Source organism: Stegostoma tigrinum, chromosome 2 (assembly GCF_030684315.1).
Source record: "Stegostoma tigrinum isolate sSteTig4 chromosome 2, sSteTig4.hap1, whole genome shotgun sequence".
Classification (NCBI taxonomy): Eukaryota; Metazoa; Chordata; class Chondrichthyes; order Orectolobiformes; family Stegostomatidae; genus Stegostoma; species Stegostoma tigrinum.
In genome coordinates this window covers 5,329,377-5,451,760 of record NC_081355.1, presented here as the reverse complement: position 1 = coordinate 5,451,760, position 122,384 = coordinate 5,329,377, and the positions used below count along the sequence as shown (strand labels likewise).

The 122,384-nt window shown below is 42.8% G+C and overlaps 1 protein-coding gene across 4 annotated transcripts; it reads right to left on the bottom strand.

Moving 5' to 3' along the window:
• Positions 1-3,487: 3,487 nt before the first annotated feature.
• gad3 (glutamate decarboxylase 3) lies at positions 3,488-64,627 on the bottom strand. 4 transcript variants are annotated; one of them, XM_048558465.2, is made up of 15 exons: positions 64,569-64,627; positions 53,791-53,940; positions 52,514-52,756; positions 46,119-46,209; positions 43,313-43,425; positions 38,801-38,916; positions 37,390-37,469; positions 34,973-35,027; positions 28,246-28,362; positions 20,488-20,552; positions 20,086-20,164; positions 15,630-15,779; positions 10,362-10,469; positions 7,386-7,475; positions 3,488-5,019 (listed from the first exon to the last, which is right to left on the bottom strand). In XM_048558465.2, exons 1-15 carry the CDS (start codon positions 64,618-64,620, stop codon positions 4,846-4,848), a joined length of 1,683 nt encoding a protein of 560 aa, XP_048414422.1. In that variant the 5' UTR covers positions 64,621-64,627; the 3' UTR covers positions 3,488-4,845. The 4 variants fall into 4 exon arrangements, with proteins under 4 accessions (XP_048414422.1, XP_048414431.1, XP_048414441.1 ...); XM_048558474.2 differs by lacking the exons at positions 34,973-35,027; positions 37,390-37,469; XM_048558484.2 differs by lacking the exons at positions 28,246-28,362; positions 34,973-35,027; positions 37,390-37,469.
• Positions 64,628-122,384: the final 57,757 nt, after the last annotated feature.

Here is a 122,384-nt window from a genome sequence, read left to right as displayed (position 1 = left end):
CCTCAATACAATGGAGTCTTATTTTAATAAGTACACTTTTGCATGTGTGACCTTATCAAATGCCTCTTAGAAATCCAAATATGTTCTATCTATTGGATCTCCTAAGTGATCCTGCCTGTTACCTTCCCAAATAACTCAAATACATTAGTTGCATGATTTCTCCTTCATCAGGCCATACTGAGTCTGCTTAATCAGGTTTTGTATTTCTGAATGTTTTGCTATTATACCTTATACAACAGACTCAAACATTTTCCCAACTATAAGTTTTAAGCCAGACTGTAGTAAACTGGCTTATTATCTCCATCCCTTTTTGAAAAAGACTGCTCAATTTGCAGTTTCCAATCTTCTGAGATGTTCCCAGAATCTCAGGCTTTTTGCAAGATTGCTAACAGGACGTACTCTTTCTCAGTAGCTACTTATTTGAATATCCTCAGATACAAACAATCAGGTCCAGATGACTTTAGCCTCATTAGTTTCATTAGTACATTTTGTTTAATGTTTTGTAAATATTTGCCTCTGGATTATTTAGTAATGTTGAAATTCTATTGGTGTCTTCTACTGTGAAGATTCTTGCAAGATATCTATTCAACTCTTCCACCATTTTCTTGTTTCCCATTATTATTTCCTCCAGCCTCATTCCCTCAGGGGCTAGTTCATTTTGGCCTCTCTCTCCCTTTCTTAAAAAAAACCCTGGCTTTTGTTTTTGACTTCACTTGCTAGTTTATCTTCAATTTCCCCCCCACCTTTTACCCACATTACCATTTTGTTTTCATCATTTGTTAATTTTTAAATCTTTCAAAATCCTTTGGCTTACCACTAATCTTTTCTATATTGTGTTTACCTTCTTTCAACTTGATGCTCTTCCTAACTTTCGTGGTTAACCATTTGTCTTCTTCCTAGAATTCTTCTTCTTCACGGGGATATATCTTTTTTGTGTGCCATAAATTATTTTCTTATATATTTGCCATTGCTTATCAATCATCCTTTGTGCTGAACTGAAGTAGGTAGTGTGCAGCAAAAATGTGCCACATTTGGTACACGACTCTTTAAAGCCTGTCCACCATCTACAAGGCACAAGTCAGGAGTGAGATGGAATACCCCCCACTTGCCTGGATGGGTGCAGCCCCAACAACACTCAAGAAGCTCAACACCATCCAGGACAAAGCAGCCATTTGATTCGCAGATCAATAGATATCCATTCCCTCCACCACCGATGTTCAGTGGCAGAGTATGTTTATCTACAAGGTGTTCTGCAGAAATCCATCAAAAGTCGTAGTCATTGAGTCATACAGCACGGAGACAGACCCTTCAGTCCAACCAGTCCATGCCAACAATAATCCCAAACTAAACTAGACCTCCCAGCCTGTGTTTGGCCAATATCCTTCCAAACATTTCTTATTCATGTACTCATCTAAATGTCTTCTAAAGAAAACCTCCTCTGGAAGTTCATTCCACACATGAACTACCATCTTTGTGAAAAAAAAGTTCCTCATATCTTTTTTAAATCTTTCTCCTCTCACCTTAAAAATATGCTCCCTGGTCTTGAAATCCACCCCACCCCCTGGAAAAAAAAATCCCTGCCATTTACTTTATCTATGCCCCTCATGATTTTATAAAACTCTATAACATCACCTCTCAACGTCCTACACTCTAGTGAAAAAAGTCCTGGCCTATGAAAAAGTTCTCGACACCACCTTCCAAACCTGTATCAGAACTATCTAGAAGGACAAGGGCAGCAGATACATGGGTACACAACCAGCTGCAAACTCCCCTCCAAATCATTCACCATCCTGACCTGGAAATACATCACATTCCCTTCAGTGTCACTGGGTCAAGAATCCTGGAATTCCCTCCCTAATGGCATTGTGGGTGACCCTATGCTGAAAGCACTGCAGTAGTTCAAGAAGGCAGCTGACCATGAAGTTCTCTGGGACAACTAAGGAGGACATTAAATTCTGGCCCAGATAGTAACACCCATGAAAAAATTTTTAAAAAAGCAACATGCTCATAGAGGAGGCTGAACAATGACAAAATTAGCTGCAATAGGTGCCGGGGGAGACACTTCAGGAGTATGGGGTGGGCATAGCAGACCAAGAAGTCCGAAAATGTGAGCTGTGGGGAGGCCCCCATAATTTAACAGCAGGAATGCTTTCTCCACCGATCCAGTTTAGGCAGTTAGCTAGATTGAATGGTGTGAGGCAGGAAAAAGGGAGGGGGGTAGAGAGAGAGAGAGAGAGAGAGAGATCACAAGGGATGCATCGCAACCCTAATGGAAAGCCTAGACCAACAAAATCTGTGATCATTTACATCATTTCTCTGGGATTCTCACTGAACTTACATTGTTACAAGTGTCCTTCCTGTAAGTAAATGTTAACCCGAAATTCTGTTATGAATCCATAGCCATTTAGCCCTTGCCATGAATGTGAATATTAATGCACAATACAATGAACAATATCTGTAAATGATAAAATAATGTCTTTATTACAGATTTAAAGAAAGCAAGACAATAGATTTGATAAACTGTTGCGCTTTTGTTTTCACATGGTCATGCCTCATTAATCAGTGACACTAATGTTTGATTATTGAAGTTATTGAGTTAATGAAGCACGCAGCCTGATCTTTTTCCATTCCATGTTTACTGTGGTGTAACTTCGCAGACCCAGCATTTTGTAATTTTTATGTCAAATTCTTTCGCTATTTGTCCCAGTGATGAATGTCAAAGAAGGTGTGCTACAAGTGTAAAAGTTAGGTTCAATTAGGACTCACTGATATTTTGTACTGTTCCTGATGCTGGCTTGTCAAATCGGTGAGAGTGGTGCTGGTTTAAAACTCAAAAATAGATATTGCTTACAAACTGAGAAGAGTTGGTATATATTAGCAGAGAAACATACCACAGCTTTTACTTATTCATTACAAGCGCAGAGGAAAATACATTTATTAATTTAATTCCTTACTCGGTAGGGAGTTCACGATAAACTTTGTTAATCAGAGCAGGAAACTTTCAGCCTTACTGACAAATTCTGGAATAAAAATGTCTGAGGAGACACTGAGATTTACACACCACTTTTCATGAGTATCAAAGACTGAAAGTGTAGGAGCAAATTACTGCAGATGCTGGAATCTGTATGGAAAACAACAAATGCTGGAGATCACAGCTGCCTGGCCTGCTCTGATATCCAGCAAAGTCTGAAAGTTTCACAGAGCAATCACCTTCATTTTATAGGAAACACTCCAACTAATTCGCATCTCCCAAACCTTCCCAGTGTGTTAATGATCAGATAATCTGAACCTAAGATAATAAAATGTGAGGCTGGATGAACACAGCAGGCCAAGCAGCATCCCAGGAGCACAAAAGCTGACGTTTCGGGCCTAGACCCTTCATCAGAAAGGGTCTAGGCCCGAAACGTCAGCTTTTGTGCTCCTGAGATGCTGCTGGGCCTGCTGTGTTCATCCAGCCTCACATTTTATTATCTTGGATTCTCCAGCATCTGCAGTTCCCATTATCTCAGATAATCTGAACCTGTTTTGTTTGTCCTGATATTGATTGAGGGATAAATACTGAGGTGAGAACAATGGGGACAACTCCCCTGCTCTTTGTTTCACAAGCAATAGGCTCTCGATTTGATTTATTTGAAAGATAGCAGCTGTCATACTGCAGTATCAGCCTTGATTTTTGCATCCAAGCACTGGAGTGGGAATTGAACCCAAAGCATTGCAGTTCAACAATGCGTATGTCATTGCCCCTGCCTCAATGATGCACCAATGTTTGGGTAAAATGTGGCACGTCAACTAGATTCCTTACCAAGCACCTCATATTACAACTGGAACAATTGAACTATCCTCACAAACATTCAGGAGCACCTCTGAATCAACCACGGTGAATGCTCCGATTTTCAATATAGATGGAGGATTAAAGTGCTCTGGGAGTAGAAAAGCTTTGGCATGTCTCTCTGAATCAGAGGTTGACACTCGATTTGATTTTTTATTTGTTGTTAGTACGTGAAAGAAAGAAGACCCTGTGGTTTTCCCAAAACAGCATGGGAAAAAACCCATCCAAGTAGCACAGCGATTATGGTATCAGACTAGAGAAATCCAACAGCGTGATGTGTTCATCCAGCCTCACATTTTATTATCTCCAACAGCATGATGTTGTGTTATGAATTCAAATTCTTTCATCTTTTTCAACTTTAGTTAAACAAGCAAGCAATAGCAAACGTTAAATATTGCAGTTGTGAAACCTGATCTGATTTACTAACGTTTTGGGAAGGAAATCCACGGCCAGTACCCGGTCTCAGCTATAAGTGACACCGGACCCACAGCAACGTGGTTAACTCTTAGGTTGCCCTGTGAAACAGCCCAGCAAACTCCTCAGTTGATGATGGTATCAACTTGCTTAGATCTTTAAAGAAATGCCACAGACAGTCAATATGCTAATTGCTTAGTTTGATTTGATGGCACTGGGAACATGAATTTGCTCCAAAGTGAAATGGTTCTCAGCACAAATAAGCTAAAGCAAAGTTTCACCATCATTTTATCAAAGGATATGTAGAGTTTAGAAGGCAGAGATGAGTGTATATTTTTTTGCTCTTGGAGGATTGCGTGATTTTGGAAATCTCTGCCTCAGAATGTGGTAGAGGTGGGGACGGGGGGCATGGGGTGGGAGGATATTGAGGACTTTTAAGGTGAGGGATAGGTTTTTGACGGGCAAGGAAATGAAGGATTAATGGGGATAGACAGGAGTGTAGAATTTGATACAAAAAAAGATTAGCCATGATGTTATTGAATGGTGAACAGACTTGAGGGGCTGAATAGCCATATTCTGCTCCAAATTCACACGTTTGCTTGTTATAAATCCTTCCCAAGTCTCGTGATTTCTTCAATCAGGAAGTCGACATCAGATTTGTTTGTAGCTGGATTGGAAAAAACCACGCGAAAGAAATTCACCTTGTCTCCTTGCGGCTGGTATCCAACCATCAATGACCCTTCCTCCATCATCCGAGCTTTAATCTTTGGCGCCACCTGAATATCAACAAAGACACTAGTTCACAATTTCCAATGGGAAAAAAGAAGCCATATTCAAAAGGAGATTCTTGGGGTTTTCTGCCGGGAGTTGTGATTCAGTGCCCTCTAATGAAAGCTCAATGACCTGTCACGTTAACTCTAAATCCCTGTGCAAATGGACTCTGACTCAGATGGACCTTTTCAGCATTTCCTGTTTCCTTGTCAGTTCTGGGAGAATCTGCTGGAGTTGCTGACACAGTTTTAGCTATGGCATGGGTTAATTGGCATAATACTCTCTGATTTCATTTGCCTACTCCCAGATCATAAGTAAATAAAATATGGGAGTGTCTGCTGATATTGTCAACGAGATGCACGTGGAAAACTCACCATTTGCATTATTTGAAATGACCAAATATTCTATTGGAATATCAATTTTAGATATAAAAGCTACCCTCTTCGAGATCTTAGACGATCTCAAAGCAATTGGGCTGTTTTGTCGGAAGTTTCTTGTTTTTTGAGGCTAGATCAGATGGAATGAGTGTTGAAGAAAAGGAGAACAGGTGCAATTGGCCAACAGGATAGCTGTGTACAATGAATGAAAATATGGGCCAGGGTTTTCTGTAGATGTAACAGTGATCGCACTGCTATCCAGGTACCAGTAGGCATCGTCCCACTCTCACCTCAGGGATGGATGAGCTGTGGTGTGTTTAACCTGAGGGTCATCACACCTCAGGTGAAGGTTGAGATTGAGAAGGCAGGACCTTCATGGTAACCTCAGCCAGTATTGGAATTGAACACCTGCTGTTGGCATCACTCTGCATTGCAAACCTGCTGTCCAGCCAAACGAGATAATCTACTGCTGTCTATATACAAATTGAAAAGCAATGTTTGACAATGTCTATGTCAATATTGGAGGTGTACTGATCCTCGGTGAGCTGTGCAAAAAGCAGGCATCATCTTCTGAAGAAGTATCGCATCAGGTTAAGAATGTTAACTCTATGTCTTTCTCTACCGATACTACCTGACCTGCTGAGTTTCTCCAGCAATTTCTGCTCTTATTTCAGCTTTCCTGCCTCTGTGGTGCTTTGCTTTTGTTTGAGCAAACCAAATGAATCTTCATGACATACAAAACATGGTCATTGCTAGGCTAAGTTATAATTCCAAATTGTTTACTTTGAAGTCAAATTTAACCATCTTCCTTGGTGGAATTCAAATTGTTACCACCATGTCACCATTTCCCCACATTTCTGTGGCCCTGGTGGTGTCTGATGTATGAAGACTGGCTAAGGACAATGAGCAGCAGGAGGCCATTCAGCCCATTAGGACTGCTGTACCTTTCTATGAGATTTTGGCTATTCTAATTATCCTATTTTCCTGCCTTTTCCGCATAATTCTTGGCTCTCCCTAGTGATTAAATATACATCTATCTCACCCTTGAATATGCTTAAAACAGAGCCTTGACAAACCCCTGAGGTATGAGATTTCATAGATTCACTACCCCGAGTGAAGAAATTCCTCTTCATCTCTGTATTAAATGGGTGACCCCTTCTTCTGAAATTACACCCTCTGGACTGCCCCACAACAGGAAACATCCACTCTGCATCTACCCTGTTCAAGTCCGTAAGAATCTTATATGTTTCATTGAGGTCGCCTTTCAGTTTTCTAAACTCCAATGAGTACCAGCCTAACCCTATTCAACCTCATAAGGCAATACCTCTAAATAATTTTATCAATCTAGTGAAACCTCTCTGAGCTAGGTCCAATGTCAATATATTTTTTCCTTAGAGTAAGAGACTGAGACAGCTTGCTGAATTCTATATTTGGCTTGACTGCTGCTTTGCACAATTTAGCAAAATAACCTATTCTTACACTTCATTCCATGTGGTTTCCCCATCGCCCACTGAACACAAATGCTAGCATATTGTGACTTGTGATTCTCAAATCATTCTGTGCTGTAGCTTTCTCCATGTAATTAGTATTCAGATCCTCTATTCTTCCTGCCAAATTGCACAACTTCAAATTTTCCTACATTTTACTTAGAGCCCCTACAGTGTGGAATTTGAGCCCACACTGATACTCCAAACAGCATCGCAACCAGATTTACCTGTTATCCTATCCCTGTAATTCCCATGACCAATTCGCCTAATCTGCATGTCTTTGCACTGTGGGAGGAATCCCACGCAATTATGGGGGGAATGTGCAAACTCTACACAGACAGCCTTCCGAGGCCGGAATCGAACCTGGGTCCCTGGTATAGTGTTTACATTGTGCCCCCTCTGGATGGTTAAAATAGTCTTTGGCCATAGTGTTTGACAGTGGTGAGAGTATCGAGCTTACTCTTGCTTGTTGTCAAGTGGAATAAATAACATCACGTGGAAACTTACCTGATGAAGCTGGTTATCCTTCTTTGCGCTTTCAGGCAATTCTCGGAGACTCGGTGGAATGTACCAGAAGCACACATTGGTGTGCTCGGGCTGTGTGGGAAGATGAAAATGTAACAGACAACATGCACGTTGTTATTCAGAAATGGTTGAGAGAAAGTGCTGATTGATACGTCAGTATTATCGTTTGCTATTCTGCAGAGTGGAATCATAGAATCCCTACCGTGTGGAAGCAAGCCATTTGACCCAATGAGGCTGCACCAATCCTCCAAAGACCATCCTAACCAGATGCGCCCTAACCGCAAAACCCCACATTTCCCATAGATAACCCACTAGCCTGAACACTATGCACAACCTAGCATGGCCAGTCCACCTAACCTGCACATCTTTGGACTGGAAACTGGAGCACCCGGAGGAAACCCACACAGACTTGGGGACAATGTGCAAACAGACATTCATTTGAGGGTGGAATTGAACCCAGGTCCCTGGCACTACTGAGCCACCCTTTGAGTAATTCTTTGATAAGCTCACCACCAATAACGTATCAATCCAAATCACAAAACAATGCGACTAAGTAGACAATGTTAATGCTGAGGATGGCGAAATCGGACCTTCACAAAGCAGACAATTGCCAATTCAGCTTGCTTCATACCCAACTTCATCAAGTCCATGGTGAGTCTCTTTGGAGCAACAGGTCAGCCCCATTCCTCCCCCATATCTCGAAAGGTCTGAAATACCTGTCTAATTTCCATTTGAAATCTTTGATTGTTCCTGTCCTGCTCATAGGTAGTAGGTTCACTCACTATGTAAAGAACAGTTCCCTCCCAACCAATTATATGTCTTGCCTAATATGCTTCTATCAACATTCTCCCAGCCCTTGTGCCGTAATTAATGGGAGCAGCTTTCCTTTGACCAACTTATGTCAACCCATAATCTTGTGCACCTCCATCAGATCCCTCCTCAGCTTCCGTTTCTCAAAGGGAAACAATCCCAACTTCTCCAAACTGACTTTGTAGCTCAGTGCCCTCAGTCCTGCAGCCAATTCCAACCAGACATGTGGCTAAAGCATGGTATCTGTTTCCAATGCACTGCAGCAATAAAGGAGAAGCCTTTAGCTGAATCCATGCTAGAGAGACCTCATGTTGTGATTCTGGCCACCTCTTTTAGTGATAAATGGAATACAGAGTACCACTGAGTGATGGGAAATCATGGTGTGTGTGTGCGCAAACTTCAACTGAGTGGCTGCGGGGCAAAGCTGAGAGCAATCCAAAGTTGATTCCACAAACGTGATCAAAATGATAAGAGATCAGTTTGGGCACTTGCATTTCCCAGTGGCAGTGGTCAATGCTTAAATAAAGGATTTCATCCTGTCCTCTTAGCTGAATAGAAGGATACTGGATAAAAGAAGAGCAAATTATTTTCAATTACGTTTTCACACAATCAATAAGGTGCAGGAGACAAATTGCGATCAAGTAACATGTATCATGATTGAAAACTAACATTTAAGGCAACACAGTGACTCATCTGTGCACTCGTGGACTGATTTCGAGTCTGCATTCTTCTAAGATACAGCTTCAAAGATGCGAGGATTTCATTAGTAAATCAGAAAAGGGAAAATGACAAGGGTACAATCCCTACAGCCATGTTAATAGATAAAGAATCATTCTGAAACATGATCCCAGAGGACTGAGTTTATCCTGGGTATTCACAAAGTTGTTCATTTAAGGTGACAAGCAGCTTCAGAATTTAATGAGGGGTTAATTTTTCACTTTTGCAGTCTCACTGTATATCCAATTTTCTGTTAACAATGTAGAATATTGGTCATGTTGCATAGTGAGCATAACATTCTTCTTTGCAATATCTAATGAGTTGCTCTTTGCAAAATGGCAAAAACAGGAATTTAATGCCTTGTGTGTTATTTTAATTGTAATCCAAGGTGTCAAGGAGGGCAGGGTATTGCTCTAATTTACTGCTGTGTAAACGCTAAAAGAATGTGCATGTGTGCATGCTGCTGTTGTGACGAAGAGGAGTTGACATCAATTGAGGACAAAAATACACAAATATCTGTAGTGTGGAAAGGTATGGGCAAGCTGAAGAACCACTTCTAGGTTTTATTTATCCCTTTATGGGTTGAGGGGATTGCTGGTTAGGGTAGAATTTATTGCTCATCCCTAATTGCTCAGAGGACAGTTAAGAGCCAATCACATTGCTGTGGGTCTGGAGTCACATGCAGGCCAGGGTGGCAGTTTCCTTCCCTAAAGGACATTAGTGAACCAGATGGGTTTTCACCTGACAATGGGCAATGGATTCATGGTCATAGTTAGGCTGTTAATTCCAGATATTTATTGAATTCAAATCCATCATCTGCTGTGGTGGGATTTGAACCCAGGTCCCCAGAATGTCTTCGGGATCTCGGGATTAACAGTCCAGTAGTAATATCATTAGGCTATCACCTCCCCTGTGTTCCAGTGCCTGCCCAGGCTAATACCTGAACAATCCAGACAGCAGGCTATAAAGAGGACTGTTAGACTTGCCTGCTTGTACATCTACTGTGGCTGAGTCAAAGCACGATTGTCCCTGGTGAGAGAGTGTACGATATCCACTTCGGCCTTACTTGAGGCTTTCTGAGATTCATGGGCATTACGTGGCTCAGTGCATGATCTCCCCTTTAAAGGGTCTTTAAATTTTCTTCAAATTTTTTTTTCACTGTAATGCCACTCTAAGAACCAGTTCCTTTGTGAATTAATTGATCTGATTTTAAAGTTAGTTTCTTTTCAAAAGAGTGCAAGGACCAGATTCAACTAAATGGAGGCTGGTCTGTGTGAAAGGACAGAAATTTGCACATGGATTAGTGGGAAAAGTTTATGTTGAAGACAAAGCCAGATCTTTGCCAGAACCATGTTATAACAACATTTGTATAATATTTCAATGCTCTTAAACAATACTTACTATATAAAAGCGCTCTGGTTGGAAACTTACTTTATCATCAAATACCAGCTTAAAGTCATTTCTTCCTCTGAGTTTGCTGTGCAGGTACTCTGCAAGTTCGAAACATTTATTGATTTGCTTCTCAAAACCTGATGTGCCCTGTGAAGTGTAACAGCGTAAATCAATGCACACCACACTGTGCTGTGATAAGAAATGCAATTGTAATAAGTTCAATCACAAAGAGAAGCACAAAGACTGCTCATTGGAGAAAAAGAACTTGCATTTAAATAGCACCATCTACACCTATAGGATTTCCCAAAGTCCTTCCCTGTCAGTGAAATACTTTTGAAATGTAGTCATTGTAAATATGGGAGACACAGCAAACCCTCTCACACCAGCACTTTAAGAGATAAGTATCAGGTAAAATGCATCCCTGTTTCCTATATCTCAGCCAGTTTTGTATCCTGTTGCGTTTCCATTCCATGACTTATAACCGTTCTCAGAGACCTGTTGTATGGGACTGTATTGAATGTTTTCTGGAAGTCCTTGTATACTACATCAACAGTATGCTCTCATCAACTGTCTCTGTTACATCTCAAAAAATGCCATCAGGGTAGATAAACATAATTTCCCCTTTAGAAATCCATGCTGGTTCTTCATAACCAACACTCCATTTTCAACATGACTATTAATTCCATCACAAATAATTGTATCTCAAAGTTGCCCTCACAATGAAGTTAAACTGACATATTTGTAATTGTTGATCTGAGCTGCAAAACCATTTCTGAACCAGGCTATAATGTTTTCAAATCTCCACTCCTCTGGCACCTTCCCTGAGTCTAGTTCAGACAAAAAGATTATGGCCAATGTTCCTGCAATTTTCACTCTCACTTCATTCAATATCTTGGTCCTGGAATTTTGGCAACTTCAAGTGTCAACAGTTCATCAAATACATTTTCCTTATCAATTTTGAATCCTTGTAGCGATTAAGTCTTCTCCTTCCTTGTAAAAGGCAACTGCAATGTATTCATTTAACAGCACAGCCATGCCCCTGCCTCCGAGTGTAAATTCCCTTTTGTTCCCTATTTGTTCTTTTACCATTTATGTCCCAAAAGAAGATTTTGAGGTTCCCCTTTATGTTGGCTGCCAGTCTTTCCTCTTATTTCCTCTTGGTTTTTCTACCTCTCCTTTGAACCTCCTCGATTCCGCTTGGCTCTCAATGGCATTTTACCCAGTCATAAACACGCATTTCCTTATTTGTCCTGATTTCTATTTTTTTTGTCATCTAGAGAGCTCTGGCTTTGTGAGTCCAGCCTTTCCCTTGTGCAGAAATATGCTTTGACTGTATCGGGACCATCTCCACTTTGAAGATGAGGGAAGGTTTGTAAGGTAAGGTAAGGTAAGGCTTGTCTTGTAGCATAATACTTCTCCACATATCCCTAAGCAAGGATCATACCCTTAGGCCAGCAAGCAAGCTCTTAAAATGATTTTTACTTGTTTATTTGACAATGGGATTTCAGTGTTACAGCAGTTATTTGGTCAGCAGTTATTGACGTGGAGCCAAATATAGGTCAGACCAGGTAAAGATGATGGATTTCCTTCTCTAAAAGACATTAGTCAACTAGTTAGATTTTGTCACAATTGACAGGTATTAACTTTTAATTCCAAATCAATAGATTGTCATCTGATAGCTCAAGGGATTTTTAAGCAATTAGTGTCATTGCGAGGAAGTACTACAACTTTGAATGGAATAAAGGGGCATCACATTTAGTGAAACAATGCCCAAATTGTCGAGTGCCATCGAATTCTGGGCCATAATGTTTCAACCAAATAAGGTCATGTTCGGGGGTCTTAAAAATGCAAAGACAGTTGGGAAAACAAGGCATGATGAGCCAAATGAATGTGAGGCTGGATGAACACAGCAGGCCAAGCAGCATCTCAGGAGCACAAAAGCTGATGTTTCGGGCCTAGACCCTTCATCAGAGAGGGGGATGGGGAGAGGGAACTGGTATAAATAGGGAGAGAGGGGGAGGCGGACCGAAGATGGAGAGTAAAGAAGATAGGTGGAGAGAGTATAGGTGGGGAGGTAGGGAGGGGATAGGTCAGTCCAGGGAAGACAGACAGGTCAAGGAGGTGGGATGAGGTTAGTAGGTAGATGGGGGTGCGGCTTGGGGTGGGAGGAAGGGATGGGTGAGAGGAAGAACCGGTTAGGGAGGCAGAGACAGGTTGGGCTGGTTTTGGGATGCAGTGGGTGGCGGGGGGAAGAGCTGGGCTGGTTGTGTGGTGCAGTGGGGGGAGGGGACGAACTGGGCTGGTTTAGGGATGCAGTAGGGGAAGGGGAGATTTTGAAACTGGTGAAGTCCACATTGATACCATTAGGCTGCAGGGTTCCCAGGCGGAATATGAGTTGCTGTTCCTGCGCCCTCGGGTGGCATCAGTGTGGCACTGCAGGAGGCCCATGATGGACATGTCATCTAGAGAATGGGAGGGGGAGTGGAAATGGTTGGCAACTGGGAGGTGCAGTGGTTTGTTGCGAACTGAGCGGAGGTGTTCTGCAAAGCGGTCCCCAAGCCTCCGCTTGGTTTCCCCAATGTACAGGAAGCCACACTGGGTACAGTGGATGCAGTATACCACATTGGCAGATGTGCAGGTGAACCTCTGCTTAATGTGGAATGTCATCTTGGGGCCTGGGATGGGGCAGAGGGAGGAGGTGTGGGGGCAAGTGTAGCATTTCCTGCGGTTGCAGGGGAAGGTGCCGGGTGTGGTGGGGTTGGAGGACAGTGTGGAGCGAACAAGGGAGTCACGGAGAGAGTGGTCTCTCCGGAAAGCAGACAGGGGTGGGGATGGAAAAATGTCTTGGGTGGTGGGGTCGGATTGTAAATGGCGGACGTGTCGGAGGATGATGCGTTGTATCCGGAGGTTGGTAGGGTGGTGTGTGAGAACGAGGCGGATCCTCTTTGGGCGGTTGTGGCGGGGGCAGGGTGTTAGGGATGTGTTGCGGGAAATACGGGAGACGCGGTCAAGGGCGTTCTCGATCACTGTGGGGGGAAAGTTGCGGTCCTTGAAGAACTTGGACATCTGGGATGTGCGGGAGTGGAATGTCTTATCGTGGGAGCAGATGCGGCGGAGGCGGAGGAATTGGGAATAGGGGATGTTCTTCAAGGGGATATTCATGTTCTCCAAGTTCTTCAAGGACCGCAACATTCCCCCCACAGTGATCGAGAACGCCCTTGACCGCGTCTCCCGTATTTCCCGCAACACATCCCTCACACCCTGCCCCCGCCACAACCGCCCAAAGAGGATCCCCCTCGTTCTCACACACCACCCTACCAACCTCCGGATACAACGCATCATCCTCCGACACTTCCGCCATTTACAATCCGACCCCACCACCCAAGACACTTTTCCATCCCCACCCTTGTCTGCTTTCCGGAGAGACCACTCTCTCCGTGACTCCCTTGTTCGCTCCACACTGCCCTCCAATCCCACCACACCCGGCACCTTCCCCTGCAACCGCAGGAAATGCTACACTTGCCCCCACACCTCCTCCCTCAGCCCCATCCCAGGCCCCAAGATGACATTCCACATTAAGCAGAGGTTCACCTGCACATCTGCCAATGTGGTATACTGCATCCACTGTACCTGGTGTGGCTTCCTCTACATTGGGGAAACCAAGCGGAGGCTTGGAGACCGCTTTGCAGAACACCTCCACTCAGTTCGCAACAAACAACTGCACCTCCCAGTTGCCAACCATTTCCACTCCCCCTCCCATTCTTTAGATGACATGTCCATCATGGGCCTCCTGCAGTGCCACAATGATGCCACCCGAACGTTGCAGGAACAGCAACTCATATTCCGCCTGGGAACACTGCAGCCTAATGGTATCAATGTGGACTTCACCAGTTTCAAAGTCTCCCCTTCCCCAACTGCATCCCTAAACCAGCCCAGTTCGTCCCCTCCCCCCACTGCACCACACAACCAGCCCAGCTCTTCCCCCCCACCCACTGCATCCCAAAACCAGTCCAACCTGTCTCTGCCTCCCTAACCGGTTCTTCCTCTCACCCACCCCTTCCTCCCACCCCAAGCTGCACCCCCATCTACCTACTAACCTCATCCCACCTCCTTGACCTGTCCGTCTTCCCTGGACTGACCTATCCCCTCCCTACCTCCCCACCTATACTCTCTCCACCTATCTTCTTTACTCTCCACCTTCGGTCCGCCTCCCCCTCTCTCCCTATTTATTCCAGTTCCCTCTCCCCATCCCCCTCTCTGATGAAAGGTCTAGGCCCGAAACGTCAGCTTTTGTGCTCCTGAGATGCTGCTTGGCCTGCTGTGTTCATCCAGCCTCACATTTTATTATCTTGGAATTCTCCAGCATCTGCAGTTCCCATTATCTATGATGAGCCAAATGGCCTCTTCTACACTGTAACAATTCTGTGATCCTGTGATACCAATGCATACATTGCAAAATATAACAGTGTAATTTGTTAAGACCATAAACTGTGCAAAAACAAAACTACCAGAATTGATTTCTAGAGGAATAGAATACAGAAGCAGGGGAGTGTTGCTGAACATACTTTGTCTGATGCTTGGATCACACAACGTGGGTGCAGGCTTGGTTTCCACATGAGAGAAAGGGTATTGCGGGGACTGTAAACAGAAGAGGGAGTGAATCACAGGGATAGTTTCCAAAACTGGGTGGGCAATCATCAACGCGAAAGGGCTGAAAAGACTGGATCTTTTCTCCTCTTGCAGGGAGGGTGGGAGATCTGACAAAGGGTGATATCCTTATGGGAAAGTTCAGCTGCATCAGTATGGGGAAATTGTTTCTGCTGGGCTGAGGGGAAGTAAACATTCTGTAGTCACCAACAGATCCAATAAAGTATTTTAGGGGAATCTCTTTGCATTGCAAATGGGGAGAATGTATGACTTGAGATAACACGGTGTGAAGCTGGATGAACACAGCTGGCCAAGCAGCGCCACAGGAGCAGGAAAGTTGATGTTTCTGGTCAAAACTCTTCTTGCTACTTGGACAGAAAGGATAGATGTATTGGGGATGGGTTGTTAAATGATGAGGGAAAGGGAATGGATGCGGTAGGATATTCCTCTGGAACGGAAAGAGGTCATTCCAATGGGAAGAACTTGGTGTGTAGAATTAATACCAGCATGGATCAGATTGGCTGAATAGCCTATTTCTGTGTGGTAGGTTCTATCTATCTCTAGGAGAATTGTATATGAGAACAGTAAGGGCTCACCTATTAGTAACCCACACTATAAATTTAGAATTAATCTTCTTCAGTTTCTTTCAAACTTTTTTACCTTTGCTTTCCACATCAGCCAGAATTTGAAGACATCAACATGACGGCCACACAGAATTGTTTTATCTCCTGTATCATACGATACATCATACAGCTTGTCATTCTGAAACAGATACTGTGCACACATTTCATTGCAGTCCTGGAGCAAGCCCTGCCAAAGATCATAAGAGTTGATAAAATACCAAAGCAATGCTCACTAGATGCTGCATTTCACTTCACAATCATTATCTTTTATTTGCCCTTGGAAGTCTAGATTTCTATTCTTTGTGCACTTTCACTATTTCCCTCCTGTGCTGGGGGCAGGTTAGGAGCAATAGTTGTACACTTCTGGGGCAGATAGGATGCTGCATCAGTGTTAGACTCTCTTACCTTTCATGCTCCAGTCATTACATGGATGTCATCAAAACACAGTTGAGCAAAGGGAGCATTTGGGAATGTTTCATTAAATGCCCGTCATTCAGTCAACTCACAATGGCTACCTCAAAGCTTCAGCTCATCTTGACAAAGTTCCTCAAAGAGACAGAACACCTTTGCCTTTTGTTACCATGGGATGCATGTGCTCATTCAGAAGTCACAGGTGTCTGAGTAGCTCACATCCCTCAGGCATCAGAAGACCAATAGCTGGAAACTACAACTGGACAGTTCAAGTTTCCTGGGCAGGAACGGTACTGTTATAAAAAACGTCCGCAGTGCATAGACAGAAATAAAATTTGTTCAGTGCAGGCAACACTGTTCTCCCAATGGAAGTGATCTTCCAGTTTTCAGCCAGCAGCTTCCCCAAAGGGGAAACATGGGCTTCTGAGGCAGCTTAGACAAATTAGAACAAGATCTTGCATGCCTCATTCCATGTGCTTCCCAACTATTCATTCCAATTGCATGTCACCCTTGTCCTCAATGCATATGAACAAAGAACCCCCTTTGGAAAGCTATGTGTGATATCTACAAGATCTCTGAAGGGCTGACGGCTTCAAAGAGGCATTTATGCAACTTTAGTGATGATAAAATGGAAATCAGGTCCTGTGTTAGTCCGTTTTTATTAATTGACTTGTTATTGAATGGATTTGTTGAACATCAGAAAACCCAGGAGAGCCCTCATTTTCCGGCTGGGGTCCCTGCAACTTCCTGGACTCAATATTGAGTTCGACTTGAGCTTGGGGGACCATGTCCTCACCCCAGCCCCTATACACCAGGCGTTGTTATTGATTAGTCTGCAATTGTAACCAACCCATTGTTAGCCACTAATAGTCCCCATTAATAACTATTCACCCTCCTAGCCAGCTCATTATCTACTCCTTTGTCTGTCCAACTGTTCTTGTCTCTCTTTGGGCTCTATCCCCTCCTATCATTTCTGAAGAAGGGTCCAGACCTGAAATGTCATCTTGCCTACTTCTCTGATTCTGCCGGGCCTGCTGCGTCCATCCAGCTCCACACTTTGTTATCAGTTACTCCTTATCCTCTCCCCATACACTATCTGCTCATGTAAACTGATATTTTCCACAATCAGGGCCATGCAGCGTCTTATGCACACAGGTGAACTCTGTCTCCAACAGCATCACATCCCGCTGACTCAGGGCTGTACCACTCCACAGTTCCACTTCATCCACTGGTTCATCTGCATGCTGACAAGAAACCATTCCTTTCTGGCATCAAGGCGCATAGGATGCAATAGCTAAGGGATACCCACGGCCCTCTGGAACCTTCCTCCTCTCCCTTTCCCTGACTCCATTCCCTTCCCCAACTCCACCTCCTGTCAGGTATTCGCCATCTCACTTAACCTTCTGCTCTCTGATCCTGACTGTTCTGTGCTCAGCAAAGGCCTCAGCTTTATTCCTCTGTGTCCCCACCTTATCGAATTTCAGGTACAACATGACATCAAATTTTTCTTCATTGTCTCCGTGCCCATATTTTTGGACAAGAGTCCTTTCCTTGTCCCCCAGACCCCTTTGTCCAGTTCCTAAGCTCCCCCTCCACCTGGACCCCTCCCTCTGGCCTTTTAACTGCACGCAATCTGTTCATTGAGAACTGTTGTCGTGATATTGATTGCATCAATTTCTCTGCCTCCAACTCACCCAATCTAACCTATCTACCCCCAAACAGATTCCACTCCATGCATGTAGATCCAACCCTGACTTTGTTATTAAGCCTGCCGATAAGGGTGGTGCTGTTGTATCAGAGATAATGGGAACTGCAGATGCTGGAGAATGGTGCTGTTGTAGTCTGGCGTACTGGCCTCTACATTGCAGAGGCTGAATGCCAGTTCTCAGATGCCTCCTCCTATCCTCCCTTGGACCATGACCCCACCATGGGTCATCAGGCCATTGTATTAGCTTTGGTAACTGACCTCATTTCATCCAGCGATCTCCTCCAGACTCCCTCCGAGCTGATAGTACCCCAGCCCACACAGCTCACTTCTACCTCCTTCCAAACATCCACAAACAGGACTGTTCAGGCAGACTCATTGTTTCAGCCTGCTCCTGCCCCACAGAATTCATCTCTTCCTGCCTTGTCTCAGTCTTCTCTCCCCTGCTCCAGTCCCTGCCCACATACATCTGCGATTCCTCTGATGCTTTACACCAGTTTCTGAATTTCCCGTTAGCTGGCTTCAGCTGCATCCTCTTTACCATGGACATGAAATCCCTTTACACATCCATCCCCCACCAGATGATCTCAGGACTCTCCGCTTCTTCCTGGAGCAACGGCTGAACTGTCCTCACCCACCACCACTGTCCTCCGTTTGGCCAAGCTCGCCCTCACCCTCCACAGCTTCTCTTTTAACTCCTCTCATTTTCTTCAGGTCAGAGGGGTGGCCATGGGTGCCTGCATGGGCGCCAGTAATGCCTGTCTCTTCGTGGGGTGCATGGAACATGCCTTCTTCCAGTCCTATTTTGGCCCCACCCACAACTTTTCACTGATATATCAATGATATCTTTGGTGCTGCTCCTCTCTCTCATTTGGAACTGGAAAACTTCATTGATTGTGTTTCCAATTCCCACCCTGCCCTCACTTTCACCTGGTCTATTTGTGACTTCTCCCTTCCCTTCCTCGACATCACTGTTTCCATTCGTAGGGATAGACTGGTCACTAATATCCACTCAAAACCAACTGACTCTCACAGCTACTTGGACAATATATCCTCATACGCTGCTTCCTGTAAAGACTCCATCCCACTCTCTCATTTCCTCCACTTCCATCGCATATATTCCAATGACGCCAACCTTGACGAGGGAGCCTCCGAAAAGTCCACTTTTTTTCTCAACCAAGGGTTCCCCAGCTCTGTTATTGATTGGGCCCTCAACCGGGTCTGACCCATCTCTTGCACTTCCACCCTCATCTCTCTTCCTTCCTGCAACAGTGATAAGGTTCTCTTTGTCCTGACCTACCATCTCACCAGCATCCACATCCAGAAGATCATCAGTTGCCATTTCCGCCACCTCTAGAAGATGCCACCACCAGGCAAATATTCCCCTCCCTTCCCTAGTGCGCCTTCCACAGGGACTGTTCCCTCCGGGACATCCTGGTCCACACTTCCTTCAGCCCCAACACCTCCTGACAGCCGTACAGCACCTTCCCCTGTAACTGGCGAAGATGCAACACCTGCCCATTTACCACCTCCCTCCCCAGTATCCAAGGGCCCAAGCATACCTTCCAGGTGAAGCAGCGCTTTACCCGCACTTCCCACAATCTAGTCTACTGCATTCGCTGCTCACAATGTTGTCTCCTCCTACATTAGGGAAACAAAGCGTAGATTGGGTGACCACTTTGCAGAACATCTATGTTCTGCCCTGCAAAAGACCCTGAGCTTCCAGTTGCCTGCCATTTTAACACACTACCCTGTTCCCTGGCCAACATCTCTTCTGCAGGCTTGTGGCACAAGCTGAAAGAGCAACACCTCATTTTCCACCTGGGGGCCCTGGGTTCAATAATGTTAGGGCCCAAACTTTTCCATGTCCCAGCCCCCTACGCCGCACACCAGGCCTTGTTATCGCATAGCCTGCCATGACACACTACCTTGTTGTTAGTCATGAACGGTACTCAGTACTGTAACAGTTATTCGCCCTCCTAATTGGATAGTTATCGACTCCTATGTCTATCCACCTGCTCTTCTCTCTCTTTGGGATCTATCACTACCTATCATTTACCCCTTACACCATCCCCTCAATCCATCCTCTGCATATAAACTGACATTTTCTTATCTACGAGGAAGGGTCACTCGACCTGAAATGTTAATTCTGATTTCTCTTCACAGGTGCTGACCTGCTGAGCTTTTCTTTTACTGTTTTTGACTTGTCAGCCATTCAGCAACCTTTGTTCCTATTGTGTAGATTGTTGTGATCGTTTGAAATTTGGCATTCTTGCATTTGTCCTGATGAGTACAAGACAAAAACAATTTGGACCACGTGCCTCTCTTAACAGCAACTAGCAAAATTCTGGACTCGCCAGCAATGTTTAAGATGTACCTTTTCATGGATTAGAATTGCTGAACACTGCAGAGGGACGCCCATTATCTTGTGTGGATTCCATGTTACAGAGTTGGCTCTAGTACAGAGAATAGTATTACAGTAACTTGCAAAACAAAATCATCACATATTGTATCAGAGATAATGGGAACTGCAGATGCTGGAGAATCCAAGACAACAAAATGTGAGGCTGGATGAACACAGCAGGCCAAGCAGCATCTCAGGAGCACAAAAGCTCTCTGATGAAGGGTCTAGACCCGAAACGTCAGCTTTTGTGCTCCTGAGATGCTGCTTGGCCTGCTGTGTTCATCCAGCCTCACATTTTGTTGTCATCACATATTGTATACATTTTACATTCAAAATAATTTTCATGGGTGTCGCCACAAAAGAATAAGAATTTACCTTTCGATCCCTGCTAATTTATAACGATGCTTCTGAGACATCAATAAACCACCACCCCAAGCTGCCTGTAAAGAAACACAGATTAATTTAATTTAATAGTACAATGCGCTTCTCAAATAAAACAACAGTGACTTTGCTGCAATGGTGAGTAAGCTAGATACTCATAAAGCTAAAATTACACATAGCTGGAAATATTTACACTCTTAAAGTGTTCACTCTGTTTGAGTAAGTGGCAGGTGAATATTACCCATCGAACACTTCTTGAAGGACCTGCATAGTATAGCAGAACCTGAAATACAGCCACTCCCCAATGGTTTGAGCAGTTTGTCAGATTCAATAAGTAAGACCATAGGACGTATGAGCAGAAGTAGGCCGTTCAACCCATCCAGTCTCGTCTGCCATTCAATGAGAGTATGGGTGATCTAGTCGTTGTGATGGCAGTCTGTCGCTTGGTTGTCTGGTATAAGCCCTATTTAGCCACTATCTCAATTCTGCGATGGGGAAACATGAGGCTTGTTAGTCGCTCAGCCAGGGAAAACACGGCTGAGGTCTGGTAACCCCAGGTTTCACTAACTGGTGAGCTGTTGTTTCTACCCCTATAAAAATTGGACGGCACATGCTCACTTATGAGCAGAAAAGAAGGAGCGGGGTAGGAAGCTCCAGCAAAAAGTGAAAAGAAAAGGAAGACCTGCACTTAAATAGCACCTTTCAGAATGCTCCAAACTGACTTTCAGCCAATGAGTGAGTGTTATCATTGTTGTTGTGAAGTAGGAAGCTCTGTAACCAATTTGCACACAGCAAGCTGCTACAAACAGTAGTGTGATAATGACCAGGTAATCAGGTTTTTGTCAAAGCCAGCACACCAGGGAGAACTGGCCCTGCTCTTCTTTCAAATTGTGTTGTGGCATCTTTTGTGCTGACACAGTAAAATCTCATCCATAGTACAAACTTTTGCCTGGGTATTGTTACGTGAAGGGTCTAGGTTAGGGCACTCAGAATCCCTGAAACACTCCAAGGAATGCTCAGGGGGTGATGGAACAGTGGTATTATCATTAGACTATTAATCCAGAGACCCAGGTAATGCTCTGCGGACCAGGTTTCGAATCCCATCGGGAGACGTGGAATTTGAATTCAATAAAAATCTGAAATTGGGAGTCTAATGATGACCACGAAAGCATTGTAGATTGTTGGGGGCAATACCCACCTGGTTCACTAACATCCTTTAGGGAAGGAAACTGCAATCCTTATCTTGTCTACATGTGACTCCGAGACCACAGCAAAGTGATTGACTCTTAACTGCCCGCTGGGCCATCAGCAATGGGCAATAAATGCTGGCCAGGACAGCAATGCCCACATACTGTGAGTGAATAAAAATAATTTCCTTCAAATGACTTCTAATCTCACTTGATCTGACCTGCTGGGATAGCTGCACTCTGTTAAAAGACTGAGAGGTTAGATCTAAAATGACATGATCTAATTGTTGGATGTTTTTTGTTAAAACAAAGGTGGCGCATTTGGTGAGGGTGAAAACAGATTCCAGGATTAGTCATGGTTCCATGACGCTGAGTTCACACTGAATTTTACTGCATCAGCTGGACAAAACAACTTTTACAGGCAGCCCTCAGGCCATGAATGGGTTCCACTCCTGAGTACATTTGTACATGAATCAGGGCACAATACAGTACAGTGTAAAATGTCTGTCTGTAAACATGACTGAATGGAGCCTGTTGGTAAGTCTGGGACAATAGCCAATTGCTTTATGGTCACATTACTGATGATTTCTGTTGGGTGAGTTCTATTTTCTGCTACCCCCAGCACATTAGCCGAAATCTCTGGGTTACCAGTCGAATAACATTACCTATGCCATTGTCACCTCATAAAGATAACCTCACCATAGTCTACGAAGGGGTTGCTCTCCCATTAGAGAGACACCTGGTGGTGGTTTAACCTGAGGGTCACCCAACCTGAGGCAAGGGGAGAGGCTGAGAAGGGGTGTCCTTTCTGGTAACCTCAGCTAGTGTGGGAATTGAACCCATGTTACTGATATCAGTCCACATCAGAGACTGGCCACCCAGCCAATTGAACTAACTGACCTCCCCCATGAACAGTGTCCATGAAAACCTAAGGAGGTAAAAGAACTTTTAAGCAGATCTTGCATTAGCCTTTTTCGAATTTTTGTCGTAAACCATTGCTACAATGTTTGTTGCTAACCAAATTTTAATTAATCTATTAAGATTTAGAAAAGAAATGTTACTTTGTTCAGTTGAAACAGTAAGATTCTGTGCAAGATAATAAAATGTGAGGCTGGATGAACACAGCAGGCCAAGCAGCATCTCAGGAGCACAAAAGCTGACGTTTCGGGCCTAGACCCTTCATCAGAGAGGGGGATGGGGTGAGGGTTCTGGAATAAATAGGGAGAGAGGGGGAGGTGGACCAAAGATGGGGAGAAAAGAAGATAGGTGGAGAGGAGAGTATAGGTGGGGAGGTAAGGAGGGGATAGGTCAGTCCAGGGTAGACGGACAGGTCAAGGAGGTGGGATGAGGTTAGTAGGTAGCTGGGGGTGCGGCTTGGGGTGGGAGGAAGGGATGGGTGATGGGCACCCACATGGGCCCCAGCTATGCCTGCCTCTTTGTAGGTTACGTGGAACAGTCCCTCTTCCGCACCTACACAGGCCCCAAACCCCACCTCTTCCTCCGGTACATTGATGACTGTATCGGCGCCGCCTCTTGCTCCCCAGAGGAGCTTGAACAGTTCATCAACTTCACCAACACCTTCCACCCCAACCTTCAGTTCACCTGGGCCATCTCCAGCACATCCCTCACCTTCCTGGACCTCTCAGTCTCCATCTCAGGCAACCAGCTTGTAACTGATGTCCATTTCAAGCCCACCGACTCCCACAGCTACCTAGAATACACCTCCTCCCACCCACCCTCCTGCAAAAATTCCATCCCCTATTCCCAATTCCTCCGCCTCCACCGCATCTGCTCCCACGATAAGACATTCCACTCCCGCACATCCCAGATGTCCAAGTTCTTCAAGGAACGCAACATTCCCCCCACAGTGATCGAGAACGCCCTTGACCGCGTCTCCCCCATTTCCCGTAATACATCCCTCACACCCTGCCCCCACCACAACCGCCCAAAGAGGATCCCCCTCGTTCTCACACACCAACCCACCAACCTCCGGATACAACGCATCATCCTCCGACACTTCCGCCATTTACAATCCGACCCCACCACCCAAGACATTTTTCCATCCCCACCCTTGTCTGCTTTCCGGAGAGACCACTCTCTCCGTGACTCCCTTGTTCGCTCCACACTGCCCTCCAACCCCACCACACCCGGCATCTTCCCCTGCAACCGCAGGAAATGCTACACTTGCCCCCACACCTCCTCCCTCACCCCTATCCCAGGCCCCAAGATGACTTTCCATATTAAGCAGAGGTTCACCTGCACATCTGCCAATGTGTTATACTGCATCCATTGTACCCGGTGTGGCTTCCTCTACATTGGGGAAACCAAGTGGAGGCTTGGGGACCGCTTTGCAGAACACCTCCACTCAGTTCGCAATAAACAACTGCACCTCCCAGTCGCAAACCATTTCCACTCCCCCTCCCATTCTCTAGATGACATGTCCATCATGGGCCTCCTGCACTGCCACAATGATGCCACCCGAGGGCGCAGGAACAGCAACTCATATTCCACTTGGGAACCCTGCAGCCCAATGGTATCAAGGCGGACTTCACCAGCTTCAAAATCTCCCCTTTCCCCACCGCATCCCAAAACCAGCCCAGTTCGTCCCCTCCCCCCACTGCACCACACAACCAGCCCAGCTCTTCCCTTCCACCCACTGCATCCCAGTCCAACCTGTCTCTGCCTCCCTAACCTGTTCTTCCTCTCACCCATCCCTTCCTACCACCCCAAGCTGCACCTCCATCTCCTACCTACTAACCTCATCCCACCTCCTTGACCTGTCCGTCTTCCCTGGACTGACCTATCCCCTCCCCACCTCCCCACCTATACTCTCCTCTCCACCTATCTTCTTTTCTCTCCATCTTCGGTCTGCCTCCCCCTCTCTCCCTATTTATTCCAGAACCCTCACCCCATCCCCCTCTCTGATGAAGGGTCTAGGCCCGAAACATCAGCTTTTTGGCTCCTGAGATGCTGCTGGGCCTGCTGTGTTCATCCAGCCTCACATTTTATTATCTTGGATTCTCCAGCATCTGCAGTTCCCATTATCACAGATTCTGTGCAAGCCCTACTTTATAGAACAATGGCTAATCCAGGAATCAGTCTACACCCTGAAACAAACACATCACTTTCATTTTGGCTAAAATTACTCAATATAACGCATGGTTGAATTCTGGATGCCTCCATAAACCTCTTCGCCCCAAAAAAGGAATTATTGCTGCTCTTGTTCCCACACCTTGGCATGTCTCCTGCCCCTATTGATCTCTGAGTGCTCTGGAAGATGGGGTTTCAATGGGAAGAGGGCTTCTGTCTTGTACTTGAGCTCTCTTAGATTAAAATTATCCTTCAGCATCACTTTGCTGAGCTCTACCATTCGACTGTGCACCAGGCTCTCCAGTGAATTTGTCTTTTCTGTCAAATTTTAACCTCTATAGTATACAGTTCCAATCAAAGTAACTCTTCCAGTTGAGGATGAATGATACTATTACTGCACTAACCCTTTTAGAATTCAGTTTGTTTTCTGATTTTACTAATATACTTCCTATACACCTATAATACTCCTTACACACACATGACTGTGTGGCCAAATTCTGTTCCAACTCCCATTTACAAGTTTGCTGACAACACCACTGTCATAGGTCAGTTTTTAAACAATGATGAGGCTTAATACAGGAAAAAGAATGATTGCTGAGCAGCATGTTGTAAAAACAACAATCTCTCCATCAACATCAGCACAAGAATCAGCCAGTCATTGGCTTCAGGAAGCGGGATGGAAGGCACAGGCCTGTCTGTATCAATGGTGCTGTGGTGGAGATGGTCGAGAGAGTCAAGATCCTGAGCGTGACGATCACCAACAATCTGTCCTGCTCCACCCACATTCACGAGATGGTCAAGAAAGCACAACGATGTCTCTACTTCCTCAGGAGGCTAAGGAAACTGGGAATGTCTGTTGGGATCTTGCAACTTTTTACAGATGCACCACTGCAAGCATCCCATTTGTATGCATCACAGCATGGTTTGGAAACTGTTCTTCCTAAGACCTTTATAAATTGCAGAGAGCTGTGAACACAGCCCTGTCCATCACATTAAGCAGCCTTCTGCCTATTGACTCTATTTACACTTCCCACTGCCTCGCGAAAGCAGCCAATATCATCAATAACCCCTCCAGGCCTGGGCCATTGTTCTGAACTTTTATTTCTCTATTTTCTAATTTCTTTTTCCCTAAGAATTGGTACTGAAAGATCTGTGCCTAGATACCTTTATACTGAAGATGACGCTGTGGTTGGTGACTTACAAACTTTTCAATATAATCATCTGAGTACCTGTGACAGTAAAGTCAATTCAATTCAATGCAATTATATTCTCTTCCAGCCTCTTCCATTGGGCAAAAGACAGAAAAGGTTTGAATACACACATGAACAGATTTAAGAACGGCTATTTTTCTGCTGTTATCAGACTTTTGAACAGACCTCTCAAATGTTAGTTCTGATCTCTCTCTCTCTGCGGCTGTAACCTTGTATTCGGTGATAACAAAGTGTGGAGCTGGATGAACACAACAGGCCAAGCAGCATCTCAGGAGCAAAAAGCTGATGTTTCGGGCCTAGGCCCTGATGAAGGGTCTAGGCCTGAAACACCAGCTTTTGTGCTCCTGAGATGCTGCTTGGCCTGTTGTGTTCATCCAGCTTCACACTTTGTTATCTTGGATTCTCCAGCATCTGAAGCTCTGTTTTGCTACCCTGATGTACTTTGTATGGCACAATCGGCCTGTATAGCAAGCAAAACAACCCTCTCCACTGTATCTTGGTACATGTGACAACAATAAACCAATCTATTTAATTTTCTTTTTGCATTGCTTTACATTTAAACCACAAAAGAACCTCAGCAGATTGATTTGGTGGGCAAAAAAATGCGCGACTTAACCAGACAGCTCAGCTGGATCCCATTTTAGTTCAGGTCTGTGTTGATTTAGGATGGATTGCTGAAACCAACAGTCTGAACAGGTCAATGAGAGAGACCAGAAGGTCCTCAAAAAGTAGGACATTGAGCCCCTTGAGTCTGCTCCTCCATTCCTCATGTACTCTTTCCTGTCCTCTCCCCATAACCCTTGATCTCCCAATTGGCCAAGAATCTCTCTGTCTCAGCTTTAAGTGTACACAAGGACTCTGCTCTCATAGCTATCTGTGGCAAAGAGTTCCAAAGACTCACAATCTTCTGAGAGAAGAAATGCCTCCTTATCTCAGTCTTAAATTGGTGCTCCTTTATTCTGAGAGAATGCCTTCTGGTCCTAGACTCTCCCATGAGGGGGAAACATCCTCTCAGCATTTACCCTGTCAAACCCCGTAAGAATCCTCTATGTTTCAATTAGATCATCTCTCATTCTTCTAAACTTCAGTGAGCAGAGTCCCAACCTGTTTAGCCTTTGCTCATTAGACAACCCTCTACCAAGAATCTTCCTTGTGAACATTCTTTGAACTGCCTCCCATGAAACAATACACTTCCTCAAATAAAGGGACTTGAGCTGCTCAAAGTACTCCAGATGTGGTCTTACCAGCTCCTTGTACAGCTGTAATTGTCGTTTCCTACTCTTATACAGCAATATCCTCGAAATAAGGGCCGACATTCCATTAGCCTTCCGGACTATCTGCTACACCTGTGTGCTAGCTCTCTGTGTCATACACAAGCACCCCAAATCCATATGTATGCAGCTTTCTGCAGTTCTTCCCCATTTAAGTAACACTCTGCTCTTTTGTTCTCCCTTCCAAAGTGAACTACTTCACATTTTCCCACTTTATACCCCATTTGCCAATTTTGTGCCCACTTAGTTAAAAGCTATTAAAATTGCTCTGTAAACTATTGCATCTCTCTCACAACTTGTCTTTCCACCTGGGGAAGACCAAAATAAATTGATTGTAATTCATTTTCCTTTCTTCAACCATTTAACCCCCTTTGAAAAATAAGCAGGGGAATACAATTGGGCTCCGGTGAATCTGTGTAGCACTGGCACTTGCAGGTCAGGAGCTGGAAAATTCAAATCTCATTCCAGTCCTAGAGTATCAAACTCAGATGCTGACTCTCTGGTGCAGTAGTGGCAGCTATCTTTCTGAACAAGTTGTTTAACTGAGACATTGTCTGTCTGCTCAAGAGAATGTAAGAGGCCCCATTGTGCTAATTTAAAGCGGCGCAGGTGGATTAGCCTTGGTCTGTATTTATGCCTCCAACAACATTATACAGACATGATGTGGCCCTGATTACATTGCTGGTTGAAGGAGCCTGCCATGCGCAAACTGGTGGCTGCGTTTCTTACAACCGCGACTCCCCTTTAGCAGTGCTTCACTTGCAGTACAATGCGTTGTTGCAAGTTGTGAAAGGCACTATATAACTTCAAGTCCTTCTATCATGGGGTAAGTGATGTACTGGGATGGTGCCAAGCCTCAGTTTGAGCCACTGCTTTCTGTTAAGTTTCGAAAACATATCTGCATTATGTTTCTGTAGGCTCATAGCTATGAGATTACTTTCTTAAATCTTTGAACAGGTGTGGTTAGTTTTATTGTATTTGAAAAATCCTTACATCAACATGCATCCAAAGGTGGTGCTTTTCACAAATATCTGCAATCTCATTGAGTGGATCAAATGCTCCATACACGGTAGTTCCAGCTGTAGCATTGATGTACAAAGGAACAAAACCCTGTAAACAAAACCTATAATTAGCTAATGGCTTAATGTGTACAGGTTTATGCATACCACTCAAAAAATAGACTGCTCCCATGAAACCAACTTTTTTTTTCTTTATTTGTTCGTGAGAATGTATCACTGGCTAGGCCCAATGTCTATTATTAAAGTACAGCTATTGTTTATGCAGGTGAGAGTCAACCAGATTAGTGTGGGTCTGCAGTCATATGTAGGCCAGACCTGGTAAGGATGGCAGATTTCCTTGCCTGAAGGACATTCATAAACCTGATGGATTGACACAGCAAACTACAGTGGTTATCTCGTCACCATTGGACTAGCTTTTTAATTCCAGATTTGTTTTGCTGAAATTGACCAGTGGTTGTAGTCAAACTTGAACCCAAGTCACCAGGACATTAAGCTGAGAGTTTTTGATTCCAAGCCCAATGACATTACTATTATCCCACCACATGCCCTCAATCACTTGGGAGCAGTTAGTCATGTTTTAATTTCAGATACATTTCTCTTTGTTTCATGCTGAACTACTACAGTGTGTGACAAATCTACCTCTTTCCTATATGGGAATTAAATGGATACAAGATGACCCAATTTCAGGCGTCAATATTTTGGGTTCCCAGATCATCGGAAAAACCTGAATTCTCCGGATTTGGTGTTTGCTAGGATTAGGGCCTCAGTTTGTTACAAGTGCAAATGAAAAATTCAATGCCTGTTTTAGACTCCCTTCCAGAATCTGGATATGACAGAATGGAGCAGCATTGACCGGCCAGCAACTGCCGTTATCAAAAAGACAGAATTGGTTTCTGGAGGAGCACAGCAGGCTAGGCAGCATCAAAGGAGCAGGAAAGTTAACATTTTAGGCCAAAGGTCCACAGAGGTTGAGCCTGGGTCTCTATATTATGAACCCAGCGACGTTACCAAGATCCCACCATCTCAGTGGATTGAGTAAGTGAGCTCATAGGGCTGTTTCCTTTCTCATTGATTATCAATCACAGTTTTACACTATGGAGAAAATCCCTTTGGACCATCTTGCTTGCACCACTTACCAAACACCTTTCTACTCTAACAAAAACAGAAACTGCTGCAAAAACCCAGCAACTGTGGAGGGAAACATAATGTTTCAGGGCCAGTGACTCTTCTTCAGAACTGATCCTATCTTCTCTAGTTCCATTTTCCAACACCTTTCCAGTAATCTTGCACACTATGGCATTTCAAGTGTTAATCTAAATACTTCCTCGATGTTGTGAAGATTCCTGCCTCCTCCACCTTTTTCAAGTACTGAGTTCCAGATACCCTCCAAACTCTGGGTGAAAAGATTCTTCCCTAACTCTAAATCTCCAGTCTTTTGCCTTAAATCTACAGCTCTTGGTTATTGATCCCCTTACTAATTGGAGAAGTTTCTGTCTATGCCCCTCAGAACTTTATACAACTCAGTCAGGCCCCCATCAGCCTTCTCTGCGCTAAAGGAATCAACCTCACAGAATCCTCATAATAGAATTGCTCCAGCCTGGGCAACCTCTTCTGAATCTCTTTGCTCATGAGGCACAGACCAGAACAGGAATACCATGGGAATTAATGGATGTGCAACAAATATTAGCTTTGCCAGCAACAACTAAAACTAGTGAACGCAGAAACTAAAATCATCTTTATTTGTCAACTGCCTTAGGTTTGTAATATATCTCAAGGTGTTTTATAGGACCACTACAAATAAAATATTATACTAGGCCACTCAATGAGATGTTAAGATAGTTGACGAGCAAAGTAGCCAATGAGGTAGTTTTTATGCAGTCTCTGGAAAAAGGAAAGAGACCAGGAGGTGGAGAGCTGTAGGAGGGGCTTACGGATCATGGATGACACGTCAACTGAAACCATGGCTCCTGATAATGGAATCAGACAACACCAGGTTATAGTGCAACAGGTTGATTTGAAATCACAAGCTTTTGAAGCACTGTCCCTTTGTCAGGGGAAATGAAAGAGAAGAACTCAGGCACAGAATTTATAATTAGAGAAATCAAAAGATCATACATATGCTGTCAGTGGAGGGTCAACAGGTGAAGATAGGTCTGTGCAGGTGCTCAACAGTGACTTCAACTGATGAAGGGGCAACGTTCAGAAAGCCTGTCATTTCAAGTAAACCTGCTGGACTATAATCTGATGCTGTGTCCACCGACCTTGTCCACCCCAGTCCAACACCAGCACCATCACATTATAATCACTGAGCCTGTGTGCTTCTCTCTCATTTCGCCTGTTGAAGATGCAGTGCTGTAACAGCTTGTGATTTCAAATAAGTCTGTTGGTCCATAACCTGGGGTCACCTGACTTCTGACCTTGTCGACTCCAGTTCAACACTGCCACCTCCACATCATTGATAACAGAGTAAATAAATTCGGGACAGTAGGCTTAGAAAGGGGTACATACCTCAGACAGTTGTTAGGGCTGGTAGAAGTTACAGAGATAGGAATGGGTCAAGGCCACGGATGGAAAGAAAAACAAAAATGACTCATGGCTCATGGTAGGCTCATTCAGAAAGTAAGGAGGCGTGGGATTCAGGGAAATTTGGCTGTCTGGATACAGAATTGGCAGTCCAATAGAAGGCAGAGGGTGGTAGTCGATGGTAAGTATTCAGCCTGGAGCTCGGTGACCAGTGGTGTTCCGCAGGGATCTGTTCTGGGGCCTCTGCTCTTTGTGATCTTCATAAATGACTTGGATGCAGAAGTGGAAGGGTGGGTTAGTAAGTTTGCTGATGACACGAAGATCGATGCAGTTGTGGATAATGTGGAGAGCTGTTGTATGTTGCAACGGGACCCTGACAGGATGCAGAGCTGGGCAAAGAAGTGGCAGATAGAATTCAACCCAGAAATGTGTGAAGTGATTCATTTTGGAAGGTCAAATTTGAATGCAGAATGCAGGATTAATGGCAGAATTCTTGGCAGTGTGGGGGAACAGAGGGATCTTGGGGCCCACATCCATAGATCCTTCAAATTTGCTACCCAAGTTGTTCGGGTTGTAAAGAAGGCGTATAGTGTGTTGGCTTTCATTGGCAGGGGAATTGAGTTTAAGAGCTGGGAGGTTATCCTGTGGCTCTATAAAACCCTGGTTAGGCCACACTTGGAAATATTGTGTTCAGTTCTGGTCACTTCATTACAGGAAAGATATGGATGCTTAAGAAATGGTGCAGAGGAGATTTACCAGGATGCTGCCTGGACTGGAGGGCAGGGTTTATGAGGAAAGGTTGAGGGAGCTAGGGCATTTTTCATTGGAGTGAAGGAGGATGAGAGGTGACTTGATAGAGGTGTACAAGATGATGAGAGGCATAGATAGAGTGGATAGTCAAGACTTTTTCATAGGGCGGAAATGACTGTTATGAGGGGGCATAATTTTAAGGTGCTTGGAGCAAGGTACAGGGGAGATGTCAGAGGTAGGTTCTTTACGCAGAGAGTTGTGGGTGTGTGGAATGCATGCCAGTAGTGGTAGTGGAGTCAGATACTTTAGAGACTTTAAAGCGACTCTCGGATAGGCACATGGAGGATGGTAAAATGTAGGGTATGCAAGGTAGATTGACCTTAGTAGGATAATAGGTCAGCACAACACTGTGCTGCACTGTTCTATGTTCTAACAGGTATCAATGAAATAACAAACCCATGATGTAATTGCTCTTTGTGGACTTTGGTGTATTCAGAAACACCACGGTGTTAACAACCATTAAACTTCAAAAGCATTGAACTGCCTTTGAATTACTTTGATGTTGTTCTATGTGAATGGATAAACAGCTGTCTCAAGTATAAAAAGCCATTTTGCTTTGTGCTATCTTGAAAGCAATCTGTTGTTGTTTTTCCCTGTCTTTAACTCTATTGTTCTGTTTTAGTGCCCTGTGCTAACTTTGGTTAGTTTACAGTCATCATGCTACGTTAGCGGCAACTTTTTTTTAAAAGGTACTCTTCAGAGACTCAGATGGTTTTCTGTTTTCAGAAAAATACTGATATCCATTTATCTCATTTAAGTTTTCAGATTGGAAAAGTTATTTGGTTTGAGCAAGCATTAAGGCTCTACCATAGAGAGGGATAAAAGAAATTAAATTTTGTTGACAACTAAAGCTACGTTTTATTAAAGAATAGCTTTAATTTATCTAACTGACTTCCTAGGGTTTTGACATTAGTTACAGGAAAGAAAGGGGAGTGAGGAAATGTTTTTGGGCCAATAACTGGGAATCCCAGACTCTTTTACTGAGCTCATGGATTCAAATACCATCATGGGAAAGAGCTAATTAATGATGATTGTGTCATCATTGTTAATTGTCAGAGAAAAAAATCTGCTTCCCAAAATGTCCTGTCGGTAGGGAAATCTATCATCCTTACCCAGTTTGACCTACAGGTGACTCAAGGCTAAAGTCACGTGTCAATGAATGAGGAGCTGGATGAACACAAAAGATCAGACATCATCAGAGGAGCAGGAAGGTCTACATTTCAGGCCAAAACCCTCTTTCAGGGTTTGAAGGCTAAATAGGGTGGCGATACAGGTAAGGGGTTATAGTGATTGAGCAGTGGGAAGGGTGGAGCAGATAGGTGAGTAGGAAGATGGATGGTTAGATCAGGTCACGGAGGCAAGGAGGAGGGGGAGGGCTGGAAATGGGATAGGCTGGTGGTGGACGGAGTTTGAAGCTGGTGAAGTCAGTATTCAGGCCATTGGGCTGTCAGCTCCCAAGGTGAAATGCCAGGTGTTGTTTTCCCCAGTTTATATTTGGACACACTCTGTCAGTGGAGTAGGCTAAGGATGGACATGTCGCCAGGGGAGTGGGTGGGGGAATTTAAATGGACAGCAACCAGAAGGTCAGGTTGGTTGGTGCATGCAGAGAGCAGATGCACTGCAAATCAGTCCCTGCGTCTGTGTTTGGTTTCCCTGTTATATAGGAGACAACATCGGGAGCTTATCATCCCACCTATCTTTCCCCAGCATTCCAGACCCTAACTGCTGACTGTGTAGAAAAAGTTTCTTTTCTTCTACAGCCCTTGTTTCATTTGTACAACACTTTAAATCTATGCCACTCTCATCCGTTTTTCTTTTATGAGTGACTGCTGGTGAATACAATCCTAATTGACTGAATTGGAAAATAAGAAATGTATCAAACAGAGGAAAGTTAGAGGCCTTTGTAATTTCATGGAGTGCCATATATCTTCCAGGAGTGATGTGAGTGCTTGTGGTTCTGTACAATGTACTTTAGGTGTACTGACAAACTGAACTGAGGTTTACCTTGCTGTCTGAACATCACCTACCAGTTAACTCATGTTTAATTTGTGTTGGTTCTGACTCATGCCAAGTAAAAGATTATGAAAGTGAAATATTGTTGGCAATTTCTTATTTGAGGTTCACTTAATAAAACTCATGCCCAGTTCATCCACTGGGATCTTGACAAAAGTGGCACCTATGACAATGATGTATTCCTGCTGTGCTGCTCTGAACAGTCAGCTTGATTTTACTCATCAAATCCTGGAGAGGGACTTGAACTGGCAACCTTATAATTTGGATGTTGAAAACAGAAGAGGATCAATCATTGGTATGTTAAAAAATGAAGGAAATGAGCAGAAAGCCTAGAGAAATAGTGGGCACGGTCAGGGACTTGATAATCGAAACATCTTCCAGCATTTCCATCACTTTCAACACAGCCTTATAACAAATTACATTTTCTTCCTCACACTCCACTCCCAACTGCATCAGTTCAAAGAATAAAAATAATTTCTGACTTTATCTGCTGCACTTGCATTTTCAGGTACTTTGTGTAATTGGACTGCTAGGCCCATCCACTCCCTTCGGTAAATTTTGCAGTTAAGTATATAATTCTGTTCTTTACCTTTCCTCCCAGAAGGTATAACTTCACATTCAATTGCTTCTGCCTGTTTTGATAACTTTCTCCTGTTGTCCCCACATATCTTTTGAATCAAAGCTCTAGGCTTAGTGTTGACAGAAGTTTTTTTTCCTGTCTTCTCCAGTGTAAATTATTTTAGCAAAAATAAGGAATAACATAGTGACCCCCAGGGACTCCATCTCCAACACTTCTTCAAATTGAACAACAGCTAGTTACCCTACATGTAAAGATCAACCTTCTCCATGTCCTGTTACCTTTCCTCCAACGCTGTTCACATCAAAATCATATTGTTTGCATTTTGTTTGTTGACTGTTGCGTAATTGAGGAACGGACTATCTATCAATTCCCTAGGAAAGTTTTTCCCTAAATTGGGAAGCTCAATTTCTTTTAGTCTTGTGCATTGATTGCCAATTTCTGTACCTTAATTTGATGACTGAAGTAATTTACACTACCCAGCTTGACTACAGAGAATCTAATTGAAATGTGTAAAAGATACATAGCTTTTTACTCCATCGCCTAACTCGTATTGCACAAAGTCATTTCCAGCCAAATTAAACACACCCACTGCCTTCACTTGCTTCATTAATATTAAATAAAGGGCCAATTACTCCTTCAGTGACAAAACACGGGTACATAGTATTTACATGAACTAAATTGAAAGGTGATCTTAGTTCGAAATTCAGTTTTTCATATTTCAATGAGTCGGGAAAAAAATGATGGATTTTACCTCAGATTTTTAAGAGTCACAAACCTTTTGCTTAGCTTCAATGATATTTGCTTCCAATTCAGCTGAAATGATCTTTCCTCTGTGAGCATGATGAAACAAATATAAATATTTAAATGAAAAACCTATTTTTGTTCTTATTTACACCATGCAATTTATTATCCCGTGTGGTGGAGCGTTCAGTTTTCTTAGTGTTATTCTGATGCTCTCTGAAGGATAGCACCAACTTATCTATTTGCATTTAATAGCATGGCTAATGCAGTAAAATGTTCAAGGGACATCAAAGAAATATTGTCAAGACAAATTGGAACACATTCTTATAGATCAGTCTCTGGAGATGACAGTGACAAAATAGAACAAATTGAAGGGAAATAAATAACAAACAATGAGAGTACACATTTTTCATTCAAAAGTGATTAGAAATGCTTTCTGTAGTGATTGGAACCAGGTAGATCTTGTTGACTACGAGATCCTTGATTGGGGTTGTTTACCTGGGCCAATCAGGATGTCCTGGTTGGCCAATATAAACAGGAGATTTAGACTCCCCTCAGTTCTGGGGATTGAGTCTGAGTGAGTGTATGCTGTATAAATAAAGGATGAGTTGGTAACAGGAGACTGGCCTCTGTGTAATTGTTTCAGAAAATGTGATGAACAACTTTGGAAAAGCGGAATAGAGAGAACTCAGAAGAGATTGACATATTAATGACTTTGAGGAAGGAGGTAAGTGCATTGTAGCCAGACTTGCAGACAACATAAAAGTAGATGGAAAGACAACTTGTGAGAGATACAAACAGTTTAGAGAGATATAAGTAGGTTAAGTGGGCAAAACATTGGCAAATGGAATATGATGTAGGAAAACAGGATATTGTTTATTTTGGAAGGGAGAACAAAAGGGCTGAGTATTTTTTAAATGGAGAAAAACTGCAGCAAGCTATAGCACAAAGGGACTTGGAGGTACTTGTGCATGAAACACAGAAAGCTAGCACAGGTGCAGCAGGTATTGAGGAAGGCTAATAGAATGTTGGCTCTTATTTGGAGGGGATTGGAGTATGAGAGTACAGAAATCTTACTGCAACTGTACAAGTTGCTGGTAAGACCACATCTGGAGTACTGTGAGCAGTTTTGGTCCTTTGACTTAAGGACAGATATTGGAGACAGCTTGAAGAAGGCTCACTATGGTATTCCCTGGTAAGGAGGGATTGTCTTCTGGGCAAAGATTAAACAAGTTGGAACTCTATTCACTGGAATTTAAAAGAATGAGGTGATCTCATTGAGACCTATGGATTCTTAAGGGGCTTGACAGGGTAAATACTAAGAGGATGTTCCCCTCATGGAAGAGTCTAGGGCCAGAGAGCATTGCCTCAGAAGAAAGGGATGCCAATTTAAGATTGAGATGGCAAAGTATTTCTTCTCTTAGTGGGTGGTGAGCCTGTAGTGTTCTTTGCCACAGAGATCTATGGGGGCAGAATCCTTGTATATATTTAAGGTTGAGAAAGGTAGTTTCATGCTTAATAGGGAGTCAAGGATTATGAGAGCAGAAAAGGGAATGTTGGATCAGCCATGATCCTATTGAATGGAAGAGTAGGCTCAAGGGGTTGAATGGTCTGCTCCAATTCTGATTTCTTATGGTTTGATGGACTGATGATCTGAAGACACAACAATTCCCATCAAAGGCCTGCAGCAGATTGTAATGGAGGGTAAGGGAGAGAGGGTGTTTCAAGATGCAATAGTCTTAATTTTTAGTGTTTCTTAACATATGTCTGTAAAGTATTATTTTTGTTGTACTGAAAGAAAAAGTGAGAAGTTCTGTCTTGTGATTCAGTGTAAGTTGTTAACAAATGTATTGCTGAGTCAATGGTCCTTGTAGTCCTTTATTACAGTAAAAGTCTTAAGTTGTGAACCAAAATAGAAATTTCTGGAAAAGCTGGCAGCATCTGTGGAGAGAAATCAGTTAATGTTTCATCTCGGGTGACCTGTCCTTAAATTCTGAGGAGGAGTCACTTGGCTCGATGTTAACTGTGATTTCTCTCCCTGCAGGTGTTGCAAGATCCACTGGGCTTTTCTAGCAATTTCTGTGTTTTGTTTACAGAATCCACAGATCTGTTTTCTTTGTTCTGAAACATTCTTCAGACATCCTTTCAGCTATCAATAAGAAGTTCAAATTTTTTTAAGGTTAATTGTCTGTTCAAAAATTGCAACATTTATTCCATTACAGGTGCTTTAAATTGCTAAAATGATTGCAAAGTGTTTGAAAATGTCTGCACTATATTGATTCAATGGAAGCATTGTGAAGTTGTAATTGCCAACATGGTTGGTTTTATGTGCTATAAACTGTTTCAGAAACTGATGATACCTCTTCCAATTCTTCAATGACTAAAGTGCAAAGTAGACTAATTACTGACTTTATAATTGTAGGCAGAGTACTATTTATTAATGGTTATTACCTGCTGTTGCATTTTACTGGAACCACACTGTGTGTACCAAACCCAAGTACCATAGCACCTTTCATAACTGAGTAGTGGCCCTAAGGAAAATTAGAGAGTTGTTACTGAATCTCAAACTAACATCTGTGAACATGCTAAGCACAGCATGTAACATGTTCACTGACAACTATTTTCAAGTGTGGTGAGGCTCCCTATCTCAGTCAAAATATCTTCTTCTGAGCTGTGAAGGGCAGGCTCAAAGAAAAAGCAAATTCCCAAGTCACATTGCTTGAAGGATTTGTTGCATTTATCTGATTAACTTAACACAGCAACAGGACTGCACTTATTTTGACAGTGTGAAGATGCATAACGCAGTGTTTCCATCTGTTGATCCTGTGAATCTAACCTGAATATATGTAACGCAGATCTCCTAGGGAATTGGAAACTATAATTTTGGAATTTATGTGCAAAGTGAAAAGGTTTATTTAAACATTTAGGAGTCAAACTCTTCATTGCTAATGATTCCCAATTGCTGCTCACAGCCATCGATATTAGTTTTGATCATAATCTCCTCCTGTTTAGCAATTGTCAAAACTTTCAGAGCCCTGACAGGGAGGAGATGCATTTTCCCAAGCAATTGGCAACACCATTACAGTGAAGACAGGCAACAAGAAAACATGCCAATGCACAACAGGGAGTGTTAGCCTCCTGACCAGTTAAAATGTAAAAATCACCCAGTGACTGACAGTGAAGAAGTCGCCAAGAGGTTTTACCTGTTGGAAATGGCCACATTCTCACTTATACTACCTATGATTGTGAGTAAAAGCAGGAATGGTAGTGTAGTGGAGATAATGGGAACTGCAGATGCTGGAGAATCCAAGATAACAAAGTGTGAAGCTGGATCAGCAGGTCAAGCAGCATCTCAGGAGCACAAAAGCTGATGTTTCGGGCCTAGACCCTTCACCAGAGCTCTGATGGATCTAGGCCTGAAATGTCAGCTTTTGTGCTCCTGAGATGCTGCTTAGCCTGCTGTGCTCATCCAGCTTCACACTTCATTATTGTGGTAGTGTAGTGGCTATGTTATTGGATTAGAAAGTCATTGACTATTGCTCCAAATCATCTGTGGTTATAAACACATGAAGCTTGTTTATTGCTTAGCTGCATACTTGAATGGCCTTACATGCCTTCTACTTGTCATTGGGTCGCCAACCACCTCACAGCAACTAGGGATGGACAATAGAGACCAGCCTTGTCATCAATGCCTACATCACAAAAATTAAAGAAAATAATAGTGGTAGTCACATGAAGACAGGCAAATTTACATTGTGGTCTGGGTGCTATCATTTGGTCCCAAAATGCAAGAATGAAAGAGCAACCCTTTTTTAGATAAGCCCTTAGTTTGACTTTATATTCCTGACTGGAAAATACTTACAAGTTCTGAAGTAAATAAGACCATCCTGGGAAAGCTGGCTACACCTTCAGTCTTCACTTCAGGAAAACGCTTATAACGAGCAACCAAGATGCTGTAGAGGTTTGACATGGCCCCTCCTGTAAAACAGACTAAGATGTTTACAATAGTCATATTTGGTTTTGATGCCACATTCTACTTCCAGGCTGACTTTGACAACAATAGGGAAATTCGATTCTGAACTTTTTTCAAGGTTTTAAAGATCAAAGGTACTTTTTCTGACCGAGATGATGACGGGGCAAGGGGGGAGTGGGGGCGGTGGTTTCCATTGTTTGTATTCAAGACTGAAACTGATAAAAGCCTTTTTGGAGGTTATGGATCCAACAGGTAGGATGGGGAAGTGAGCTTGAGGCAAAATGTCTATAATCTTAATAGTCCAGTGGAAGAAGAGCTGATATAAAAACAAAATGCACAGCAACAAAATTAGGCCATTTAGTTAATTCTGTTTCACCATTCAATGAGATCACACCTGATCTGATTCACCTACTCCATTTTCCTACCTTTACCTATATCCCTTGATTCCACTATGGGTTAAAATTTTGTCTGTCTCAGCCTCAAATATTCCACATTCAAAAGCCCTTTGCGGTAAAGAATTCCACAGATTCTCAATTCTGAGAAGAAATTCCTCATCTGTCTTAAATGTGCCACCCCTTTTTGTCAGATCATGCCCCATCTGGATTTAGACTCTCCCACAGGAGGAAGCAAGCTCTCCACATCCACCATTGCATGGCTTCTGTTTGCTCCTATTTCCTGTGTTCATATTGTCATCTCATTTCCCTATAGCCAATTTCTTCCAATATTATAATCTTCTTTGAAAGACCAGAAATTATTCAAGAAGTTTTCCAATTCTGTTCTTTAACACGTTGATGACTGCCCCTCAGATTGAGAAGTGCTGGTGCATATAATGCCTAGAAGTTAATAAAAAAATAAGTAAAGCAAGTAAATCTGTTTGAATGCTGCCAGAAATTGTCAGCAAAATACAATGGTTCACTTTTTTAAATTTGGGAAACCTTGATTGATAAATTATTATTTCAGAATATTTCTTGAAGTTTATTGCGGCATATTTAAATTATACACATTATGATGAGGTATACTTTTGGTAATAATAATTTAGAGTATTTCAAGATATAATCTACTTATGGCATACTTTAAATACATTCAGATATCTTTCATTCAGACAAACATGTAAACTCAATTTTATCTTTTACCTGTTGGAACATTTTAGTGAAAGTTATATTCTGGTGGCAGTTTGATGCTTTTAGCACAAGGAAGAGTTGGATTTTAACCATGACAAGATGCTCCTATTGAGGAAATCATTGATTGACATTGAATGACGTTTTCTCGGAATGGACCATTTGTTTGCTATTTCTAGTCATCAGAAAGTCACTTACTTAGGAGCATTGGTAGGCCATTCAGTCATCTAGTTTGCTCTGCTATTCAACATAATCACTGATCAAATTTGGGACCAAATGATAGCACCCAGACCACAATGTAAATTTGCCTGTCTTCATGAGGCTTTGACACCTCCATAATCCTGTATGTCACTGATAATTAAAAGCCTATCATTCTCTACCTTAAACATTCTCAAAGATTGAGCTTTCACAACCCACTGTGGAAGGGAATTCCAAAGGTTTGCACAAAAACAGAAGTTGCTGGAAAAGTTCAGTACTTCTGGCAGTATCAGTGGGGAGAAATCAGTTAACATTTCAGGTCTGGTTACTCTTACTCAGAACTCTGCTGTGGTTGGTATACCTCCTCTTCCACACTACACTTGAGAAAGGAGCAGAGCTAGGAAAGCTAGTGTTTTCAAATAAACCTGTTGGATTATAACCTGGTGTTGTGACTTTTAAATTTGTCCACCCAGTACTGGCACCTCCATATGTTTCCTGAGAGAACTCCACACAGTACCCCAGGTATAGTCTAACCAAACTTGTATACAACTAAAGCACTATTCCATTACTAAGATCCTCTTGCAATGAAGGTTAACGTTTCATTGGCCCTCCCACTAGCTCACTGTACCTGTATGTCAGTCTTCAGTGATTTATTGACAAGGACACCTAGATCTCTAGTGTACATCTACACCTTCCAACTTCTTGCTCTTTAAGGATTCCTCTGTACAGCTGTTTCTGTTACTGAAGTGGATAGCTTCACATTTTTCTGCACTACATTCCATCTGTTATTGTCTTGCTCATTCTCTAAGACTGTCCAAATCCTCCTTCAGCCACCTTAAGCAAACATAGCTCTGTAACATCCACCAATATTGGCATTGGACATCAATTGGACATCAATGGGGCAGAAGAATTGAAAAGAATGCAGAGAGATGGAACTTTTCTGTGAAGGCAATAGAAAGCCTTGCATTTATAGGCTGCCTTTCAAAGCTATAGGACATCCCAAAGAACTTTATTGCCAATGATGTGCTTTTGGATTGTAGCCACTTTGTAAAGTAAAGAATGCAAAGCAAGTCTATACACAGCCATCTCCAACAAATAGCCATGTGACCATGCCCAGGCTAGCTGTTTTTGTGAAGTTGATTGACAGATAAATATTAGCCAGGAGAGCATAGAGTATTCACTTCTTCCAAGTACTACATAAAACATAGAACAGTACAGGCCCTTCAGCCCACGATGTTGTGCTGAACTTTTACCCTAAACCTGTGGTCTATCTAGCCTCCACCCCTAACTTACACTATCACCTAATATCTGTCTAAATGCCCCTAGTGAGGTCAACTCCACTACCCCCTCCAGCAATGCATTCCACACCCAACTGCTCTCAGTAAAGAACCTACCTCTGACATCTCCCCTATATCTACCTCCACTCACTCAAACTATGCCCCCCTCATAGCTACCTCTAACCTAGGAAAAAGTCTCTGGCTGTCCACTCTATCTATACCCCTGATCATTTTATACACCTCAATCACGTGAAAAGTGTTGTGGGATCTTTCGTATTCACCAGAGTGTTTAAGTTTCTGAAGAAGAACACCCCGGGACCAAATAGCATTTCCTTAGCACTACAGTGAAGAGCTAGTCTTGATTTGCATGGTTAAATCCCAGACTGAGACTTGAGCTGACAGCCTTCTGACTCAGTGCTGGGCAATCTGTCCAGAGTGCACTCCCTTTTTGTTATAGTTTGTGAACACAACTTACACTACGTTAAAGTGACTGGCCTCCCCATTCTGCCATGTCTCACGGACCATAGAATAAAACTAATGTCTAAAGTCAAACTCTCTCATTTTGGAATATTCTAGAAAAATGGGAGGTAATATTTGCATGGAGACCTGGTCTGGAATGCAAGGGAGGCACCCTCCCATTTTAGTCTTGTGTATGTGGAGAGTGGAAGTTGACTGTTGTAAGAAATTAGGCATAGAACTGGTTAAGTGGCTCACAATGTAGTCCTGAAATTGTGGCCAGTGAAAGGTTGTTTAATTGTTTACTGGATGGTGGTATCACTGTCTAGGCCAGCATTTATGGCCCATCCCTAATTAACCAGAGGCCAAGTAAGGGTCAACCACATTGCTATGGGTCTGGAGTCACATAGGCCAGTCCAGGTAAGGGTGTCAGTTTCCCTCCCTCAAGGGTATTGATGAACCAGATGGGTTTTGTGACAATCACTTCATAGTTGCCATTAGACTAGCCACTGTTCCTTAATTCCAGTTTTTAAAATCAAATTCTACTTGCTACCATAGTGGGATGAGAGGCCTGGTTCCACTGCAGTAACTTGGGGATTGCTGTTGCTATGTCACCATTGTCTTACTAGCCCAGAAGACTGCTCTCACTAGAGAGAGAACACTGGTGGTGCTTCACCTGAGGGCCATTGTACCTCAGTTGAGGGGACAGGTTGAGAAGCAGAGCCCTTCATGGTAACCTCAGTTGGTGATGGGAATTGAACTCATGCTGTTTGTATCACACTGCTTCACAAAGCAACTGAATAAACCAATCCCCAACTTGGGGATTACTCTAGTGACATTGCCACTCAGTCTGTATCTTCTCAAAGACAAGATACCACAATTTTTCTAGATGAAAATAGTTGCTTTCAATTAACATCATTGCCCATTAGGCAATGTGACTCCAAATTGCAACACATAATTTCATTCACTCCTCAACTGCCTCACAAACTCCTGGAAGACAGGTGAAAGTGAGCATGTAGGTACAATAAGTCTTCTGGGAATGCACATTAGTGCAGGTGGTGGGTAATACATTTGGATTGTAACATCCTATTGAGGAAATCACCACTACTAATTGGAGTAACAGTAAATTGTCAGAATCCTTGAAGTTTCATGAGATCTTGCTACATTAAACAGTTTTGTTTCTACAACTTGAGGGACACTACTCCTTATCAAACATGGGCATAAAAAGCAAATCCCTCATGAGCTACAGCAGTCAGAATGGAGCTGAGATCCTGCTGTTAACATCACTCTGCATTACATTTCAGGAAACAGATAACTGACTCGCATAATTGTAAGCCTTCTGGCAAATTTACCAGGTAAGAAAATCCCATCGGTTTCATCATGAGACCATCCAAGCACTGTAGACATTTTCTTCAAAAGCACCTCTTCTATGATTGTGAACACTGGAGCAATTTCAAATGTGAACCTGTTTCAAAGTCAGGAAAAGAAACACCATGACGACTATGAGGCACTGAAATATTGATAAACTCACTGAAGTTAAACCACAGGATGTTCAGCAGGCAAAGCTTTTCTGATAGAATCATCTTTCAAGGATATTCAAGAACAAAATTCTCAAAATATCTCTTGCAAAAAGTCAATAATTTGAGACAGTGTAGAGGCAAATTACAGCAAGTGCTAGAAAATCAGTACCGAAGACACGTTGGAAATCAGGGTCAGGTAGCATCCTTGGAGAGAGAGTGAGCTAACTTTTTCAGTCTCAATGACTCTTCGTCTGGGTCAGACTTAGGTGATATTGTATTGTCACTGGGTCAAAATCCTGGAAGTCTCTCTTCCTTTACAGTGGGTGCACACAAAAACAAACTGCTATAATTCAAGAATTAAGGCATTTTGGGGATGAGCAACAAATGCTGGCTAGATCCTCACGTGGACAAATAAAAATACATGATTTATAACATTCTAGCTTAAACTGAAAGTGAAAGAGTTGAAAGCACCTTGTCTTCATGATGCAAAGGTTAGTGCTAGTTCATTACCAGTTGCTGGACAGAGGCTGGAAATCCTGCAGTGAGTAACTCACCTCCTGACTTCCCAAAGCCTGTCCATCAGCTCGAAGGTATAAATCAAGAATGAGATGCAATATTCCCCACTTGCTTTGAATGCAATTCCAAAAGCTGTCAAGTAGCCGACTACTGTCTTTACAAAGTCATAATCTAAGTGTTAATGCAGAAAACTGCATTAGGCTCCACCCAACCTGATGATATTCTAGAGTAACACCACATGGAAAAAGGCTCTTTGGCCCAGACAGGTCTGTGCTGACCATGGTGTCCACTCAGCTAGGTCCAGTTGCCCACAGTTGGCCCATATCCCTTTAAACATTTCCCATCCATGTACCTATCCAAGTGAATTTTAAAATATGGCTATTGTACCTGCCTCAACCCCTTGGCAGGCCATTCCATACACGCAACACTGTCTGTGTAAAGAAGTTGCCTCTCAGGTCCTTAAATCTTCCCCCTCTCACCTTAAGCCTTTGCCCTTTAGTTTCCAATTCCCATTCCCTGTTAAGGCTATATGCATTCATCATATCTGTGCCCCTCATGATATTATACACCTTGACAATGTCACCCCTCATTCTCCTACATTCCAAGGAATAAAGTGCTAACCTGGCCAACGTCTCCTGAGGACTCAGGCCTACTGGTCCTGGCAACATCCTTGTAAATTTCTTTGCACTTTTCCCAGTTTAACTATATCATTCCTATAACAGGGTCACCATCCTTATGGACTTAGCTGGAGAATAGATCTGGATCTTGAAGAGGTAAAACTGAACATTGATGTCTCTCTCCTAGCCTCAGTAACAATGTCTATCAGACCAATGTGACTTGTATCTGATTGCTATCATGTAATCCACTATGTTGTGTTTAAGACACAAGCCACTTCACATTAGATGACTTGATGCTTTTCCTGTACAACACGAAACAAAGCAGGCCCATAGACCCCACCTAAAGGGAGGATGGTAGCTAAAACTTGACATAAGTGGTTAAGAGACCATTTGGTTCATGCAACATTACAGCAGCATTGGTCATGTGACCATCATTGGTCATCTGTTTGCACCATTACAGCAGCAACTGGCAGAAAGCAACTCCTTTCACTGGTGTCTAATTCAGCACTAATTTAACACTCACTGTACAGTGATAATGGGAACTGCAGATGCTGGAGAATCCCAGATAACAAGGTGTGGAGCTGTGGCCCGAAACATCAGCTTTTGTGCTCCTGAGATGCTGCTTGGCCTGCTGTGTTCATCCAGCTCCACACTCACTGTACAGTAGCAGCAGTGTGTACCATCTACAAGACACACCATAGTCACTTGCTCAAAACTCCTCCAGCATTATTTTCCAAATCTGCAATCTTTATCACCTGCTTATCACAAGTGTATCAGGTGCAAGGGAACACCCCCACCACCCAAACTGAAAATCAGATCATCACTTCCTCACTGTTGCTGGGTCAAAATTCTGGAACTCCTTCCCAAACTGTGGGTTTGCTTACAAAACATGGGCAGCAGCAGTTCGAGAAGGTAGCTCACCACCACCTTCTCCAGAGCATTGATGGGTCAGAAACCATGACCTTTGTCAGCAGTGCCCACATTCAGTGAAATATTAAAACAAGCAAAGACCTTATTCAGTAAAGAGGGAAGGTGTTAAAATGCCAGCAGAGAAATTGAGTCAAGTTTTGGATGCACTTGTCAAAGATTTTTTGGCAGTCTTGAGAGAGAAATGTTAAAAAAAGATTAAATAAAAATTCCATTGAGGGGTTGTGCAACTTTCACTTTGAGAAGGATAGTGATGAAGAGTGAAGCTAAGAGATTTATGGCTGTTCAATGTCTTGAATGTTATTCCTATTTGCAAAGCAACATTACGATATGTTCTCAAAAAGCAAATCACTGAGTGCAGATAATCTGATTTCCAAAAATGCAGAAAGAGCTGGTGAAATTGTTTTGGCAGCATCTGTGGAATTAAGAAAAAAAGTACATTTCCAGTCCTGCAATGTTAAGATTGGAAAAAACAATCAGATGCTGCCTGACCTGTTGAGTATTTTCAGCAAGATTTGCTTTCATTAATGCAATAATGCCTCTCCTTGTTTCAACCTGATTTTGCAACAACCACTTACATGTTGGTGTTTGCTGCAGATGTCAGCCATTCACCTACTAGCCCAATGATGTCCAGTCCACTTGAGAGCTGATTGAAAAAGCGAGGGTGGCCTGCAAAGGGAAAGTATACCGACATCATTCGAGATGAAATGCATTTTGCGCTGTATCCAATTGTGCTGCAGAAACCAGCCATTTGAGTTGTGGTATTGAGCGTACACTCAGTCCCAAGAGTTGCTGAGTAGATATATTAAGCTCTGCCCAATGGGTTGCCAAAGTGTTGCAAGGTTTTCAATAATATGGAGATGCGGGTGTTGGACTGCAGTGGACAAAGTCAGAAATCGCATGACACCAGGTTATAGTCCAACAGGTTTAGTTTAGAGATAATGAGAACTGCCGATGCTGGAGAATCTGAGATAACAAGGCATGGAGCTGGATGAACACAGCAGGCCAAGCAGCATCTTAGGAGCACAAAAGCTTCTGATGAAGGGTCTAGGCCCAAAACATCAGCTTTTGTGCTCCTGAGATGCTGCTTGGCCTGCTGTGTTCATCCAGCCTCACACTTTGTTATTGATGTTTATTTTAAGTCAAGCTTTTGTAGTACTGCTCCTTCATCAGTTACTGAAGAGAGGAGCTCAATGGATTCAGGCAGTTGAAAAGTAGGTGAGGATGTGAGTCAGAGGCAGATTCCACACCAGGAGTGCTACACCTACCTGCACTGCTGTTACTGCAGCTGAAATTGTGTTTTGACCCCAGATGATGTTATTACCAGACAAATCAGATCCCAGACTGAAAGGGAATCATTTACTTGCATTTAATGAGGCTAAGTTTTCACTGAAAAAGCAAACAATGCTACAGATCTAATTTTGACTGTAAAAAGACATTTCTTATGCAAAATAAATGAAGGTCAAATACAATAAAACAAGCTATTTATATATAAATTAATTAGAAAGCATTTGGAACCTACTAAAAGCATAAGTCTAACACCATCCTTTCCAATAATGAAACTTGAGATCGAATTCCTTTCTCTACCACATTGATATTTATTGTCTATTTCCAGATTTTTTTCCATTCCTAGCCTTAAGAGTTTGAGGGTGTCTTTGTTGAATATTCACACAACTGAGCTTAGATTTTCTCAGCTTCAAATAAACACTTCAGATCTCTAACTAAACAATTCTGGCCATATTGCCCCTCGAGTTTATATAAACTTATATACGGCCACCCTCAGCCTCTCACACCAGAGAAGAAAATTCCCCAGCCTATTCAGCCTCTCCCTATATCCCAAACACTAGTTCTGACAAAATCCTATGTGGAAATTTCAAATGAACATCCTTACACTGATGCAACCTATTTAAAAACTATTCTGAATTATTTCCTTTCTTCAGGAGAAACTATGGTTAACATTTAACTTCACCTATGATTTCTGTGAACTAAATCAAAATCTTTCTAAGAAAAATAAAAATAATTCCTGATTGATCTAACTGAAGGCAAGCAAATATTCTTTAATGTTTACTCTACTTGCTTGTAAAGCTCTCCCAGAGTAATCTCATTCCCATTATCAACTCTCTCTTTCTCTTGTGGTTATAAAATACTCTTGGCTACAGAAATACTGAATTTAATCATTAAATCATCCTAGACCAAAAACCACATGTCCCTTTTACAAAATCCAAAATCTTAAATGAATATATCACAATTTACATCCCACTACATGGGTTTTGAGTAGGTGCTAAGTATGAAATCAAGGGCAGTTGGGTGTTCCAGTGTTGTCAGCTGGGACAATGTCTAGGGAGTTAGTAGGTAGCTGAGCGTTTGAGTCAAGCCTCAGAAAAAGCCTGTAAACATGAATATTCAGTGCAGCTGCAAAGAGTTTTGAAAAGTCTAGAAGCATTTGCACAATGCACCATGTAAGATTGGAGCTCAGAAAAATCCAGGGCAGGTTTGGCTTGGTGAAGCTAGTTATCAGTGAACAGCAAAAGTTATCCTTGTGAATCAGGTATTAGAGGCCAATTTCAGGGTCCAGGATGCATGAATTCAGGAAAGGAGGGTTATTGACAAGAATGATAGCTGCAGTGGGACAGTCCATAACAAGGTGGCTCTTGTGAAGGTGTTTCAAGGTCAGATTGGAGAAAGTGAAGGATTGTACACTCGTGATATTTTGAGGTTTGATGACCTACCATGTCATTAACATATGGGAGGGGGCTGATAAAGAAATTTGTGGAATCTGTCTCTTATTTGCCATTTGTGTGGAGTATTCAATGATGATATTTATCAGGTATTAATTCTGGGTTTCAGACATAAGTTGGACATTGTAGATTGCATTGCTGATCTAGCATGTTATGATAAAACTTCTTATTTGTTCAAAATAGTGGAATATTGTAGCTTTGTTTTCTTAATGTCTATTGGATATCCCACTGAGTGTTTTGAAAATAAAAGTTTGTGGTCATAGTCTCATAACAACATGATGTATATCTGGCAGGCTGGTACAGGATCGGAATTTATTTACCACTGTCAATCTTTTACAATTTTCTTTATCGAGGAAAGCTGTTCATTTTCAGATGGTGCTTGAATTTTTGTCAATAGCTACAATGACTGTATACTCACGAGAGTTCTTCTTCAGTTTGATCAACTTTGGGTTGATGTTGTAGACAACTTTGGAGTTTGATGTACACAGCACTGGCTCAGATTCAGGGGCAGTACCCATTCCACCAGGGAACTTGAGAATTTACATCCACAGGTTTTCTTCAATGAAATGTTGCCAGTCGTCTTTTATCCTTGTTGAAAGTTTACACTATGAAGTCTGCCTCACCACCGTCTAAATCAGCACACTCACTATGCTTGTATGAGGCACATGTGATACAGAACTAAATAAGTTTGGAACGATCAAGGGCAGAATCTCATTCCTTTAGAAAGTTCTTTTAAAATTGAGTTATTGGAAATTGGGTAAGAATTTGCTGATATTTATTAAAATAAAGGCTGTTAGGGTAGATTGAGAATTGGCAATTGGCTTGTTGCCAAACTTTTTTGCATTTTTTTATTGATGAGAACTGCTTACTTGTACATTTTGGATACATTCATTGAGGAAGATGCCCTTTTAAAATCTTTTTTGTATTCTTCCACCTCAATGTGGTCATTGTTGTGCTCCTATGTCCTGTCCATTGTCTTCATCAGTAACACTGTTGCTCCACACTAACTCAGTTTGAAGTGACACTTCATGTGCTGCACTTAACTACTTAAAGATGCTGATCTGAGAATTGTTGGCAGTGTTTCTGTGCAACTAAGTGCTCTGGCTCATCACAGGAATGCTGAGGTGAAATGCTAAATTTATCGTTCCCATTGATTTGAAGAGACACGATTAAGTTGAACCATAAGAACTAGGAGAGGGAGTAAACCATTCAACCCCTTGATTCTGCTCAGCCATTTATACAATCATGGTTGATCTCATCTCAGCCTCAGTTCCACTTTCCTGCCCATAACCCTTCAACCCTTTACTAATTAAAAATCTTTCCATCTCCTCCTTGAATTTACTCAATGTTACAGCATTCACTGAACTCTGGGATAGTGAACTCCACACATTCATGACTCTTTGAGAGAAGTACTCCCTTCTCATGTCTGTTTTAAATCTGCTACCCCTTTATATTAAAACTACGACCTCTCTTTTTGGATTGCCTCACAAGGGGAAACATTCTTTCCAAGTCTACTTTGTCCATTGCATTTAGAATCTTATACATCTCAATTAGATTTTTTCTCATTCTTCCAAACTCCAGACAGTATAGGCCTAAACTTCCCAAGCTTTCTGAAGTAGGGCCCTGAGTAAATTTTACTGTGCCACACTGTCTGCATATTTGAACTGAGTTTAAACATAATTTCAAACTTTATCTATCATGGTGCATCAATGAGCTGTGGCTGGCACGGTGGCTCAGTGGTTAGCACTGCAGCCTCACAGCACCAGGGACCTGGGTTCGATTCCAGCCTCGGGTGACTGTCTGTGCGGAGTTTGCACGTTCTTCCCATCTGTGGGTTTCCTCCCACAGTCCAAAGATGTGCGGGCTGGATGGATTAGCCATACTAAATTACCTGTAGTGTTCAGCAATGTGCAGATTAGGTGGGGTATAGCGGGATGGGTCTGCGTGGGATGCTGTGAGAATCGGTGTGGGCTTGTTGGGCTGAAGGGCCTGTTTCCACACTGTAAGGAGCCTAAGTCAACCTTCACAATTTTCATCGAATTGAAAATATATGCATGGACTGAATAGATAGAAACTGTGACTTTAATATCAGATTATGCAAGCTATTGTTTGGCTTTTGTGTACCAGATGCCAAATGCCACTGTATGGTTATGACATCACGTGAGGCTATTGCTGTATAATTGAGTACAACATCAAGACAGCATCTTGAAAGCTGCATAAATGTAGCAACTGTGCTCTACATTGCTTTAGAAAGCTGAGCACAAAAACCTCAACGTGTAGGGAGATTGTTGGATGAGAGAACTAGAATTCTACCAAGTGTCTTCAGTTACTTTGTATTCACCAAGAAAATACTTACAAAATGAACATGTGATTGGCAAATAAATTTCATTAATGATAGTATCAGAGCTGTATGGAGGACTGCTATTCCTGAGCATTGAGTCTAGATGTGATACAGTGACATAGAAATTGTCTGGCACAGATTTACCTGTTAAAGGAATAAAGAAGGTTTAAAAAAACTACACAACCTCCAAGTATATTTCTTGAGAAATAGAAGATTTTTTTAAACTTGTTTCGAAACTTGGATTGAACACTCATGGAGTATTGTGTACATGTGTGTTCTCTGAATTATGAAAAAATAATAAAATCATTAGAGGATGGGCAAAACTATTTGTAAAGCTGTTGGTGCTAGCCTTGAGAACCTTTTGGGTAGCTTCATTGAGAACATTGCTTCTTATTGGTTTCTGTCAAAGTTAGTAGGGGAAGGATGCCCACACATAGGCTCAATCTTATTAGGTTTATGTTATATTATTTAACAGCTACTAACATTGCCTCAGCCTGTGTAGAAGTACACACTCTGAGGAAGGGTCGCCAGACCCGGAGAGCTAACTCTGATCTTTCTTCACAAGATGCTGCCAGACTGACTCATCTTTCCCAGCAATGTCTGTTTCATTTCTGATTTACAACATCCACATGTCTTTTGGTTTTTAGTGTACATTACCATTTGCTACAGGTATGTGTTCCAACATACGCTAAACAAAACAGTCAGCTCCTCCCAGGAATGGTCCTATCTGGATATTCTCAAATCAACATGCTCAAATTTTAATACACATTTATGGAGCAAGTGGGACTTAAACATGGGCCTCTTGGCTCTGATGTGGGGACATTACCATTGAATCACCAAGGTTCTTTCTCTCCTTCATATCCTGATCGGCTAACTTCAGTTAACCCTTTCAAGTACTAACTATTTTAAACAGGGATAGCATTCTGGGAAGGATATAGCCATCAGAACAGCCTGAATAATAAAATGTGAGGCTGGATGAACACAGCAGGCCCAGCAGCATCTCAGGAGCACAAAAGCTGACGTTTTGGGCCTAGACCCTTCATCAGACCCTCTCTGATGGGTCTAGGCCCGAAACATCAGCTTTTGTTCTCCTGAGATGCTGCTGGGCCTGCTGTGTTCATCCAGCCTCACATTTAATTATCTTGGATTCTCCAGCATCTGCAGATCTCATTATTACAGAACAGCCTGAATGGTTGGAACACTTTTTTTCTTCAGAAACCCCTGAGGGGTCTTTATGTTTCTATAAGGAGTTGAAAGCTTATCTTTTCATTTGTCAGTGGTCACAGCAGCATCAAAGTACACTATTCACTAATGGATACAGCAATGCATTCATCAGACACTACTTTATCCTGAGTAGCTAGAACTAGCCACAACAGGGAGTAACTGAAGTGAACTGTAAGAGTACATCTAAGAGGAAATGAGATGCATGTGAGACAATTTGACAAGAAAGGGAATGCAGACCACCAACACCAGCATGAACCTATAGGGCTGAATGGCCTGTTCTGTGCCGTAAATGTTGTTGCAAAAGTTGCTGGAGACATGTATTCAAATCCCACCACAGCAACTGATTGAACATTAATTCAATGAACAAAATGTGGCATTATTAAGTTGGTATTATTGATGGTCACTATAACAATGATCAATTGTTGTGAAGACCCATCTGGTTCACTAATGCCCCTTAGGGAAAGAAATCCACTGTCCTTACCTGGTCTGGCCTACATGTGGCATCAAAATCACAAGGTAGTTGACTCTTAACTTCCCTGTGGAATAGCCCAGCAAGTCACTCAGTTCAGGGGCAATTAGTGATGGGCAACAAATGCTGGCCTTGCCAGTGACACCCACATCCCATCAAAGAGTAAAGACCAACAATGACCCAGAACAGAGTTCTTGTTACCTGTTTTGACTCCATATTTTAATGTAACTTTGCAGTCGACGAGGATTTGTTCGAGAGATTCTGGGTGGTCAGGCAGGTCCAGATTGAAACCTTCCAGTCCTTTGAGAAACTGGTGGGGATGGTGGAAGTCCAGGATCTTTGACGTCCTGTCGAATGTCTTTCTGATGTAATTCAGCAGAATTTCAAAGGCCTCCACTAAAAACTGCACAGTGGGTTCCTCACCGTTCTTAGCTGGCAGCAAATCTGAAAATATTTTAAAGTAAATATTCATTTGCAGTAAAATAGTTGAAAAGGAATTCCACAAAGCTGGTAATGCTGAATGTAAAATAAAATTGTGTTCAGTTGTTAAAATGATCGCCACTTATTCATTGATTGGAATTTCTGCAGCTAAATGACAAAACACAAGTTCCCGAGTGACGGGCCACGAAGAGCAGTCTGTGCTTCAGTAATACTCAAGGTCTCTAGTGAAGTGCAGCATTTCCAAGGACCCCTGCAAATTACTGGCCCCAGATTGTCCAGAGTGGAGGAGGAGCATCCAGGAAGGGGTTGAGAACCTTGAGAGTTGCCATTGGGAAAACAGCGCAAGGAGCGTGCTGCCACACCGATGCCCCAACCATCCCCTCCGATAATGACCTTCTGCCCCAAGTGTGTAACAGAGCCGGTGGAAGCCTCAGTGGTCTGTACAGCCACCTACAGACTCTCTTAGAGAAGGAGAGAGTTACCCTCATCTGTGAGGGACCTCTAATGTTGATGCTTGATATTCAACAGAAGGAGCTGTTCAGAATAAGGAGCAAGCCATTGAGGACTGATGAAGAGGAACTTCCTCAACCGGGGGTGGTGAATCTTTAGGATTCTCTACCCTGGAGAGTTGTGGAAGTTCGGCCATTGTGTGCAGTCAAAAGAGATAAATGTCTAAATTCAAATAAAATCGAAGCATATGAGAGTGTAGGAAAACTGAGATTGATGGGCAGCCATGATGCAACCAAATGTCACAGCAGGTCTGAGGGGCTGAATGATCTCCTGCTCCTCCATTTTTTTAATGGAGAAGAGCCTCTGGTCTCTATTCCTGAAGATTCTAGTTCTAACCTTTAAGCTCTGACTTGTAGTTTCTGGCCCCCTCCCATCAGCATAAATAGTTTTTGTCTATCTGCTCCATCAGTTCCCACTGACATCTTGAAAAACTTTGACTAAACTATTCTTACTGCTCTTTTTACTCTGTTCTGAGCATTTTCTGCTCCAGTGACAAACTTTTTATGGTAAAAGAGACTGCATTGTACCTTTTGCGAAAATGGTGGAGAAATCGGCACCATCCTGTTCAATGAGACACTCTTGGTTGCCCCCATCCTGACACAGACTGGAGAAATGCTGAAGACCCAGCCAGTCTGGATTCACATCATTACCATTTTTGGACATCCTTTGCAGGAAACCTGCAACATTACAAATGAGCTTAATTTTCAGACTTAAAATCTGCTTTTAAATCTCAGTTAAACGCAAAGCAGTGTACAGCCACTTATAATAACATAAGAGGAGGCCATTCAGCACTTCAAATCTGCTCCACCATTCACTGAGATCATGACTGATTTTTCTACTTCAGTAAGAGAATCCAACTACCACTCCATGAGATTCGATAGTGTTACCATCACTGAACCCCCCACCATCAACATCCTGGAGGTCACCATTGGCCAGAATCTGACTGGACTAATCATGTAAATAATGCAGAAACAAGAGCAGAAGACAGGCTAGGAATACTGCAGTGAGTAATTCACCTCTCAACTCCAAAAAGACTGTCCACCATCTACAAGGCACAAACCAGGAGTCTGATGGAATACCCCCCACTTGCCTGGTTGGGTGCAGCTCCAACAACACTCAAAGCTCAACATCCAGGAAGAAGCAGCTGGCTTGATTGTCACCCCATCCACAAGCATCCACTCCCTCCAACACCGACACTCAGTAGCAGCAGTGTGTAATATCTACAAGATGCGCTGCAGAAATTCACCAAAGGTCCTCACACAGCACCTTCCAAACTCACTTACATCTCAAAGAACAAGGGCAGCAGATACATGGGAATGCCATCAGCTGCAAATTTCCCTCGAAGCCTTTCACCATCCTGAGTTGGAAATATATCATTGTTCCTTCTGCGTTGCTGGGTCAAAATCCAGGAATTTCCCTCTCTAACAGCATTGTGGGTCAAAGTATACTAAGTGGGCTGCACTGGTTCAGGAGGGCAGCTCACCGCCACCTTCTCAAAGGTAAATAGGGATGGGCAATAAATGCTGGCCCAATTGGTAACACCCACTTGTTTCTGCATTATTTACATGATTAGTCCAGTCAGATTCTGGCCAATGGTGACCTCCAGGATGTTGATGGTGGGGGTTCAGTGATGGTAACACTATCGAATCTCATGGAGTGTAACTGAAACATAAGAAATCCCACCATTTTTCTGCACTATTCCCATACTCTTTGATTTAAAAATCTATAAATTTTCTATGGGCTGGGAAGAATCTTTTCCTCTGATCTGTACAGATCTTGGCAGTTGTGCAAAATAAACCAGGAATTGATAGCTTTGTTGCAAACCTATCCAGATGATGTGTGTATTTGTGTGTTGTTCTTTATGCTTGTTGACTTCCATGTCACTCCTGATGGCCCTAAGTTGCCAATGTCTATATGACATAATCACAATGGGCAGTGCTAACCATATGCTTCAGATGCAAACAATGCAATAGGTCTGTCTCGTTCACATTCAATGACTGACACTCTACACACCCACAGTGTGGGTATTCCTAGATTCACCACCTTCTGACATTCTGAAATTCCTCCTTTATCTCAGCCCTAAATAGCCTGCCATTTACTCTGAGGCTGAGTGCCCTGGATCTAGACACTTTGCCCCCCCTCCCCCAGCTCCTGCAGTCAGGTGGCCCATCCAGCCTGCATCTACCTTATGGAGCACTGTCAGATTGAATAAGATCACCTAATTCATCTGAACTCCAGATAATATAACCCAAAACCAGTCCATTTAATCACTTTTCTAGGATAATCCTTCCATATAGGAATTAATCTGGTGAACCCCCATTACATTGCCACTATAGAAGATAAATATTCCTCTAAATAGTGGCAAAGTTCTGTTCCCTCATTAGATAGAAACAACTGGTGGTGATTTTAACCAGAGGATCACCTCAACTTAGTTGAGGGGAGAGGTTCAAGAGAAGAGTCCTTCAATGGTAACCTCAGCTAGTGTAGGATTTGGACACATGCTGTTGGCATTGCTCTACATTGCAAACCAGCCAATGCAGCTAAATAACTCGCGTTTCTAGATAAGGTGGCTATAAATGCACAATACTTCAGGTGTGGTTTCACCAAGGCTCTGTAGAATTGCAATAAGATACACTTACTCCTACATCTAAATCCTCTTCTAATGAAGGTCAATGTACCAGTTGCTATCTTAACTGCTTGCTGTGGTTGCATGTCTACTTTCAATGATTCAGGAACACATTCATTGAAGTCCCTTTGAAGTTCAACACTTCCCAGCATCTCACCACTGAGAAACAGAAATATAGAATTTAGTGACAGGAGTAAGCCACTCAGTCCATCAGGCCCATCATGTCATTCAAAATGATCATGGCAGATCATCTAACTCAAAACACTTTTCCTTCTTTCTCTCCATATCCTTTAATCCCTTTAGGGCTAACAATTAGATTTAATTCCTCTTGAAAACAGTCATTGTTTGGCTTCAACCTTTTTCTGTGGCAGAGAATTCCACAGGCTCCCTGTGCTCTTGTTGAAGGTATTTCTCCTCATCTCAGTCCAAAATGACTTACCCCATATCATTAGACTGTGACCCTTGGTTCTGGACTCCCTGGTCATTGGCAACACTCTTCTTGTGTTTATCCTGTCTAGTCTTGTCATAATTCTAAAAGTTCCTCAAAATTCTCTCCTCATTCATTTAAACTCCTGCGAATATAGTCCTAGTATTTAAGAAATAATCTCTATTTCTACTTCTTTTGAAGTTGATAACCTCACATTTCCCCACATTGTTATTCCATCTGCCAAAGTTTTGCCTGCTCACTTAGTCTCTCCCAATCTCCTTGCAGTCTCCCCACCTTACTCAATTCTTGCCTATAGTTTTACATCGGCTTCAAATTTGGAGATATGAGGTACTCCACACGTTCAAACCATTGTTTATTGTCAATGGCTGGGGCTTGAGCACTAATCCTTACAATAGGCCTATCAACCTGAAAATTTAATTCCATTGTCTGTTTTCTGCCTGTTTACCAGTTCTCAATCCCTCAATCCATTTTAAACAAGTATGTCTGAAGTATCTTCATCTGTTTGTAGAGTAGAAAGCAAGCAGCCAATTGGTACATGTAAGAGCATAAGACATAGGAGTGGAAGTCTGTCCATTTGGCCCATCAAGTCCACTCTGCCATTTTAATCATGGCTGATGGGCATTTCAACTCCACTTCCCTGCATGCTCCCTGTAGTCCTTGAAGGCATCCAATGTCCCAGCCTCCTACACTCTGTGGCAATGAAGATGTTACATACAGCAATGTGATTTATGAACAGTAACCCTTTTATTTAACAACATTTTGTTCACAATGTTTTAGTGGGGTTTATGTTCATCTGAAAGAATAGATGGAACCTCCTTTACCATTTTTTTGCTGAAGATAAGTCTCAGGATAAGGTCATGATGTGGAGGTGATTAAGTTGGACTGGGCTAGACAAAGTCAGAAGTCACATGACACAAGGTTATCATTCAACAGGTTATGTGGAAATCACAAGCTTTTGAAGCACTGCTCCTTCATCAGGCGAAGCGTCACCTGACAAAGGAGCAATGCTCCAAAAGCTTGTGATTTCAAATAAATCTGTTGGGCTATAACCTGGTGTCGAGTGACTTCTGACCTTGTCAGGGTAAGGTGTTGACCACTTGAGACTGAGACTAGAAGAGATTTCTTCGCTAGACGAGCAGGGAATGTTTGGATTTCTTCCCTCTGTGGAGTTGGTGATGCTTTGTGGTTGAGTTTGGTCAAGGCAGTGTTTGTTTTTGTTTGTTTGTTTTTTGGGTACTGAGGGGAATTAAGAGATTTTTCTGAAGAGTGAAGTTGAAGTGGAAGCTCAGCCATGATCTTGTTGAATGGTGAGGCAGACTCAAATAGACAAACAGTGATCCTCTGTTTCTGTTCTTTGCACTTTTTGTAAACAAACATTAAAACATTCAAAGATTATCATTTATGAAATTTCCATATTTTCACTTGAGAAATGTCTTTGAGTCTCAAAAGCTGCTCAATAGAGAAAGATATTGTTTTAAAGTGAGTCCTCAACAGCAATAACCTTAACCATAACTCTAGCCAGTCTCATTACAAATGACCAGAATGCTGCATTGCTAGCCAGGTGTGATATCATCCCAAAGAGTCATACTGACCACAGAACACTAACCCTTTCTCTCCACAGATACTATCAGGCCTATTGAGTTTGTCCAGCAATTTGTTTTCATTTCAATGTCATAGTCGTCAGGTTATTGCAATCATGTTTGCATTGCCTATAACAAATTCTAACAATCTAACATTGACAAAGAAATTGCTGTTTGCTGACAATGAAAACATAAGTGTTGCAATCCCAGGTGTCAGTTTGTGAATCATTCGCAATGAAGAGCATGTTTGTTGGCATTATCAAAGCTTGTGTACAGTTTGTTCCCTAGTGTTGAAAACAAAATCAATCAATCAAATCTTCAAGGGACATGCTGATTGACAAATCTAGGAAATCTTCAAAATATGCTAAATATGTGCAATTTACACTGAAACCTTTGTTCTGCTGTTGAGTGCCTTTTTTAAGGTAGTGCTCAAGGCTTTGCGATTTGTTTTGTTTTTTCTTTATTCAGACACAGGATGAGTGTCACTGGCTAGGCAGCATTTATTGCCCATCCCTAATTGCCCTGAGGGCAGTTAAGGGACAACATTGGCTTTGGGCCTGGACTCACGTGTAGGTCAGACCACGTAAGGACAGCAGTTTCATAGAATAGAACATTACAGCACAGTACAGGCCCTTCGGCCCTCGATGGTATGACAGGTCGGCACAACAATCTCAAGCCCATCTAACCTACACTATTCCATGTACGTCCATATGCTTATCCAATGACGACTTAAATGTACCTAAAGTTGGCGAATCTACTACTGTTGCAGGCAAAGCGTTCCATTCCCTTACTACTCTGAGTAAAGAAACTACCTCTGACATCTGTCCTATATCTTTCACCTCTCAATTTAAAGCTATGCCCCCTTGTGCTCGCCGTCACCGTCCTAGGAAAAAGGCTCTCCCTATCCACTCTATCTAACCCTCTGATTTTGTTTCAATTAAGTCACCTCTCAACCTACTTCGCTCTAATGAAAACGGCCTCAAGTCCCTCAGCCTTTCCTCGTAAGACCTTCCCTCCATACCAGGCAACATCCTAGTAAATCTCCTCTGCACCCTTTCCAAAGCTTCCACAGCCACCTTATAATGCGGCGACCAGAACTGTACACAATACTCCAAGTGCGGCCGCACCAGAGTTTTGTACAGCTTCACCATAACCTCTTGGTTCCAGAACTCAATCCTTTTATTAATAAAAGCTAAAACACTATGCCTTAACAGCCCTGTCTACCTGGGTGGCAACTTTCAAGGATCTGTGTACATGGACACTGAGATCTCTCTGCTCATCTACACTACCAAGAATCTTACCATTAGCCTAGTACTTTGCCTTCTGGTTACTCCTACCAAAGTGCATCACCTCACACTTGTCTGCATTAAACTCCATTTGCCCCCTCTCAGCCCAGCTCTGCAGCTTATCTATGTCTCTCTGCAACCTACAGCATCCTTCGTCACTATCCATAACTCCACTGACCTTAGTGCCGTCTGCAAATTTACTAACCCATCCTTCAATGCCCTCATCCAGGTCATTTATAAAAATGACAAACAGCAGTGGACCCAACACCCACCCTTGCGGTACACCACTAGTAACTGGACTCCAGGAGGAACATTTCCCATCAACTACCACCCTCCGTCTTCTTTCAGCAAGCCAATTTCCGATCCAAACTGCTGTATCTCCCACAATCCCATTCCTCCGCATTTTGTACAATAGCCTATTGTGGGGAACCTTATCAAACGCCTTGCTGAAATCCATATAGACCACATCAACCAGTTTACACTCATCAACCTGTTTGGTTGCCTTTTCAAAGAATTCAATAAGGTTTGTGAGGCACAACCTTCCCTTTACAAAACCATGCTGACTATCCCTAATCAATTTATTCTTTTCTAGATGATTATAAATCCTATCCCTTATAACCTTTTCCAACACATTACCAACAACTGAGGTAAGGCTCACTGGTCTATAATTACCAGGGTTGTCTCTACTCCTCTTCTTGAACACGGAACCACATTTGCTATCCTCCAGTCATCTGGCACTATTCTGGTAGACAATGACGAGTTTATGATCAATGCCAAACGTTCGGCAATCTCCTCCCTGCCTTCCCAGAGGATCCTAGGATAAATCCCATCCGGCCCAGGGGACTTATCTATCTACACCCTCTGTAGGATTTCTAATACTACTTCCTTGTGAACCTCAATCCCACCTAGTCTAGTAGCCTGTATCTCTCTATTCTCCTCGACAACATTATCGTTTGAGTGAATACTGTTGAAAAATATTCATTTAGTACTTCCCCTATCTCCCCTGACTCCACACACAACTTACCACACTATCTTTGATTGGCCCTAATCTTACTTTTGTCATTCTTTTATTCCTTTAAATACCTACAGAAAGCCTTAGGGTTTACCCTCATCCTATCTGCCAACAACTTCTCATGTCTCCTCCTGGCTTTTCTGAGCTCTCTCTTTAGGTCTTTCCTGGCTACCTTTGTAGCCCTCAAGCGCCCTAACTGATCCTTCACATCATCTTCCTCTTGACCAGAGATTCCACCTCCTTCGTAAATGGCTCCCGCACTCTGCAGCTTCCTCCCTGCCTGACAGGTACATACTTATCTAGGATACTCAGGAGCTTTTCCTTGAATAAGCTCCTCATTTCTAATGTGCCCATCCCCTGCAGTTTCCTTCCCCATCCTATGCTCTCTAAATCTTGCCTAATCTCATCGTAATTGCCTTTCCCCCAGCTATAACTCTTGCCCAGTGGTATACAGCTATCCCTTTCCAACACTAAAGTAAACACAACAGAATTGTGATCACTATCACCAAAGTGCTCCCCTACTTCCAAATCTAACACCTGGCCAGGCTCATTACCCAGTACCAAATCTAATGTGGCTTCGCCCCTTGTTGGCCTATCTACATACAGTCAGGAAGCCCTCCTGCACACACTGGACAAAAACTGACCCATCTATAGTACTCGAACTATAGTGTTTCCAGTCAATATTTGGAAAGTTGAAGCTCCCCCATGACAACTACCCTGTCTCTCTCACTCCTATTGAGAATCATCTTTGCTATCCTTTCCTCTACATCTCTGGAACTATTTGGAGGCCTATCAAACTCCCAACAGGGTGGCCTCTCCTTTCCTGTTTCTAACCTCAGCCCATACTACCTCAGTTGACGAGTCCCCAAGCATCCTTTCTGCAACCTTCTTGAAAGGACTTTAGTGAACAGATGGGTTGTCCCCTGACAATTGGCAATATGGTCATCATTAGATTCTTAATTCCAGATATTTGTTGAATTCAAATTCCACCATCTGCTTATGGTGGGACTTGAATCTGGGTCCTGAGAAAATTATCTGGTTCTCTGGATTAACACTCTAGTGATGATGCCACTAGGCCATCACCTCCCCCCTCCTCGCAATTAACAAATCAAATATAAATCATTGGATACAATTGGCCATGCTCATGAAGTCCTACTATTGTTTTGAACTTTGTTTTGGACAAAGTTAAGTTTGATTGGTAAAAATAAAAGCCACAACATGTTTTTAGAAACCTTTTGAGTGATTCAAGTTGTCAAAAAAGATAACACAATCATACCATATGACATAAGCATTGCCAGCCAAGAACTGTACAAGTAAAGTTGGTGGCAGTGAATTATGAATGGGCTATTCATTCTTTGTTTAATGAAAAACACAACCTATTTACTGTCACATTGTAGGTGACACAGGCAATGCTGTCAGAGATAAGATGCTGCTTGACCTGCTGTGTTCATCCAGCTCCACACTTTGTTACACAGGCAATGCTTTGTTTGTTACTAATTCCATTTTGATGGACAGGTAAAGAACTTCCATGTGGAATGAAAGCCACATGACACAGAGCAGATCACAAATGTAAGTCAGTGCTGTCCCTGAAGGAATGATCCTGTTGAGTTTTCACAAGAATCCTGCAGTTTTCAGATTTTTAAATTAAGCCCAATACAAAAATTGCCAGTTTGTAGCTCCCATTGTAAGATTTTTCTTGTCTCACCATAAACAAGAACACAAGGACTAGGGGCAGCACATTGAGGCTCTGTGTAACTTTGTGTTAGTCTACGTGACATTAGGCAAAGATTGGGTTGGTTTTAAGGCACAAAAGCAGAAATTGCTGGAAAAGCTGAAGAGATCAGAATTTACATTTCGGGTCCGGTGACCCTTGATCTCTTCTGCACAGGTACTGCCAGACCTGCTGAGCTTAACAACTCTTTTTGTTCCTGATTTACAGCATCTGCATTTCTTTCAGTTTTTATCTGGTTTTAAGGCATTGCCTTAAAGTTTATTCACAATGTTAACTACTTACTTGGGCTGTGATATACATAGAGTGGATTCTGTCATTACCAATATTAGTCAGCTAGCCATATGCGCATAGGTGAGCACACTACATTGGCACCATTACACTGAAAGGGTGACTATAGATGAGATGGCAAATGTCACAACGTCATGTAAGTGGCCTAAAAGCTTGGTCTGGAATATATGCCATCATGCAACCCATTTGGCCCATTGAGCCTGCTCTACCATTCAAGATGATCAAGACTGATCTTGGGCTTCAGCTCGACTTTCCTGTCCACTACCCATATCCTTTGACTCCCGGAGATACTAAACTCATCAATCCCCATTTCTTCAGCCATGGAACATTGACCACTCTCTCTAATTCCAAAGATTCACAACTCCACGGGTAAAGAAAATTCTCTTTATCTCACATCGAAATGCTTGTCTTAACCTGTGCCCCCAACATTCTCCACTGCCTAAAAGCAGAAGCAATGGCCTAGTGGTATTCTTGTTGGACTGTTAGTCTAGAGACCCAAATAGCATTCAGGAGACCTGGGTTCCTATCCTGCCATGGCAGATGGTGTAATTTTATTTCAATAAATATCTGGAATTAAGTGCCTAATGTCGACTATCGTCGATTGTCAGGAAAAACCCATCTGGATCACTAATGTCCTTTTGGGAAGGAAACTGCCATCCTTACTTTGTCTGGCCTACATGTGACTCCAGACCCACAGCAATGTGGTTGAATCTTAACTGCCCTCTGGGCAACTAGGGATGGGCAATAATGCTGCCTGGGCAGTGACACACATCCTGTGAATGAATTTTAAAAAAAGTGCAACAGCCTGTCAGTGTCTACCATCATAAGGCTTTTCAGAATTGCACATGTTTCAATGAGATCTTTCAATCTTCTGAACTCCTGACAATGTCAGTCACATTCACTGAGCCTCTCAGGGCAACATGCACATACACATGCTTATGTGCACACATTCACCATCTCTTCTGAGGCTCCATGATAAAAGCAGCAAGGGAACTGAGTGAAAATGGATGTTGTGTAGTGGAGTGATGAGTGACACCAGTGTAGTGTGGAGAGATGGACTGGAGAAGCAAAGACAGGGAATGGCAGATCTCAGTAAACCCTCCCACTGGGAAGTGGGCAAGATTCTCTTTCAGAATCAGAATGGGATGAATAATGGCAAAGAAGCCAACGGTGAGCTGCCAACCTTCTTTCCTGCAGGTACAATATTTCCTCTGTCTCTCTGCTTCCCTTTGCTTGATCCTTGTAATAACAGGATGCAGAGGGAAGGAGAGCCGAGGGGTCAAAGAAACAAGCCTACAGCACAGGAACAGGCCCTTCGGCCCTCCAAGCCTGCGCCGATCAAGGTCCTCTGTCTAAACCTGTCATCTATTTTCTAAGGGTCTGTGCCTGTTTGCTCCCTGCCCATCCATGTACCTGTCCAAATACATCTTAAAAGATGCTAACATGTCTGCGTCTACCACCTCCGCTGGCAACGTGTTCCAGGCACCCACCATCCTCTGTGGAAAGAACTTTCCACGCATATCTCCCTTAAACTTTCCTCCTCTCTCTTTGAACTCATGACCCCTAGTAATTGAGTCCCCCATTCTGGGGGGGGGAAAGCTTTTTGCTATCCACCCTGTCTATACCCCTCATGATTTTGTAGACATCTGGGCTACAATTCATCAGTTGGGATCAAAAGGAGTGAGGAACTGTTTCAGTTTCAGGAGAGACAATGGCCTTTGGGTCAGTGATATTGGGTGGTAGTGGTCCAACTCAGTGAACACTATCATTGCTGCTTGATGTTCATCTGATTTATTGCTCAGTAACAATATCTGACAGTGGTCTTAAATCTCTAGAAGTTTTAGGCATCTGACTGTTTGAAGTCTGAGTGAGGTATCGAAACCAGACTTGGCCATTCAGACTTTCAATACAGTAATTATTTTTTGTGAATTGTGATACCAGAAATTTAGAAGTGCTATATCGCTTGATACTCCAAAATAACAAAATTAATGCTTTCACAAGCACTGAACATCAAATGATTTGGTCATCTTTGGAGCTAATTTTCTATTAGCTCTATCTTGTAATTCTGAATAACATTGGATTTGGTTAAACACCTACTACATCATGAAATTAACTAACTTCCCTCCAAATGACATACATAATTCCTTAAGCAAAGGAAAAAAAACAGAATTACAACTCAAAAAATTGAAACAGAATCAATGTCAGCCATGTATTTAAAAAAAAATTTCATTTCAATGAATTTCAAGAGGAGCCAGTGCCCTGATCTGTTCAAGTTAACACATTCTGTTTAACAATTACTCAGCAACCCTTTACATTGAACATGTACAACTCACTTGTTACATTGTTTGCAGCTTGCCTCTTATTTGGGTGTTCACTTTCTCCCATCGGAAGGTCAAATCTGGCACCTGGATTGAAAGTTTTTTGCTCAACCCTTTTATACATCACCTTTACTGTGCCATTGTATTTTGGCAGCCAATCCTAGTGCTTCCTTCATGTATTCATTAGTAGCTGGGTGGATTCTATGATAAATTCCTATGATAAGTTTCTGACCCCACACAATGGCCTCCAGCCTGTGACAAAATCATTAGGAATGAGGAACAGAGATAATGGGAACTGCAGATGCTGGAGAATTCCAAGATAATAAAATGTGAGGCTGGATGAACACAGCAGGCCAAGCAGCATCTCAGGAGCACAAAAGCTGACGTTTCGGGCCTAGACCCTTCATCAGAGAGGGGGATGGGGAGAGGGAACTGGAATAAATAGGGAGAGAGGGGGAGGCGGACCGAAGATGGAGAGTAAAGAAGATAGGTGGAGAGAGTGTAGGTGGGGAGGTAGGGAGGGGATAGGTCAGTCCAGGGAAGACGGACAGGTCAAGGAGGTGGGATGAGGTTAGTAGGTAGCTGGGGGTGTGGCTTGGGGTGGGAGGAAGGGATGGGTGAGAGGAAGAGCCGGTTAGGGAGGCAGAGACAGGTTGGACTGGTTTTGGGATGCAGTCGGTGGGGGGAAGAGCTGGGCTGGTTGTGTGGTGTGGTGGGGGGAGGGGACGAACTGGGCTGGTTTTGGGATGCAGTGGGGGAAGGGGAGATTTTGAAACTGGTGAAGTCCACATTGTTCCTCATGGTATCATATGTTATCAATTGTGAATGGGTGCTTTCCCACAATTGTCCAGTGGGTGTCACCAACAGCACTGAATGTAGCCTGGCTCCACATTCAACATCCTGAGGTTTAGGATGGACCTCATAGAATTCAGGGAAACAGAAAAGTTAGGAGCAGGGACAGGCCATTCAACCCTTTGAGTCTGCTCTGCCATACAATGTGGTTATAGTTGAAGGGAAATTGGAGAAAGAGCTTTGAAAGTAAACTGATAATTTGTTGTGAAATCTGCATATGAGTGTTTGTGTGTTTACATTTGTGTATGTGTTGTGCATGTGAGTTTGTGTGTATCTGTTTGTGCTTGTACATGTGTTAATGTGCTTCTCCATGTGTTTGAGTGTGCATGTTTGTGCATGTATATGCGCACATTTGCCGATTCACCTGTATCATGCAGACATGTCCAGGTGAAGGTGTGATGGTATGTCATTGTGTGATGGTTGGAAACTCAGGCCCAAAAACTCAGGCCTAATAGTCCTGGCAACATCATTGTAAATCTTCTTTCCACACTTTCCAGTTTAACTGTCTTTCCTGTAACAGGGTGACCAAAGCTGCACACACTACCCCAAGTGTGGCCTCACCAATGACTCATACAACTGTAACATAACATCCCAACTCCTATGCTGAATGACTCGCTGATGAATGCCTTCTTTACCACCCTGTCCACCTGTGGTGCTGCTTTCAATGAACTATGTACTTGTATTCCTAGGTCCCTCTGTTCCACAACACTCTGCAGGACCTTACCACTTACTGCATAAACTTAAACCTACCTTGGTTTGATTTCCCAAAGTGCAACACCTCACACACTTATTTGTATTGAATTGCATTTGACAATCCTCGGCCTAATTTCCTGCCTGGATCAAGATCCCTCTCTAATTTTGATAACCTTTCTGACTATCAACGATTCCTCCAAATATTGAATTATCCACAAACTTGCTAATCATGCCTGTACATTCACATCCAGATCAGTTATATCAATAACAGGTGACCAACCTCTGCAGCATACCACAAGTCACAGGCCTCCAGTCCGAGAAAAAACCTTCAACCATCACTCTCTGCTTCTTTCCGTCATGCCAGTTTAGAATCCAGTTAGTTTGCACTCCCTGAATCCCATGAGACCTAACTTTCATTTCTAGCCTGCCATGTGGGACCTTGTCAAAGGCCTTATTAAAGTCCATATAGACAACATCCACTGCCCTACCCCTCATCCATCCTCTTGGTTAGCTCTTTGAAAAACTCTAAAATGTTTGTCAGACATGACTTCCCATGCACAAATCCATTCTGACTATCCCAATCAGACCATGACTGTCCAAATGTTGGTTGATATTGTCTCTCAGTATTGTCTCCAATAACTTGCCTATCACTGTCAGGCTCTCGGGCCTATAGTTCCCTGGTTTGCCAATCTAACATCCCCTGAGGAAAAAGAACAGGAAATGACATCACCAATGCAGGAAATGACATCACTAACCCAAGGATACCTGTCCAGATAAATAGAAAGCGGGACATAACACCAGTGCTTTGTCGGAGGCTCACTGATGTTACCTAGAATGGTGACGAAAGGTCTGAAAACAAACCTTCCAGCTCAGCGAGCAAACTCACATCCAGAATCTGAAGGCTGTCATCAGGCAGTCTCTCTTTAATTCAAAGACTCCTGGTGCCAGTGTTCCACAATGTATCTACCTCCCTGCTCTGAAAGTGACATTTGTCCTATTTTGCTAGAGTGTAGCCCACACAATTCCATTTCATCTTCAAGATACTGAGTAAAAACATTCTCACCTAGGACTTTTTAAGCTGCACAGCAGCATCCAACTTCCACTTCCCAGTTTACAATCCAAAAGGGAAAAATATAAAGTCACTTTAAATCATCCGAGACATGGATGGTGGAATAAAAAGTGTTGGAAATATTCAGCAAGTTAGCCATTATCTGTTGAGGGAGAACCAAAATTCACATTTTTGGTCAGATAATGGGAACTGCAGATGCTGGAGAATCTGAGATAACAAAGTGTGGGGCTGGATGAACACAGCAGGCCAAGCAGCATCGTAGGAGCGCAAAAGCTGACGTTTTGGGCCTAGACCTTGATGAAGGATTTACACTTTGTTATCTCACGTTTTTTGGTCAATGGCCTTTCATCAGATTTGGAACCAGGAATGGACTTTCAGAGAAACAGACACACAGACATCCTTATAGGCATACACTCTCTCACTAAAGCGCACATGCTCAAAAACACACACACTCTCACAGAAACATACCAATGCATATACACTCACTCTGGGGTGGTATGGCCTTTCAGGGCCTAGCAGCAGCATGGTCAGCCCAGTGGCACTGTGACTGGCTCTGACGCTCAGAGGGAAAGAGTACAGTCAGACATAGTGACACTGATCAGGGACTCGATTGTGAGGGGAACAGACAAGAGATTTTGTGGTGACAGAAGAGTCACCCAGGATGGTGTGTGGCCTCCCAGGTGCCAGGGTCAAAGATGTCTCTGAGCAGTTGTACTGATTGCATTCTGAAGGGGGAGACTGAACAGCCAGAGGTCATTGTGTACATTGCCTACCTATATCATCTGTAACAAAGGGATGGGGTCCTGTGAAACAAGCACAAGGAGTCAGGTAAGAAGTTAAAATGCAGGACCTCAAGGGCAGTGATCTCTGGATTACTCCCAGAGCCATGTGCCAGTGAGGATAGCAATAGAAAGATAGGCCAGATGAATACCTGGTTAAGGAGCTGATGTGGGGACAAGGTTTTCAGTTCTTGGATCATTGGGATCTCTTCTGGGGTAGAGGTGACCTGTACAAGAGGGATAGGTTGGACTTGAGCTGGAGGGGGTACAATATCCTCATGGGGAGATTGGCAGGTGTTAAAGGGAGAGTTTAAACTAGTTTAGCGGAGGGTGAGGGCAGGTCTGAATAAGAGGGACCATCAAGAAGTCAGGGGAAACTACATTACCGATTGAGAGCAAGTTTACCAATCAGGATAGCCAGGAGCACAGTAAAGGGAGGGTACAAACTTCTGGTTTAAAATGCATTTATGTGAATGCACGAGGCCTGACTGGTGAGGCATTGAGCTCAGAGCATGGATTGGCTCTGGGGACTGGGATATTATAGCCATGAACAGAAAAGGGCTGAGAGAAAGACAGGACTGGCAGCTAGTGTTCCTGGATACAGAAGCTGCAGGTGTGACAGAAGTGAGTGAGGAGGGGGAGTTGCCCTTTTGATAAGGGAGGACATAACTAAGGTGCTTCGAGAGGATATTCTTAAGAGGTCATTAAATGGGGGCATGTGGTTAAGATTCAGAAACAAGAAGGTAGTGGTCACTCTGCTAGGACTGTATTATAGATACTCATAGCCAGCAGGTACTAGAGGAGCAGATGTGCAGAGAGATTGCAGATTCCTGTAGGAATAATAGATTAATGTTGGTTGGAGATTTTAATTACCCCTTGTATTGACTGGGCCACCCAGTGTGTAAAAGGCCTGGACAGTGTAGAATTTGTCAAATGTCTAAGAAAGTTTCCTAAATCAATGAGAGGGCCTTACTCTGGAGCATACAACACTAGATCTCCTGTTAAGAAACAAGTCTAGGCAAATGACTGAAGTCAGTCAGATAACACTTTGGGTCCAGTGACCATAACTCTTAGTTTTAACATAGCTATGGAAAAAGATAGGACAGGTCCACAGGTTAAGGTGCTAAACTAGAGCAGGGACAATATTAGGCAGGATCTAGCAGAAGTTGATTTGGATGAGTCTGTTTGAAGGAAAAGGAACAACTGGCAGTTGGGAGGCTTTTAAAACTTGTGTCAAGAGTGCAGGGATGGTATGCCAGTGTTAGGATGAAGGGAGAAGCTGGAAGGTTTAGGGATCCCTGGCTGACGAGGGATATTGAGGTTCTGGTCAGGAAAGAGAAGGTGGCATGCATTTGGTTTAAGCTGTTGGGATCAAGTGAATCCCTAGATGACTATGAAAAGTGCAGGAGCACACTCAAGAAGGAAATCAGAAGTGCAAAAAGAGAATGAGATGGATCTGGCAGATAAAGTTAAAGACAATCCCAAGAGGTTCTATAGCTATATTAAGAGTAAAATGGTGGCTACGGAAAGAATAGGTCGTCTTAAAGATGTGCATGGCTGTGTATTTGTGGTCCCACAGGAGATGATGGGGGGGGCGGGGGGGGATTTTTAATGAATATTTCACCTCAGTGTTTACTGAGGAGAATCAGATGCTGAGGATATAACAAACAAGTGGGCACTGCAGTAGTTCAAGAAGTCAGCTTGCCACCGCATTCTCAAGGGCAACTAGAGACGGGCAATAAATTCTGGCTAGCCAGTGATGCCCAAATCCCACAAATGAGTTTAAAAAAGAGGCATTGGCAGCCTTAAAGTGCATGTAGGTGGATAAATCCCCTAGGCCTGATCAACACCAACCCGGCCAAAGAAACACTGACTACACTATTAGAAGAACCGAAGACACATACACCAGACACCACCAACCTCATCAGCAAGGACAACATCATCAAGCTAGTGGACCTGTGCCTCACCACCCACTTCACTTTCAATAACAAAACCTACAGACAAACCAACGGTACACCCATGGGATCTCCGATATCAGGGTTCTTAGCAGAGGCGGTAATGCAGAGACTCGAACAAACAGCTCTGCCAATCATCCAACCCAAATTTTGGGTTCGCTACGTGGATGACACCTTTGTCATCACTAAACAAAACAAATTAGAGGAAACATTCAAGACCATCAATAATACCCTTTACTGGCATAACATTCACAAAAGAGGAGGAAAACAACAATAAACTGCCATTCCTAGGTGCCACAGTACAGCAAGCAGTCAATGGGGAACTTCAAACCAGCATCTACAGGAAAACAACACATACGGACCAAACACTGAACTACAGGAGCAACCATCCCAACACCCACAAACAAAGCTGCATTAGAACATTATTCCAACGAGCCACCACACACTGCAGCACAGAGGAACTACGCAGAGCAGAGGAAAATCACCTATACAGCGTATTCAAAAAGAATGGGTACCCAATGAACACAGTCCGCCGATTCCTCAGCAACAAACCCAAACAGACAAAACGGGCCCAGAAACCATAACCACTCTCCCCTACATCAAAGACATTTACGAAATGACTGCCAGACTACTCGGGCCTCTTGGCATCAGGGTAGCCCACAAACACACCAACACACTAAAACAGCAGCTAATGAACTTAAAAGACCCTATACAGACAACAAATAAAACGAACGTCATCTACAAAATACCTTGCAAGAACTGTGACAAACACTACATTGGACAAACTGGCAGAAAGCTAGCCACCAGGATACATGAACATCAACTAGCCACAAAACGACATGACCCACTATCACTCGTATCCTTACATACAGATGAGGAAGGACACCACTTTGATTGGGACAACACATCCATCCTAGGACAAGCCAAACAGACACGCATGAGAATTCCTAGAAGCATGGCATTCCAACCAGAACTCCATCAACAAATACATTGACTTGGAGTCAATCTACCATCCTCTGAGAAAAAGAACAGGTAATGATATCACCAACCCAAGGAAACCTAACCAGTTAAATAGAAAGCGGGGTATAACACCAGCACTTTGTCGGAGGCTCACTGACGATGTTACCTAGAATGGTGACAATGTCTGAAAACGAACCTTCCAGCTCAGCAAGCAAACTCACATCCAGAACCTCAACCTGAGCTACAAATCTTCTCAACTCGCTTGCCTTCAGATTTCGTTCAGCTGCTTTGTGTTATACATCTGTAAGTGCAATGCGTCCAGAACATCCAGAAGGCTGTATAGGCCTGAAACATCGCTTTCCTGCTGCTTGGCCGGCTGTGTTCATCCAGCTCTACCTTATTATCTCAGATTCTCCAGCATCTGCAGTTCCTATGATAAAGTGTGAAGTTGGATGAACACAGCAGGCCAAGCAGCACCTCAGGAGCACAAAAGCTGACGTTTCAGGCCTAGACGCCCTATAGAGAGGGGGATAGGGTGAGGGTTCTGGAATAAATAGGGAGAGGTGGACTGAAGATGGAGAGAAAAGAAAATAGGGAGGGGATAGGTCAGTCCAGTGAAGACTTACAGGTCAAGTAGGTGGGATGAGTTTAATAGGTAGGAAATGGAGGTGCGGCTTAGGGTGGGAGAAGGGATGGGTGAGAGGAACAGGTTAGGGAGGCAGACAGGCTGGGCTGTTTTTGGGATGCAGTGGGGGGAGGGGAGATTTTGAAGCTGGTGAAGTCCACATTGATACCATTGGGCTGCAGGGTTCCCAAGCAGAATGAGTTGCTGTTCCTGCAACCTTTGGGTGGCATCATTGTGGCACTGCAGGAGGCCCATGATGGACATGTCATCTGAAGAATGGGAGGGGGAGTGGAAATGGTTTGCGACTGGGAGGTACAGTTGTTTATTGCGAACCGAGCGGAGGTGTTCTGTAAAGCGGTCCCCAAGCCTCCGCTTGGTTTCCCCAATGTAGAGGAAGCCACACCGGGTACAATGGATACAGTATACCACATTGGCAGATGTGCAGGTGAACCTCTGCTTCATATGGAAAGTCACCTTGGAGCCTGGGATAGGGATGAGGGAGGAGGTGTGGGGGCAAGTGTAGCACTTCCTGTGGTTGCAGGGGAAGGTGCTGGGTGTGGTGGGGTTGGAGGGCTGCGTGGAGCGAGCAAGGGAGTCATGGAGAGAGTGGTCTCTCCGGAAAGCAGACAGGGGTGGGATGGAAAAATGTCTTGGGTGGTGGGGTTGGATTGTAGATGGCGGAAGTGTCGGAGGATGATGCGTTGCATCCGGAGGTTGGTGGGGTGGTGTGAGAACGAGGGGGATCCTGTTCGGGTGGGGGCGGAGTGTGACGATGTGTTGCGGGAAATATGGGAGACGCGATCAAGGGTGTTCTCGACCACTGAGGGGAAAGTAGCGGTCCTTGAAGAACTTGGACATCTGGGATGTGCGGGAGTGGAATGCCTCATCATTGGAGCAGATGCGGCAGAGGCGGAGGAATTGGGAATAGGGGATGGAATTTTTGCAGGAGGGTGGGAGGTGGTGTATTCTAGGTAGCTGTGGGAGTCGGTGGGCTTGAAATGGACATCAGTTACAAGCTGGTTGCCTGAGATGGAGACTGAGAGGTCCAGGAAAGTGAGGGATGTGCTGGAGATGGCCCAGGTGAACTGAAGGTTGGGGTGGAAGGTGTTGAAGTGGATGAACTGTTCGAGCACCTCTGGGGAGCAAGAGGCGGCGCTGATACAGTCATCAATGTAACGGAGGAAGAGTTGGGGATTCGGGCCTGTCCCAGGCCCCAAGATGACTTTCCATATTAAGCAGAGGTTCACCTGCACCTGCACATCTGCCAATGTGGTATACTGTAACCATTGTACCCGGTGTGGCTACCTCTACATTGGGGAAACCAAGCGGAGGCTTGGGGATCGCTTTGCAGAACACCTCTGCTCAGTTCGCAATAAACAACTACCTCCCAGTCGTGAACCATTTTCACTCCCCCTCCCATTCTCTAGATGACATGTCCGTCATGGGCCTCCTGCAGTGCCACAATGATGCCACCCGAAGGTTGTAGGAACAGCAACTCGTATTCCGCTTGGGAACCCTGCAGCCCAATGGTGGTGTCAATGTGGACTTCACCAGCTTCAAAATCTCCCCTTCCCCCACCGCATCCCAAAACCAGCCCAGTTCGTCCCCTCCCCCAATGCACCACACAACCAGCCCAGCTCTTCCCCTCTCCCCCCCCCCCCCCCGCCCCACTGCGTCCCAAAACCAGCTCAGCCTGTCTCTGCCTCCCTAACCCGTTCTTCCTCTCACCTATCCCTTCCTCCCACCCCAAGCCGCATCTCCATTTCCCATCTACTAACCTCATCCCGCCTCCTTGACCTATCAGTCTTCCCTGGACTGACCTATCCTCTACCTACCTCCCCACCTATACTCTCCTCTCCACCTATCTTCTTTTCTCTCCATCTTCAGTCTGCCTCCCCCTCTCTCCGTATATATTCCAGAACCCTCACCCCATTCCCCTCTCTGAAGTGTCTAGGCCCGAAACGTCAGCTTTTGTGCTCCTGAGATGCTGCTTGGCCTGCTGTGTTCATCCAGCTTCACACTTTATCATCTCTGCAGTTCCTATTATCGCTAACACTTCTTCCAGTTCTTCTTTGTGTTAATGAAAAGACTAAACAATCCAAAGGCATAAGAGAAATGAATCTAATTCTGATCAGTTATTGAATTGAAAGTTCGCTATTATTCTATAGACAACATCATGTCTTCATAGAGCAGATGACCTAAACTCTGATCTAACACAACCAGTGGATCAGATCTAAGTTCTGGAGTCCTGTCACATCTGTTCATGAAGGCTGGTGGACAATTAAACAACACACTGGAGGAAATCGCTTCATAAATATTCTCTTATAAGTACTGATATGCTTATGTAAGGCATGATTTACATGGTTGGTATGCAGTACAATACTTTTCACTGTACCTCGGTACATGTGACAATAATAAATCAAATCAAAATCAAATCTAGCCTCAATGGCGGAGCCCAACGTATCAATGCAGAAGATAAGGCCAGAAGTGCAATGTGGATGCCCATCTCAGCCTCCTCCAGAAGTCCTCTGCATCACAGACACCAGCCTTCAGCAATTTGATTTACTTCACATGTTCTCAAGTAGCTGTTGGAGATAACTGTTAGATGTTGCAAAGACTATGGACATTGATAATATTCCGGCAATAGCACTGAAGACTAGCACTCCTGAATTTGCTATACCCCCTAGTCAAGCTGCTCCAATACTCCTACTACAGCGACATTTATCTGACAATGTGGAATATTGCCAAGGTATGCCCTGCCCAGAAAAAGCAGAATAATTCCAATCCAGCCAACTATTGTCCCATAAGCCTAGTCTCACTCATCAGTAAAGTGATGGAAAGTGTCATCAACAGTGCTATCAGTCAACATTTTTTAGTAATTACCTGATCACTGATGACCAGTTTGTTTCTCATCATTTCCATCCAGCTTCTGATCCCATCATAGCTCTGGTTCAAACATGGACAAAAGAGCTGAATTCCAGAGGTGAAGCGATAGTGATTATTTTTGACATTCGACTGTGTGTGGAATCACAGAGCCCTAGTAAAACTGGATAAAGTCTCTGGCTGCAGTCATACGTATTACAGAGGAAGTTGGTCATGGTTGTTAGTGGTCAGTCATCTCAGCTCCAGGACATCTCTGCAGACATTCCTCAGCGTAGTGTCCTCAGCCCAACCATCTTAACTGCTTTGTCAATGACGTTCCCTCCATCATGAGGTCAGAAGTGGAGATGTTTGCCGATGACTGCTGTATCAGATGGGCTGAAGAGCTTAAATTTTTGATATTCAACATCTGCATGACCTCGAATGATTCCTGTGAGCAGTCCTGTACATGCCACCAACAATATCGTTTCTGTGCTGGCTGTTTGTTATGCTGTATAAGACAGTTTCGTTCCAAGTCATTGGACTGCACCTCACACTGAGATCGTGAATAGTGCCAGAAAAAGCCTTAGCTTCCAGATCAGCTGTCAATCAATGGGTCCCCGAGGGTTATTGTTTCTTTACACTCTTTTTTTCGTTCTTTTTGGTTACTTAACAAATGTTCCTCCTTCTAGCCCTTTATTATGACTGAATAAACATTCATACTTAAGCAAATTGCTTTTATCGAGCCTTCTCTTAACTACATTTAACTGGATCATGAAAAGAACTGCTCGGATACTCTGTGATCCAAGATATTTTTGGCAATGAGGGATGGGATTTGGGAAAATGTGTACGAGAAGGGAAAAGCAATCTGATGCTCTGGACACCACCTGTATTCTGGGGTAGAATGTGGTAGACTCTGGATTTTGGTCTGCAGCTAATATGTTAGCACAGTTGGGACCCCTGAAAGGATGGGGGATAGTTATAACTGGAAAAAGAGAACTGGGGGCCGGGTTTCTGTATTGCACAAATGCACTGAAACCATGTAAAAATGTTAAAGCATTGTGGTCTGGTTTGAATGCCCCTTTGTTCATTGTTTGCTAAATGTTGTCCTGTACACTTTGTCTCTTTTTGTTCCCTGGAGCTTGAGATCTGGGGATACATTGAAGTTTCAGTTTGCATTTTGAGAATGTATGGTGATTTGAAAATGTGTTGTGTGCCTGCATCAGTATGGGTCATGTATGGTTAGTGTATTGTCCTTTTAAGAAACCATCTGTACCTGTACATAACAAAAATGTTTATTCAAAAATTTGGATTGCAAAGCTTGGTAAAAATTTACCTTTTGGAATTGACTTCTTATTGTGTTTGGACTTGAGTAAGTATTAATTCCAGAAATTACCATATTTGGAATTTCTTTTTACAGTCAGCTTGAACTTCCAATTATTGTTTTCACACTAGTGAATCTTTACTTCCTGATAAGATTGACTTATTGTTAATATCCAAGTGACAGACATTAGAATGCTGAAAATTCAACTCCCGTGTGCGAGGAGTTTCAGAAAGGCAAATTTGAGAGAGGGGTGGACTTTTTCTTCCTCCTTTTTGAACCCATAGTAGCTTAATATTAATTAACCCATTCTGCTTGATGTGGAATGAATGGTGCTTGTTTTCACTGAGCAAAGAAGGATGAGGGGTGACTCGATGGAGGTGTATAAGATGATGAGAGGCATAGCGTGAGTGGATAGTCAGACTTTTTCCCAGGATGGAAATGATGATTACAAGGGGGCATAATTTTAAGGTGATTGGAGGAAGGTATGGGGAGATGTCAGAGGTAGGTTCTTCAGAGTGGTGGGTGTGTGGAATGCGCTGCCAGCAGTGGTAGTGGAGTCAGATACTTTAGAGACTTCTAAGCGACTCTTGGATAGGCACATAGAGGATAGTAATATGCAGGGTAGATTGATCTTTGTAGGATAAGAGGTTGGTACAACATCGTGGGCCGAAGGGCCTAAACTGTGCTGTACTGTTCTATGTTTGCTTTTGTCTAGAAATTGGAGACACTGAAGGCTAAACCTGTTTGCAGAATTTCAACGTCGCAATACAGCGATGGATGAGGCACCCTCAACCCATCAAGCCGTTCATCAATAACACACTTCAGTGTTGGGGAAGTACTGTGGAAATATTAATTGCAGTGAATGTCAGGAATCTTGAAACCACTGAGCCTGAGCACACTTAAGCATATCATGACAAAAACCACGTTAAAACTCATGTGCCCTAGTATTCAAAAACACTTAAATGGAATGGTTACCTGAATCTAAAGGGATTCTGGGAAATGATAAAGTGCAAGCACACAGTCTGAATGATTTCACTTCTTACAAGGTTGTAACTTTAAGGGAGTAAACAGAATATTGAATTTGGACAAATTTAGAGATATATGAAACATCTAGAATAAATTGTCAAGTATCTTTACAAAAAAGTGGGTTGTCTTAGAAAAGAACAATGAAATATGGTGTGCCTGATTCAAACAGAAATGTTTGACTTCTGTTTTAAAATATTACAAGCTTATGTTCCATGGTCTGTCAAATTTCTACAGATCTCTAGAATTAAATATGATGGTAATTGCTATATTGCAAAACTGGATGAGACTAAGTAATTAGGCATGGAGATTGGTGGCAGAAGACAAAAGAAATTAGATTAATGTATTGAAATGGCAATTGAGGTTAAAATGCATTTTCATGAAAATGAAGTTTAGATGAGAGCACCTAACTGATCGACTTTCACTTGATGTTTGTGCCCACGCATTTCCTTTTTAGGAGAGAACTAGTTTGGTGATTATGTCACTATCCAAGGCATCGGGACCATACGTGAAGAGAGAGAGAACTTCTTAGGTCATTTAATAAGATCTTTGGGAGCCCAGAATGCATGACGTGGTCTTGGGATACCGATGTGCTCCCTTGTGTTTGCTACAATCACCACAAGTTCCTCTCTGCTCACCATCCTGCCTTGGAAAAACGCCCCTGTTCCTGGGTTAAAATTCTGGAATTCCCTCACTAATGGCACTGTAGGCTTACCTACAGCTCATTGACTGAAGTAGTTCAAGAAGATAGCTCACCACTATGCCCACCAACTCAAAGCAACTAAGAGTGGGCAAAGTCCACCTTCCTCAAATGAATCTGTAAATAAAAATCATAGTGCCATAACATAGAACCATCTCTCCTTCTCATGTGTAAATTTGTTGTGAGCTTTTCCATCACTAATGATGCAGACTGATAAATAATGTCTTTATCATTGACCCTTTACACTATATGAGCCACATCAGTGACCAAGCATTTTAGAGTCAGGTTTTAAGGAGTAAAATAAAGGAGGAGATATAGGTAGAGAGGTTTACGGGGGAACCCCAGAGTTCACGGCATAGGCTGCTGAAAACCTTAACACCAGTGGATGAGTGATCCAAATCAGAGAGGGCATGAGCACGGAGACCTCAGGATAAGCTAGGTTTGAAACAGTGACAGATCCAACAGGGGCAGAGATAGGGAGAAACAAGGCATGGGAGAACATTGAAGACAAGGATAAGAATTTTAGAATTGGGGCTTTGAGAGGACAGGAGTCAGTATAGTTCAGCAAGGGTTGAGGTGAATGGAATCTGATGCAAGTTAAGGTGCAGACACAGGTTTACAGATGGTGCAAGGTGGGACTTTGCTAAGCAGACCCCTGTAAGTCTGGAGGTGACTAAAAGGATGAAACAAAAGTGAAGATGAGCAATGTGGCAGAGCTGGATGATCTCCATGATGGATACCAGTCGACTGAGCTACCTGAGATTGAGCTTTGTTTGAGGATGATGGAGAATATATGGGGTCAGAAGCTTAGCACTGGGAAAGGTTGGACTGATTTTGGAGCATTGTTACCTGCAGGTAGAAAACATGGAGTGGCACGGTGGCTCAGTGGTCAGCACTGCTGCCTCACAGCTCCAGGGACCTAGTTTGATTCTAGCCTCAGTTCACTATCTGTGTAGGGTTTGCACATTCTTCCTGGGATTCCACCTGATGATCGGGGTTCCTCCCACAGTCCAAAGATGTGCAAATTAGGTGGATTGGCCATGCTAAATTGCCCATAGCTTGTACATCCATGGGCACTATGTGGCTTAGTCATGGGAAAAGCAGGGTTTCAGGGATAGGGCAGGAGGAATGGATCTGGGTGGGATGCTGTTTGGAAGAGCAGTACAGTCTGCTTCCACACTAGGGATTATAACAGAAGTGACAAATAATTACAAAGTAATGAGGATAACAAGAGTTGTAAGAATTGCCAATTGTGTGCACTGAATGGCAGCCTCTAGGTGGGTCCTTGAGTTGGAGTTCAATACTTACCACTCAGCCAGTCACTTGGTTCCATTTTGAGAATCTGCTCCTTAAATTTAATAAAGAATGGGGGAAAAAAAACCAACAACTAAATTAGTCATTCTATTTAGTTAATTTGTTTGAAGTCTGGATGTTGTTATTAATTCAGTAATTGCTTTAATAATTTATCACTACTTCCATTTAATAATGAATGTAGTAACCACATGAGAAATATACTTAACACAGGAATATGAAACCAGCCTTGTGCATTTAAAGCTGACTTTATTAAATTGTCATGTTTATATTCAGCATTTCTGATTTCCTGGAGATTTGTAGCTGTTTTGGTGCAGAACTACAAAATCTCAAGAACCTGCACAGTTCTGAAGCTGGACATACTATCAACTTTAAACGTTTTATTTGGAACTGTCTTACCAGCGAGCAGAATTTATTTTTCCTTATCGTAAATTGGGAAAGAGAAAGAATGCAAATGGAGGCAATGAATAAGAACGGGAAATGTTGCTCATAAACCCATGTGGTTAAGAAGGCATTTAGCACCCTTGCCTTCATTGCTCGGCCCTTTGAGTGTCGGAGTTTGGACGTCCTGATGAGAATGTACAGGACGTTGGTGAGGCCTCTTCTGGGGTACAGTGTGCAGTTTTGGTCATGGTGCTTTTGGAAAGATGTAACTAAATTGGACAGAATTCAGAAAATATTTACCAGAATGTTGCTGAGAATGAAGGGCTTGAGTTAGAAAGATAGGCTGGATAAGCTGAGACTTTTTTCACTCAACTGTAGGAGGTTGAGGGGTGATGTTGTTGTGGTTTACAAAATCATAAGGGACATAGATGAAGTGAATGACAACGGTGTTTTCCCTAGGGTGGGGGAGTTCAAAACTCGGGTACTTCTTTTTAAGACGAGAGGAGAAAGTTTGAAAGACATGAGGGGCAATATTTTTACCCAGAGAGTGGTTCGTGTGTGGAATGAACTTCCAGAGAAAGTGGAGGATGCAGGTACAGTTACAATGTTTAAAAGACACCTGGATAAGTTCATGAATAGGAAAGGTTTGGAGGGATATGGGTCAAAAGCAGGCAGGTGGGTCTAGTTTAGTTTGGGAATATTGTCAGTGTGGACTGTTTGGACTGAAAGGGCCTGATTCCATGCTGTATGACTCTATGAACTCTATAATTGTAACCACTGAATGAAGTGGAAAGGCAATAGCTTAGTGTATTAACTCAAGATTATTAATCCCAGGTAATGTTCTGGGTACCCAGATTTGGCAATGGTGAAATTTGAATTAAATAGAAACCTGGAATTAAGAGTCTAATGGTGACCATGGAACCAGTATTAATTATCATAAAAAAAATCTGGTTCACTGATGTCTTCAACAAAGGAAACTGCCATCTTTACCCAGTCTGACCTCCATGTGACTCCTGACCCACAGCAATATGGTTGTCTCATAACTACCCTTTGAGAAAATTAAGGATTGGCAACAAATGCTGGCCTGGACAGTGACACCCATAATCCATGAATGAATATTTATAAATGCCTTTTGAAACCTAATCAGTTTCCAACAACAGGAATTTATATTTAGTGCGCCTTTACGATGAAATGCCCTGAGGTAATTCGCAGGATCATTATGAATATGACAATGTGCTAAGCAAACAGACTTTAGGTCAGATGCTTCCTCAATTTATTTCACAAGATCTGGGTGTTGCTGGTGACACCAGCTTTTGTTGCTCATTCAAAATTGCCTTCGAACTGAATAGCTTGCTAAGGCATTTCAGTGGGGAATTAAGAGTCAAAAATGGAAATTTCTGCAAAAGCCTTTCAGGTCTGGCAGGATCTGTGAAGAGAAAGCAGAATTAATATTTAGGATCCAGTGACCCATCTTCAGAATGTGTTCCCAGATGCTGCTATTGATAAGTCCACAGTTGCTGCCTGACCTGCTCAGTATTTCCAGTCATTTCTGTTTTGACCAAAAATGTGGTTAAAAATTTGGTGACAGACAACATAGAAATAATCTGCAGGTTTCTCTTTTGGAATGCCAGGTGACCACAAAGTTAATTTGATGTCTGCTGTGTTTCGGTGCTTTCCGAGTGACAGTGATAGGATTTGTACAAAAGTGAGTCATAACGTCAGTTTGTCAACTCGCACACCGAGTTTGTAAGTGAGTTCTCACACGTGAAAATAGCTTGTATCTGGTATATATTTCTCTAAAACAGAGATAAAAAACAGGGCTCATTCATCAGAGCTGAACAGTAGACACAATATTGGCAAACCTGGTAGAATATTCCATAACAACGCGAATGTCTCAAAGATTTTATCCTCTGTTTATTTTAGTGTAATAATGGGAATGGGTGAAGTGTTTCCTTGATTAATGCTGACCCCTAGTGAGCATTTCCTCCATTGCAGCCAGCAGCAGCCGATGCTGAGTAAAAATGATAGAATTCAGGGCCGCAAACACAAAAACAGCTCTCATCTCAGGGTGGCCCTTTAGGTAGCTGAGTCCATGTCTTCAGAGACCACAATCCTGATCATTAACTTTTATTTCTGTTATGATTTTAATAAAAACGAGAAATTAAACTTGTCGGGAAAGACCAAACTGACTCTTCGCTACCGTAAAATGATGAATAGCTAACCTGGTAAAGCACTTTACTACAACAGCTTGCATTTATCTAGTGTAAAAATAGAAAGTGCTGGAGAGACTCGGTCAGTCTGCCAACATCTGCAGGGAGAGAAGCAGAGTAAATGCTTCAAGTCCCATCACCCTTCTCCAGGACCCGGGGGCAATAGCCCAGTGGTATTATCACTGGGCCCTGTTAATCTTGAGACCCAGATAATGCTGCAAAGATGTGGGTCAAATCCTGCTGGAGCCAGATGGTGGAATTGAGTCCAGTTTTAAAAAAAGTCTAGAATTAAGGGGCTAATAATGACAATGAAGCTGTTGCCAACAATAGGGGGAATCCCATCTGGTTCACCAATGCCCTTAAAGGAAGAGAATCTGCTACCTTTAACTGCTCTGGCCTACATGTGACTCCAGGCCCAAAGCAATGTGGTTGATTCTAAACTACCCTCTGGGCAATTAGGGAAATATCCTCTCAGTAATTACCCTGTCAGGCCCCTTAAGAATGCCATGTGTTTCAATGAGATCACCCTCATTCTTCTAAACTCCAGTGAGTAGAGTCCCAACCTGGTTAGCCTTTGCTCATAAGGCAATCCCTCCAAAGCAGGGATTATCCTAGCTGACAATTTCTGAACTGCCACCAGTGAAATAAAATCTTTCCTGAACTAATGGGACCAAAACTGCTTACAGTACTCCAGATGTGGCCTCACCAGCACCTTGTACAGCTGCACTAAGATTACCCTCCTCTCCTACTCCAACCCCTTGAAATAAGAGCCAACACCCCATTCACCTTCCTCAAAACCTGATGCCCCGATATGCTAACTTCCTGTGTTTCATATCCCTAAGTCCTTTAGTGTTGGAGCTTTCTGTAGATTTTCTCTATTTAAATAATACACCGTTCCTCTATGACAGCTATGTTATCAGCGGTGACGCCCCTGGCAGGGACAGGCAGAGCAGGAAGTTAGTTTCTCTGAGTTACTGTCCACAGTCTGCATTGGAAGCAGCTTCACTTGTTGACTCTGCAAAACCATCCCTCGTTTTGATTAAATCCAACTACCACACCCCTTGAGCTCCTCCCAGTCTGAGGAGAGCAATCCCAATTTCCCCAGTCTGTGCGTAACTGCTAAATGGAGTGAGTGTTTCTTTCCTTCCTGGATGATCTAGAGAAAAGATCTTTTTTAAGCACTTTCTGACAAACTGTTGAAGCGCAGGTATGTGTTCAATGTTAGATCAATGTCTGGGCTTGCACAAAGTTAAGTCACCATTGCCCCAGGGGACCATAGGGCTGCTCTCTCATTGGAGAGAGACAGCTGGTGGGGAGTTTAACCTGATGGTCACCAAGGCTTAAGCTGTTCTAACTGCTCGTTGAGTGAAAAAACAACTTCTCACAATACCCTTGTTTTATGTTCAGATTACTGTGTCCGATTAGAGCAGGCAATAGTACAGGAATGCCAGGGTCTAGGCAAAATGCTCAAGGAATTGTCGAATGGTAGACTTTATTTATTCATAATTTTAATTCTTTATTGAATTATCATCATACCATATGAAGTTTTGGACATGGGTTCAATTTTACCATCAAGTACAAAATAGAATGTTCAGTAAGGATGTAGAGTGGATTTGTGGCTCGTGTTGAGGTTGGTTGGCTCACCGAGCTGGTTCATTGTTCCACAGATGTTTCATTACCCTGCTGTGTAACATCATCAGTGCAGCCTCTGGTGAAGCGCCATTGTGTTTTCCCGCCTGTATTTAAACTCTGGGGTCTGAAGCTGGATTACCTCCCTCCTGGCTTTCCTCCACAACGGAGTATATATGATCAGTGGTCCGAATTGAAGGAAAACCTCCCTTTCAGAGACTGAGGGAATGGGATACATTCAGACAAAAGTAAGCCACACAGCCCTTTGAATTTGCTCTGGCACACAACATGATCATGGCAGACCCAGTTATAACCTCAACTCCACATTCCTGCATAACCTTCTGGCTCCTTGGGATCAGGAATCTCTCTGCCTGTGACTTAAAAATATTTAACATATTCTGTATCTTTCTTAACAGGATAAGCAGTTAGAGTCATAGAGGCCTTCAGCATGTCATAGCTCTGCCAGTCAACAACAAGCAATTAACTCTTCCACTCTCATTTTTCAGCATTTGGCCCATAAACTTGTATACATTGACATTGCAAGTGTTAATATTGACTCGACAACTCTAAATACTTAGAGTTGTCGAGTCAATATTAATGTACAGCATGGAAACAGACCCTTCAGACTAACTTGTCCATGTTGACCAGATATCTTCAATTAATCTACTGTCATTTGCCAGCATTTGGCCCATATCCCTCCAAACCCTTCCTATTCATATACCCATCCAGGCACCTTCTAAATGTTGTAATCGTACCGGCCTCCACTATTTCATCATATCATACATGTGCCACCCTCTGCATGAAAATGTTATTAGGGTTTCTGCCTCTACCACCCTCACAGGCAATGAATTCCAGATTCGTATCATTCTCTGGGTGAAAAAGGTTTTCCTCACATCCCCTTTAAACCTCCTGCCCCCTTCTCTTAAATCTATGCAATCTGTGTTTGAACAATCCACTCTGTGATAAGAGTCATGGCTCAACTCCCTCAGAGCTTCGTTAATGGCCATGCAGGCAAAGCATGCAATTACTTGCGGGCACACACCAGTTGACAGGTCAGAGAAAGGGAAAAAACAACAACTTGCATTTATATAGCACCGTTCATGACCTCGGGCCGTCAAACAGCTCCTTACAGCCAATAAAATTCAACATAGTCACTGGTGTTATAAAGGTTTAAAAATTCAGCAGGTGATTGCTGTTTGCACATTGGTTGCTAACAACAATGTGAGAATGAATGGACGGTGCTTGGGGGGTATAGTAAAGAGTAAGACCCCATTTTCTCAGTTTCTACAGCAATCCTGAAATTAGCCAGGATTTGCAAAGGACAAACGACCGGGCTGAGTTAAAGGGAAAGCTGGAGAGAGAAAAACCTTGAGGTGTCTGTCATTAAATCATCTGCGTGAAGGTCAAAAGTGAAAGAAGTGCTGTTATAAAGAGTGATTAAGGACATTTAAAAAGTATTGTCATTGTAATCATCTGATCATGCAAAAACTAACTCAATTTTTGCAGGATTACATAGTCGGGACTCATGTTATTTGTAACCAGTATTGAACCATGTGCATATTTCGCAATAAAACAAAACTGTGGATGCTGAAGATCGGAAGCAAACAAAAAACAAAAATTGCACGAGAAATTCAGCAGTACTGGCAGCATCTTTGGAGAGAGAAACAAAGATAACAGTTCAAGTCCAGTGATGTTCAATGGTGACTCAACTCTCCAATTTGTCACTGGATAACCACATCAGCAAAGTTGTGCTAGTTGTGACCTAACGTCTGTTATCTGTCTCTGGCATAGTTTGATTTCTCTTCTGCCATTAAAGGTTGTTGATGAGTTGAAACTTAAATCCCTTGTATATAGCTGTTTAGAGATGTATGACACATGACTGGAATGAATGGAACTTGAACCCAAGTCTTGTTGACCTAGCAACATAGATGTTGCCATAAGCACCCTTCCAAATTTTACCTTCTGCCATGGTGGGATTCGAACTCATGAAGGGTCACTGGTTGCTCAATTGTTTTCTCTCCAAAGATCCTGCTTGAGTTTCTCCAGCATTCTCTTTCTTTGTTTGTTCCCCAGGGCATTAGCCTGAGTTTCTGAGTAACTAGTCCAGTAACATTTCAACAGTCTCCCCCTTTATATATTGAACCTATTCAGAATACAGGAAGGTCTGTTTCCCACTTGTCTATAAGAGGCAAGCATTTCCTTAGTGTTCTCATTGGGCAATCCAGTAAATGATCCGATTTAAAATTAATGGCATTACTTTTTGAGGTGTTGTTGAAAAATAATTGTCTTCTTCAAGAGTCTTAGATTATCTCTGCACTGCTCGCAACGTATTGTAATTTTTAATTTGTGCTTCCACTTGCAAAGCTTGTTATTGGCAATCAAACTGGCAGATAACTTAGGCTTTGTTACATAAACCAAAATTTCCTTTACATGAAGTGATTAAATGGAAGACGAAATGATTGATGAACGGTACACAATTTGATAAGTTATATTACTCTGTGGGTTTCTTGATGAGTTTACACTAATGAAATAATTCATCATTCCTTTGAGAAAGTGTCGCAGGTTTCATGGACCCTCTGTAAATGTGGAAACTGTATGGGAAGAAGAATGGAGATAATGGGAACTGCAGGTGCTGGAAAATCTGAGATAACAAAGTGTGGGGCTGGATGAACACAGCAGGCCAAACAGCATCTTAGGAGCACAAAAGCTGATGTTTCGGGCCTAGACCTTTCATCAGAAAAAGGGGGGAAAAAACATCCTTCAGGATGTTGAGTAGATTGGAAGCTCCTTCCAATACTCTGACTGCAATGTAGAAGACATTGTATATCTCATATGACAGCTCCCTGGCCCAGCATCCTCAATGCTCTAATCATGATGGAACATATTAATCAGGTAAGTGAGTGGGAAGTGACAAAAAGGTTTAGAAATCAGAGGGACAAAGGCTTAAAGTAATTAGCAAAGAAAAACAGGAGAAGTTAAAGAAAATTACACAACAAGTTGTCACGACGTAAATGTGCTGCCCGAAAGACTCGTGAAAGCAGAGTCAATGACAAATTTACAAAAAGAACTGGAAATGTGCTGGAAGAAGTTCCAGGAAGAAGAGGGGTGATGGAATTAATTGAATAGTAACTTCAGAGAACCAGTGGCCTCTCACTGTCTCTGTGTATGTGGTTAATCATTCAGAAAATTTTCCAGGTACTGAGTATTCAACTAAACCAGGCTACTTAAAAAGAAAGGGCATATCCTAGAGCTGGTAACTCACTCCTCCTTTTTCTTTGGAGGACTCAGTGGCATACAATTCTGATTCAGTTACCATCACAACCTTTGACAAAGTGACTCTGGTGTGATACGCTGTCATAAGCAATCAATGTCACACATCTCAAGAAAATATCTGTATGAGGAATTGAATTTGCAACGAGATCTTTAGCACAATCTGTTAGGTGAAAGATACTGGTGCCTAATTTTCATTTTAAGGTTAAGATCCAAAGCTAGATCAATAATACAAAAGCTGAGCTGTTGATATGGAAAGAATTGTTTCACGTTCACTCAGTTGCTTTTTAATCTTTCATTCACACAGCAGAGTGTACTGACATGAATCAACAGGACCGATGTGTTCAAAAATACACCGCTACTCTATATTCAGAGAGAACTTGCCCATCACAAAGTACGTTTGTCTGAACACTCCGAATAATTCATATGCCAAAACCTAAAGATGACGATGAAGAGATTAAATATACGTGCTGAAAGATATTAAATTGGGACAGTGGGGAATTAAAGTGAGGACAATAAAACAGATTTCTACCATCACAAAAGATCCAAATGTATCAGGAAACTTTAAGAGCAAAGAATCATCCGAATGAAAGAGGACAGCAATCTCCTTTAGGAATGAGCAGGGTCTTGTGACTAATCGGAAATCTCTGCCAATGAGCTAGTACAGGCATGATGGGCCAATGGTGTCTGGCTATGCTGCAAGAACTCGCCTTGAATGTGGAGGCCAGAGAGAGTACAAGTGGGACCTTGAAGATCTGACGCTTTTAATATTTTTAAACTCAAAAAGCTTAAGATGTAGCTTCCGTGAAAAGAAGCATCAAAAGTCGATGCAAATCAGGGCCCTGAAAATTGCAAGAGATGTCAGAACTTTCATGTTTCATTTGCAGGATCGTTTGTAGAAAATCGTCAAGAAGCCAGTTGTGAAAGTGCAACAGCATTCTGCCTTGGTAGACATTGCAAACCATTCAGCTGCCTGCCTGATCATTTCTATTCCTTGGAGTTATACAGCTGTGGTGTGAGGCCAGACTTTAAACATAATTTCTTACTGAAAAAGAGACGGGCAAACACAGTAAATATCTCTCGCAGGATATTGGACAGAGACAGAGCTGAACAAGATCTTGGCAGGTTGATGGTTGACTGACATGAGATGAAATACTGACTGATAAGAAATTGCTAGTTTGACTGACCTACACTCAGATTGGCTAATTATTGTCTACATTTTCAATCAAATAAAAAACATATATACTTTTTTTAATCTTCCTTTTTTTGTTTTATCCCCAACCCCAACCTCTAATCAGTCCAGTCGTGATTCAGTGCTTCCTCCCTGAGGACACAGACCCCGCTTTGGACCTGACCCAACCCCTAACCCGGGCCCCCTCGGCACACCCCTCAAATCCTCAACCAACACCACATACCCCCAACTCACCCCACACTTCCACCTGACCTGACATTCTCCTTCTCCTCTGCTCTGGACTCAATCCACCCTCCTCCAGATCTGACCTGACTTCTCCCCTCAGCACTCGTAGGACCACTCGCCCCAGTGGACCTTCCATGACAGGCCCAACTAAGCCCCAAACCTGGCTGTCCCCCAAAACTCCCCTAAGCATTCACCTGCTTACTCGCCACACCAATTCCCTACACAGCCTAGCCTTCTGCAGTGTTTTGAGGAATGGTCGCTCGACCCAAAATGTTAACTCTGATTTTCTCTCCATAGATGGTGCCAGACCTGCTGAGTTTTTCCAGCAATTTCTATTTTTTGACTCTAGCACCCTATCCACCAGGAGAACTGACCCCTCACCTAACTGTCTCCCTTTATCCCAAATACTTTGTATCTCACCCACCCTCTCACCTGCAAGCCTGTCCCCTCACTTTGTGCCCATTTCTCCCATCGATCTCCTACTCTACCCACTTACCTTGTATCCCAGCACCCTTGTCCACCTTCTTAGACTTGCTACCTTACACGTCTACCTTCTCTCTGTCAATGTGCCTTCAGATCTTTTACATCTTGGAATTTAGCAGCTAGTGTTGATAAAAAGGGCATAGTTTCAACATTAGTCCACTTTGCTCCTGGCTGTGAGGACCCTTGCCAGGACTAGACTGCATGGCTGGGAAGTCTCCCAATCTCAACATCAGTACAGAGAGCTCCTCCAAATGTAAGAGTAGTTCCTGTCAGGGTCGTAGTTATGGTCGCTCTCGCGCTCTCGGTCCAAGTCTATGTTGGAAATTAAAGTAGTTTGGACGAAGCACCTTGAGATCTGGCCTGATGTTAATGAAACTAAAGATTTTCCTTTTACTTGAATTCTGAAAGTTTATTTGAATGGAACATCTTTCAGAAGCCCCAGAAAACACACTACACCAAAAGAATAATTTTGAAGTGTGCAGAGATTTGGTCTCTTGGCAAATACCATATACAGTGAACCCTGCATCCAGCAATGAAATGTGAAATTCCTCACTTTCTTTCAACTTGTAGATGGTGATTTTCAGGTAAAACTGTCCTTTCGCCATGGCGAGCAAAAGAACACAATTGAACATTGAACATAGAACATAGTGGCCCTTTGTCCCATGATGTTGTGCTGAACTTTTACCCTAATCCTAAGGTCTATCTAACCTCCCTCACTACCTTTATACTATCATCCATATGTCTGTCTAATAGTTGTTTAAGTGCCCCTAATGAGGCCGACTCCACTACCCTCCCTACAACGCATTCGACGCCTCAACCACTCTGAGTAAAGAACCTACCTCCAACATCTCCCCTATATCTACGCCCACTCACTTTAAAACTGTGCCCCCTTTTAACCACTACCTCCACCCTAGGAAAAAAGTCTCTGGCTGTCTACTCTATCTATACGTCTGGTCATTTTGTACACCTCTGTCAAGCCACCTCTCATTCTTCGACATTCTAAAGAGAAAAGCCCGAGGTCTCTCAAACTTTCCTTGTAAGACTTTCCCTCCGTTCCAAGCAACATCCTGGTAAATCTCCTCTGCACCTTTTCCAGTGCTTCCGCATCTTTCCTGCAATTAGGTGACCAGTCATGGACACAATACTCCAGGTGGTGGCTGCATAAGAACATGCAAATGGAAGAACTTATTGCAGGAGTAAGCCATTCAGCCCCTTAATCCTACTCCACCATTCTATAACATTGTGGCTGGTTTGATTAATCTATGTTCCCACTGTCTCTTAGTAATCTTTAACCCTCTTCCTTATCAAGAGTCTGCCTCTGCCAATATCCAAAGTCTGCTTCCTCCATCTTTTGACGAAGATAGTTCTAAAGACTCACCACCCTCTGAGAGCAAAAAAAGTTCTCTTAATTTCTGATATAATTGTACAACCAGCTATTTTTAAATGAAGATCCCTTAGTTGAGACCTAGTAATACAACAATAGACTGATTTAAGCTTTGACTGTAGTCAATGAAGGAAAAGAAAATGGTGCAGATGTTTCAGAGAGCCAATCCATCCCTTGGATCCTTAAAACCTTTCTGAATCAAAGAAGTTGCAAGTTTACATTTAAATTTTAGAGAAAAGGAAAAGCTGGAAACCAATGCAGTTACATCTCTGAATATTTGCTTGGGTTAGGACTTAAGCCCACAACCTGCTGACTTATAGTGCAAGGGTAGAACCAGATGAATCAAGCTGAAGACGTACCCTCTAGTGCATATAAGATACATTATGATATCATAAACACTGTTCTTATCAATTCTAACACTTCTCAGAATGTAAAAAGTTCCAAGTGGGGTGGTCGATACTTTATTTACAATTAATCTGGATTTTCACGAAGGGATCCCCACTTCATTTGCAAATATTGAGTAATATCTATAGTACTGATAAGAATGGAAGTCAGCTTCCAACATTCTCGGTGGCAAGGTTAGTTTGGGAACAACAGCCTGGGTCAGCCACATTATGAGTGCATCACACCAGCTGCCCAATTGATGATGCACTGTAGAGCTTCACTAAAGATCCTTAGACAACACTGTCCAACCCTACCAACATTTCTGCCAACAAGGGCAAGGGCAGCAGAAACATGGGAACACCAGCACTTGCAAGTTACCCTCCAAGCCATCACTGTTCCTTCATGGTGCTGGGTTAAAATCCTGGAATTCCCTCCCTAAGTGTATTGTGGGTTAACTTATAGCAGGTGGACTGTGGCGGTTCATAAAGGCAGCTCATCACCACCTTCTTAAGGGCAACCAGCAACGGGCAATAAATGCTGGCCCAGGCAGCGATACCCTCGCCCCATGACCCTCTCTGTGCTGTGCCTTTATGCTTTGTTAATGTACAAAAGCGGAAGGTATGGCTTAGGCTGTGAGTGAGATCCTACTTAGCACGTGAGATGGTTAGCCTAGAGCTCATAGGCCCAGAGATGGCATCTTTTCTGATTGTACAACTTCATTTAGATGGTGTCCTCAATCAGTCAAAGGTCACTTCTGAGCCAAATTTACAGCTCTTGGTTCTGTCACCTCCAATACAAGAAGCAACTTGCAACTTGTGTTGGGTTGATTGACTTTACTAACTGTTATGTTGTGAATTATAAAGTATCCTTACTGGATCACTTTTCTAATAGGTCATTATCTTTAATGTACACAGTAAGTCTTCTGTTTTTAATCCTTCCCTCTACTGTCTCTTCAACCAAAATTTGACTATTATATTTCGTTTTATCCCTCAGGATATCAATTTACCATCCTGTTGCAATAATCCCAAAAGAGTTTACACAGTAGGGTGGATCATTGATAAGAGATAATGGGAACGATTATTTGTCGTGGTTTTCATTTCATTGAGCTTAGGCGTCTGAAAGCAGTAAGAGAAATTCTGTCCAACCAGTAATCTGTTCTTCATATTAAGTACCTGATGTGGTTATTTCTGCTGACAGTGTGTTAGTGGGAGGAGAGATTTTGTTAGGCTTTAGAAGTAGGAATGGACCTGGATGAGGTTGGAAGAATGTTGATATAAAAAAAGCCAATGGCTAAGATCCAATATTTTGGTTATTTTGTTCATCATGTGATGCAGGCATTACTGGAAAAGACAACATTTGTTGATGATTTAGCGTACAGAAATAGTTTACCAGGATACCAGAACTGCCGATGCTGGAGTCAGAGATAACAGTGTGGAGCTGGAGGAACACAGCAGGCCAGGCAGCATTGGAAGAGCAGAAAAGCTGACGTTTCAGGTTGGGACCCTTCTTCTGAAGAAGGGTCCCTGCCCGAAATATCAGCTTTCCTGCTCCTCTGATGCTGCCTGGCCTGCTGTGTTCCTCCAGCTCCACACTGCGTTATGTATGGATTACCAGGATGTTGTCTGGTTTAGAAGTATTTGCTATGAGGAGGGATTGGACAAATTTGGTTTGCTTTTTACTTCAATGTTGGCGATGAGGGGCAACCTAATAGAATTTTCTGAACAAAATTGTAAAATTCATGGGTAGAATGGATATTTGGAGCAATTTTTCCCCAGGATGGAAATGTCAATTACGAAGGGATGTAGCTTTACTGTAAAAGATTGCAAGTTCAAAGAAGATGCAAGAGGTAGGCATTTTTACACAGTGGTAAGTGCTTGCAATGCACTACCAGAGGATATGGTGGAGATGTATGCAATAGCAACATTTAAAAGCCATCTTTGCCAAGATATGAATAGGCAGGAAATAGAGGCATATGGACTACAGAGAGGCAAAAGGCTTTTATTTTCAAAAGACATCATATGTTAATGCAGACCTGGTGGGCTGAAGGGCATGTTCCTGAGCTGTGCTGTTCTTCTTTATTCCATAATTTTTCTTGAATTTAATGGCTTGTTAAACCATTTCTGAGGGCAGGTAAGTGTCAACCACATTGCTAGAGTTCTGGAGTCACATGTAGGCCAGACCAGGTAAGCATCGCAGAATCAGTGTTGTCACAGTGCATAAGGAGGCCATGCAGCCTATTTACTGGTTCTATTATCTATGGCCAATCACCTGCCTTCACCCCCCCCCCCCCCCCCCCCCCCCAATGCCCTTGTACTCCATTTCTATCCAAATAATCTCTCTTGGATGTTCTCTTGAATGCCTCAATTGAACCAGCCTCCACCATATTTCCAGCAGTGCATTCCAGACCCCAACTACTCAGTAAGTGGACATTTCCTTCCTTAAAGGACATTAGTAAACTAAATGGATTTTTGACATAATTGGGGATGATTGTACAGTTGCACAGATTTTGATTCCAAATTTTGTTAGTTGAATTTAAATTTTCCTTGCTGTTCAAGCGGGATTTGAACGCACAACCCCCGAAGATTAGCCTTGTCCTCAGGATTACCAGCAATGTCTTGCCAGTATAATGTGTATAGTAATTGAAGGAAAATTATATAGCCCTTCTAAGAATGAAAGAAATTACTTTCACTTCACTCTCCACTATATCTTCACACCCTTGCTGCAAACTTCAACTCCTCCACAATATACTGCCTGTATGTTATTTTCTAATGAATCCTCCCTACCCAACATCTCAGCCTTATTGCATTTCATCCTTTCTGCACTCACACGTCCTAACTCTCCAGTTATCCTCTGTGGAATTCCTTCCCATTGAAAGTGACTGCATGGAAATAGGTAATAGAACTGAGACAGAGGAGCCGTGCAAGTGTGAAACCCTCAGACGCTGGGGAGCTGACAGTGTGCCGATGGGAGGAGAGATGTTGTTAGACACTGGGAGAAGTACAGATGGAACTGGGTGGAGGAATGAGAGGCGGTTTGCAGATGGAATGAGTAATTTTGTCAAACACAACAAAAGATTGGGAGGGTCACAGTCGCAGCTGAAGTGTGATCATCGGTGGCTTCAATGACCATTAACAGGGCCGAAGGTTGGTGGAAAAAATTCACAAACATCACAATGAGAGGGACAGGTCTGGTTTGGCTCATTAACTTCAATGTTCCTTAACAATCCTACATTTCCCTTCATAAGAACCAAAAACACTCTTCTGCGTGATCCTCGAAAGTGGCTGAGATGGACAATAAGGCATAGTGGACAGTAATGCATGGCTCAGTGGTTAGCACTGCAGCCTCACAGCGCCAGGGACCCGGGATCAATTCCACCCTTGGGCGACGGTCTGTGTGGAGTTTGCACACTCTTCCTGTGTCTGCGTGGGTTTCCTCTGGGTGCTCTGGTTTCCTCCCACAGTCCAAAGATGTGCAGGCTGGATGGATTGGCCATGCTAAATTACCCACAGTGTCCAGGGGTGTACAGGTTAGGTGGATTAGCCATAGGAAGGGAGGGTTAAAGGGATGGAATGCTCTTCGGAGGGTTGAAGGGCTGAATGGCCAGGTTCCACACTGTAGGGATTCTATGATTCTAACAATGATATGTGGGTGAACTGCAATAGAGATGTAAACAGTAATTGGGTGGAAATAATACAGACTTGGTAGGACAGGTGTAATGCAAAAGTGAGCGGTACGGCAGATAGTTATTCAGGGTCAATAAATGTAAAGCTTGAAAAGCACAGCAGGCCAGAAAGCATCCAAGGAGCAGGGAAGTCAAAATTTCGGCTAGGAACACTTTTTCAGGACTGTGAGTGGAAGGGGTGTCCAGAAATAAATAGACGGAGGTGGGTGGGTAGGTGGGATGGAGATAGGTGGATGCAGGTAGGGATTTGTTGTTGGTTAGTGTGATAGGTGGAGTGGATAGGTGAGTTGGAAAATGGACAGGTTGGGAGAAGAAGCTGTTGAAGTCAACATTCAGCCACTGGGCTTGAAGCTCCCAAGGTGAAATATGAGGTGGTGTTGGTCCAGTTTACATTTGGCCTCTGACAGTGGAGGAGGCCAATGATGGACATGTCACCAGAGATGTGGGATGGGTTGTTAATGTGGGTGTCAAATGGATGGTTAATTTGGTTGGTGCACGCAAAGCACAGGAGCTCTGCAGACCAGTCCCTGAGTCTGTTTGATCTCCCCCATGTAGAGGAGACGACATCAGGAGTAACATACACAGTAGATGAGGTTAGATGAAGTGCAAGTGAATCAATGCCGGATTTGGAAGAATTGTTTGTTTGGGGCCTTGGATGGAAGTGAGAGGGGAGGTGTGGGGGCAGGTGCTGCACCTCCTGCAGTTGCAGGGAAAGGTACTGGGTGTGGTGAAGGAGTTGGGGAGTGTGGAGCTGACAAGGGAGTTGTAGAGTGGGTGGTCCCTGTGGACAGCAGATGTGGATGGCAGGGATATATCTTTTTGGTGTGGGGTCTGATTGTAGGTAGCAGAAATGTTGGAGGATGATGCGTTGTATTCGGAGGTTGGTAGGGTGGTATGTGAGGACTATGGGGACTCTATCCTTATTGTTGATGGAGGGAGAGGGTTTGAGGGCAGAAGCGTGGGAAATGGGGGAGATGCGGTTGAGGGCATCCTTAATTACAGAGGAGGGGAAGCTACAGACCAGTAACCAACTCACCGCTGACACCCATTTCAAACCCAGCGACTCCTACAATTACCTCGACTACACCTCCTCTCATCCATCCTCCTGCAAAAATGCTATCCCACGCTCACATTTTCTCTGCCTCTAGGATGAGGCATTTTACTCTAGGACTTCCCAGCTATCCTCTGCCACTTACAGACCCCACCACCAAAAAGATAACTCCTCCTTCCCATCCCCATCTGCTGTCCACAGGGACCATTCGCTCCACAATTTCCTCGTCAGCTCCACACTCCCCACCAACCCCTTCACCACACGCGGTACCTTTCCCTGCAACTGCAGGAGGTGCAGCACCTGCCCCCACACCTCCCCTCTCACTTCCATCCAAGGCCCCAAACAAACAATTCTTCCAAATCTGGCAGTGATTCACTTGCACTTCATCTAACCTCATTTACTGTGTATGTTGCTCCTGATGTTGTCACTTCCACATGGGGGAGATCAAACGTAGACTCAGAACGGTTTGTAGAACTCCTGTGCTCTGCATGCACCAACCAACTTGACCTTCTAGTTGCCATTCACTTTAACTACCCCCCCCCCCCCCCCCCCCCCCACCTCTCTGGTGACATGTCCATCATTGGCCTCCTCCACTGTCAGAGTGAGGCCAGATGTAAACTGGACCAACAACACCTCATATTTCACCTTGGGAGCTTCAAGCCCAGTGGCCTGAACACTGACTTCACCAGCTTCAAAATCCCTCTACCTCCAAACTGTCCATGTTCCTACTTACCTTTCTGCTCCACCATCGACAAACAACAATAACCCCTTACTGGTATTTACCTATGTCCATCCCACCTACACTCACCCCCAGCCCCACCCACCTCCCTCTATTTATTTGTGGGCTACTCTCCCCATCCCCAGTCCTGACAAAGGGTTTCAGCCTGAAACTTTGGCTTCCGAGCTCATCGAATGGTGTCTGACCTGCTGTGCTTTTCCAGCTCCACATTTATTGACTCTAGTTTCCAGCATCTGCAGTCTTTACTGTCTCCGGATAGTTATCTGGGGTGAAAGTTCCTGAAGTGGTTATAATAAAGGATTTGAAGCTCAGAGCAGGGTCACTAATGTTTTCTCATTCTGACCGAACCGTCTGCAAAAGTTGAAAAGGAACAAAGGGAATAGAATATTTGGTGGAAGTTGAACAAGAAAACTTGAGGTCTTCTCAATGTTCAATTCTAGAAAGTATTGATTTAGCTAATGTTCTCCTTAACGTTGTACCACTCAGGCAGGGAAATGGGGTTAACTGAGTATCCAGAATCATTCATTAATATGTTCGTTTATTTTCGGAAGGAAATAAAATTTCTTATGGACTGATTGATAGACAGGTTAGTGTTAGTTTTGATGGGAGGACGATGCTGACAATTATGCAGGAGAGCTCGATGTTGTTTTAATCACGACATTGTAGATGTTGATGAGAATTTTTTTTTTGCCATGTATTTGTCCGCTTTTTCAGTCAGCCTGTACCCTTCTGAAGGCCTGACTTCTTCATTGTTTATTACATTTCCAAGATTTGAAATCATGCTCTTCATACACAAGTCAGTCATTAACAACAATTAACAGATCAATAATTGTCATCTCAAATCCTAGTGGACCCCATGGTTTTATTCTCTCCAGCTTGAAAAATAATTCACTGTTATTCTCTGCATTCTGTCTCTGAACCTTTCTTTTATCTTTTGCTACCACTGGCCACGTAATCCGACATGTAACAAATTTGCTAAAAGAAAATCTATTATGTGATATTTTAGCAAATGCATTTTGAAAGTCAATGTTTACAACGTCATCTAACTGACCCTCACTAAATGTCTCTCTTTTGTAGTCAACAAACTTAATCAGATTTGTCAGATATGTTTTGCTTTGAGTCCAAAGAGCATGTTTTTCCAAAGACCGGTAAATGTTACCCCAAATTATAGACTCTGGGAGTTTGCAATTATTTAGTTGATGAAAGGTGTAAACACATAATATCAGCTTTCCTGCTCCTCTGATTCTGCCTGAACTGCTGTGTTCATCTAGCTCCACACTATATTGACTCTGACTCCAGCATGAACAGTTCTTGCCATCTCCTCCGTTGACCTGACCCTGTTTTGGAACAATATGGGCAACACCCCTGTTCTGGCACTGCTCCAATTTCCAACATTTTGTTTGATGGATTATTCATAAATCCCCCTTTGTCCTGGGATGCACTCAAGCAGTTCTACTTTGAACGCTATCAAACTTTCAAATGTTTCATCTTGAGCTCCTTCAATCCAAGCATGTTTTTGATATGTATTTATCAGTTGTTTTATCCCAAAGTTAATTAGTGACACAAAGTGTGGTTATGTTTGTGAAACCCACCCTAACATCGTTTAAGTACATTGAGCAAAGATTCATTCCAATGGTTTCCTTGATGTTCCACCATTATTGAGTGTTTCAGTAGTGACACTCTTCTGGATAGCGCTACCATTATGGAAGGAATGTCTGTTTTGTGTCATTAGTTACAAAAGCCACATCCAGAAGAAAGATCTATTATTTAGTAAGCCTCTTTTAATTCTCTATAGACAGATGAAATTTGGCATTTCACAGGCATGTTCTTAAAGTACGAAACACTCCTTTATTAGGAAGCACTGTTTTCTCCAGATCGTGCAATGTAATTGCTTTGCACCACTTTCAAGATTTTGAATTCAAGATTTCATGAATGAAACATGAAGACCTTATTGCAGATTCAGTCATTTCTACCACCATCAGAGTAATTGGATTTCCAGTCGCACTGAGCGGACTACAAAACACTTAGCAATAGAGGCCTGTGTGGTGCTCATTAGAGCAGGAGATTGCAACCTCTCCTACCGCCAACCATTCTATACTCACAAAGTTCCTCAACTTTATTGCCTTTCAGATTTACAGCAACACCATGTTCTTCAAACAGGTTCTCTATCTCAGTACAAGTACAGCTATAATCAAAGAGACATCGTGTTTCACTGTAACCATGTAATACGATCCTGCTTGGACATCTCTCTGATGACCATGTTCCAATTTTTCACCTGGTCTGCCATGCCATTCTCTCCCAAGGTCTTTCCAGTTCTTGGTTGCATTTCCCTCACTTGGTTTCACCAAACTGACAGCAGCCATAAGCTCACCAGAGAACGCACATCTCCTTCATTCAAACTATGGCTTGTTTTGTTTGATAAACACATTACAAGACATGCTAATCATTCTTGATAGCGTTAGGGAAGGTATGAGTTGAATGATTTACAATATTAGACTGACAGCAGCAGACTGATGGCATCAAGAATCAAAGTTTTGAAGACTGTCCAATCTGGAGGGACAATACACCCTGCCAGGGCAGATTGGCAGAGACTGAAGGTACTGGTCTGTGAGGGGAAGTGTCAGAGCCCAGGTTAAGAGGGGAGAATCCGCGGGACAGCTGGAACTGAGATAGAACCTCTTCAGATGCTAGTACAGCAGTGGTTGAAGAGTCCAGAACCACTGATGAATCTTGTAACACAGGATAAATGCAGCTAGATCAACAAATGCGTTGGTGGTGGCTGGGTAATAGGACAGTAGAACATCGTCTCACCTTGCACTGTAGTTCTCAGGAGAAAAGCCAACAGTAAGTGCCAGCTCCTACTCCCACCAGGCAGAATGAGTGACAGTTTTGACTTTACAGCAGCCAGTCCCCACGCTGACTTGAGGGCTGAGTGTGTGCAGTTATTTATTCTTCAATCTAGGATCATTTGATCCATGCTGTGTGAGTGGGAGCTGAATACCCATGGGCTCAGTTTTACAGTGCTGGTGACGGTGGGCGGCGGTGGTATGGTCTTGCGGGGTTGGGGTGTAGGAGTGGGCAGACAACTTACACACCATTTTCCCCCCCCCCCCCCCAGACGGCAATTCACCTGTTGGATGTTGCCAGATCTGCACCACTGCCACTAAATGCCAGCTAAACTGGGTGAGAGTAGGGCACTGGACTTCACCCCTCAGGGCAGCAGCTACCTGCCAGCCTGGTTGGCAGGCACTGCAGGCTCAGCAGTCATTTGAGCTGAGACATTGGCACAGCCCAGTCAGCAATGTGGAGCTGGAAGAAGAATAATGTGTGCCAGAGACAGGTAAGCCTTGGCACAAAGGGCAGGAAGGGACCCCAGAGCCCAGGGAAAGGGTGGGGCGGGGACATGACTTTTAGAGGTCAGGTGGCACATGAGTCCTGGAATGTTGCAGCTATGAAGAGAGTTTAGATTGGTTCCAGTTTCCTTAGAGCGACAGAGTCTGTGGACTGGACCTGACTGAAGCGCACAGATTGTGAGGACCATAGATAGGTTGAATAGGAGGAAACCTTTCCCCTTCATTGAGACATCAACAATAAGGGGGCATTGATTTAACATCTGTGTCTGCAACATGTCATTGGCTCATAGCAAGTAAAGTCAATGTTTCAACACTGATTTGGAAAATATTGCAAATATTTTTGGTTTCAAAGAAAATGAAAGTAGGTTAACACGACAGTGCATCACTGAGAGAGTACTGCAGTAATGAAGGTAACGTCTTGCATAATCATAGAATTTGCAGTACAGGGGAGACCATTCGACCTATTGTGTCTGTACCATCACTGAAAAGAGCTACCCAGTTAGCCTCGTTCTCCAGCCCTATCTCCGTAGCCCTCTAAATTCATCATTGTCAAATAGAGGTATCCAGCTCTCTTTGGAAATCTCCTATGGAATCTGCCTCCACCACTCTCCCAGGCAGCTCATTCCAAATCCCAACAAGTCTCTGAGGAAAGGCATTTCTCCTCATCTCACTCCTAGCTCTCTTGCTGACAATCTTGAAATTGTGACCCCTAGTTACTGATGCAAGTAGTTGAAACAGAAAACCCTTCTTTACCCTGTCAAAATTGTTCATAATTTTGAACACCTGGATAAGATCACCTCTTAATCTTCTCTGCTTTTATTCCTCATACAATCCTAGTAAACTTCTTCACACTGTCTCCAGGGCTTTAACACCCGTTCTTAAATAAGGTGCGCAGAATTGAACACAATACACCAAATGTGATCTGACCAATGAATTATAGAGGTGTAACATCACTTCTTCTCAATGTTACAACAAGGCAACGCGCCCACCCTCAACCCACCAACCACAGCTGTGCAGACAAATCACCGTGGAATTATCTCAGGGAAGTTCTGAGGGCTGAGGAAGCTAGACCAGAAACATTATCACTGTTTTCTCTCCATAGATGCTGTCAGACCTGCTGAGTTTCACCAGCAATTACTGTTTTTGAATTCTCCCGGGGAGTTGGAGGCAGAGTTCTTTCTCTCAGAGGGGAGTGAATCTGTTGTCAACCATGGAGTGTTGTCAAGGCTGGATCGTTATGTCTATTGAAGGCTGAGAGAGGCAGATTTTTAATCAGTCAGGGAATCAAGGGCTTTGGGTAAAAGGCAGGAAAGTGGAGTTGAGGATTCTCAGGTCAGCCATGAATTCATTGAATGACAGAGCAGACTCAGTGGACTGAATGGCCTATTTCTGCTTCTAATCTTATGGCTTTCTGGCCAATTGTTAACTCTCAACCTTGCAAGAAAACATTGTCTCATCTTCAGCGTAATGTTTTTGTAGGAGCGTCCTGTGCACAAATTGTGTAGGACATTCCAAGAGTTGTGACCTATTTGCGAAGTAATTCATTTGCTGTGAAGGGTTTTGTGATGACCTGTAACCATGGGAAGTGATGTATAAATGCAAGTGTTTTTTCTTTTTTATTCTGGTAGAAGCAACAAAGAAACTGGGAACATGTTCCCCGAACAAAGTTTGAATTATTGTTCTTTTATCTTCAGAGTGCGTGAGTATTTATTAGCTAGTTGTGTATTTTGTGTTTCTGATTTGTGTCACAGTAATGTGGACATGAGATAAAGTTTATGTCTACAACAACTTTGTTTCCGATGACTTAAAATATCTCAGTGATCATAGGTTCTCCACACTTTCACAGTTCTGGTTTCTCAGACCTTCCTGGAAACTCCTTATTTATTTAGATCTCAGAGGCTCCATCCAGGCTTAAATCAATTAATCAAGCACAATTAATGTACATCAGTTAACCGACTAACTTAATAAATCAGAGATCAATTAAAGTATACAACACGACACAGTAAAACGAAGACAAGATGCAGCAAAAAAGAAGGCTGCTCATTTGCCACAAATTAATTTAGCACTGCTCTAGCCTTTTATGGTGAATTGTCAGCCAAAGCAAGTTGACGCTGTCGGCCATAGTCTTTACAGCACTGAGATTTACCAGGATGTTGTCAGGTGTGGAAGGTTGGAGTTATAAAGATCGGCTGGATAGCGTGGGACCTTTTTCACTGGGCCGTAGGAGGTTGAGAGGCAAGCTTATAAATGTTTATAAAATCATGAGGGGTATAAATAGGACTAATGGTAGGTGTCTTTTCCTGAAGGAGGGGAAGATTTCAAGACTAGGGAGCATTTTATAAGTTAAGAGGAGAGAGATTTAAAAAAAGACAAGGCAATTTTTGTTATACAGAGGGTGGTTTGCATGGACCATGAATGAACTTCCTGAGGAAGTGGTGGATGCAGGCAACAATTAAATGCTTAAGTGTTACAAAGTTAGGTTGAGTATTTGTGGATTGGTAGGCTGGACATTAGAAATTGGTGTTTGATGATGGTATTTGTAAAGTCTTGGTTTATGTAAAATGCTATGGGGAAAGCAGTGTGTGGTCCCTTTAAAAGATCATGTGTTTTTTCTATGCTCAGAGATTCAAAATGAATGCCTGAGAACACCAAACAGCTTGTGGGTTTGTAGGTGCACAGTGCACTTAAAATGAAACATTTGCATCAAAAAGCCATATAGTTAGTAGGCCAAGCAGCAGTTTTGTTTTGTTATCAAGAGAAGAAAGTTTGTTTATTAGCCAATCCATTTGAATCAGGCCCGTAGATACCATAAAACATTTAAATGTAAATCCGATGGTTTTAAGGATATAGGGCTAACCCGATTGTAAGAAAGTGATATGTCATCAAGGGCATAAAGGATGAGGGGATTTGGAAAATAAGGGGACAGCCAACTGTCATGTGCTAAGAGAACTGTCAGCTCTAAAAGAAAGAATCACTGGGCCTCAAAGAATTCTCTAAGACTTGGAATAATCTCCATCTAAATTAGAGGTACCTATAACTCAAATAGTTAATATTCCTGACAGAAGAATTCACAGAGATGGCATTTCTGACAGAAGAACAAAATGGAGAAGGCAGAGAACATTCCAAAAGATGAAACCTGGCTATAATTTCGGAGATTAAATTCTATTTTTTTAGGTTTATATATGTGGGACTTGGATATATTGGAACATCATAACAATCGAATCTTGTTTTATTTCGGAATAGTTGGTGGTTAGAAGGGGTTTATTTTTTTGTTAATAGTTTAGTTTGTTCGGTCACTGTTAGCGTTAGATAAATAAATTATTTTTTATCAATTATAAAGTGAGTGTCAGGGATTTATTTTATTTGACCACTCCTTTACAACAGATCAGGGGCTCTTTTACAGATAGAGTGAGACGTGTCTCTGTGGATATTTCAATTTTAGTTTTCAAAGGGGGATTCACCTCCACTTTGTAACAAAAGACATTTAGACAAGTACATGAATAGGAAAGGTTTGTAGAGAGATGGGCCAGGCGGAGGCAGTTGGGACTAGTCTAGTTTGGGATTATGTTTGGCATGGACTGATTGGACTGAAGGGTCTGTTTCCATGTTGTATGACTAATGAGTCTATCTCAATGCTTCTGCCCATCCTCTGTGTGAGGCACTTTCCTGTAACTTACCCTATCAACATAGCAAGCAGGCTTTGGTTAATCCACATCAGCACCAGAGACAAAAACATCAGCAACAAAATGTCTTCATACAATACTTTGAAGGCAGTGAATTGTTTCAAGGAACTTGACAAAAACATTTTGCAATGAAACATGACAAGATACGAGGAGATTTTAGGACAGATGATCCCTAAGTTTGGTCAAAACAAGTAGGTTTTTGGGAACGCCTCGAATGAAGAAAGGGAGCTAGAGATAGCAGAGAGATTCAGGAAATGAATTACAGAGCTCAGAGTCCAGCAGCAGCTGAGGAACCAGCTGCCAACAGTGGGAGATGATCAAGAGGCCAGGATGAAAGGAGTGCTGCCATTTTGGAGGGTTATGGGGTGGAGGAGATTACAGAGGCAGGGAAGTCTGAAGCCATTGAGTAATGATTTGAAATCAAAGAGGAAAATTTAAAATCAAATCAAAATTTAAAAGCAAAAAAGAGCTGTTGCGGATAACAGCTCATTGATCTGGCCGACTGTATCTGCACCGTCTGTCTGACATAGTGACAAGCTGCTGCACTTTCCCCACTGTCCTGCATGTTGTGTTTTTGTTTAAATACTCACCTAGTGCCCTTATGATTGCCTCAGTGGAGGTTTCTACCACCCCTCCAGGCAGTGCATCTGAAACCTGGGCTGCATGCTATATGAGAAGGACAGGGCAGCAGAGTTTTGGAGATGTTCACAGACAAGGGGAAGTGGGAGGCCAGCCAGGAGCATATTACAGTAATGAACTCTGAATACACTCTGAGGCCTGCTGAGGTCTCCAGCAGCAGGTGAGCTGAGGGGCAACTTCTAAATCAGATGCTACATAAGTGAATGCTTGTTCTATTTGACCATCAAACTTAATGCAGCAGCTAATTCCGAAGAATTAATTCTACCTCTTCTTGGAGTCAGATGAGCAGTTTAGTTGTCCATGTTAGACAGCAGATGAATTCACTATTTTTTAAATTTTCTATCCGAATCCAGCAGTTTATTTCATATGACCTTGTCCTTAACATTCACTCATAAACAACGCGATGAGAAGGATTCTATTTCCCACAGCCTTTCCATAACAATGCATAATTCTTCAAATGTAAGGTAGAAAATAGCAAATTAGGGATACTTAAGTTAGATTTTTCATACCAATGAACCACAGAGAGAGAGAGCTAAGTCTAGATACCATTTGCATGCCATCTGGGTCATTTGCTTCCAGCTGAACAACTTATATATAACTGATGCTATTACAGAACCGGCACCAAGCATGTCAGAATAAAATGTCAAACGTATCCTACAGTTCCCAGGTTTCAAATCTCAGGCCAATTTCCCAGATAGTCGGCCTCACAGTGAACAAATGAGTTGGAGCCTGAGTTCAAGTCCGCCTTTTCCAGACACGAGTAATACATGTTTGAATGATTTGTCTTAAACTGTCTCTATGCTGAAAAGAGTAGTCATCTTCATGCTACAGCTCCTCAAAACAGTTGGGAAAACAGCACTGATGTTGCAGATTGGGAGTTGTTGTAGCATTGTGGTAGTGTCCCATCCTCTGAACCAGGAGGCCTGTGGTCAAGCTCCACCTGCTTCAGAGGTGTACAATAACATCTCTGAGCAGGTTGGTTATTAAAGTATCCAGCCCCCAATTCTACAACCAAATTTCCCATTTGTACACATTATGGCATGGAACATTGTTATAGGTTTCAAATGAATAATGGCAAAATTGAGATATGAATGCTTGATTGTTTTTTATTTTAAAGAAGGCAATAACCACTTTAACTTTAAAAAAGTAGTTAATTGTAGCATTAATATAACAGGGAGAAGATTATCACACAGTATCTGGGGTAGCATATTGGATCTTCTTACCTCAGATGGCCTATACTCGTCTTAGTGTAACGAGAAGGTTCACTGGATTGAATCCTAAAGAAGATTTCCATTTGCCAAGAAACAGGTTCTTTATTCCAGATGACTGGAGACCTTATTGCGATATAAAATTCTAAAAGAGCTTGAGAGGTTGGATCCTAAGATGACAGTGTTCTCCAATGATGAGTGGCTGAAGCGATTTTGAGCATGCTGTCCAGAATTTAGAAGAGAAGAATGAGAGGTGATTTCATTGAAACGTACAAAATTCTAAGGAGGTTGACAGAATAGGCTGGGAGCGATTGTTTCCTCTTCTCAGGGAATGTAAACCCCAGCCCACAGTCTTCGAATAAGGGGCCAATCATTTAGAACTGAGATGTGGAGAAATTTCTTTACTCAATGGGTCATGAATGTTTGGAATTTTGTACTCCTCAGTGGGTCATTGAATGTGTTTATGGCTGGAATAAGCAAAACATTTAGTCACCAGAGGGATTATGGAGATTGAGTGGGGAAAATGGTGTTGAAACCCAAGATCGGTCGTGGCCATATAAAATGATAGGGCAACTCAATGGACTGAATGTTCTATTCTTGCTCCTATTTATTGTGTTCTTATCTAATTGGGAAAGTATCAATGGGCCACGTGGCCCATTCCTGCTTCTGTTTCTTATGTCATTTTTATAATTGAACTATTGATATTTACAATACAAACGGCGCCCAATTATCCCATCGCACTTATGTTAGATAGACCTGTTGTCAGCTTCCTTCCATCTGTCAAAGATGATGGGCACGCAGTAACTCAAATCCCTTGGGGATGCTTTGTGTGGTGCATTGCCTTTATACAATTGCACTCTATGTGCATTATTTATGAAATTAAAACATAAGTGGCATTTTCGAGACTTTATTGACAGTCAATATGTGTTTAAGGAACTTACAGCTCCAGGCAACAAATGTATCTATATTAAAATGCTCTTCTGTGTTTTTGCAGTAGTTCATGCTCCCACTTCCTTCCTTTCCCCCCTCATATACATCACCACATATTTATTGCTAAATAATACAGTTGTTAGATTCCTGTCTCTGATCTGGCTACTCCTCTTGTGGTTTAGAGCCATAGAATAATAATTTGGAAGAACAGAACTCATCAGGACAATTCACAAATATTCCAATGTAATGGGGAAACAAAATTTATAGTGACATTACAGCAAAATACCGTGGATGCTAGAAATCTGAAATACTATTTTATACTGTGTAGGTGAAGAAAATGTTGATTGACTAGCATTGGGCACTAATTGATAGACACCTTGCCACGGAGTATGCACCAGCTAGATGATGACTGACAGTTGACTTTCAAGCTTGTTTAAGTTTAAACCAGGAAGATTGGCTCTAATTGGTCAAGTATTGCCCTGAAGAATGAACCAAAGAATCGTGTCACCTATTTTTGTTGCATTGAAACAAGTGCAATGCATGTATTTCCTGTCTACAAAGAACAGGGGCCTGTTTGTTAATATAATTTCCCAGAAGCGTGCCACACTCTAATCATGACTAACAATGTTAAATTGCTTAGATAACCAAGTGTGAAGCTGGGTGAACACAGCAGGCCAACCAGCATCTCAGGAGCACAACAGCTGATGTTTCGGGCCGAGACCCTTCACCTCTCTGATGAAGGGTCTAGGCCTGAAACGTCAGCTTTTGTGCTCCTGAGATGCTGCTTGGCCTGCTGTGTTCATCCAGCTTCACACTTTGTTATCTTGGATTCTCCAGCATCTGCAGTTCCATTACCTCTGATCTCAATGTTAAATTGCTTGACAACTTCATGCTTGGCAGATTCTGTATAATTTAGCAAAAACAATTCAATTGTAGAATCATACCTAATGTTGGACATTATTTTAGAGTTTTGCAATATGAGCTTGTTAGGTTCAGTCGGAACCTTGCCTGTTGTGAATAGTCAAAGAGAAATGGTATTTGACATCATTTGCCAGACTTTTGGACAGATAGCCTGCACATCTGACATCTTGCTGCCACTGAAATTCATGTACCAAACATTACTCTGTGTGAATAGAGTGATGTCATTTTCAGTAACACTCAAATGATAGGATCATGCAATAATACTGCAAAGGATAACATTATCCCAAGTCTACATCAGCTCTTCCAACTTGTTAATCCCTCACTCCCATTCTTCTATTCATCCCTTTTTTTGAAGGCAGCTGTAGAATCTATCAGGCAGGACATTCCACTCCTCAATCAATTATCGTGTAACAAAGCTTTTCTGCATGTTGCTTCGAATTGTTGTCAATCACCTTAAATCTCTGCCACCAGGCTATTGGGCCTTCAGTCATTGCACTAAATGTAAGCCCTCCATGATTTTAAACATCTCCAGAAATCAGCCCTGTGATTCTATCTTCTCCAAAACCCCATGTCTATGGATCCAGTCCCATTGAACCCTGCCTCTGATGCTCTCCAGAGTCTGCATGTTATTCCTCAAGTGCGGAGGTCAGATTTGGAGACAATACACTGGTGGTGTTGAGTAAATTGTTTCTCAGATTTTTTCACAATTTCCTGGCTTTTGTGTTCATCTGATCTTTGAGTCATCAAGTAGGCTTCACTGAAAGCAATGAGGGCCCCATGCACTGGCTGGACAGCTGGCAATAACCCTATGTTGCATCCCTTTGAGAAGTCCCACCACACTAGGTGCTACTCAGTGGCAGCCTGTCCATGTTTGTAGACATCTTGGGGATGGAAAGTCCCAAGACCTGCTGACCAAACTGAGGCCAGCAGTTCCAGTGAGAAGCGGTGCTCCTGTGGATGTGGTGGCATCTCCTTAGACAAGACCAAGACCACCCAGTGCCTGACACCATCACTGGACCCAAGACAACAGTAAAGTTGTGCTGGGGACGGTGGATGCTGTGATCATGGAGCTTTTTTTCTGTGGAACAGAACAACTGAAGGGGGGTTGTTGGGAACGTGGTCAGGGAGTGGCTGTTGGAGGCCCCACTTCTACCAAAGCCTTATCTCTTGCTTCTAAATGAGGGACCCCTTCTCCATGGCACCCCCAACACCCAACCCTCATGCCAGACTCAGAGTGTGTGATCCTTCCCTGCTTATCATGCTGCCTACAAAGTGAGCCACCCCTAATCCCACCCCCATCCAATTGGCACATGAGAATCTTCAGGGAATATCAACTTACTAGCGAAATCCCTCCAGTTGTGGGGAGGTCGGAAGGCCATCCAGGCGCTTTCCCTCCACAAGCTTGATCAAGTTGGAAAATAGAATAGATCCCACATGCCCTTTACCTCTGCTGCCAATAAAAATGCCACAGCGAGGACAATAAATTCCACCCTCAGATTCTGCCCAAAGCTGATTTGCAAGTATCTTGTCCACAGTTTAGCTTTTCCTCAATTCCCAAACAAAGATGTGACACTGATGAAGCTCCAATATCAAAGGAAGGCAAAAAAACATAAATTCTAGGTTCTTGCATATGGTAACATTGCTCAATGTATGAGGATACCAACAATTTATTTAAAGCACACAAACACTGCCTGCCTCACATGTAGACACAGACACTCTCTCTCACTCTCTCTCACTCTCTCTCACTCTCTCTCACTCTCTCTCACTCTCTCTCACTCTCTCTCACTCTCTCTCACTCTCTCTCACTCTCTCTCACTCTCTCTCACTCTCTCTCACTCTCTCTCTCACTCTCTCTCACACTCTCACTCTCTCTCACTCTCTCTCACTCTCTCTCACTCTCTCTCACTCTCTCTCACTCTCTCTCACTCTCTCTCACTCTCTCTCACTCTCTCTCACTCTCTCTCACTCTCTCTCACTCTCTCTCACTCTCTCTCACTCTCTCTCACTCTCTCTCACTCTCTCTCACTCTCTCTCACTCTCTCTCACTCTCTCTCACTCTCTCTCACTCTCTCTCACTCTCTCTCACTCTCTCTCACTCTCTCACTCTCTCACACACTCACACACTCACACACTCACACACTCACACACTCACACACTCACACACTCACACACTCACACACTCACACACTCACACACTCACACACACAGACGCATACTTATGCAGACACGCATTACAGACGTACACACACATAGCCATATACACGCACATACGTACAGGTGCAAAATCTTTTCCAATCAAAGGGTCAAATATATCTGGGATACCTTTTGATCCCTTTGGAATTCTGCAAATGGATGTTAGAACAATTTCCTGCATATTCAATCCAATTCTATATTCCATGTACAGTAAAAAGAAGCAAAATTCTTAATGCTTACCACAGCAAAAATTACAATATTCAATTAGACATCCTCCCTCACAAGTAGGTCCAGCAGATGTTACAGCCTGAGGTGAAACACATTACTGTTGCAAACACATTGCTAATCCACTATGTTACTCAACGTTGTTACTCCACTATGCATCAGGAGAAGTTTTTTGAAGTTTCAGTCAATCACTGGGAGAATGGCAAAGATTAACATCCAGAGCCTGGAGTGCCTGCAGCACAGGGCTTGCTGTGTTATTGCAATTAAAATTAACCAAGTATCTTAAATTGGTAGAATCCCACATGGATATCAGATATGTATCAATAATTTTCATACAGCGAACCTGGCAGAGTAAGTCGAGGTTTGAAGTTTCTTGAATCATTACTCATTGCCAACTGATGCCATGATCCCAAGCTTCATTTACATTTCAGTGCAGCATCTGAGTGTTCACAGATGGACATCAAATACTTCCATCGGTCCTATGTTTCCTACAGTTTGGAGATCTCGGTGTTTAAAGGAAAAATCAAACTCTATATATGTAAATGTGTAATCTGCTATCTGTTATAAAATTAGAATCTCTCTCAATGGGAACGTTGTTGGCAACAACCATCTCTCCTGGTGTCATTAATTGGCTTCTGTTTCTGGGTGTTGGGTGTGTAAGATTTCTGCCTGTAGAGCTCTATGGCAATCCAGACCGGCCTTTTCAGTGCCAGGTGTTATATAATGCAATGGTTCTGGAGGGGTTAATGCTCGTGTTACATTGTTCCACCCATTTTACTTATGTCATACACAGTCTGCCAGGGGGGCAAAGATTTTTAGTCTAGATTTTAGAGGGAACAGATAAAACTGTATTAGCTCCCATCAGTCATTATCATTTTCGCTAACTCACTATTGTTGTATTTATTACTATTCTGCAATAAACCCTCAATTTATCAAGGAACATAGTCTCTTCTGTAGTTACTCTAGAGAGTATGGTGGTGTATCTTCTTCTCATTCATCGCTAGATTAGACCAAGACAAAGACAAAAGAGGATTAGTAGCAACAAATTACCTCTAACATCCCTCAGCCAGCATTACATATCAGTAAAGGTGGAAAATACAAGAAGCCCAGATTGGTTACCTGAGAATATGCCCCCATCACATCGATAAGATCCTGGTTAATATCTCTGGTAAGATTTCCTCAGCCACAAGCAGTCAACATGTCACCCACATGGGCCCAAGCTATGCCTGTCTCTTTGTAGGTTACATGGAACAGTCCCTCTTCTGCACCTACACTGGCCCTAAGCCCCACGTCTTCCTCTGTTACATTGATGACTGTTTCAGCGTTGCCTCATGCTCCCACGAGGAGCTCAAACAGTTCATCCACTTCACCAACACCTTCCACCCGACCTTAAATTCACCTGGAACATCTCTAATACCTCTGTCTCCTTCCTTGACCTCTCTGTTTCCATCTCCGGCAACAACCTGGAAATTGATATCCATTTCAAGCCCACCGACTCCAACAGCTACCTAGAATATACCTCCTACCACCCACCTTCCTGCAAAAATGCCACCCCCTACTCCCAATTCCTTTGCCTCCGCTGCATCTGCTCCCAGGATGAAGCATTCCACTCCCAAACATCTCAGCTGTCCTTGTTTTTGAAGGGCCACAACTTCACCCCCTCAGTGATCAAGAACGCCCTTGACCGTGTCTCCCGCATTTCCTGCAACTCATCCCTCACACCCGCTCCCTACAATAACAGCAAAAACAGAATACCCCTCATCTTCATGTACCACCCCACCAACCTCTGGATCCAATGCATCATTCTCCGACACTTCCGCCACCTACAATCCGACCCCACCACCAAAGACATTTTTCCCTCCCCACCCTTATCTGCTTTCTGGAGGGACTGCTCTCTCTGGGACTCCCTTGTCCTCTCCACACACTCCACACTCCCCTGCAACCCCACCACACCTGGCACTGTTGCCTGCAACCGCAGGAAGTGCTACACCTGACCCTATCCCCATCCTAGCCCCCAAGAAGACCTTCCACATCAAATAGATGTTCACCTGCACATTTGCTAATGTGGAATACTGTATCAACTATTCCCGTTGTGCCCTCCTCTACATTGGGGAAACCAAGCGGAGGCTTGGGGATCGCTTTGCGGAACACATACAGTCAGTTTGCACTAAACGGCTGCACCTCCCAGTTGCAAACCATTTTATCTCCCCTTACATTCCTGGGCCATGTCCATCCTGGGCCTCCTGCAGTGGCACAAAGAAGCCACCCGAAGGTTGCAGGAACAACATCTCATATTCAGCTTGGGAGCCCTGCAGCCCAATGGTATCAATGTGGACTTCACAAGTTTCAAAATCTCCCCTCCCCCTGCTGCATTCCAAAACCAGCCCAGCTCGTCCCCGCCTCCCTAACTTTTCCTTCCGCGCACCTTAATCCCCAGCCCCATCTCCTTTCTACGAGCCTCATCCTGCCCCTTTTACCTGTCCGTCCTCCCTGGACTGACCTATCCCCTCCCTAACTCCTCACCTACACTCACCTCTACTGGCTCCATCCCCGCCTCTTTGATCTGTCTGTCTCCTCTCCACCTCTCTTCTCCTCTATCCATCTTCTATCCGCCTCCCTGTCGCTCCCTATTTATTTCAGAACCCCCTTCCCCTCCCCCATTTCTGAAGGAGGCTCTAGGCCCGAAACATCAGCTTTTCTGCTCCTCTGTTGCTGCTTGGCCTGCTGTGTTCATCCAGCTCCACACCTTGTTATCTAACATGCTAGGAGAATGGGTGTCAGGAATTTTCCAGTTCTGGAGAAGCTGAATAGACTGAACCTATTTTCCCTGGAGTGTCGGGAGCTGAGGGGTGACCTTATGGAGATTCTAAAATTATGAGGGGCACGGATAGTGTAAATAGACAAGGCCCTTGCCCCGGGGTGAGAGAGTCCAAAACTAGAGGGCATAGGTTCAAGGTGAGAATGGAAAGATTTAAAAGAGACCTGAGGGGTGAGTTTTTCATGCAGAGAGTGGTGCGCATATGGAATAAGCTGCCAAAGGAAGTGGTGGAGTCAAAGCATCTGGATGGGTATATGAATAGGAAGCGTTTAGAATGATATGGACTGAATACTGACAAATGGGACTAGATTAATTTTGGGTATCTGGTCAGAATGGATGAGTCGGACCGAAGGGTCTGTTTCCAAGCTGTACAGCTGTATGGCTCTAATAGAGAATTGGCTCGATAGTCTCTGTAGCGTGATTCAGCTGCTTTTTGAAGATAGCTAGCATTTGGCCCATTATCCATCTAAACCCTTCCGATTCATATACCCATCCAGATGCATTTTAGATTTTAAAAGGTGTAGAGGTTATGTTAAGGAGAGCCATATATTAGCAATTCATATTTCCCAATTGCCATTTGTTAAAGATGAGTTATTTGTAATAATTTCATCTGATGAAGGGTCTAGGCCTGAAACGTCAGCTTTTGTGCTCCTGAGATGCTGCTTGGCCTGCTGTGTTCATCCAGCTCCGCACTTTGTTATCTCGGATTCTCCAGCATCTGCAGTTCCCATTAGCTCCGAACATTGATGCTAAATGGTTGTACTGAGTTCAGAACCCATTATCTCTGTAGACATTAGCAAACAGCAAAGAAGAGATTAATTCACTTAGCTGCTACCTATTGTGAAACGTTTCATCTTTTTCATCACATAACAGTTAATTGAAAAACTGCTTCCTAGGAAGAATGCAATACTCTATGCAAATCACAATAGTGTTCCAATAAACATGATTGTTATAGCTGCGGACGTCTCCTTGCGCTGACTCTTGGTTTAAAGCAATATATTCTTTTATTAGTCACAGTCCAAAACTAAAGGAAATCTTAAAGTGTTCTTTAAATATGGCATTATAGAACAAAAACCATCCAGCAAATTGCCTGTCTCTTTCTGGAGCCAACTCTTTGTTCAGCATTACCTCAGTTTCTATTTTATGTTGTCCGTTTCTCATCTTTAGTTATAAAGATGGATTGAAGAGTTTGGGATTGTTTCCCTCAGGAAAGAGAAGGTTGTTAGGAGATTTGTTAGAAATGTTCAAAATCATGAAAACACTGAATATAAAAGATAGGGAGAAACTATTACCAATGGTACAAGGTACTGATGGATCAACAGAGGCATTGCCATGGTGAATGTACCAGTAAGTGATGACTGATAGTTCACTGCCAAGTTTTAGCATGTAATCCAGATAGACTGCCAATAATTGGCTGAGACTTTACCCTGAGAAATGAACCAGTGAAAGGCTATGACCTAAGCTGTTGAGCTGAAACAGGTGCAATGTGTGAATACATTCTTTCTGTCTGAAAGATTCTAACTGCCAACTAATCAAAATCAACATTGGAAAGTCTTCCAGTGGCTCAGTGATTAGCACTGCTGCCTCACAACAGCAGGGACCCAAGTTTGGTTCCAGCCTCAGGCGACTGTCAGTTTGGAGTTTGCACATCCTCCCCTTGTCTACATGGATTTCCTCCCAAAGTCCAAAGCTGCGCTGGCTAGGTGGATTAGCCATGAGAAATGCATGGTTACAGGGAGAAGGTGGGGGGATGCGCCTGGTTGTGATATCCTGTGGAGTATTGTTGTGGACTCAATGGGCTAGATAGCCTGCTTCCACACTCAAGAGAATCTATAAGGCTATTTGGCCCATCATGCCTGCACTAACAAAATACAGGCATCTAGTGCCTATCTCCTACCTTTTCCCCATGCCCTTACACACCTTTTCTATCCAAATAACCATGTAATACCCTGTCAAATGCATCAATTGAACTTGTCTCCACCATTTTCAAGCAGTGCGTTCCATACTCTAACCACTTGCCATGTGGAAACATTTTTCTTCACTTCACTCTTGCTTCAGCTGCACGTCACTTTAAATGATTTACATAGTGTCTGAATAGGTTAGCTAAGCAATACTTTCTTAGTCATCAGAGCTCCTGACTGCATCGTGGGTCTACCTAAAACTACCTGGTTCAAGAAGGCAGCTCACCATCACCTTTTCCAGGGTAATTAAGGATAGGTATAGCCAGTGATGCTTATACCCTGAGCACAAATTAAAAGCATAACAGAATACAACACAACTTGCCAGAAACAGATTGAAATTTAAACTACATCAACCATAAAGAATAAAACCACAATGCTTCTTCAGGCAAAAATACAAATACCTTGCATTGTCAAACAAAAATGATGAATGATATTAATGTGTTCAGCAAATATGTTCAAATGATAATTGTACATAAAGACACCATACATTATAATTTTGTCCATCATATTGTGATGTGCCATAAGATTATGGAATTTGCTTCATGCATTGAAGCATGAAATCATTGTCTGTATGTCTTGCTGCTGATATCGACAGCAGCAATACATTGAGATTCAATTTAAGCAACTATGTTGCCACTAAAGTTTTTAAATATTGATTTAGTAATTTGGCTATACATTAGCAAACAGCAAAGAAGAGATTAATTCACTTAGCTGCTATCTATTGTGAAATGTTTCATCTTTTTCATCATGTAACAGTTAATTGAAAAACTGCTTCCTAACTTTATCCCACCCATGCCAGCTCCTTGGAAGGACATGATGAGCAGGAGGAGGAAGCCTTTCAGCCCTTTGAACACACTTCCATTCAATGAAATCACAGCTGATCTTAAGACCAGAAGACCACAGGAAATAGGACCAGGAACAGGCCATTCGGCAACTAAAGCCAGCTCCAGCATTCGATAGGAACATGGCATTCCTAACATTCCTCAAATCTACTTTGTTGTTCATTTCCCTTAACATTTGATTCCCTGATTGATCAAGAATCTTCTATTTCAACAATATTTTCCTTCGTTATCCCTGTGTTGATTCATCACTATCCCCCTCACTAGCCCTGTATCCATTCATTACAATTCTCCTGCACTAACCTCGTATCTGTTCATCACCATTCTCCTGCACTAGCCCTGTATTCATTCATCAACATTCTCCTGCACTAGCCCTGTATCCGTTTGTCACCATTCTCCTCACTTGCTCTGAATCCATTCATTGCCACATTCCTACTCTCCTTGTATCCATTAATATTTTTAACATGTCTCAATCTATTGGAGAAAGATTGAAAAAAAAGAATTGTTCAACAATTCCATGCCCATCTCTTCTGAAGAAAAGTCATATCAAGTTTGAAACATACCATGTTTCTTTCTGCAAAGATGGTGCCAGACCTGCTCATCTTCTCCAGCATTTTATAAAGATGCCTCTCGTCTTAAAGGGCATTTTGGAATCATTTTGTGCTAGAACCTGTCCCTTTGAATGAAGATGTGAAGCAAAGGTATCTAGGCATGCTGATTGCGTTTTTACCCAGAAACTTGGCTGGCATGATTTTGATTGCCATGACAGCAGATTTCGAGGACACCATTTTGAGATCAGATTGCTAGCTTCCATAGAAACCTGGAGATGCCACTGACAGGAGAGACAGGCACAGTTTTCATTCTTGAGGGATTTGCAGCTGACTGGAGGTGGAGGGGATGCGATAGAGCAATGAGATAGATAGATATTAACTAGGTCTGCAACTTTGGCAGAGAAAATATTGATTCTATGTTTCATCATGTTGAATATGGGCAGGTCATCATGCACAGCTGGAAGTTCGAATTTGTGACCAATTATAATACAGCTGGAGAGTTCCGCTTGCTGAAATTAATGAGACGATCCTCAGGGAAATAATCACAGTGAATCATGTTATTGGGAAAGGGAAAGGATCAGATGGAAAATCTTCGAAAGCTGCAAAACACTTTGGTCTGGTTCCAGGAGAAATGAATATCTACTTGAGAGACTGAGTGATATAACAGAATTGAAGTTTTCCATTTTCAGTGAAAATGGAAAGGCAATTCTTTTCAGGTATTTAATGAGAAGTTTTCCACTTACAGTATTTAACTAATTACAGTGTTTTATCAATAGACATTGATACAGGACTTTTTCTATTAAATGTGAGATCTCAATGTCTCATGCTTTCAGCTAATCACTGCATATTTGAGTGCCACTTCAAAATGTCACAGGAGATTGTAACATTAACAGTGATTGGCGGTTTCTGAAATCTGCTTCAAAGTCATGGGAACTCTCCCAGCCTGCCTGGAAAGCTGCTTTTACCAGAAAACTGCTGAAACGTTCCAGATTCTGTTGGAGCTCAGCATCAATCAAGAGGGAAGGGTGAGACGCCTCCCAACATTTTGACTTTGGATGTCCTTCAGCAATACCAGCCAGATTCCAGTGACAGTGACAGCGACTAAGTTGAAGAGATGGTGCAGCAACAAATTTAAATGTGCGGTGGGAAGCTGAGAACGTTATATCAATGTAAGAGTAAAGATACTCAGTCAGAGTGAAGATGCTATAGCATTGCATTGAGAACTGCGGCAGCAGGGATAGACAGAAAGTGTAAAGGAGTGTATTTGAGTGAGATGAAGATTAAAATCCCACAAATGAATATTAACCAGTTTTATCACACGTAACAATTTAGAAGGCAAGAGGATGTTCTTCTAGAACCTCACAGACTGCAGTTCCATGTGATCTGACATTATTGTCATGTGGCTTTATCTGGACATGCTCAGTACCTGTCCTTAGAGTAAAGGTGTAACTAACTCTTTTACTCCACTATATTAACATCACTGTTTTGGTTCCATCATTGCATTTCTTTTTGTTTTCACCCAGGGAACAAAACTTACAGCCTTTAGTCTGTCTGCTGTATATCCCCATTGTTGCTGGGCCATTTCCCAAGACAACTGAACAGGGGAAGAAAATATAAGCTCCCGATGGACGTCAATGGATGCTGAGAGGGTATTTCCCCATGTTGGAGAGAAATGAACTATGGAACATTGTGTCATAATAGGCAGCCGCCTATTTCAGATGGGGATAAGGAGAATATTGTCCTCATAAAGGTTTGTTAGTCTATGAATTTTTTTTTCCCCCAGACAACTGTGGATGCGGGATCATTGAATACTTTTCAGGCTGAGTTAGACAGAAGTCCCATCACCAAAGGAGTTGAAGCGTTTCAGTGATAAAGACAAAAAGAAAAGTAAGCTTGAGGCAGCAGTGAGATTATCCTTAATCCTATCACATGTAAAAGAAAACTAAAAGGATCAAATAGCCAACTTTGAGATACAACCTTGAGATACAACACTGTGTGGAGCTGGAGGAGTACAGCAGGCCAGACAGCATCAGAGGAACAGGACAGTTGACATTTTGGGTGAGCACGCTTCTTCAGAAGATGCCTGGCCTGCTGTGCTCCTCCAGCTCCACACTGGTGTGTCAAATGGCCAACTCCTGTTCCTATGATCAGATCCAAGTTAGTATTAATCAAATCAACCAAAGCTCTTTGTGTTTTTTTGTTTAGATTAATTATCGATCTGTAATTTTTTGGATACATTTATATAAAGTGGTGAGAATGAAAGAATTACCTGGTCAGTCCAAAACTTGCAGGCTCTTGCAATAAGTAAAAACAAAGTGAAGAAGTATCATCTTATGGACCAACACTCTGCTCTCTGTCACCATGGATTTGAACAAGTCCAAACAAGATTACCCAATCTATGTGAAATCGATAGCCTGTTGGAGAATCACATTCACCTTGTGTCCAAAGTCACTTTGTAATTCTAAAGCATTAGCAAAGTGTTCCCACCTTCCTTTATTTATCTTTCAACAGTACATAACAAGGCACTGTACAATTACATAATGAGATGTTTTATGTTTGTATTGCTTATACAACATCTAGAAGCCCTGCACATATTTATAAAATGCACTGCTTGTAAAATCCATCCTGGATTCATTTGGTGCTGTGAAGCTCGGTATGAGCTCAAACATGAAATAAAACAAAGTGCCACAGCTAGTTTACAGAGTGACACTGCTCACGGATGTTTTCAAATTACTAAGCGACAGGGCAGTTCCTGAACACAGGAATGTGTTTCAAGCTAGAGAGGCATCATTTATAGAGGCAAAACAAACATTTTTCATCAAGTGAAATAGGGGCAGCTTTTAAGTCACCTCTTGAAGAGAAAGTGTCTTGTTCTTTGCAAATTTTGGGGTTTTCATGAACAGCATTTGTTACTAACACCACTGAAGCCAGTGTCCCGGTACCACGTCACTCATTAATTACATGTGCATAGTATTTGACACTGGTTCGGCTTCCTCAGAGCCAGCTCTCAGAGTAAACAGAACCTCTGACACTCATGTTTATATCTGTCAGTCAGGGCTCCCTGATTGAACCAGATTAACAGCCCCAATCAGGGAACTCATATTGTATGAGGACCACTTGGCTGATGTCATTACAATCTTTGCAGTTACCAGTTAAAAACAAATCATTTAACTGAATATTGAAATTCATTTTTATCCAACCATGGATTGAAATGTTATTAGACATTTTAAAGTAAATAACCTTTTACATACTGGATCAGTGCAGAGGATATATGTTGCAGAAACTAACCATTCAGCCAATGAGTCCGTGCCAGAATTTACAGTCCATTCAAGCCTCCGCCAACCTATCCTTATCTGACCATTGTAGCACTCTATTCCATTCTCTCTCATATGCTTATCCGAGGGTCTCTTAAGTGCATGCATGCCATTGGCTTCAATCAGTCCCTGTCACTGCAAACTGCACTTTCTTATCCATCTTTAGGTAGAACTTACTGATGTGTCTGAACTGAAAATGCATTCACGCACACGTCAGCTTCTCCAGTTACTTCTGTTGCCTGCAGATTGCTAGAATTCACTCATGATGAGTTCCGCATAGTGAGAATGTTTGCATAATTTCCAGTATTTCTATATTGTTTACAAGGAAGGAGGCCCACGAATGAAATGGAGGTTTGGAGTTTGTACACTTTTGGACAGGATCAAGGGGACGGGTTCTTCTACAGGATCTGGGAAGTTGACCCAGTGACGCAGTGGAGTTCTTTCATCCCTGTCTTGCCGACAGTAAGACCATCCTAACTGTTTTACCAGAGGTGGACTCATATTCAGAGCTTTCAGGCTCTGATATTCCCCTGGCCCCAGCCCTCCCCCACTCCCCTCACCACGACTACCCATGGTGTGCCCATGCACCCACCTTCATGAGACTGACAAGCTCCCTATGCAGTGGACAGAGTCAGGGGCACTCTACTATCAGCAAAGTGCCATGGGCTGGATATATTGAATAGATTGGGTCCTGCTTCATCAGGATAATTCACGCGAAATGCCAATGGAAAGGGGTCTTATAGAGTTCATGCAATTAATTGTTTCCCTCATGGTTTATGGTTGGTAGTTTCATAAAATTCTACTCCATTCCCCAAAGAGTTTGAGTGACATGGACCAAATACAGGCAGCTGGGACTAATATAGTCTGGAAACAAGGTTGGCATGGGCTGGATGGACATTTTTTTTTAGCTGTTTAGTATTGGATAGAGAGAAATAGGACTTTGCTGTGACCTTTCTACGATATCAGCCTTGAGACAAACTCTATCAGATGAGATTGTGATAAGCTCAGGATTCTTCAGCAATCACTGCTGTTAAATAATCATAGAGTTTCTACAGAGGCTATTTGGCCCATTGAGTTTGCACCAATCCTCCAAAGAGCATCCACCTCAGACCCAACCACATGCCTGTAACATCACTTAGGTTTTTTATTCATCCTGGATAAGCTATCCTTGGGCACATCCTTGGGCATTTCGCGGGTAATTTTTGAGCATGGCCAACCCACCTGCTTTTATTGAAATGCAACATTAGAGAAAAGCAATGACAGTGAATATTAGAGAAAAGGAAAATGTGGCAAAGTTGGTTCTGATCAGTCAACCAGTCAGTACCGTTTCCTCGGGGCAGGATAAATTGCTGTTCCCTTTGAAGTTTGATAATCTTGCACGTGTCCTGATGAGGTGCAAGATGAAAGGCTTCGAAAGGCTTTTATTTCTGAGCAAGGGTCACTGGACCCAAAATATTAACTGATTTTTTCTTCATAGATCCTGCCAGACCTGCTGAGCTTTTCCAGCAACTTTTGTTTTTGTTCAACAGCTTGTTCCTTTTTTCCCCAGCATTACTTAATTATTGCACTGCCATTTGATTAAAATGATGTTCTATTGTAGACTGAAGGAAGGCAAGCTCCCTTCTGGCTACAAAAAGGTGAAGTAGCTGATTAGGTTAAGCTACAGATCAGCCACGATCTCAGTGTAAGGCAGATGAAGCTTATGGGGCTACGTAGCCTAATCCTAACCTTCTCTTATCCTACGATAGTGTGATTGCTGTCCAAGGCACACTGTCAATGCTTCAACCCATCTCATGGCATTTGCTTAGAGCCATAAAGTCTTGCAGCATGGAAACAGACCCTCCGGTCCAACTAGCCCATGCCAACCTTGTTTCTAGACTATATTAGTCCTAGCTGCCTGCATTTGGTCCACGTCACTCCAAACATTTTCTGCTCATGCACTCATCCAAATGTCTGCTTAAATGTTCCACCCGTAGCTGTATCCATTACTTCCACTGGTAGTTCATTATACATACAAACCACACTCTGTAAAAAAAAGTTCATTGTACATACAAACCACACTCTGTAAAAAAAAGTTCATTATACATACAAGCCACACTCTGTAAAAAAAAGTTGCCCCCATGTCCTTTTTAAATTTTCCTCTTACTTTAAAAATATGCCTTCTAGTTTCAAACTCCCCCACCCTAAGGCAAAGACTCTTGCTGTTCACCTTATCCATGACCGTCATGATTTTATGAAACTCTGTAAGGTCACCCTTCAACCTCTTACAGTCCAGCGAAAAAGTGTCAGCCTATCTAACCTCTCCTCATAACTGAAACCCTCCATTCCCAGCACAATCCTGGTAAGTCTTTTCTGAATCCTCTCCAGATTAATAATATTCTTCTAATACCAGGGCGATTAGAACTGCACACGGTACTCCAGAAGAGGCCTCATCAATGTCCTGTACAGACTTAACATGATGTCCCAATTCCTATACTCAAAAGTCTGAGCAATGAAGGCAAGTGTGCTAAATGCCTTCTTAACCACCCTGTCATGTGATACAAATTTCAAAGAATTATGTACCTGAACCCCCGGGTCACTTTGTTGTACAACATGACACAGGACCCTACCATTAATTGTATAAGCCCTGTTCTTGTTTGCTTTACCAAAATGCAATACTACATACCTGTCCAGCATAATCTCCATCAGCCACTCCTCAGCCCATTGACCCAGTTGGTCAAGATCCCTTTGCAATTCACTATACCACCAAACTTGGCATCACCTGTGAACTTACTAACCGTGCCAACTAAAATTTCATCCACATTATTTATACAAACAACAAACAAAAGTGGATCCAGTGCCGATCTCTGTGGAATGCCACTGGTCACAGGCCTCCAGTCCGAGAAACAACCTGCCAACACCACCCTCTTTCTCCTACTGTCAAGTCAATTATGTATCCAATTGGCAAACTCACCTTGAATCCCATGTGATCTAACTTTACCAACTCATCCTCATGCAGATCCTCTGATGAAGGGTCTAGGCCCGAAACGTCAGCTTTTGTGCTCCTGAGATGCTGCTGGGCCTGCTGTGTTCATCCAGCTCCGCACTTTGTTATCTTGGATTCTCCAGCATCTGCAGTTCCCATTATCTCTCATCCTCGTGCAGAACCTTGTTAACAATGTCTACTGCTCTGACCTCATGAATCTTATCTTTACCTGAACACCTAGGTCTCTGTTCGAAAATGACACAAGCAACAATTCACCCAGAGAATAATGAATCTGTGGAATTCTCTGAGACAGAAAGCGGTTGTGGCCAAAGCACTGAAAGTTTTCAATGTGGGGATAGATATAGTTCTTAGGGCGATAGGGATCAAAGGGCGTGGGGAGAAAACAAAGAACAGGTTGCAGAATTTCATGATCAATTATGGTCATATCGAAACGTGCAGTAAGTTCAAAGGGCTAAATGCTCCAATTTTCCATGTTTAAAAGCTTCAAAGATCTAGCTGTGTGAAAGAGGTGAATGGTCCATATCAGCATCTCATCCACATAAAATATAAAGCACGTCCTCTGTCTTTCCCCTTAAAAATAAACAGGGTATCCCATTCCCATCTCTCTTCCCCAAAGGTATTGGAGGCAGGTTCAGTGAATGTTTTTAAGGCAGGAGTAGATAGATTTTTAAGTGACAAGGGAGTCAAAGGACGCCAAAGTAGTCAGGAAATTGGAATTAAATCCACAATCAGGATCCTACTGAGCAGCAGAGCAGATTTGAGAGGATGAATGGCCTATCGATGCTCCTAATTTGTATGTTTTTCTGCCTGTGCATGTCCCAAATCAGGCTAAACCCGCCCCAGGTCAAAACCTTATTGTAAACTTAAAATATTCACTCTCTTGTGCATGCACTTAAGCATCGTAAATGCAGACAAAATATTTCAATGGAAATACAATGGAAAATCCTGACTCTTTCTGGTTTTGTGCACCCCATACCCACAGTGCTGGGGGATCCTTACATTGGACACAAGAAGACTGGGATAAATAGATTTTCAGTTTCTCAGGGAGATGAAAGATATGAAGATTAAACGGGAAACTGGAGTTAAAACCAAAAAACAGTCTTGATCATATTGAATTGTAGAATCATACAATACAGAAGACATCCTTCAATTCATTGAGTCTACACTACAAACACTGTTTTAAATTTAAGTTAGTCCCACTTTCCGTAGGCCCATTGCCTTGAATGTTATGACTTAAATACTTTATAAAGTTTGTGAGGTTACCACCTCAAGTACCCTCCCAGCAATACTGGCGAAGGTTTCATAGGTGACTCCTGTTCCTCCTTTTGGTCTTCTTGTTTATCAGTGTCTTGTCTCAATCTTGAAATATACCGCCCACGCACTTAATCAATGAAAATATTGTTGAGCAATAACACAAGTGAAAACTA

Bases quoted from the DNA above. Each gene is read 5' to 3' on its own strand.
- gad3 (XM_048558465.2), bottom strand. From the start codon at position 64,620: ATGGGAGAAAGTGAACACCCAAATAAGAGGCAAGCTGCAAACAATGTA. The intron at 35,028-37,389 runs GTAATAACCATT...TCATGCTCACAG, and splicing joins CCAGTAAAATGCAACAGCAG to AGGAAAGATCATTTCAGCTG. The intron at 7,476-10,361 runs GTAAGTTTCCAA...CTTCCCACACAG, and splicing joins AGCTGGTATTTGATGATAAA to CCCGAGCACACCAATGTGTG.